This window comes from Labrus bergylta, chromosome 6 (assembly GCF_963930695.1).
Source record: "Labrus bergylta chromosome 6, fLabBer1.1, whole genome shotgun sequence".
Classification (NCBI taxonomy): domain Eukaryota; kingdom Metazoa; phylum Chordata; class Actinopteri; order Labriformes; family Labridae; genus Labrus; species Labrus bergylta.
The window spans coordinates 16,852,594-16,974,489 of NC_089200.1; the positions used below are offsets into that span (position 1 = coordinate 16,852,594).

Here is a 121,896-nt window from a genome sequence, read left to right on the forward strand (position 1 = left end):
ATGACGAATTAGGAGACACTTGACTTTTACACGATAACAGAAGGAGTCATCCCTACCTTGTTGAAACGGGCGAAAGGGTAGTCCTTGCCCTCCTCTGCCACACGTCTCCAGTGATGGAAAATAGCCCCATCCCTTCGAGCCGGATTGGTAAAGGGCATCCACTTCCAGGGCCGAACCTTTTTACAGCCCAGCTTGGCTTTGACTGTCCTGTAGCCCTGAGTTGTATCGCTGGGCAGCAGTGGAGGTGCATCTCTGGAGATAAACAGGCAAATAAAACAAGGCTTTGTAAGAGAAAGGGGGAAAAAAACCATGTGGAAACAATGTTGTTATTTTATTTTTCTGAAAAGGTGTTATAAGGATATGAAGCACATACAAAATGTGGCATAAGATCAAGCCAATCACTGGGATGCCACTGGTCTTAAGTAGTTATTAAACACACTCCATAAAAATGGATTTTGTGATTTTTACATCATTTAAATAGCCCTTAATCCTTGAGGAGACAAAATTCTCTCACTCGTCTGGATCCCTTCTACAGGAAACTTAATAGTCAATTCTAAGTACTGCAGTAATAAAACACAGGACTTGTAGGAGAGGAACTGTACATGAATTGTCGTAAAGAAGCCCTTACTTTTTATCTGAGTAGAGTAAAGCGTAGACCTCTCGGTGCATTCCCTCTGGTCTCTTGAAGGTGAGGGTTTCTGTTGTCTTCTTGGATTTTTTCTAAACGGGATAAAGTAACACAGGTTGTTGTGTTAAAGCGACACATCATTTTATAGTTTCTAGTGAATCAGCTTTATGGGCCAGTTTGAATTTTACTTTGGTGAACTATGTACAAAGGTATGAAATTAAATATCAAAATAAACATAAAATAAGCAAAGACTAATATGTACAAGACTAAAAAAAGATAGTAGTGCAGTGGTGAGTAGTGTAAAGGAGGCTGATGTAAACATGATAATAAAACAATGTAATAAATGTGGCAGAGTTTTTACAGTATTTACATTAAAGCAAATGGCAAAGTCCAGTGTTTTTGAACACCACAGTTTGTAACTATAAACCTTTAGTAAGAAGAAAAAGCACATATTACATGGCTCACTTGTGAATACAGGAATAAGCACAACATCTGGTCTCTCACCTTGTCCGAGTTGATGAGATCTTTCTTACTGATCGGACCGTCATTTTCTCCTCCAGTCAACTCCAGGATATCCCTAACATCAGCTCCAGTACCCATGACTGTGTCTGTTGTTAAGTAACCTTTCAAGTCTTTTCAAACTTAAATACTTCTTAACATTCACGGGTGCACATTAAGTGATTGTGGTTACTTCACATTACTGTGCAAAATGATGCTACCAGCTAAAGGCTAACGCCGATGTTGTCATTAGAGCTAAACTACACTAGCCGCCAAAAACAGCAATGTTACGCTTATATAAGAAATGTTGTTTTCTAATATGGAAATTTGGATGTGTTTTACAATCCCTAAAAGCTACAACGATAGTCAATAAGAACACACACGGGCTTTGTTAGGGTTAAGCATTGGGTAGTTTAGCTAAACACTACATCCGTTCCGGTGATGACGTTGTGACCGTGGTGGTCTACTCAATCACTAGCTGCTGCCCCCCTGTGGCCTGGCGCTGCATCGTCTATCAAGGTTTCTTCTTCTTTGGATTTTATTGGCAGCTGGCATCCAAAAAGTTACATTACTGCCTATCATGGTTTTTGTGTGTGTGTTTGTATTTAAGGGTTTTGTATATACTGTACAAATATTGTATATATGGCAAGCCGTTCAGGAAATTAATATATTGAATGAAACTTTGAATATATTGAATGAAGTCTGAATATATTGAATGAAGTCTGAATATATTGAATGAAACTTTGAATATATTGAATGAAACTTTGAATATATTGAATGAAGTCTGAATATATTGAATGAAACTTTGAATATATTGAATGAAACTTTGAAAGTTTTCATTCAATATATTCAGACTTTGTTCAATATATTCAAAGTTGCATTCCATATATTCAAAGTTTTATTCAATATATTAATTTCCTGAACGGCTTACCATATATATATATATATATATATATATATATATATATATATATATCAAATATACAATATCAATTTATTTACATACTTTGCGTAAAGCCCCTTAACATGACACCCTCTCTACACTTAGCATATGAAAACCTCCTCATACTTCAATTAGCTCTTAAAGCAAAATCAAGCAAAATCTTAGGTATTTTAAACTTTTTGGGAGGACAAAAAAAAAAAGCATTGACCTTCAGTGGAAACTCTGTTAGAGAAAAAAAAAATGTATTGCGCTCATGAGTTGCGAAATCATCAATCAGAAAGACACATAGCCGAAGTTCAGGATCCAAAATAAAACAACATCACTGATTCTAAAGGTGTAGTCGCATGATGACTTATTTAAGAAATGTAATTCATTATCGCCACAGAGGCAGGCGCTGTTATTTTGAAAATCCCACCTGCACCGTTTTTGACCATTACTTTGAAATGTAAAACCGGATGTAGACATTGGTTTAAATCTTCGGGATTACCTGCGCGTGTTGTGTTAGCAGCTTGTTCCCTCTCCGCCATCTTCATCAGTCGGTCTCACAAGAAGCGGTCGGTAGCCTTGAACTGGGTCACTTTGATTCGTCATTATCTACACAGATATTCGGCAACAACAACAACAAAAAAACTCGATTTAATTTAGCAAGACATCAGACTACGGAAGACGATGTCTAACGAGCAGGCCGAAAACACCGCCGAGAAAGTGGGCCAGCAGCCTGCACCGCAGCAGCAGCAGCAGCAGCAGCAGGGGTGAGTCCATTCATCGACATCTCTTTGTTGGCGCTCAGTAGCTTCCTAATGCTAACTCTTATCTAACATTCGCTAACTTGGCCCAAAAATATCCCGAGCCACACAAGAATCTCTGCCGGTTTATAAAATGGAAGTACACCCGAGACTCAATCTAAAGAGAAATGCATAAACACATCATGTAATTTATTGTGTGTATTTAATGTGAGGTTTCGAGGCCCAGTCTGTTTTCATTTATGTCCTCCCCTTTGCGTGGTAGTTGTAGTAGTAGTAGTAGTAGTAGCTCAGCGTTAGCGTTTCTGTTATCAAATAACTTAAGAGTATATGTTGTGTACTAAAAGATATGCAGTGTAAAGGATATCTAATATGTTTGGTCATGTATTGCAAACCCTTTGTGCAGGAGTAGCGGCCTTGCCATGCGGATACCGTGCAGTCGCTTAGCAAACCATTACAACCTTTCATTAGCCCATGTACCCGATTAAAGTTTAAAGTTTAAGTAAACGTAGTTCACAAATTGATTTCGTAGTTTCCTGGAACTGGTTGGCTCATAACGGGTTAAAGATTAACTTAACATTACTATTGAATTAACGCGACTGCGGTCTTTTTGTTTTTGAGAGAAGCAGTGGCTCAACAGAAAGGGGTGGGCTTTTTTTTGTTCTCATAGGTCATGTTTGTAATTACCTTGTTGTATTAAAACTGCAATTCTACCTTTTTTTTTTTTTTTGCACACAGAGAAGTGAATGGGAAAGCCAAGCATGAGCCCAATGCAAGCAGAAAGGAGAGGCCCCAGAAGAGAGGTGGAGGCGGGCGTTTTGAACCCTACGGACACGTGAACAGAAGATACCGTGTTTTTGTCAGCAACATCCCATATGATGTGAAATGGCAAGCCCTGAAGGATCTGATGAAAGAGAAAGGTAAGGTGTTTGTATAAGGGCTTGATTCAACTTCAGACATGAAAGTTACAGCCTCATGGGGTCATATTGGTCTGGCCCCTGCAGCTCTTGAAGGGCTTTTGGATATTTGTGCACGGTCGTAAATTGAAGCAGAGTGGTTGAAATCTTGTGGGAGTTATTTGGAAACGAAGGTTTTGGATGAGTTCCATCTTACTTTTCTGTCAACTACGGAGTTGCTTCAGACCTGGATGTTACACTGAATATTCTGTCTCCATTTGCAGTAATAAAAAAAAATAAAAAAAAGTTGTTTATGCAAGTGGAGGTTGTCCTTGGTCAGAGCCAGTCCACCGATGTGATAATACAATTACTGGCACGCAATGACATACTTTTCCCAATGGAACTCATGAAAGAACATGCAATACTTATTTGTGTTGTACTATTTTGGCAAGAAATTGGGTGATGGATGGACACTTTCAGTTAACAGTAAACCCTGAGCTCTTAAGGTTTTATGAATAAGTGACATTTTTTGAGATGTGTCCAGGAATGTCATTTGTGATGCAGCAACTTCGACTTTCTGCAGGTATTTGTAAAAAAGCTGTGTTTTAAATGTACTGTATTGATTTTCACGCGCTTTCACTTGTGTGGAAGTTCTTGTAGGTATGGTGTATTGGAAGTGATGGCTGTATCTTAAGTAAAGCACCAAAGTGGCATTCACTTACAGTTAAAGCATGCAATTAGAAAGGTATATTCCTTTTTAGAAGGGTGCCTGGTATTTGTTTTCTGACAACTGACTGTGAGTTAAATTGCATTTTTCTTTTTTAGGAGTGACCTTTACAAGGAAATGTTTTCTCAGCAGATCTCCATGTTGTGCCAAACACAGCTATGCGTTGGGGATGTCTTTGGGGTACAGGTCTACAAAACAGCAACTTCTCATGCACTGTCCTTGTCTTAAGGTTTGGTCACTGATGTCATAGTGTTGAACAGACATGATAGGAGACATGGCTTGGGTCGACATTAAATCTAAATTTGGAAACTGCTCGTTTCAGGAACAGGTCTACCTCACAAACATGATTGCCGTTATGGTAGTTTCTAATCTATTAAAGATAGCTGCCATTCAAATTGTTAATTTTCTTTAGTCTCAGGTGTCTTTCTTAGGCGCAGTGATGGGTGAATGTATTAGTCAACGGTTTAAAATGTGACTATTTGACCACAGGTTTGAAAATGAAATAGGTGGAGACATGGAAAAGGTTTTTCCCACGTGAACTTACGTAGGCCAACATCTTAAGGTTCAAGGTGTTCACTGCATTACATCCGTAATAGAAGTATTAAGGCCGATGGCCATATTATCAGCTGTTGTCTTCAGTTTATGGCTTTTGGTGCTTCTGTGCTTCTAACAAGGACAGGCTGAGAAGTGTGATTTATTTATATATATTTTTTTTAAAGACCCGGGCTTGCTTTGTAGACCTGTACCATATTGTGCTGCTGCTGAGGTGCTGGGGGAAAGCCTCAGGACTGGCAGGCTGAGCTTACTGTCACCAGCCACCCAACTTGTGTTTCTGCTCTAAACCCCAATTGTTCTCTCGGCTTCTCTCCCCTTGGTGTGTGTCGTCTCTGGAATCTGATTTGTAGTGGGTGATGTAACGTACGTGGAACACTTAATGGACGCAGAAGGCAAATCGAGGGTAAGTGCATATAAATACAATAAAACGTATGACTATTCCTTGACAAACCTGTGTTTGTCAGCTTTGGTTCCCTACTTTTCTTTGTTGGGATTGTTGAGATTCACAAACCTGGTGGAGTGTGTGTGTGAGAAGGTGACCCGTCGAAGGCATGTGCTATTTGATGTCGTCTGTGGCACTGACTTGAGGTCATTGTGAGGGGTTGATGCTCTTATAACAGGTCTTCAGCTCTCTTTGTAGACAATCCTGTTGGGTTGCAGTAGTGGAACATGTCCCCTGGATGCTGATTTTGCTCCTCATGGACTACAGGAGTGTAGTCTGCAAGAGGTTGTTTCAAGGCTTTTAGATGGTGGTTACATAGTACTCATTCAGTAGAACTAGTTTACTGGAAAAGTTAACTGCAATTCCTTAGAAGTGTAGAATCCTTCCTCACTGGATTTTTCTGCCCTTTTGATGATGGAAAAACAATCAAAGATTCCAGTCTTGTCTGCATTGTGACGGTGGGGAAAAGCATTTTTAATTGTTTTATTTGCAAGCCAAGTTTGTAGGCTTGTGACATAGACCATTTTGTTATGCATGCACTTCTACTTTGGTTAACTTATCATTACAGACACCAGTTATGACCATTGCTTTAATTAATTCAAAATTGTCTTTACTCCTTCTGGTGCGGCCTGTTCTGACGTCTTCCATCAACAAAGGGTTGTGCGTAAGTAGTCCATGTCCATTGATATTCCATATTGTAGGCGTAGCTCTCGGATGTACAAATTGAAAATGTTGAAATCCTGTTCAAATGAGCAAAGTATAAACAATGATGTGTATATTTTATACTTTATTTTAATTAAACCAGGCACTTTTTAAATTTTGTTTATTTCTGTCAGTGTGGTTGAGTTTAGGAGTGAAGAGCTTATGAAGAAAGCGGTGGAAAAGGTCAACAAGCACAATCTCAACGGAAGGCCCCTCAAAGTGAAAGAGGTAAGCTCCAACAAGATTTACCAGGCAACCAAAGAGCTTCAAAAGACCAAAAGTAAATTTACGATAAAAGTATGTTTTTGATGCTTTTTGTTAGGACCCTGATGGTGTGATAGCTCAGAGAGAAATCAACAAGGCCCAAGGCGGGGGCCCACCAGGAGGCCACGGAGGAATGGGCGGAATGGGAGGCATGGGTGGAATGGGAGGCATGGGTGGAATGGATCGTATGAATATGGATCGAATGGGCCCTGGACCTAATGGTTCCATGGTCAACATCCCTCCGAGTCTAATGAACAACCCCAACATCCCCAATGAGATCATCCATGGTCTTCAGGCTGGCAGGATTGGCAGCACTGTGTTTGTAGCAAATGTAAGGCTTCCAGAGATTTTCTCTCACTGATGTTTCATTTAGAAAACATTATGTTTGTTGTTGTGCTAAGACAGACTACAACTTTTTTGTAATTTTTCCTTGTGTTTGCAGCTTGACTACAAAGTGGGCTGGAAGAAGCTGAAAGAGGTCTTCGGCATGGCTGGCATGGTGGTGAGAGCAGATATCCTGGAGGACAAGGATGGGAAAAGCAGAGGCATGGGCACAGTAACATTCGACATGCCCCTTGAAGCCGTCCAAGCTGTGTGTATCCTTAAAAGAAAAGAAAACAAATGACCAAATGAAACGCCTTTTTATGAATCATTTTTAGCTCGGTTGAATCGAAGATGTTAGAAAATGTCTCTTCTTTGCTTTCCTTAATGATTTCAAAGCTATGTTCAATGGACAGCTGTTATTCAACAGACTCATGCACGTCAAACTGGTATGTATTCTGGACCTCCCTGAACATCAACTCAAAGATAGGAGAGCATTGTCTAAATGTGGTTCTATTGCTTTTTTTTTCCAGGATGAAAAATCCATGCCTAAAGATTTTGGACCACCTGACAGAGCTGCAGCTCTTCCCCGTAAGTATACTCTTCACCTTTTAGTCATCTGAATAACTTAAAAACATACTGTAATTGTATTTTAAATACGATGACAGATGGATGCAGGTCTATGTTTTCTTATATTTCTGTACACGCACATTTTATAAATACTGTTTCCTTTTCCCATGCCAAGGTGGCCTGAGTGGCATTGGTTTGGGCTTGGGACCAGGTGGCCAACCCATTGATGCAGCCCAACTCAACAGGGGAGGTGGTGGTGGTGGTGGAGGTGGAGGAGGAATGGGTAACATGGGCCCTGGAGGTAAATGTCACAATTGTTTTTGTTCAAAGTTTGATAAAAATATACAACTGAAATAAGAGGCTTGTTTGACACTGTCTCACTTTTTACCCTAGGAATGGATGGAATGGGATTTGGCAACATGGGAGGTCGTATGGGTGGTGGAGGGGGGGGAGGAGGAGCAGCAGCAGCAGCAGCAGCAGGTATGTACTCATTTGATCACAATTCCATATGAAACTTGTACATTATGCCTTCTGCTGTTTAGACTTTCTTCTTTCTTACCTCTCGTAGGAGGGATGGAGAACTTTGGAGGAATGAACAACATGGATCGTTTCGGTTCTTCTGGGATGAGCAGAATGAACGGTAAGAGGGTATTTGCGGTGTGTTTATCACTCCAAGGCAAGCGTGGAACACTTTCACGTTTTGCTGGACATTTCTAATGGTTTCATCTCTTGCATTGTCAGAGATGGACCGTGGAATTGGTGGTGCTTTTGACAGGGAGTTTGGGCGAAATGAAATGGGAATGTCTCGCAATAATTTTGGAGAGTCCTTTGAAAGAGGCATGGGTTAGTATGTTCAGGATTTTGTTAAACAACTTATCTGGAGAGTCTTGTAAGATATCATTTTGTGTTCAGTTTGAATAGTTAATAAAATATTTTCTTTTCTTTGTTTACTCCCATTTATAGGAAACAACATGAGTATGGACCGCATGAGTTCTGGAATGGACCGCATGGGAAGCAGCATGGACCGCATGGGAGGGATGGACCGGATGGGCATGGACAGGATGGACCGCGTGTCTGACCTAGACAGGCTGGGAACAGGCTTTGACCGGATGGGCTCTGGGATGGACCGGATGGCGCCCAGTATGGACAGGCTCGGACCTGGCCTGGACCGTATGAACTCCAGCATGGACCGCCTTGGCCCAGCTGGGTTTGACCGCCTAGGCCCGTCTAGTCTGGATCGCATGGGCTCTGGCATGGACTTTGGCTCCCCGATGGGAATGGATCGCATGGGCAACACCGGGCTTGACCGAATGAGCAGCAGTTTTGACCGCATAGGCTCAACTGGAGGACTTGACCGCTTTCCGTCCGGTGGTCTCGACCGAATGGGCTCTGGCATGGATCGTATGGGGGCTGGAGGTGTTGGCGGTCAGTTTGATCGCTCTGCTGACATGGATCGTGGATTCGGTGGGAATTCCTTTGGAGGAGCTGGAGCATCTGGAACTGGGGGAAGCAATATCAGGAAGGGATGCCAGATCTTTGTCAGAAATGTAAGTCTTACTCCGCAGGGCTGGTTTGGCATTGCATTGTTAATCATATTCTTTTCACCAGTGATCATCAATCATAATTATTTTTTTTTGTTTTGTAGCTGCCATTTGACTTTGGCTGGAAGATGCTGAAGGAAACCTTTAACACTTGTGGTGAGAGAGATTTTTTTTTTCATTGTAAAATAAGTAATTATTATCCACGATTTAAGTTTATTTTATCAGCATTTTTACACTTCCTTTTCTTTTCCTCTACAGGCATAGTGCAGTATGCAGATATCAAGATGGAAAATGGCAAGTCCAAGGGCTGTGGTGTGGTTCGCTTTGACAACCCTGAAACTGCTGAGCGTGCCTGCAGGACCATGAATGGCTATCGCCTGAACGGAAGAGAGATTGATGTTAGGATTGATAGGAATGCATAAGTTATTTGTCTGTTAACATTTGATCTTTCGTTTAGTCTATAATGTCAAAAACGCTCTGTATCATCTGAATTGCTATTTAGCGTATTCATACTGTATTCATATTCACTTGATTTGTTATGTGTAACAGTGAAAATGTTGCTGAGGTTAGTACTTTGTAACTGATGGTGTTTTAGTTCTTGCTTAAATTTTACTTTTTTTAGAGACCAAATTTTAATTTGTTTTTTCTTGTAATGCTTCAACTGTCATTGCCTTTGCTCTCTAAGGTGGTTTTGATAAATAAACCTAAATATTTGAAGTGTTTCTTAGAATTCGTTTTGTTATTGAATCACCTGTCAGTATAAGACTTTCAAGGAAGAAAAGATTTACTATTTGTTTTTTGCTAGATTTCTTCTACATCATCGTATTTTAGTCAAGTGTAAGTACTCCCTGCCCTCGCATCTCCCTTTCCATAATGCCGTCATGGTACCAACCACTGCTAGTTCCGACCCTGGTCACAAACCTGTGATGCCCAGCTCTCCGTCTTCTGGCAAAAAAAACTTTTTTTTTTAATGATATTGATTACACTACATCTGCATCACATGCATTTTTCAAACTTTAAACACTAATAATTGAACATTGTGAACAAATGCTGAAATACAAGCAATAAGTAAGTAAAAAATCAACATATAACCAAAAGATGGCTTTTCAGGTAGTGGTGATGTGGCCAGAATATAACTACAAACACTTAAACATTTACCACACAGGACACGCCTATGATGAAACAAGTACAACATTGCGGCCCAGAGATTGTTTATTCTTTATAACCTTGTTTTCATGATTGTAGAAAGCAAAAAAAATTGAAACTCGATTAATTGCTCATGCCCTCGTCCAGGTTTATAGAATAAAGACAGTCCATGACGAGCTGGTCCCCTCATGACAGTAGGTTCCAAAATGACCTTCCATATTGGTAAATGATAAAAGACGAATCTGCCAACAAACTGGAAGCACGAGTGATTATACAAATTAGCTTCCTGTCCTTGTTCTAAACATTTTGGCAGATAAGTCATCTCAAACACTACGGCTGGTTTTATTAAACATCCGATCTTTGTCAGGGATGGCTGTGGCTCAGTTGGTAGAGTCGTCTCTTAATCTGAAGGTAGATGGTTTGACCCCCAACTCCTGCAGCAACATGGCCGGTGTGTCCATGGACAAGCCACTTCACCTCGCATTACGCCTACTCATTAGTTACTTCTGATGGACACTTTACATAGCAACCTGTCATCAGTGTGTGAATGGGTGTAAATTGGTACATGTCACATGCGCTGTTAGTAGTCAGAAGACTAGAAAAGCGCTTTACAAGCTCAAGTCCATTTTCAATGTACTCAGGTCCAAAACATTAATCTGGTTATATAATGGAGAAAAATGTTGATTTTATTTTCTCTACTCAAACTTTGTTAGGAACAGTGCTGCTGCTTTATAAAGTCAACCCATCCCAGCTGAGATTTTATAAGCAAGGTTAGAGTGCATAAGAGAGGAGCTGGAGTTGAAGTTTTGTTGTGATTGACTCCCTCATAACCAAGCCTCCCCTTGAGCTCTGTCCCTAAATATTTACAGGCCACCCAAATAATGTGCAAACCTTTATGATGATCTTACTGAACTGCTGTCTATGATCAGTATTGACTGGGTAGTTGTTGCTTAAACCTTCACTTCACTTGCACTCTTGACAACTTTGGGCTGACTCAGCTTGACACAGGGACAACACTCAGTATGTTGCACTGGACTTACTCATCTCACCTCCAAAGGTCTTATCATTCCCAAGGTTTAGCTAACTCAAAGTGAATGATCTGATAAATCCACATGAACCACTGGTTCAGTTTAGAAAAACAACTAATTGGCTTAACATAACAACATAGATGACACAAATCAAGATGAAATCAAGAAAAACTCACATGTTAACGTTATTAAATGAATTATTTAAATTTCCGTTTCAACTAAATGACTAGATAGATAGATAGATAGATAGATAGATAGATACTTTATTGATCCAGAGGGGAAATCAAAGCATCCAGTAGCAGGTTACAAAGACGGACTGTTTAAAACTGTGTTATTGTATTTTCAGCTTTTGATGTTTTAATATGATCTTTTCTTTGATTTTTAAATGTCCTCTTTTAACTCACTTCTTCTCCCCTTTGTCATGATGCTTGTTCTCACTTGTGTGAAACACTTTGAATTGACTTGTTGCTGAAATATGAGCTTTAAAAATAAAGTTGCCTTGACTTAACAAAGTTTGCAAAATGTTGCCCGTAGTGCGATGGAGCACATCCGGCAAAAAAAGGCAGTAAAATCTTGCTTATCCGAGCACTGTGTGAAGGTATATGGTTTATGGAGGTACCTGAAGTCCCTCCCTCGTGGAAATGGAAGGTCACGAGCCATCACAACCGGAAGAAGGTCATAGGCGCTACATTCAAGATGGCGGCCCCCTTGTGTCAGTGTTATCAGGTGAGTGCTTGGTAACTTTTCTGTAATATGTGAGCGCGTGGAATTCCCGAGTATCAAATAAACTAGAATGTAAAAGAGGCGTCTGAATAACAAGCTTCATCCCAAGGTTGCAAACGTCACGAAGTGTGTGCTCGCCACGATGCTTGCAGAAGGTTAGCTAGCTGAGTTAGCTCTGTGAATAATGTCCTGCCGGTGTTTGAACTCAGAAGTGCTCAGCGAAATCTTTTTCCACGTTAAAGGTCAACTCTCTTATGATGTAGCTGTGTAGTTTTATTTTCTATCCAACTTTGCATTTATGCCTCTTCTTTCGCTTAATGCTTTCCTTTTTTCCAACGCTGTGTCATATTATACGCAGACATGTAAATGACATTTATAAAAGTATGAAAAGTTAATGTGATGCATGACTGTCAATGGCAATTTTTTTATGTCTATGTCCGTAATATCTAGATATCTGTAAGAAGAGGCTTGGTGGCCTTTCCTTCCTCTTACCTGCCTCTTTACAAAGGGCCAAATGTCTACAGGATACGTGGGCTCCTCACGTGCTCCTCACAGGTAAGAGATACACATCACCACACCTTTATCAACCTGAAGTTGTGCTTCAAAGCTCTCTGAAAATATCCCTCATCTGAGGAGACGCTTTATGATGTTTATGACAACTCCAGCAGCAGAGTTGTTTCTGTGTTCTTCGATGAAACAGTAATCCAACAATATAAACACATTTTTGTTGCCAATATTGCATTTTATTCAGATAGGGCTCTGTAATTTAGTCTACCCTTATTTATTTTATTTATTTTAAAATACTTTATTGCAGGCTGTTTTACTTCATTACAAGTTGTCGTATTTCATCACAAATTTTGTTCATCCTGGCACATTTTTTATATATAAACATACAAGAATACAACATGAAATAAAATAAAAATAGATGAAAAGGTACGAAGAGAGAAAAGATAATTAAATTAAGATTTAGAGAACAAAAAATAATAATAAAATAAAAAAATATATATTATTAATAAAATAAAAGTAAATAGAATGGGGGAGGGGGGTCGGGTTGTTCCTTCACTACTCTCTTAATTTAATATAATTTAATTTACATACCTGTTATTATTCCACTTTATCTGTTTCCTTTATCCATTTACTCCAGTAACACATGAATTAACCCTCTCTGTTTCTTAGCCTATACGTAATTCTTTCCATTTCTTTAATATCTTCCACTGTTAACTTCCATGCATAAATACAATTACTTTGTACAAATATTTGTCCCCTTCCTTCTCTATTCCTGGTGGAGCAATACCAAGTATGATATTAACTGGGTGAAGTCGTTTCTGTAAGTTAAAAATATTTGTAATTTTCTCCTGCAGTCTACCCTTATTGATAATGCTGTGCAAAATTAAACAGTAACACCAGCAACATTCAGAAAAATGACATAACAATTGAAGAAACACCTCTTTCTTTAACTGTATAGCCATCATGAAGACAGAATGTACAGCAGCATTTGGTTGTATTGGAATAAAAGCTTTGCATAATAAACTGACATTTCAGAATGCTTTTGATATAGGAGTAGGGAAAAGAGCGCTTTGCAAAAAATAAAAGTAGGGTTTTTTCGCTGCATAATCGGTAATAGTCATATTTCACGAGAAGACATTTGCTTTGATATTTGATATATATTAAACCTATCAAGCAAGCACACATGCTAACTCACCAGCGTGTGGGGAAAAAGTACTACTCTGCATGTCCTTCTTTAAAAAGTGCTTCTGCTGTCTTTGGCACGTTATCGGTTTCTTTCCTACAAAATTTTTCTCAAGACATCTTTGGAAGTAGAACAGACCTTTGCAGGGTTGATTGACTAAGTAATGTAATGAACATAAATGTAATATTGATATAATAGTTACAGTCATTTATAATTTTTGTGTTTTTTTGTTTTTTTTTATCAACAAGGTGCTTCAGATTCCCTGTCCGCAGGTGAGGTATATGTCAGGGGAAAGAGGTGGTGGAAGAAAAGGTTTTTTTGGGGAGTTTCTGGACAACCTGAAACAGGAGCTAAACAAGAACAAGGAAATGAAAGAAAACATCAAGAAGTTTCGGGATGAGGCCAAAAAACTGGAAGAGTCAGACGCATTGACGCAAGCACGAAGGAAATATGTACGTATTATTCTTACATTTGTTTAGTTTTTTTTATTAGCTAATTATAATTACCTTTCACTGCTTTCTCTTTTCTAGAAAACGATAGAGTCTGAAACAGTAAAGACCTCCGAGGTTCTCAAGAAGAAGCTCGGAAACATCTCTGAGACAGTTAAAGAGGTAAACTTTTAAGTGTCATAATCAGACATGGCCTTCTTCCTATGATATATGTGATATTTAAGTTGATTTATTTCCCATGCTAACAAGTTGTGTTTGTGTCTCTGTGTGTGGACAGGGGCTGGGGGAGGTTGGTCGTACAGAAATTGGGAAGAAATTCATGGAGGGAATGGAGGAAGCAGCCAAAACAGCGAAGACTTCAGCAGAGAATGTCACAAAGAGTGGAGAGAAGCTGGGGAAAACTGGTGCATTCAAAGCAATATCACAGGTATGGAGTCAGTTCAACTCTTAAACAAATGTTGTACAATGTTCGATGTTTTATATGAAGATAGGGATATTGTTTTGAACTTTTAATACATAGATTAGAAGGTAAAGAGAACAAGTCCTCCTAGGGACGCTGGTGACGCAATGGTTAGTGCGCACGCCCAATGTATGGAGGCTGTCGTCTCAAGCGGGCGGCCCGGGTTCACATCCCACCTGTGGCTTCTTTCCCGCATGTCATTCCCCACTCTCTGTCCCTGATTTTCGACTCTATCCGCTGTCCTATCTCTCCATTAAAGGCACAAAAAGCGCAAAAATAAATCTTGTTAAAAAAAGAGAAAAAGTCCTTGTAATGTTATTCCTGATTAATTTAACCTATTTGTGTTTCATCTGATATCAGGGCATGGAGAGTGTCAAGAAAGAGATTGGTGACCTGGGTCACACCGGCCCTTATCGACCTCCTGCCAAACTCAGGAAGAGGAGCGAGTTCTCCTCCAAGGGGGCCGGGGACGACAGCAAGGTCTTTGAAGCGAACGAGTACGTGAGTTCCCTAAACTTTGCCCTGACACAGGGGGGGGGACACCTGTCATGATCAGTGTCAGCTAGAAACACATATAAAGCCTAATTAAGGCTAATCATTCTTGTTGTGATTCCTCATTATATATTTGTTTTCATTTGTAAAGATTTCTATTTAAAGCAGCATGAAATAAACTACTTGCTGTCACTATTAAATACAGTAAATGAAACCCACTCGAAGCTAAAAAGCTGTGAGAGCTTGGAATCCCATTTGGTCGGTTGCAAGAGAAGTTTTAACATCACCTCAACTACAGTTACGGAAAAATTAAAGGTTGACAAGTAAAGCATACTCCCAAGAAAGGAAAAAAAAAGAGGAGCAGCATTTGGCAAAGTTTTCCTTGAAAGGCTTTCCTTTATGTTTGTTAAATAGTTCCTGAATTACGCACTGTGTAAGAAAAGCCTCTATGTCTCAGTCTGTTGTTTAAACTTTATTTTGTGTTTTCTTCAGGGAGGCTATGGGTGTTGTGCTCCATAAAGATTCAAAATGGTACCAGCAGTGGAAGGACTTCAAAGACAACAATGCAGTCTTCAACAGTAAGATCTAACTTGCCTCTTTATTTCTGCATCCTTTGCTGTTTACTTCAAGTCATTCTCTCATTTAAATGAGTGTACCAGTGGTTTCCTGTTGCATTGAAGAGCTATATAGAAGTAAACATCATCAAACCAGAGGCCGTCAATACATGTGCATCTGTTGTGGCATATTAGTCATAAGTGGAATTGAGACAGATAAATGAATCCAAAGCACTTTATCTACTGAGGCTCTTTATAGAAAGAGTTTAGAGAGACATACTTCATTTATCTCAGAGGGGAAATTCAAATTTTACACTCTTGTTTTTTCAACATGCTACACACACAGGCCAGGAACGCACACGCACAAACACACAAACAGGATCCTTTGATCATGCACTAATGGAGAGAATGAGGGGCTACACATTAAGGAGTGCCTGAGCAGTTGTGTGTTCAGTGCCTTGCTCAAAGGCATATCAGCAGCGCTCAGGAAGTGAGCTGGCACTTCCAGCAACCAGGCCCAATGCCATACTTTGGTCTGTACAGGGACTTAAGGGATGATATAGACGGGTGTACACGATAATCTATGTTACAGTGGGGACTTGGCACTAAGTCGTCAGATTTGAATTATACATTGCAGCATCAACACATTTTCTCTGCCCCAAATACTGAGAACCATTACATTACTTTTTTTACTGTAAGATGCAGCATATATCTTTTTTTCTTCTTCTTTAAAGGTCCCATATTATGCTTTTTCTGGTTTTATATGCTCTTTAGTGTGTTTTCCAAGTGTCCTGTGCATGTTAAGGCACATCTATGTGCAAAAATTCAAAGTCCGCAGAAACGCGGCTTCTCCTACGTCCTCCTGTTAGCTGTAGCATTAGCCGCATGTAACGCTTGGTTCTAGCCCCCCTCGATAAAAATTTGTCAGTTTTATTAAGTTACTAAAACAGTTAATCCGCTAATGAAAGGCTTTATATTAAATGCAGTAGGAGACTGCTGTTTTCAGATTCAGAAGAACATAAGTTTCAGGTACCGGGTGTCATTTTGCTTGTTGCAGAAGTGAAGCTGTCTTGTGGGAAAGTTTTACATTGTTGTCCTGCCCTGACACTTGTGCATGTTTTGTGTGTGTCTCTGTGTAAGTCTGATGCAGAGATATGAGTGTGTGTTCAGATGTATTTGTCTGGTCATGATTCTTCAATCAGCCAGCATAGTGGAAAAGGAGCATTTAGCTGAGCATTACTTTTTAGTATTGTCATTTCATACATTTTCTTACAACAGGCTTTGTGGGACTCATATTTCTGACATCAAAACTTGTGGCTGCTCACTGCATATAAAAAAAATGATTTTGAAAAGATTTGTTAATGTAAGATTTATTTCTGAACGTCCTTGTAATCTCAGTTTGTCTTTTTTTCTGTTCACTGCAGGGTTCTTTGAGATGAAGATGAAGTATGATGAGAGTGACAACGCGCTCATCAGAGCATCTCGTGCTGTCACTGAAAAGATGACTGATGTCATAGGTGAGAGACCTCCAGTTTGAAAGTCTGTATTAAACACACTGATTAGTTTACTTAAGCTGAGCAGACAAGGTTAGCTTGATTTAAAATAAACACAAGATACTTGTAGCCTAATAAGAAGGATGGGCGCTCGGTAAGGAACCCACTCCCATACACGCACACACGCATTGCGACCTTGTCCCAATGCTTTTGCCTAACTAATAACTGACCTCTGATAACTGATAAGTTTAAACTTCATAGGCTGATGGTTTTTATTTAGCCTGATTTTAGGGGGCGCTGACAGCACCCTCAGCACCCCTGGTTCCTTTGTCCCTGGTGAGAAGCCTTCTTTAAATATAAGTGATTTGTTCTTTAGAAGTATTTAGAACTATCTATACATTTTAAAACATGTATCATACACTTCTGTTCAACATTTTTCTTACATTTAAGACACTTGTATCATTAGACTTTTCATATTTCTTCTTGTGTCCTATAATCACATCTCCTCTAGAAGAGAAAAAAATCTGTAATTTCAACACTTATTGTTTAATTTACCTGTGAAGTTTTGGCCAAAGAAGAAAATGATTAACCACTCAACGTCTCTACTTTGACTTTGAAACCATAAACAATTCAGTAAACATCAGAATCCTGTTGGCGTTCTGTGATTGTCTTTGTATATTTACGGTGTCGGTGTGTTCATGGGTATTCAGGTGGGCTGTTTTCAAAGACTGAGATGTCTGAAGTACTGACGGAGATCTTGAAGGCGGACCCATCCTTTGACAAAGACTCTTTCCTCAAGCAGTGTGAACGAGACATCATCCCCAATATACTCGAGGTACGTTGGCCTGCCTAAAAATGTTGCTCTGTTTATTCTGTTATGATCATTTTTGGATTGATAGATGAGTGTTTGTTAGTGACATGTTATGTTTTTATTTAATGCATCATTGACTTGCTGCAGATGTGGCAGATCACACATTTCAAATACCTTATTCTGAAAATGAAAACAACTATCACAATAATGATCAAAGCTACAACACAAGTAAACCTGTGAACGTATGCACTGATGTATCCTCTCAGATGTCTCCATGGAGTGGTTAAAGCCAATGTTTGTTCTGTGTCCATGCAGGCGATGATCAGGGGGGAGCTGGAGGTTCTGAAGGATTGGTGTTATGAAGCGGTAAAACCTTTTTTTTTTTTTATATACACAGACTCTGAGCTGAAAGCAGATTTTTTGCTTAGATATTTAATAACAGTGATTAGCATTCCAAAAAGCACGTTGGTGCACATATTACTTTAAAGTAGGTAGATCTGCATGAATTAGTGACAGTGACTGCAAATAGTGACGTTGGTAGTTTAACTACATTTTCAGTAGCTTGATGGCAATCAGCTGTTTTTTTTATTTTTTATATCAAATAGTTTTTCAGTAGTAACGCTGTTTTTTGATCAAGTAGACGGTAACATCCAAACAAGCTCAGTTGTCCCACATCAAAGTTGAAGTGCTGCGGAGCGTCAGTCTAAAATCAAACTTATAAGGATGAGTAGAAGACGCCAGCCGATACAAGGACGAATTTTCTAGCTGTCTATGTATTTCTGTATGACTGTGACATCACAGTTTAACCCTTGATGCCTACGATGTCCCTGTGCTGGCGATAGTGTGAGCAAGAGTTCATCGCTCCTCAGTGCAGTCTGCATAAATATATATATTTTATTATAATAATGTATTATATGTTACACTGGTAATAATGTTATCTTCTTTATCTCCATGATGGATGAGTAGACTTACAGCCAACTGGCTCACCCCATTCAGCAAGCCAAGGCCATGGGACTGCAGTTCCACTCTAATATCCTGGACATTGACAATATTGATGTAAGTCACTCCAGACTTCACTACTCAAGACGTTCAATTCCACCTCATAATATGACCTGTTAATATTAATGATCGTTAACTAATTGTGATTTATTTTAAACATTTTTTCTCAGTAAAAAGTATCCACATAAGCAAATATAATCATGATAGTGGACATCTAAACTTGGTATTTAGTAAACTCAGGCATGAGCCTTTGTACAACACATCAACTATACTGCTTTGATTACTTTTTGTTAGTGAAAGTTTTGGTCTGAGGGACTAGACACTGAAGAACTATTTTGTTCTTTATGTTTGGCTCAAACTGTTCAGTCCTTCTAACTGATGCTTGTGTTTGTTATGCAATAAAAATATCATGTTTTTGTATAAGAACAGTGTTTTCTGCATATATCCTCTCTTCCAGCTGGCCATGGGGAAGATGATGGACCAGGGTCCAGTGCTGATCATCACCTTCCAGGCTCAGTTAGTCATGGTGGTCCGAAACACCAAAGGAGAGGTGGTGGAGGGAGACCCTGTAAGAAACACACACATATGAACAAAAACACCAGCTTCAGGGAGAAAACAATCCTTGAGATGCTAAAATCTGATATTTGATTAAAGTGAACAGAATCTTAAAACCCAACCAGTATAAAAAAAAAACATGAGGCTTTTGTGCAGAATATTAGACATTAAGTGACTTTGACTGTTAGGACAGGGATTGTTTTTCTAAAACTCACTGGTTTAATGGTTGTAAATTGGCAGCACTGTCCAATCAGAGCTCCTCAGGGACATCTGTGATTGGTTTAGAAGTCAGAGTATCAACTCAGTATCAAGCAGTTGGCATATGCCCAGCATTCACATCAAATACATCCTCCAGTAGGATTATAAATGGATGTACTATTCTTCTGTGTTTTATCAGATAAATCCAAATGTCTGTACATATTATGACAGATTCTGCCCATATACTCGACAGTATTCTCACTGTTAGTCCTCTCCCTCTAAGCTCTAGAGACAAATGAGACATGTGGATGACTGGGCAAAGCTAACTCAAATATTTTATAATTAAAAAGATGTTTATATTTTATGTCTCTTCAATTAGATTTGATGTGTGTGTGGGCCTCGATGGTTCACGGTGATTTAAGAATTGGATCGTAAGAGATAAGTGTACTCATCTGTTTTTGTCCCTCCAGGAAAAAGTGCTCAGGATGATGTACGTGTGGGCTCTGTGTCGAGACCAGGAGGAGCTCAACCCGTACGCTGCATGGAGACTACTCGACATCTCTGCCTCCAGCACAGAACAGATCCTCTAAGACTTTTTAATATGCACAAAAAAAACACTCAGCTCAGGAGAGAACTTAATGTACCTGAACAGGCCCCGGAGCTGGCTGAGAAGAAAGACGTGGGAGCGAGAGAAGAAGGCAAGGAGAGATAAAGGGCTGACTAGTGGGACTTGGGCTCACTTCACAACAGAAGTATCGTCAAGTTACTTAAAAAGCTTAGTGCTTCACCAGCCTTTATTTGTTTATTTACAGCCTTTATTTACACCACACTGGCTTTGGGTTCAGTCACTACAATCCTTGAATTTCTTTGAATGCCTTCGAGTTACCTTAACCATTCCTCGGGCTCACACTAGGGAGCAGTAGAGTACCAGCAACTCTCCCCCTTTTCACTTACTGCAGTGTCTGCATGACTGCCTGGGGATTCAAACTCTCCAGTGAAGGACAACTGTTGTCAGCCTTTAAGGGATACATTTGTTTTGTTTTTTAATTTTCTGGTTTATTTTTTTTCAATAAAAAAAGATATTTACGAGGAAAATCAAGGCAGAGGATTTGTAAGTTAACCCTCTGAACTTTATGCCAGTGTTAATCTCTCTCTCTTCCTCTCTGAGGCGTTGTCATTGTGGTGGTAGATTGTTTTGTGGCCAATCAGTGCGCTTCTACTTCCTTGTTTGTATGATAATTGTCCAATGTAATTGTTAAACTGTGAAAAAGTTTATATTTATTATGAAAAATAAAGATGACCCCTGTTTTTCACACTAGCCAACATTTTTGGAAAATAAAACATTTCTATCAAATATGTTTTTAAACCTCAACCTTGCAAATGGTTACACTTATTTGTAGTGAAGTTTGTAATGTGACTCCTTTTAGGGCGGTCTCATGTTTTTTAGAGTTTAATTCTTAAGCAGGTTTTTCAGTATTTGCTGATAAAACAATACAATATTTCTATCTACTTCTTTGTGAATTCTTATAGTTCCTAAGCATGATTGGAGCACTCATCTACTTTGAGTGAACCTTGGCTGACTTTAGAAACCAGATTGTACACACAATACTGACCATGATCATTTTTGGAAACCTTTATAATGTGGAGGACGGTACATTGCCCCCTGTTCTTTCCACTTTTCACACACTGTGCACCCATTTACCTTCATCATGGTGGAGGGCTATATGTAATCGCTATATGTGTTCAATGTGCCATGTTGTTTCCCTACATGTCAGAACCATATTGCCTTCAATCAACATCGTATTTCTCCTCTATGGGACAAAAATAGGGTAGTGTAAGGGCTAATGGCACCCATTTCAGCATATCTCACCAATACAGTCATCAGATCCCTCATCACATTTTGAGAATAGAGGTTTCCTCTGCACGTAGTCGCCACAGTTTTCAAGATCCTCTTCTGGTTCTGTGTGCGTTTTTTTACTGCCACTCTTCTAGCTCCATTGAGAAATCTATGAATTCATGAGACAGACAACAACACCTCATTACAATCTACCTCTCTTAACATAAAGAGTTAATGGTATTAAAGCTAAACATTTTAACTCCTTCACCTCTGATTGGTCACATATGATACTTTATATAAGTTAAGAGAAATAAGATGTCACCACCTCAATTAAAGTGACTGAACTGCAACTTCCAGTATAACCTTGCTTTCTTTTTGTTCGTTAAGTGTGCTCCTATTGTGCTTTTAAACGGGCAATTTAAATGTGGATTGTTCCCTCCATAGAGTCCCTGCTCCATTCAGGAAATGTGCTTCCCTTACATTGTGTCTGAGCTGCTTCTGGATACAGGTTGCAGGTGAAATGGTGTGATGTTCATGGTTCTTGGAAGCAGTTAGACAGCTCGGTACATATGGAGGGATGCAGTGCAGCATGAAGGGTTTCATCCATTTGGACTAGCCTGCTCTCATACAGAACGATTGATTACGATGGCCTTGTGGTTGAAGGTATGCGCTGCCTTACACAAGCGCACGCAAGCTGTGTATGTCTCCATGAGCTGGTACTAAGCTGAATGTCTGTCTGTTCATGTAGACCAGCAGCTCCACAGCTCCTCGGCTGTCCTTGATGATGGATCCTCTCTGTCGCTTAGCATTGCTGAGGTTGCAGCTCCCCAATGTGGTGCTCATCGCTCAGGATGCACCTCCACAACCTACACACAGAGCCTTAAGCGTAACGTATTCCTGGGAGCCACTCTGAGAATTTCTCTACTGGGAAATGTTTCCTATCATACACCTACTGACCAACAGACAATCTGACTCGCACCCTTGTCAGTTTGCACACAAACTTTTTACATTCATTTAATATAACATGTACATACATCCCAACCAGTATCATAATAAGCTTGCAAAGTGTTTTTCACTTGGGTTCTTTATTCGTTTTTGCTAAATGTACATTATGGTATTCTATAGCGGGTCCACCAAACGAGATGATTTTCAGGAAGCTGTCTCTTGTTGGTGCATACAACTCAAACTGGAAACAAAAGAAACTAGAAATACTTAAAAAATGATCTGTGGTCACACAAAATAAACATGCATTACACATGTAACTAAATTAGGTGTTTTCATCCGTTTAAAAAAAGTTTCCCAAGTACACATGACGAGAACTACAGAGAACACACAAATGCCTTAAAAAGAAAACTAATCAACTGAAAATGGAAAATTTGTATAGTTTAAAACAGTTTTAGAAGATGTAAGGTTCAATTTGACAGAAAAACTAAACCCTGTAGGTAGAATAAACAGACATACTATCATGAAAGTGGGGCGGCAGTAGCTCAGTCTGTAGGGACTCGGGTTGGGAATCGGAGGGTCGCCGGCTCAAGCCCCGGCACGGACCAAGCCAGGAAATTGGTCTGGTAGCTGGAGAGATGCCAGTCCACGTGAGCACTGCCGAAGTGCCCCCCCCACCAGCCCAGGAGCACCCACCGTGGGCAGCCCCCCCACCCTGAGTCCTCTCCATTAGTGCATGTCCATAGGATCCTGTTTGTGCATGTGTGTGTATTTCAGCCTATGTTTATGTAGCATGTTTACTAGACAGAGTGTAAAAACTAATTTCCCCCTCACGGGATCAATAAAGTATAAATTAAATGCAGCTGTGATTTGCAAGTGGATGCCTGGAAGGTAGGAAATCTTTTTATACAGTAGAGTTACAGTTGTACAGTTGGTAGTAAAGTGTCTTACTGAGATAAAATATGCTTATTAATAAACTAGTATTGTTCGTTAACCTCATTCAACCTCTCTTCACCCTCCGAACAACTTGGTCCACACACATGTACAGAATACAAACGTCACTGTCTGAAGGGCAGAGAAGGTAACAGCCGTGCATCTGGTCAGCCGGGGGCCATTCTCACTCTGCATATGTCCTTCCCCAGACGCTCTCACACACACAAGTGCTGCTAGGTCAAGTCCCAAGGAAGTAGGGCAGAAGTGTCACACAGACTCTCTCATCTGACGAGTGAGTGCTGACATCCCGATGTGGCCTGGGATCCAGGTTGGCAGCCGCAGCAGGACTAACAAACTGAGAGACAACAGCTCAGATAGAAAATGTTGATAAAAACTAAAGACTTCATAACAAACAGTTAAAGGAACACATCAGTATGCCTATACAGCGAAGCCGTTAAGGTAAGTGATTGGTATGCTCAGTTCCTCACCCCTTAAGCCTTTTTATCTACATGTCTTTGCATTTATTCGTTAATCGCAAATGGTAGTTTTCCATCACATGCAAAGGGTCTCTCGCCTGTCACTCATCTTTTTATTAAACATCCGCCCCATTTCCTTTCTTCCCTGTCATGTGTGTAATGTCCCATTAACTAGGCTGTCCTTGAGCTCCCCTGGCACCCAGTCCCCATACAGGCAATTTAACCAGCATTGTCCTTTCCTCTAGTCCTCTCTACATCTTATTATCTACTCTAATAGATAGGTAAAATACCACATACTCTTCTATGTCTTTTAAAATCAAATAGTTTAAGCAAATTGGTTGTATGAGATGAGCCAAGATGAAGGTCACCAAAGTCTTTCTGTGTGTATGCATGTGTGTATGAGAGTACAGCGGCTAAGTTTGACCTAGATTCATTATGGCAGTGGGGCACTGTGCCAACATGTCAATTAATGGGCACACAGGAAGCAGCACACACGCTCACATTCCTACAGGCAGTCCAACAACAGCACAAGAAAGGTCAGGGAGGTGTCCTGCTGGGAGAGAGATTATGCAGGACATTAGTTTGTGTCAGGGTACTCAATGCTTGGACAGATGAAAGGTGAGGTGAACTCAGGCCCGATAAGGACCTTAATCCAGCCCTTGATCTTTTATTCAAAATTACAAATGTGAAAAAAATAATTAAAAACATGTTTTAAAGAAACAATCTTCCAAATTCTGATATTACTTGTGTGTTGTTGGCACAGCCATCAGAGCCAACTTACATAATTGGTCAGTACATTTGTTTATAAGACATTGATTATTTTTCAGTATTTTTATCCCATTCATTAAAAATGTCTTGTTAAGTGGAGAGATACATCTTGTATTAAAAAGTATTAACCTCTGCCGCATTGCCAGAGAAGATTGAGTAGAGTATTTTTTTTTTTAAGTTGACGATCACAGCCTTGTCTTCTAAAATTTAAAATGTGCATTGCTGACACATACGCACTCCCAGCTTTACAGAATCTTAACACTTACCCAGATAATTTAAAAAAAAACGACTTTTCTTGCTTTGGTTGAAAGCCTCTTTGTTTTGGTTATCACTTTAAATGAAATGACCACTTATCACATGTAAATGTTTGAGATTTCAGATACATTAAGACTGTTTTCCTTTAAAACAAAAAACAACCACAAAATTATATTTTTGATTTGCTCAACATTGCAATGTGTTGAATCTTTACCATTATTATATGACAAAAAAAGTAGAGTAGCTTCTGTACCTTTTGCCAAGGAAAGTCCCATAATGGAGCTTTTGTTTGGAGATATTACCTCACATTAAAATTTCTTCCAGAGGTTATCCTCTTCATCTTTTCATAACGCTCTTCTTGTTATTGCAACTCTTAACAGTGTTTGGGATCTTACGTGTGGGAGCTTTGTGTCTTTCTATGAAAGTCGGTGGTCATATATCGCTCCACAAGATAAGACAGGAATATCAAATCACAGAGAGGAGCTGGCTGTGGACACACGTGATGAAAAAGATCATTTCACTTCGCTGAAAAAAAAAGGATGGAGAAGCATGATGAGAAAGCGACAGAAAGGGAGGTGAAGTAAAAGGACTGACATGCAAACAGACAGGACTTGTTTAGCATTGTAAATGAGCGGCAAAGCAAGCAGCAAATTTATGGAGGGTCAGGTGTGCCTGTTCAGCAGTAATAGGCACTGTGAGCGCTCTAACCAGCCCCCCGTCTCACCCAAGCATGCATGTTGGGAGAGAAGCAGGACGTGTTGGACGTGCTGGAACTCCCGGGCTCAAAATTACAGCAGAAACGTGGGACGATGGCTCGTATAGCTTTGTCAGATACAGCTCTGTGTGTGTCTGCATGCATTGGTGCTAATAAATACTCACTCAAAGCTGGATCACGCTCAGCTCAGGCACCGCAAGTCCAACCAGGTCATTAAACGGGCTTCTTCTTCTCACATTATCCTTTTACTCCCACACATGTAATGCTACTTCCTCTTTAGGAGGAGTACAATGACACACATGTTAAATAAGCCTTCTGTGTCTTCAGGTGGGGCTTCACAAAATGTGATAAATAACCTCAATTGATGTCACTGGAGCCAGCTTCTCTTTAAGATGAAGACTACAAGTTTGATAATTGACTGTGTGAAGAATTGAGTTAACCAGACCTCCTCAGACCCTAATCCTAATCTCTAGTTCAGGCTCGTGGCTTTAGGCTTTATCACAGTCTGACATCACAGATCGGCTGTGGCTCAGTGTAGAGTGAGTCATCTCTCAGCCAGAGGTTCTGGGGTTTGATCTCCAGCTCCTGCAGCCACATATAAGTGTATTAAGGCCAGAACCTAAATCACAATTTGCCAGTGGTCTGTGAATGAAATAGTTGTACTGATGAGTAGTTTGGTACTCAAAGTAAGAGCCTTTGCCATCAGTTTGTGAATGTGTTGTCAATGCAAGTAGCGTAAAAGCAACTTTGACTAGTCAGAAGAGTAGAGAAGTGTATACAAGTGTAGTCCATTTACCATTTCCAACACTTCAATAGAAATTGCTCAGTTGATATTAATTTAAATTTCACTCCTAGCATGAAACTTAACGAAATAAATGTACCTCATCTAAAGTTCATTTAGGAGACACCTAGTTGTTCCTCCTGTAGACTGGATAAAAAACCGATTACATACAAATAATATATAGCCAGCAGGATGTCCCTCATTGGTATTTGGTGATTTGGCATTTAAAGTAGTTCATCACCACCTTGTTTCATCTGAGCCACTTTTCCGAGGAGAGGGTTAAGCTGGAGAGGAGGGTGAGGGGTTAGCAGTGCTACATTATTAAAGCTTAAAAGTGATCAAATCTGTGTTCTTATACTGTATTTTATTAGCTGTCTCGTTAGCTTGTTAGCTAACCAAGGTAGCAATCCAGCGTTGCTTTGATAAAAGAAGCACAGATTTTGGGACAGTTTGTTACAACAGCAATATTTTCTTGTAAATGTTTTTGTGGAAAAACAACTGGCAGCACAAATTATTCCCCTAAATCAGCTTCTTTACTGGGATCACGAATGGGCAAATGAGCTGTAGAGCAGGCTTTACAAATGTTTATTTCAATTTAAGGGGTCTATTGGGACTCCTGTATTGGCTTTGTTTGTTCTTTTGTTCCAGAAGTTGTGGCTTGAAGATGATCTGTTCATCATCTTCTTTAATTACCTAATCGTTTGCATTTGAAGTAACTGCTAGCTGTTCTGTCCTGCCCTAGAAAATTGCACTTGCACTGTCCCTTACTTTAGTTAAATGATTACCAAATTAGCTCAATTTAATTTGAAGTAAAGATTCAGTTTAGCTTAATTTGTATACATTTTATTTCTATATGTTGGGTGTAAACATATGTGTGCTGAGAGAGGACAAACAGTACAATAGATGGTCTACACATTATCCATCAAGGGGTTCACAAAAGATGCTGCCTCTATTCTGCTGACTTTATTCTTTGCTTTTTGGTGATTTTTTTTTCTCGCTCTATTTCTTTGAAACTCACATTATCCAGTTTGTAGTTTTTTTTAATTCCATTATTCCCTCTCCCTCTCTCCCCCACCCCTTTTATTTCAAAATCTAATCCCTTGTCCACCCAAGACACCATCAGCAGACCCGCCCTAATTGAAGTTAGCAGCTTCTGCTGGTGATTCTGCTGAGAGGAGGAAAAACAATGAAAGCAAATGCTGTTTCTATTGATCAGCCAGTGTCTCTGTCCTCTCTCCAGTCGGCTGTGTTTACCGTTCTTGCTCTGAGGTCTAATATGTCATAGGATTTAATGGCCTGGGTGCACATATTAACCTCTATGGGCAGAATTTCAGCAGAGGAAAGCTGTGGCTGTAAATACAGACTGCTCTCCTAACTAGACACACACAGCACTTGGCTTCTCACATTGTCTGGAAGAGGTTCAAAAGTGGCCATTAACTTCTGGCACACACTGTGCAGACAACATAGACGCAAGTTTATCATAGAATTTCATTCAAAGTGTGTGGTGAAAAAGGACTGATCAACAAGAGGAGAAAATGAGAGGTATGTTAGCAAGAGTTCTTAAGAAACATAATAAATGAATCATCATACCACAAGTCACATGTTGCTCTTTATATCCTCTCTATTTCATGAAGCCTGTGGGCAGACGCCCTGACAGATCGCCTCATCTCCTGTGACAGCTAATCTATGAGAGTAAATCAGAACAGGGCTAAGGCCAAAGGACAGCTGGAGTGGGCTACAGGTGCCACCCTGCTTGTCTGCCCACCCTCTCTGCTCTCCACAGCCTCCACTAATGATGATGGAGGATTGGTTAGATTAACTTTCTGCACTGTTACCATGTCCTTTCAGTCATGGAGGCCAGTCATCCAGCAAACACATTTTGGCTCAACAAAGGGTTTGTATTGAATAGAAAGGACATTAAAGACTGCTAATCATTAAAAAATAGGGATCATCAGACTATACTCAGGTCAGTCCAGGACACAGAGCTCTAGACTATAGCAGTTATAGCATTGTGTGAGTGTGTGTATGCGTGTGTGTGTGTGCGTGCGTGCGTGTGTGTGAGATACAGAGGTCAGACTACAAACTATAAGCACGATTATAGCCCCGTCCGGCAGTCATAAGGTTTCGGGACTCGTCTGTGTGTTATAGTGAAAAACAATCAAGGACACGTCTGGGACGCCTATCGAACTCACGACCTCCCGACAGAAATTCGGGACTTGCCTAGTCTTCTTCACTCTCTCTTTTTCTCTGTGTGTTTGCACATTATGGCTGGTTAGACAAGTAGATGAGGTTGTGAATAAAGAGTTCTGACATCTCATCAATAGTTTTCAAGTTCAGGGTCAAAGAGTAAGACAGGTAAGGTTATTGCCTTCCCCCAAATTCCCTCTTCCCCTTAAGAGGGGGCGGCGGCTTAATGTGAATAAAGGTGAGAGAAAAACTAAAATAACTTAAGGGAACATTAGAGGTCAAACAGTGGAGGATAAAAGTGTAGAAACCTTTAAAAGAGATGATCCGATACTATCTTTTTCTTACCAGAACAAATTTTAATACTTACGTCTCTCTGTCTGCTGATACCTTTAGAGTTAATATAATTGTTTGAAATTCATAATGTTGGTGGAGAAACACTGATAGCCGACATTCTGCTTGCCTTAAATAATGTTACACTCTCAGCTGGTACTGAGCTGTTGTTTTTTTGTGTTTGATTTTCGGGGCTATGAGATCGAATTGGTGCATATAATGGCATACTCGTTGATACCTGATAATGAATTTTGGCAGTATCGAGTGGCCATTACTGGCATTGGAATCACTCGTTTACATCGGTATCTGCACAAATCCAACACCTATACATAACAGTGCAGTGACAAATGTTACAGAAGTTAAAATGCTAACTTAAAGGACAGATGAGTTCATACAGTTCAATGCATTTCGCTTCAGATGTAAGGCTGAAATTAACAGAGCAAGGTCACACGTTCATGATTTTTCAGTCCACTATTCAATTATGTCAAACATGTCCTCTTAGCGCAAATCATCAGCAAACTGCTGCAGATTTGTCAAACAGTGCCGATCTTCTCATTAAGGATTACTGATGTTATTAAGTGACAATTTCTAACTCGGATGATCTGTGATAAGAAGTGTGTCAGCACTGCTCAAAGGTCAGTTCTTTTTCACAAGTCTGCCTTTATTGTACAACATTTTGTAATTAACTTAATCACTCTATTTATTGATTGCAGATCTAAAATGAAGCTGAACCTTGCAACATAAGTCAATTAATATACTGCTCCTTACATCTTCTTTAGCTTGTAGTGTTTCCTTGCAATCCCCTGTCAAATTACACAAGTGTCAGGATGACACGCTTAATCCACCATACTGTTCTCATGAGAATCCTCATCGGGCTAATTGTGCTTTGAAGAATAATTGCATTCATTTAAAAGCAATGTGTGAATGGTATTTTTTATAATTTGAGTAGATTTTCCCCATAGACCTGTTTCCCAGTGATCCTCCACATCCTTCTTGCCTTTAGCAAAGACTATATGGTCTTCTGATCGCTCATGAATGTTTTCACTTGGAGACTGAAGTCATGTCCCTGTGTGTTAAAAATATTTATGAGTAAGCTGTTTTTATATATATAAAGGCCCCCGTTCTCTCATAGATGAAAGCAGATGGTACAATGGCGTATCTTTCAGGCCTGTCACATGTGCTCAGTATGAACTTTCTCTCATCTGTGTAGAGAACAGATACTAGGCCCACACAACCATCCACCTTTTTAAAGGTCACATATTATACTTGTTTTTAACAAGTTGAAATGAGTCTCAGAGCTTCCAAAACATATTTTGAAGTTTCTTGTTAAGAATCCACTCTGATCCTTTATTTTATCATGCCTATGAACCCTTCTATTTCAGCCCTGCTCAGAACAGGCTGTTTCTGTAGCTTTAATGCAAGTGAGCTGTATTCAACCACGCCCCTCTGGAAGGGCTTGGGTGGTTTGGGCTTTCTTGCACCATGCCCTATTGTTTACGAGACGGAAGACTCAGAGGGCACCTAGCTGTGGGAGTGTCACCCACCTGGGGGAGGGGTTACTGCCCTTTGTGATGCCATGAAGGAAGAATCTCAAGACGGCCTGTTAGGAAGGAAGAAGGAGAGAATGGACTTTTCTCAGCATTTAGGGCTTTAAAGACAGACTAGGGACACATATTAGTGTTTGAAAATCATGGTTAAATGTATTTTGCATACTATGTGACCTTTAAATCAGAAAGAATTTAACCGTCAGCCTGATATGTTAAATGTCAGGTTTAGAGATACGTATTGTTCCAGACTCTGCAGTCATCCAATTAGCTCTTTCAAGATTAATTGCTTTCAAACATTATCACAAAAGCAATGCCATTACGATTTTGGGTCATAAACCAAAGTACTGAATACAAATTTGACTTAATTATGGTGTTAGGTGAAAAGTTAGGTGTCACTGTTTAATAATTTATACTCAGAGGGACAAGGTGCTGGACCCAGTAGTTGTAAACCATTCATAAACTATAAATATGAACCCAACAGTTGAGTCAAAGTCCCCTTTAACACTAAATATCTTCAACCTCAACTTCAATCTTTGTGACTTTGCTTTCTGGGACCATCTTTATCAGGGAAAGCTCAGGATTCAAATCGATTGTTTTCACTAATAGATGTTACAAAGGGCTTAAGACAAATATAACAAAAAAAATGTTGTCTGCAAATGGTCTTTCTTAAATCAACTGTTGTTGTTTTGTTTTTGTTTTTTTGGGAGCTGGGGGTGCAGTTATGTTTGTCAAAAAGGACAAAACAATTGCAAACACTGGCATCTATCTGGGGATTTTATTTAGACCTTTCCTTAAAACTACAAATACAGACCTCATTGTGGCTCTACACTGATAAGAAAGTCGAGGGATCACCACAGTCGTTAGAATTTGTCATGGGGATAATGAATTTAATGAATGATAAACAGATGTGAGAGAGTTCTGCAGTTTATCAGCTTCCTTATTTTCTTTCTTTCTCTCATAAGCATTTTCTTTTTTTCAACTTCCCCAAAAACCATGCATCATTTTTCTATCTCTCTCTGCAACCATCTACCCGTTAAGCCATCCACACGAAGGCCAATCAGGTGACTAGAGAGCTGTTTACTAAGGAGCGACTCATGGCTCCATAAAGGCGTCACACAGAGTCAGGGTTGTCGGCCTGGAGTGACGAATTGTATCAGGCCTTCTTGCCGGAATAAATAGAGGCATTAGCAGCTCTACAGTTGGCCTGTGCTGCTGCTGAGGCTTACTGGCCTATGAAATGTGCAGCATGGCAGTGCCCTGGGCCTCGCCACAGTGTGATGAATAGCTTATATTCTTCCGTAAAGCATATTAAAGTCAGATTGCATGATGGATAGCAGGCAGTAGACAGTGGGGTAGGGATATAGGAAGGTAGAAGAGGGAGGATTTAGGAAGTGGGGGAGAGGGCTTTTGATTAAATATGAAAAGGGAGGAAATTAAATCCCAAATATATCAACCCCCCCTTACCTTCCATTTCCAATGACTAATGAAGAATGCAGGGGCAATTTTAAAATTTAATAAGTCCTCTTTAGGCCTCTGAACAATGTCTGGTCTTTGTATCTCTTAGCTTCAGCAGAGAGGTTCTCGCCTGCTTCACATAGTTCAGGTGTGTTCTTAAAAGTAATAATCCCTGATTTACCCATGACCCACAAACCTCTGAATGGCTGCCCCTCATATTGTGTAATCATACAATGTTTGGCTTTTGTCCCTATATCTTCTTCCTGCATCTCCCTCTATCCCAATATTCAAACCCGGTGCAGTCTGGGCAGATGGCTGTCCATCATTAGCCTAGTTTTGCCCAAGATGTCTGCATCTTAAAAGGGAGGTTTTTCTTGCCACTGTAACTTTGCTAACACCAATCTCTCCAAACACCCTATGAACAGTCTGTTGTTAGACATGCACAGAAAATAGTGTCTGATCCGACCCAAATTCTTCACTCTGAATTTCAACTTTTACCCCGTGAGAAGATTCAGGGTCCCTCAGGCCAAAACGCTCTTAACATTCATTTGTGCCAATGTCCATTATTTTTTTCTGAATAAGAGATCATGTAAGATGATGTGCCAAAAGGCTGTGCAATATATCAATATGTCATTACTGTAGGAAGGTGTTTTTATGTTATGTATATGTGGAATTGTCACATGTTTTGTATGATCTCTATTTAAGTACTTAGTTAATTCTCTTGTAACTGCAGGGCAGAGTCCTAGACAAATTTCCCTTTGGGTACAATCTTATTGTCTAAATGTTGCTTAGTGCTGTGCTCATGATGGATTCATGTTGGGTCTTTGTAACATAACAATGAGTAAGGTCTTTTACCTGATTTTAGTAAAGTGCCTTGAGATAACATTTGTTATGAATTGGCGCTACACAAATAAAGATTGATTGATTGATTGGCATTGATTGATATTTTTTTAAATGCAATTAACTTCAGGAAGACTCATCCTGGTTCTTCCAAGTAGTACAAAATCCATCTACCACCTCATCATGTCATAATGATGTTTTTTGGAATGGTTTAAAGGTCGATATAGCTTGAAAGGTCATCAATATTAAGAAATTAAAACATGGAGGATCAAAAATATTTCTAACTCCATATATACTTATTGACATCTACCAGTTGCATGTCTTTACACTGCCAAAACAAACCAAAACGAGCTAAATCTAATTCTAATCAGAAAGGCCCAGATTAAAAATTCTAGCTATTCTAGGAATATTCAAAACCTTCCCAGTGTTTACTATCCGTACAAATACAGATTAGTTTAGAGCTACAATATATTTTCACAAGTATATTTTTTATTATTATTAGAGGTCGCATAAATGCTATTCTACTGTTCCCTTCTAGTTGAAAACCATTTAAAGCTGCCACACTGGAACTAAATACCACTGGATACCAGCCAGACCATTTAAACACTTACTTTGAATCTTCCTCATTCATCCTGTGAATAGTAACGTTCCCTGCTGACATAAATCACTACAGGAACAGATGAGTCAGACTACGCACACAGAGGGAGACACTTCAGAAGTTCACTGAAGTTTTTTGCCAACTCCTATTAATCTATAACAGTGAGCCATAAAATAAGATAACGTATTTATCAGTGATATGAAAGATCCATGAATACATGAATTTGCCCCTTCAATAATAAGAATTGGACAAAAATATGTTGAAGAATTGTTTTTGATGAAAGGCTTGTTTTCCACTCAATTATTTCATTTTTGGAAAAGGTATTTAGCAGCCATCTTGAGCTTAGGCTAATGCCTACTTTTTACTGTGCTGATGTGTGATATGGATGCAGAGCTGAACTGATGATAGCGATGTCATGATGAAACAGATCTAGATGTGTAGTATTCCAGCCCTGGACAAGGAAATCCGCACTTCACTACAGTGTCGGCAGGCATCCATCGACTATTTGTCCAAAGGGCTCAATGAGTCATTCGCCTAATCAGAAAGTGTTATCTGCATAAGGTGTTTCTGTGTTTGTTGTATTTTACCTCCAGTATCCCAAAGTGTCTTTTGGGTTAGAGGAGACTGATCCCTGGCCTCCTCTATTAATTACAGATAGAGAGCTGTATTGACTTTTTGGCTTTGATGAGGTGAAGTGAAGGTTTAAACAGCCCACATTAACCCTAGTCCACTGAGCGAGTTCCCACTACAAGACCCAGTAAGTACTGAAAAGAGTCATAAGCATGTCTGTGTGTTTGTAAATACCCAGACCAGCATATTTCATGAAAAAAATCCAAATGACAAATTTGAAAGTGATGCATTGCAGCGACATGGCTGGTTGCCTTTGTAGCAAGGCTTATCCCTCATGTGTTATTAATATATTTATTATTTCTTTCATTAATTTTATAGAAATGATCGATCACTTTGAATGTAGCCAGAATTAATCCTCTGTAGATGCTAATCGGGCGGAGAAAATTTGAAACGGTGCATCATCAGTCAACTGGCTACATCAGGCTCTGTTATCTGAACCAAGTGTACTCTCATTTTAATTTAATTCCCCCCTCCCTCCCTCTTTCTCTCTCGCTCTCTCTCTCCCTCACTCTCCCCCACTATCTCACTTGCTCTTGTTCTCTGAGGAGGAAAATTACATCGTGAGCAGCAGTACAAAATGATTTTGGCAGCTTGGTCTGACAAACTCCTCCAATCACTGTCAACGTCTTCAGCGCGATCAGACCTTTACAGCTTTACACTTAATTTCCAAAGCTGATATCAAACGATCATCAATCATTCTGCTTTAACTTTTGCAGTTCTTAGTTTTGCAATAAAGGCCCCTCATCAAGCATTTATAAAGTCTGCCACCAGGAACTTATTTCCTTTCTCTTTACACAGGGACTGTTTACTACTGTGGAACACCCATACATAATTAAAGCTCTTATGAATATCTAAGACCATGCTTTTAACCTCACCACACAATCCCAGGGGACAGAAGATACATTCTCACAATACTCTTACCAAGGTCAAGGGTTTAGCTAATGTCTCATTTCAAATTAATTTTCCCATCATGCAATCATGGGGGAATGAGGAGTAATTGACAGACCTTCGGTTATTGATCTGCAGTTGCTGCACTCCCCACATTTTACACACAGTGCCTGTTAACAGGTTATGGGAAAAACCACCACATCATGTTTAAAAGTTGCATAAAGTTTCAAAAGATTTTAAGAAATCACAGCGGCACTGGCTTAGGACTTAGGATGGGGGATAGTATTTATACCTTGAACTGGCCTTGTTGGCTAATTATACAGACACATTGACAATATGGCGTAATGATGATGTTTCATTAGCCAGGTGTTTGACATCAGAACATCAGAAGAAAACAACCGCTCTATTGTTTTTGCTGTAATAAAACTGGCCTCTGTTGGTTTCAAGTGCTGTGCTAGTGCTGACCGCGCAGTTTCTCCCCTGGCAAACCTAAAAACTCTGAAGTTCTTCTGCTTGTTTGATGTGCACACACAAAAACACACTGTGATCAGATCCCTGACAGAGCAGAGTCCGCTACAGTACAGCTAGCTTCACAGCTAACTGAGATCTGTGGTAAAACAGAAGCTACACTTAGCATGGGTTACTGTAATTTGGCAACGTTTTCTGTTCCTTCAGAAACCATTTCTCAACTGCTGGGACACAGACTGGGACACTAATATTACGCCTTGACGGTATCAATATGAATGTACGAAGGCGTAACAATGACACAGCTTTTTACAGTGCTGTTGTGGAATCTTAATCTCAAAAGGACTAGTGATGCCTTGTCCTCTGAGACTCTCCACCTTCGCTGCACTCTCACTTTTTGTGTTTTTGGTTTTTCATTATTTATGTTGTTACAGCAAGTCTTTGTTTCAGCTCTTTGCAGCACATTATTTCATAAGCAGCATGTTCTTTCATTTGCAACATGTTTTGGTCGATGGAGTCTGGCCTGAGTTTATTTTAATTTGTATGGTTTCTGAATTTGCAGTCTGGCTTACTTTGATTGACAAGCCGCTACCACAGTGATCTTTCAACCTAATAAAGAGGTAATAATGTGTTTCAAACCATCATCCAAATATATTAACTTCCTGTTCCAAAAAACTAAGGTGGAGACGTCCAAAATGCTAAGAGGGCTTCATCATTTTGTCTTTGCAAACCAATGTGTGGCTGCATTCACATATTTTATACAATTACAATCTAGTTACTTGGTGATAAAATGTTGTCCAAAAACTGCACAATTAAGTGTTTGTGTTCGCATGCTTTGCTTTCTGAGTCATAAACATGTTGTTGTGGTGGCCTACACACTTTAACACTGTCACATCCAGCATGCTTAAACATTGGAGCTACCTGGCCTGTCACGTCAGAGTAATTTATCCAAAATGGAATATGAAATTGACATGAAGTGTGCCTTAGTAGAGAGGAGCTGCTTGGGGACTTGCAGGTGAAGGTTTGTACGTCAGGGACTGGGAGGGTGTGTTTGAGCCTGCACACTTGGTGGCACTGGGGAAATCCAGGGTGAAGTTGTGCAACTGTATGATGAATGATTCCTAAACTGAAGGGGGAATGAGTATAGAGCCTTTTCACCGATCAGCTCCTCTGCAGCCTGCGTAAAACCCACCAGGGACAAACAACCTCTGCTCCCAACAGCCCTGACAGCAGAGGATACACAAAGACTCACACATACACACAATATCAAACAGTCATATTTCAACGGCTTTTTCATGATGCTTTAAACACCAGTGAAACACATGAGCGCAGGAAGTGAAAATAATTTGCTAGGCTTGTTGTGTTAAAGCGTTTGAAATTCTTTGTTGATAGCTTCATGGAATTCGTGGCAATGCATGCTGTGAAAATAAGCTAATTTAGCAATTTATTTCAGCCAATAGAGCAACTATATGCTAAAATTAAAATTTTTGGATTAAGCTCATAATGTCTTTCAAAGATTATTTGCGCTCAAGTGTTAAGCTGTAAGATGTCTTAAAAGTGGCCACTAATATTCCCAAGTTTATTTTAAATGTAAGAAATCTCTTCCTTATTTTTAGCAGAGGTCTTCCGTATTACACAATAATGCAAACCGCAAGCACACAAAATCTCTCTCACTCTCTCTCTCTCTCTCTCTCTCTCTCGCACTAATAGACTACAGGGGAACTGACATGGCTCTGAAGGTCACTGCTACAAAACCAGCTCTGATTCCCATTTGGTTTAAATGACTTTCACACTTTCCTTTTTCACTTTGAAAGCACTAACCACTGATTTTTTTGGGTGTATTACTGAGATAATCCATTTGTGTGTGTGTGTGTGTGTGTGTGTGTGTGTGTGTGTGTGTGTGTGTGTGTGTGTGTGTGTGTGTGTGTGTGTGTGTGCGTGTAGTATGCAATATGGGGGGGGGTTCCGCCATTAGGGACAGCTGGACTTAAGGAGGACAACACTTTCATGCCTGGCATGAATTCCTTCCTGAAACTTACATTGTCATTATAGCTGCATCATTCACTCAGTGTAGGAATGTTTCTATAGATGTTGTGGATTTTCTGCTATAAATATTAAGAGTTTTTCCGGGTAAGATGTTGGTTCTGAACATTTAAATGATTGTGAAATATTTTCAGAACATGAATTCCTTTGCTGTCAATCATGAAAATCACAGACACTGCTCTGAGGTTTGTGTGTCGGCATGATGGATAATGCTATATTTGGTAAAATTAACAACAAGTGTGAAGAGGATTTTACTAACTCCAAACAGACTTAAACAGACTTTTTTTCTCTGAGACATTTTACACAGCACAAAATAAAGGAAAATAAACCCTCAGCCTTCTTCACAACTTCCAAACTGCTATTGAAACCAACACACAACCGGTCTGATGATCTTTTTCATCAATTTAAGAAATCTTTTATGTGTAGAAGAGTTTAGAAAAAGTCTTTATTTGCACAAGAGTAAATGACCAAACATGTTTGGGAAAAGTAAAAGGCGTCTGGTCTGTGTTGTGTTGGCTCAAAAGGTTAATGAGGTGCTTGTTCGCTTGAAGGAGAGGAGACGATGATGCTCTTTACGGAAGAGCAGGCGTCATACGCCTGAGGGGCCACCATAATGACACCCCTCAGATCTCATTATCAGGCTTATTGATTGGTCATGGCCACCTGCCCCTCCACCCACACACACTTGCACAAACCAAAAACAGTCACATGTACACACATTCACTGGCACAAAGACAGGGGACAAAATATTGACAACAGAAATAAAGCATGTAATACACAATAATGTTCTACGAAATTGATTGACTGGATATATCATGTCCCACACAACAATGCAGAATGCTATTTGACAGAAAAACATGACATTATGTCTGTTTTTGTAAAAAATAATAACGAGTAGTGTTCGAATATAAATATCAATTTCAGGTTAAAAAAACAGGAGATTTATATCTACATGCCAGATATGGGCTCTTTCTCTCCATTCACAGCCTCCCACACACTCTCTCTCTCTCTCTCTCTCTCACACACACACACGCACACACACACACACACACACACACACACACACATTTGAACAAACACACCTGAGAAAGTGAAACACTCCACAACTGTAATATTCTTGCACACGCCCACACAGTCACTCCACAAGAGATGAAAACACACACACATACACACACACACACACACACACACACACACACACACACACACACACGCACACACACACACACACACACACACACACACACACACACATGTCCAGCTCAGTCGTTAAAGTTATGAACATATAACCAACACACACACACACACACACACACACCACCATGAGATGAATCACCTAGAAATAGTTGAAATTATTTAACAACATTTTTAGACACTTTTAGAAACAAATGGTAGTTAAGAAAAGGAGAGGATTCAATCTGCTCTGAACTAACACTTTCAAATGAAGCATCAAAAAAGCTCTCATGCTTGGCAAAACTACAAAAAATAGCTCCAGGAAGCAGGTTTGCAAAACACCCTCAGCTATTACATAACCTCTGTGGAGGTGAGTCTCTGAAGACCAGAAGAATGAAAGCATAATTCTAATAAAGGCCTTTCCAAATGTACGTCTGTTACTGCTTTCATACTCCCATATCCCACCTGCCCCAGGCTGGAACCCTGACTGGCTCCACTGGGGAGGCAGGTGAGGAGACCTGCCCTAGTAGCACCTGGCAGTGGGATGTGGGGATTGAGGGATGGAGGGATGGAGGGATGGAGGGATGGGAGCAGGTGGAACAGATTGAACAGATGTCTTGTTTCACACACATGGGCGCCACATAGATTGGAAGAGTATAGGGAGAAAGGTGGATGTTGTTGTTGAGTGTGGTTTTAATATTTGAAGATGCTGAAGTGAAATAAGAAGATGGAGTGATTGTTTTTGTAGAACTGAGAGGAAGAGGTTTTTCTACATTTTGATCCAAGACTATTTTTGCCTGTAACAATCAAAAAGTGTATAAAAGTCATGGTCCAAATTCCCATCATGGACAAATTGCAAGTTTTCATAAATCTCTTGGTGGATACACTGTGTTTTTTACATTAGCCCCAGACTGAAGGCTGCTTTCAGAAATCCATCTGATTGGCTTAAGATTAAAATGAATAATACACCCTTTCTGCAAACTTTTCTCTTTCAATAAGCATTCGATGCGTTTTACAACCTTTTACTACTTGATTTGTTACATATACAGCAACAGCTTTAAGATGCACTGTCTCAATGGAGGGACCTTGTTGGAAGCAACAGAGGAGGGTGCGATTAAACAGGCATGTTTTCAAGAAAAAAATAATATATAGAGAAGGATTTGGCACCAGTCTGAGCTTGGTTTCGCATGAATACAAATGATTAGCCTAAATAGGTCGATTAATTATCAGTATCACACTGAGCACATCAAACTGTGTTGAAGCACTGGTTCATAATTGTTTGACTAGTCCACTGTCATATTATTCATTGGCACAATTTGGTTGAGTGCAGATGTTTTAAGACTGTAAGGAGTTGTGTGATGTATTATGTATTATTGAATCTATTATTGTGTTGGGGCCACCTTTGTGATTGGCTGTGCGCTCCATGGGGGAGGCCAGAGTGGGTGTGGAGCATGAAGAGACTCTGCCTGTTTCCTGCCGCGCTTCTCAGAGAAGCGACTCTCAGCAGCAGCAGCAGCAGCAGCAGCATCCGCAGCAGCAGCAGGTCAACAGCAAGAGAAGAGGAGCAAGTGGAGGAGGAGAGCGCATCACAAAGTTTGAGGCAGCAGCGGCCACACGTGCAGAGACACCGTATCAGGTTTGTGCAATGTGTTCGCTCAATTACTGCGATTGCGCTGATCCGAATGCATGTATGCCTAATTAAACCATTTTTTTAAAGAACAAAATAAAAGCAGATAAAGTAGTAGGCTATCGGACTTGTATTTATTTTTAAGAGACTGCTATGCGAAACGACTGTGAGGAATGACTTGCGTGTCTTTTTTTTTTGTTGTTGTTGTTGTTGTTGTTGTTGTTGCTTGTTGCGATTTTGAACTTCGCCATCGGTTCTGGTGGCAGGCTATTTGTGCCGAACTTCGAAGTAGCCTACCGGTTTAGTCCAGTCTACAGTGTCGGTTCAAATCCTAGCAAAAATAGCAACACAGCTTCACACAATAGTAGCATACTGAATGTTAATTGTTTGGAAACAAACAAAATAGGCCTATGTAAATATTTCAGAAGAATCTATTTTAAGATAAGATAGGCTGCACAAATATAAACTCTCCACTTAATTTCACTGTCTCAAATGTAGCCTATATAAAATAACAAGTTATGGTGATTATTCAGTTGAAATTAGTACCCTGCCAGAGAGTGGAGTATTTTTTATCTAGATCACCAGGTCGAGATTCAAGGGATTCAAGATTAACTTTATTTGCCCCACAAGGGGATATACTTCTACACATATAGGCCTACTGGACCAAAGTGCAATGAAAATACAAGAAACATTCTTCTTTGGGAAAACAGAATATCTTATTATTATTTTAGTCTCGAAACAAGGATGTAGAGACGGGGTGTAGCCCGTGAACCCCCTCAAAGGTCATATTACTGATGCATCTGGCATAATGTGAGTGAGTTTAAATGAGAACTGTCACTCGGAGGAAAAAAACAACTAATTTCCTGTGTAATGTATTCTGGATGTATTTGCTCATTTTAGGTTTGATAATGATGATAGGAAAAAACTATCAGTGCATAACACTGTAAGCCTATCTGTGGGCTCCTGTACCTTATGGTGTAATGTGATTCGACTCCTGGCCGGTTGGAGGTGTTGGCTCTGGCCGATCCTCAACCTTATCATTTACAAACCAGGACTGTGAAATCTGTGCCAGGCGTTGGATGCACTTTCTGGCTACCTGCATCCGTATCGTCTCACCTTACACTGACAACTGCTGAATAATTAACCATGTGTTGGTAAGAGTAATGAGTAATCTGAGTTTTTGTTATCTGGAATCTGCTTGAGGTCGCTGAGCAGAGGACAGAAGTCCTGTGCTGTTTTAAGACCAGGTTTGAGCTGATAAAGTGTAACAGATACTCAAAGTGGAGAGCTGGTCAGCTTAAAGATAATAATGAAAAAGAATGCTCACAGGCCTTAACCAGGTTAATTAGCTTCATGTTATATTGCAATTTAATGTTTTATTGAAACAACACTGTTTAAAACTGACTTCACTTGGCTGTTTACTGAAATGTTTACTTTGCAAAGGTCCCCTGAATAAAGGGCACCTTTCGTATATTTTTATTGTGTTCACACTCTATTTCTGTCTCCTTGAAATTATAGCATAGTCTCAGTTCTTCTGAACATAGAAAATATTTAAGACAAAAATGTGAAGAAATACGGATTACATGAGACAAAACAGTTTTTTGAATAGCCTTTGGTTTTATTTTTTGAAACACCAAGAGCTCAAATAATGCCTTAGAAATACTTGATATGTGATATTTCAACAAAAGAAAAAGGGAAAACTCTTCTATAAGGGTTTGATAAATAATCTTGAAAATAATAACAATCTGTGGCCACTTTATGTTATTGACCATACTCATTTTTACTAGGGGTGGGAATCACCAGAGTCCCCACGATACAATATTATCACAATACGATTGCAATTGTCATCATTTTGTGATATGCTGAGAATTGGGACACAACATAATGTGATTAAGCTTTTTAATTGGATATTATGTTCACTACACTAAACTAAATCAAGAACTGTTTTGTCAAATAAGAAGAAATTCTCAGTCTGTTCATCTCACTTCAGTCTTTTTATTTCTAAACAATGAGTCAAGCCCCCAGACTGACCAACACTGTAATAAAAGTAAAACCCTGTAAAAGGCTGCGTGAACCTCACAATCTAAACTGTTGGTATTTCAGTCTCATCACACTTTAACATGAATTCTTAACAATGCAACTTGTTCAAAATAAATTGTGCAACCCCTTCAGCAGTTAAAAATGAAGGCCGCCATGAGACAATATTATATCTGCTAAGCATAGTATCGATTTTTTCCCCCACCTCTGAAGTCAGCATGGTAATACTGACTATGTCAACATGTGATGACCTGTAATTGGAGGAGAGATGGAAAGGAAAAAGAAACCCCTAGTGGTTTTACCCACAAAGCTCTAATCACAGTCTACTCAGGAAATACAGTATTGCACGGAGCACATTAGTGAATCAGGTTCTCCACCACACAGCTGTGTCGCTGACAATCTCTGTTATCAGCTGTGATATCTTATATCATTTATTCTCTATTGCCTCCCTCCGTGCTTGCTTTATTACATTGTCCAGGCCTTTGTGAGCAGCTGAGTGTAGCGGTAAAGTCACCAAAGTGTCTCCTCTACATCGTTCTGACAGTCACAATTTAAATTTCATGCTACACACTTCACTTGTGAAATGACTTTCTCACACTGAGGCGTAGAAATCACCTGTGCGTATTGTGGCACTTTAGTGTATTGCCCCAGAAATAATAGCAATGTCACACTGAGCGTGATTCAATTTGGCTGTATATAATGTGGCGACATAGCACAGGGGGTCATAAACATCATCTGTGCTGTCACATGAACACACAAAACAGCAGGAGGGCGAAGTGGAAAACGTCTCGGTGCAGAAGTCATCATCACACATCTTCAACCCTGACAAGTGAGAGTGAGGCGATCCTCCGAGTTGTAGCCATTTTGATTTCCTGTTGAAGATTGGCTATCAAATATTCATCAACCCATTCATATTCAATATTCTAGAGCCCTTTGATACCTGACACAGGACCCAAGATTCATTGTCTCTATTGCCCCCTGTAGACCCCAGGGCACCGCCAAGCACAAGTCTTTTAAGTCTTTTGAAACACTAGAGGGCTGATTCACTCATTGGAATAGAATCTGCTGATGGACCATGAAGTGTTCAAGATAATCTCTCCGTCCTCATGCCCCCAAAGGTGTTTGGCTTTCCTTTTTTTCCGGTCTGCAAGGCCTTAAGGTGCCACCCAACCCCTTTCTCTCTACATCCCTCTGTAAACTCAGTCATAAAATCAGCTGAGCAGACTAACTTCTCCTCAGCAAGGTGATATGTCCAAGTCTTTGTGATGACTTTTCCTAGATGTTTAATCTGTGCTTAAGAGTCCAACCGGTGTTTCCAATTGTCAGCAAGGATCAGCAGCACCCTGCTGAGCAAACTTATTTCAGCCTCATTGTTTGAATCAGCACTTTTAAGCCATTGTCAATATTTTAAGCTCTTTTTTTTCTTAAAAGGTGGGTCCGACATTCACCCGGATTTTATATTTTGACTTTCATGGGTGTGGGCCATCGTGGACTGAAAAGCATTGTTTGGCATCCTGGCTTATGCTTGCTCTGACGCCATGTGTCGTTTCCTTTTACATTGTATATAACAAAGTTCCTGTTTTTTTAATGCTGACTCGTAGCCCTTGTGTTAAGCCGGTTTTGTGTGGGTAGGGCATGTAATATATATGGCCTTCATCGTGGGCCAGTTGACTGGCTGACATTGGCATTGCTCGGTCTCTAAGGACTGGACAAAACGGCTGCTTGATGGAAGAAAGTGCTGTCCTTTGACTTCAAGACTGCTGACATTTCCATATCGCAGCCCCCCCCTCCCTTAACACACATACACACTTCCTGAATCTCATCTCTCTCTTTTTTTTCCTCCCCCTGCCCATTGTCCTCTTACCTCTGCATGGATCTGCTTGATGCTATCCCGTGCTTCCTGGGTACCTGAATGCAGACGTGAATCATAGTGATTATCATTCTGCTTCCACCTCTCGCTTTTTTTTCCCACTTTCTTTTCTTCCTCTTCTCCACCTTCTCTCACCTTATCTCTCACCTGACATCTTTTCACCTCACTGCCTGGTCTTTGTGACAGCATTAGGGGGTCCTTTCAAGGTGAATTATAGGGGTTGGCTCAACCTAACCATCTTTATCACATACACCCTCGTTTTGTCCTCTCTGTGGACATTTTTTTCAGCTTTTCCTGCTTTTTTCAAAACCTTCTGATTCAGCAAACTTCTTGCTGACCCTTTGGTGGAGATGCTCACCTTCATCTTTGTGTTATCATATTATACCTGCCCTTTATAAAATAAATGTTGGATATTGGTGGATATGATCGGGTTGACATTTATTCAGCCTGATGGGTGGCTGAATATGTGGGAGAGGATTGCTGTGTTAATGATGGAAGTGCTGGTCAGATATGACAGAGTTCAGTTAGGTGATGGTGCAGGTTAACAGAAAAAGAAGGTGGGATGTTTCCATGGCCTGTCATCCTGCTTTCATCAGTGAGTCAGATGGCTTGGAAAAGACAAATATGTTTCAATACTGTCTTGCCTTTGAGGCAGCCCCCGAGGGGCCACATAGCAGAAAAGGAAAATCAGAGCCAGAGTCATGACTGGCTGAAATAAAATAAAAAAAATAGGTTTGCTTTATGAGTGGGCCCACTTAGCCTTTTTTATTACGGTTTTATTGCCATTATTATTTTTAGTGACATGCTCACTTTATTGAGCAGGGAGGGGAAGAATCCTGAAATAAAACATGTGTACTAGTCTTTGGTCTCAAACATATCTCTATCTCTGAGGTAATGCCATGAAAAAAGAAACACAGTCCATTTTGTCTTTGAATGTGGAAAAATACTGAGAAAGGTCTTTAGAATTCAAGCTTAAATTACTTGAGCATCTGTGTGACAAAAAAAGAATGTCTAAAGCAGTTATCTTAGTATCTCAGTATAATATAAAGCAGAAAATAATGGGGGGGTGTATAACAAATCTACGCAAATATACAAAATTATCTTTTATTAGACACTAGGATTGTAAAAACAGTATTTATTGTGGCTCTCTTTGCGTCCTCTTTTTGTATACTAGTTTGTTTTTTTTTTAGATAGAAAAAGGCCTAAATTCATTTTATAATTATTGTTAGAAAATCGGGGTTCAGAAAAAAAAGATTTGTAAATGTGATAGTCTTGACTCATCAAACAACCAGCCCTTTTACTTTTCTCTTTACAGAGAAATACTCAATCGATTGACTCCCTTGGACCATTCTTTGGTTGCATCAGACATGCTTATGCATCAGGATGTCAGGGAGGGTGACGCAAGCAACCAGAAAAGAGGAAGGACCAGGAGAGCCTCCCTCTCCTCCTCCTCCCTGATGTCATATCTGCAACAACATTTTGGTTTGTTTGGAGGTTACACTCTAAAGATGAAACTTGCGTCTTTATGGTGCAACCACACAATGACATAGGGTTAGGGTTAAATCTCAACATAGGATTTAGTGTGGACTTAACTCCATAACTTAAGACAAAACTTAACACTTATCTGGTGGAACAAGGCCATTGATCTCGACTGCAGCAGAGCAGATGACCTCTATGTTTAACAGCTGTAACAAAATCAGGCCTCATTGTCTTTTGGTAAAACTGAAAGCTTGTCTTGTTCAAAATGAATACAGATATAGAATCTATGGAATAGTTTGAATATTGATGCAGGAGTGACCTTGAAACCCTAAATATGCTGATACAGAAAATAGAGTGCGTGTTCGTCTGGGCTGGCGATAAAGTGATAGATTGCAGGCCGCTCTGAAGATGGAATTGCTCAGCTGCTTTGAGAATCACATAAGGGCTTGTTTTTTTTCTTCCTTTGCTCCATCATCTGTGTACAACTCCATTTGTCTTTCTTTCTATATCTCCATCCCTCATTCATTTCTCCTGCTTGACTAAAGTACAAGTTTCTCTGTGAGCTGATGTGAACACTTTCCTGTAGAGCGTATCATACTTGTCAGAAACACCAGTCAGTGAGATGCATACTTCAAACTGATGAGGAAGAAGCAACGAGACAGGGGCATTTGTGCCAGGTCAGAGGCGAGATTTGATTTAGACCAAATTATTGAGGTGTGTTGCAACCAAAAAGATGGATGACATAACAGCTCCCCAAAAGTGAAGCCAAACCATTTGGAACTCCCACTTCTAACTGGCTGCAGAAATAAATACATTTTATTAGACATTTTTTCTTGCATTTTATTTTTTTATTTTTTTTGGGGGGGGGGGGGGGGGGCAGGAAGTCTATACGGCAGCTCTACCAGCTGATATCTACTGTTCAGACTGGCTCCAAGATGACATCACCAGCCACATATATCAGGGGGTATTTTGGCTTCACTTTTGTACATTGAGAGGAGCTGGAGATGTGTTGTCTATATCTTTATGTACAGTCAATGATTGAAATAGTTGACTGTGGTAGCTTTGAGTTGAGTGTGTTGTTACTTTTGGAGATACAGGTTTTTGTCCAGAATTCAAAAGAACAGGATGCATGCACTATTTCTATGTATAGATATGAGTGTATGAGTATATATAAGTGTTTTGGGATATTACACACTTGAATATCCCCGTAGGGAAATTTGCCTTGGACTTCCACGCTGCACACATAAAGCTACCATACAGAAGTAGTTGTACTGTCCATCCTATTGGGTCGCTGCATCTTTAGTTGTTTTTAAAGGTCAGCAGCCTTGAGTGCTTTCCACTCACAAAGCACTGCCTTCTCATTTGCATGTACACTCAGTAAGAGAACAGTTTGTCTTTATATCTGCCTTAAATAATAATAATAATAATAACTTTATTTATATAGCACCTTTTAAAAACACAGGTTTACAAAGTGCTTTGACAAACAGCAAACACACTCTAGTGTGGGTGTGTAGGCAGAGCTGACCGTGCGGCTGTGTTTGAGCAGCAGAATTTTTAATTGCCCCAAACTTTATCACCAGTACTGTAAGGACTGTCTGCTATCCTAATTATGGCAGCGGCTATTTGAAGTGCTGAGCTACTAGCCAAGTGTGAAAAAGAAATGACTCCGCCGACAATTTGTCCCCCTCCCCCCAGGTGTTAGAAATAGCTGTAAGACAGTCATGTTTTGGTCTGTGAATTTTTAGTGAGCCGTTGTACAAATTGCACATCTTTCTTTTCAAGATGTCTACAAAAAAAAAGGTTAAACTTCACATATATACACAGATATGGAAAGATAAAGTTGAGTTGTTGTTGCACTCAGCTCTAGGACAGTGACCTGGTCTCCATTGTCCTCATTAGCCACAGACAAACGTCAGGAGTCAGCTCCCCTGAGGTGACGAATAAACCAACACAAACACACACGACTCACAGCAACAACAAGAACAAAACATATCAATAAGACTTATGATGGATGGTATCAATACATCCTCTCTCTTCCATTTGAACTATGTATCTAGATTTGTGTTTAACCCCTGAATGCTGTATGTTGGTTTTGGAAACCGTATTAGTTTTATAGGATTATTGAGGGAGATACCCACCTGAGCTTGTGAAGCTCTTGCAGCTGCCCGTCCCCTTGTCTTCAGGTCCACTTTATCTTTATAAACAGCAAATTGGAAAGGGTTAATTCAATTCCCAGCAGACTGTGGCTGAGACTGGGAACATTTACCATCGCGCTCACTCTCTCTCTCTCTCTCTCTCTCTCTCTCTCTCTTCTCCATTTCTCGTTGTTTTCAAGTCTAATTACTTTTAGAGAGTGGCTTTACTCAGGCTATAAATAATGACAAATCAAGCCTGTCTCCGAGCTGAACCTTTGTAGAGGCTGAGGCTGGCTTGATCTTTGTGCTTGAATGGGAAGAACAATGTTTTTTTTTCTTTTTGTAAATATCATGCTCTTTAATGGAAAACTTTCTTGGTAATTGTGTGGATGCATGAGAGCAAACACCTAATAGGAGCCAGAAGACAATCTTAGTGAATTCATATTTTTATGAAAAAGTATCCAAATCTGCTTTTATATTTTTTTTTATCAGAACTGTTAAAAGACAAATACCCGACCTTAATTTTTAAATGTGTTACCACACACTTGCCCTTTTTACCCAAGTGCATTGATGATGTCATACTGTCAGTATTGGGGAAAAATGTTCTTTAGTTGGATTGGAAAGCGTTATGATGTGGTTGAAACCAGCCTTTCTCAACTGGGTTGCCGCAGCACTTCCCTTCTGGATTTGTCAGGGGTGACGTCAAATCACATACAATTTGACCTAGAACGATCATAAATAAGTAGATCATTAGATATCCCGTAAATCAACAAAAATGATCTCATAAGCTCTGTAAAACCCGCCAAAATGTATCATGTCTGTCAGAACTATTACAGTAAAAGCTGAAAATTTGTATTACGTTTGTGGTTCATGACTAACTTAAACAAGGAGGATCGAGTTGGAATAACTGTATCAGTAACACTGAGTAGCACTGATGAGGCTGCTACCATGACGGGGAGAGCAAAGGATTTAATGACTTTGTGTATCAACCGTATATGCATATGTACGTAATGTTCTCTATTCCCCATTTTGGCCTGCCAAAGTGTGTTTGAGTCTGTGGTTTTACTTATGTGTGTGTGTTTGTGTGTGTGTGTGTGTGTGTGTGTGTGTGTGTGTGTGTGTGTGTGTGTGTGTGTGTGTGTGTGTGTGTGTGTGTGTGTGTGTGTGTGTGTGTGTGTGTGTGTGTTTGTGTGTGCGTGCGTGTTAGTGAGTTAGTGAGAGCTTTAAAGAAAAGTCGGGGATGTAAAGTCCTGGTCATCTGAGATGCAACTAATGAATTTTCAACAGCTTTCTTCATTTCTTTACCCTGATGAGTTCTGTCATCATTAGCTTGACCAATGGCTCTGTAAGGAAGTGACAAAAGTTGAGCCCGTGTGTGTGTGTGTGTGTGTGTGTGTGTGTGTGTGTGTGTGTGTGTGTGCCTGCTATATTTTGTTGTGTTGCAATAATATTTTCTTTTTCACTGCAAATGAGGTCCCAGTAGTGTACGTCTGTGTGCGTGTGTGTGTATGCGTTCTTGAGTGCGTTTGTGCATGTGTGAGAGAAGTGTCCATTTAAGGGCTTTTGGATGAAGACTGACGAGTGTCTGCTTAGCTTGCCGTCCCCTCAGGGGCTGGACGGTGCTTTGAGGAAGTGTCCCGGAGAAGCAATGGAGTGGGCGAGAAACATTGCAAGTCAGGCGAGACGAGTCTGATGGACGACAGTGTTGTGCTGTGTGTGTGTGTGTGTGTGTGTGTGTGTGTGTGTGTGTGTGTGTGTGTGTGTGTGTGTGTGTGTGTGTGTATGTGTGTGTGTGTATTTAGGTGTGTGTGAGTCTGATGGAGGGTGATGGTGTGAGTGAGACCTAACGAGGAGGAAAATAAGCTGAGCAATCTCTGTCTGTCCTCCCTCTACCTCCCAATGACTTATTCACACACACATACACATACATGCACACACACACGCGCACACACACACACACACACACACACACACACACACACACACACACACACACACACACACACACACACACACACACACACACACACACACACACACACACACACAGAGCCTATGACTGAACTACTGTAAATGTTAAATGTTAAATCTTCACAAACTTGTTGCGAAGGCAGGAAATCCAGCTTTATATCATCTTTTCTATTTAATGTTCTTTATTATTGAATCAAATATTTTACGTACACAATGTCTTATTTTCGTTGCTTAAAGAAATCAGTGCTACCGTAGAAGTAATGGGATATTGTCATAGCACGGCTCTTGAACTTTTGAGTCCACTCCTTTACCTCAGTCTATTTATCATCTTCTGTCTATCAAGAATAGTTGAAAGATAATGAAGAAGTGCTGACACTGAATTATTAGTTTGAATAATAATGGGAAACTTTTAGTCTCATTTGATCAGCTTGTGTCTAAATAAAACATACCCAGGAAAGATTTTTAGAAATTCCTTTAAGTAAGAAGCTGCGTATCAAAAGCAGGGAGAAATACAGATATTGCCTATGTTACTTGCATTCAGGACTTGTGGCTGTCCAGCTGGAAGTTTAGAGGGAGGGCATCCAGGTTTTTAAAAAGAACTTAGAAAGCACCATTTCCCAAACGGTTAGGGTGTTAATCTCTCATGGGAAAAATAACGTCTGATGGGGTGGGATCTAGGAACAACTATTCACAGGGAGGCTTGGGTAAAAGTAGTACAGTCATGTTACTCCATAGCCCGAGGACTCCTTCAAAAATGTCAAGGTTGGTGCTTAGGGAGGAGGATAGCTGCTGCAAGAAAGAAAGGGGTACATTGATCCATGAGCTTTATGAATGTGAGATGGTACAATACTTGTTTTAGTCAGCCATTGTCAAATGTATTAACAACATATTGGTAAACAGAGTTCATCCAGTATCCAGCATAGTGTATATTGGGTTGCTTAGCAGTGAATGCTAACTTGTCCTCAACAGTGTGTTCTCGTGAAATTAACCCTGATAACGAGGTGCAGGATAGGTTAAGGTTTTGGAAATCAAAAGAGAAAGTCAGCTTTAGGGTGTTGAGAGATGACGTGGCTATATGGCATCTTTTGAACAGCTTATTTGCAGACTTAATAATAATAAAGGTTTTCAGAACTATTTGGGGTCCCTATCTGAAATGATTGGTATTATGACCCCGAGGATATCTGATGCTCAGTGGTTTCATCCTTTTCTGTACATCACGTAATAACGTGCTCAGTAGATGAAAGTCACACAGCATGTATACAAGAGATTAAATGCACTTCTGATGTAAAGCCACAAACGTCTGACAGTGTCAGTCCTTGATGGTGTCCTTGAAAACCATTTCAAGGTTTCCTCTCTTTTTTTGGATTGCAGTTCACAGCAGTCACAGGTGTGGCAGAGTCCAACACAGGCACAGATAAATACAGAAGGTGCACATGCATTCACAGTGGGAGAGCCAATTCCCATTTTGTGTCACTCTTCTGCCAGCCTGACTCTGGTGCACTGAGCACCCTGGAGACACCAGCTGATGAAGTAGCAGATAGAAAACCTTTGAACCAAACGCAGCAGAGACACAGACACCGAGGGAGTATAACAAATGCTTCTTGCCATGGCCATACAGAGGAAGTTCAGTCCAGTTTGTGCCAGCAAACCTCTGCTCTGTCCTCTGTTCTCTTGCCTGTCCGTGACAGGAACATCTGTTCTATACATCCATCACACACTCTTCAATCAATCTTTATCCTTTCATTTTCCTCTGTTTCAACTCATTCCTAAATTCATATTTTCATCTTGAAGCACATAGTCATTTTATTTATTGCTGTGTCATATAATTCCTCCATACAGACAAAAACCAATTTGTCTTTTTATCAGTTTTCTGAATCTAGCCCCATTAACACATTCTCATTTTGTCTCCTTTACAATTAACCTAAAACTCAGAGGGGCTTTCTATAATCTATTTTCCTGTTACAAGCATCTCTCTCCCTTCCTCATCCTTTCCCTTTTGCCTTTTTAAAGCATATCCCCCCCATACTTAGAACACCATATCTCTCTATATCACGTTGGTCTAAGCAAACAGCCTGTCACCACTTCATTCAGACGGGCGAGCGGGTAAATAGTTTTGTGCGTCCTGTTTCCTCTATTATTTGAAACCTGGTCCACCACGGGAGATGTCATTTTAGATTATTAATGAGGCTCCACAACACATCCCCTCCGTCATGTAAGCGAATGAAGGGGGTCAACAAGTGAACAAATGGCCTTCCTAACAGTGTGCTGACAAATGAGGGTGATGTAATGCAGTATCAGTGTTTATAATTGTCTATTCATTAGTGCTAATGTAGCCTTAATGACACCATAATCAGCTTACTAATTGGGTGTCATTACAAGGGATGCAGATGGCTAATGTCACTGTCACGGTTACATATTGAACAAAGGGTGAGAACGATCACGATGTACGACGAAAGGAGGAAGGAATGACTTAATCTTTCCTTGTGGTTCACATTAGCAAGAATAGTGCAAATGGAAAAGTTGTGCAATGCCCATTGTTCTATTTTAAGGGATTTGTTCAAATTAAATGTCCTCATTACAGCTTTATTGGTGACATTTTTGGACGTAATGCTAACCAGGTGCCTCTTGTTCTTTCAGGTGGTGATTTTAAAAAGGAGCTGCAATCACTCCCCGGGACTCTCTGACTACATTACGTCTGGTATCCACCCCCTTTGTCATGTCTACAGACGACTGCTGGAGCACAACCAGATTCTTGCAGTAGCCAGAAGATCAAATTTGGATGAAGATAACTCACCTTGTCAAATCCTTCACACTCATTTGTTACCTCATACCAATTTTATAGTAGCCTCTGACAGCTCTAACCTACTTATCAAGTGAGAAGGGATTTTGCTGCGTTTAGCCAGCATCATCAGCTACGGTGATGAGCACCGTTTTATATTCAGGACAATCGATTCGCTGACCTTCTGATCCCATTAGCCACACACAAACACTCACACAGACACACCTGGTGTTGGCCTTCTGTAGATGCTTGGAAGTCTTGTGTTTTTAACACCTTGGTTTGGCTCCCTGTTGCCACACCTAGAGACTTTAACAGCTATACCAAATTGAATCCATCTGCACACTATAGTCTCCCATAGAGAACACTGACCTTGACTGTGAGTCGGACCTGTGTATGTGTTTGCATTAGTGGGAGGCAGGGAGTGACACGTCCTGTCTGCTCTGTTTGAAAGTTAGAAGGAGAGCTGATGCCATGGAGCAGCCCCGACAAATACTTTAAAAACAGAACCGCTGGGGGTCAGAAGAAGCTCAAATAGGAAAAACCAGAGAGCTAAATTAGACGGTTTAGTCAGTTACTTTCAAAGGCATAGCACTAAAAAAGTAGTGCATAATAATTGAAAAGTGGATGTGTGTGTGTGCCTGTCACATTGTCAGAGCATATTAGAGCTGGGCTTTTCTAGGTCGTCTCACTTTGACTGACCTAGATTTGTCAAAAGAATCGGGCTAGCTGAGGAAGATGTGATGTGACATTGCACCATAGTTCTTTTTTATTTGTTTACTACCTGCTAACTACTTACTGCTAACATAAACTTAACCCAACAAACAGGTTCAATTAAATATAAGTTGTAAACTGCCTTTTCATAAAGCCTTGTAATCACATCCCGGTATCCCGCTTGGCCTCTTATCCCTCATGAACACCTTTCCTGACTTCTCTACACATCTTCCTAATACACCAACCATCCAGTCAGTGAGTAAGCCTTGCCTTCGGGCCCCGTGGAGGATGAATGATGTGCCCACTCTTGACTACGAGTTGCTGCTGTCCCCGGCCAGCTCTTCGCTCCCTGGCAGTCCTGGCGGTGGCAGCAGCAGCAGTCCCCCGCTGGCTTTGGTTGGGGTGGACACTGAGCAGCGCACAGCCTTGGCCTTCGTAGGCCTCCTCATGCTTTTCCTGGTCTTCCTGCTGGTCAGGTGCTTCAGGATCCTGCTGGACCCCTACAGCCGCATGCCTGCATCATCCTGGACTGACCACAAGGAGGGGCTGGAGAGGGGCCAGTTTGATTATGCATTGGTGTAGTGATGTAACTGTTGTAGAGGGTGTGGAATGAAGAATATTTTATTGCACATAGACAGAATGTTTAATTTTGTTGTAAAAATGGACACAAATTTTGTGAATGCACTTAAAGAGGGGTATTTCCCCAATGTTGGAGTATAACTATTTTTACGAGACTGCAGGACCCTTTGTAACAGGTCTGGTTCAACACAGACAACTGGAATCTCAGTGAGCCATACAGACAGAGCAAACGTTGGACCATGAATGACAAATAATGAGCTGCACAGCTGCCTTAACCTGACCTATTTAGTCCAAAATGCTAACACATCACAACATCACTTTAGGGCTACATTTTACAAACTAAGGCTTGTCATTATTTAAACATGGTATGGTTTTTTAAGGACCACAAACACTCACCTTTCACCATATTCCCATGGTGACCATTTTCCTCTGAGATCACAGATGGCTGGCAGGTAAAATGCTGTCATAAAATCAGAACAGCTGTGTTCCAGGTTGGATTGTCAAAAGCTGGAGGTAAAATCAGCCACATTTTGAGCAAATGCAATCTTTTACTACAGTTTACATGAGCATCCAAAAACCTCACAGCTAACATTACCATTGAATAACTTGCTAATGGAAATGTTAGCTGGATAGTTAAAGGTTATGTTTTCTATTTTTAAGATTATGTTAATTGGCTCCAGTAGTGATTATGTAAAGACTACATGACATGATAGAAAATGCATTCATTGTTAAAGGGGCTATATGTAACTTTCAAAAATACTGCGTTTGTAGTGATACCGCATGGCCGTTAGGCGAACTGCACCAGTAACCTGTTGCTTGCTCTCCCTCGCGTGCTCGTACGTACACAAACTAGCATCATCATCGGCCGCGAAACACTGGATATTTACTGACATAATGTTCACAGAGGAGGTAAGTGGTCATACGCGTGAAAGTCTGTGAAGGAGTCTGTGTGTCTGTATTCATTCTCCATCCTACAAACGACAGTCTCGGCAGGCACTGGCTGAGAGCAGGAGTGTGTGATGAGTTTGTCCGCCTTTGAGAGCTCCTAGGGCGGATAGAAGTGTGTGGATGAGTTTGTATTGTTAATCTCTGTAAGCAGAGCGGAGTGAGGAGGACGTTGAGAACATGCATAAAAGGTCACTTCCTGGAGCTTTCGCGGAAAATACCACCCGAGGAAACTTTTTATACAGGCAACACAGATAGACAGTGAACATCTACTTTTTCACATCAGTCAACCGTTCGCTTATTAATGGGCGATAAAAAGCGATTTATACATTTGAAAAGTTACATATAGCCCTTTTAAGGAAAATGTAAGCCAGCTAGTGGTAAAATTAGCTTGCTAAAGATTTTTAACTAGCTAACAGCACTAGTGACTTTTTTATTCAACATCATTCAGCATTCAAGGCTTTCATGTCCATTACATAATGAAATAAGGCAGGCTCATTCCTTGCTAAGGCCAATTTAGCTAGTTAATGGTATTATTAATAAGCTAAAGGTTATGTCAAGTAGCTAACCGTAATGTTAACAAGAAATGGTTGGAGACCATAATTCACTGCTGTCTCCTGTCAAATATATTGTTATTAACACATTTTCTCTCTGGAATTGTATCTTTTTTTTGCTGATCAATAGAGAAGCAGTAAAATGCTGAAACTCCATTTGATGTCTCATTCTAATATGACAAAACAAACCTAGAATACACATTTAAGATATTGCAGCACCTGAGCTGATCATCTGATTTTGAAGTCAGATAAAAATGATAAACTGTGGGATTATGGTGCTTAGTGTCTAACCTCAAAGCTGCATTTTGATGAGAACAGTCGACATGCAGAAAACAGGCATAACTTAAGGAGTTTACACTTGAGCAGATGCCCTTTAATGAGTCATTGTCCATCGTTTTATGTTTTGTGTGGACACTGATCCTCGAGCAGCACTGCAGTTTCAGATCCATTTTTAAAAAGCCTGGGAAGGTAGTTTGTGTCTCCATAAAATGTTCTGTGTGTAAGATTTGTGTGTTTCTGTGTCTATAATGGAAAAGCCATAATGAAGCTACACTATCTAATCTCTAATTACTGCAAGTAGAGTTTATGTTCACTGGTTGTGTCCTTGGCTTTAGTCAGCCTGCCAAGTGTGTTGATGAAGCAAACAGCAACCTTTAGGCAACAAAAAGCTTTATTTTTCTATTCTTGACTCGAGTTTGGGAGTCTTTTTGCTATCTTTCTGTCCTCTTCCTGTTACAATCTTTAGATCGTGGATTTCTGAGGTCGTCATGCAGCCACGTCTTAGAAGGAGGCATATTTTTCTGACTATCGGCTTTGTTTTTGATACACTTGGTTGAATCTGTAAAATGTATATTAAAAAAATGTCTTCTTCATATTACCCTTCTTAAATTTCCTCAGATATAAGGACTTTGTGAAAGTCCACATTGTTTATGTTGGAGATTAAATAAAGTGGTTACTAATTTATCCTCCTTGTATCACTTCTGTTACACTTGTCTGAAAGAAGAAAACTGAGGACACAAGACTTAAAAATATAACCCACAATACTTTATTGCCATTATTGTCACAGGACAAAAGTTTACAATATGATGTGAATCACTCTATTTCGGTGCCATTAGACTGCCATTTGGTATGAGAAATCTTTGGTTTTGTCATTGCAAAGAGATGATTATTCAGAAAATGTAAAGATCTGTCATGATGGCCGACTGACTTTTCGATCCTCAGCTGTTAAAAGTGTGGCTATATGATTGTCATTTCAGCTTTTAGCTGGACTCTGGTCGCAAAAAGTTTGGAGGTCATTGTGAACATTTGAACAACTGTAACATGATCCTTTTTTCATAATGTATAAACACACATACTTCAATGCAAGCAGATGATGATTGTTTCAAGTTTGACAGTGAAGCTGAGATACAGTAAGCACACGCCATACACAGCTTTTTTTTTTTTTAAAACAGAGTGGAAAATAAAAGAAAAAATTACAAACTGACAATATAGGTACGAAGTATACAAATGTTCCCAGGTTAGAAGAATGGTTATGTGTTATAGACATTGCCTTGGCTGTGGGACAGTGCAGCAACTTTGCATGTTAAGAGAAAAAGATCATTAAGCACCATAGATCCCAGTTCAAGATGGTAAAGTTTGCATTCATTATTCTTTCACTGAACATAGCTTTTATGAATTAACGGATGATATGAATGTTAATTATCTTTAAGTCCTTTGGATTTCTTTAGGCTGACAGCTGATTTGACTGATGGAAGTGGCTCCAAACAGTACAATCAGAGATCACCAAATACAATGCTGTGTTTTTGTTTTATTTTATTATAATTTTCTTCTTAACAGAAAAAAATCACCAGCACTTAAGGCCTTCAATCTTGGGTTTTGTGTATTTTTGGCAGCCTTGATGTTAAAAAAAAAAACATATACAGTTCACTTAAAAATATACAATTTAATTTTCAAGAAGCAAGTTTGATAATATTGCTTTATCAGCACTGAGACAAAACAAAAGACAAAACAACAAAAACAATAAATCCTACCAACAAAAAAAAACCGTTCGCAATCCAGATTCAAGACTGCACTTTCTTAGTACAGCGTGAATAAGAGATGGTATTTATCTAGCACCTTTTTTCTCTTGGAGAGAAAAAAAAATCATGAAAAATGAAAGATGACCTGACATTTGTTTTTTTGTTGTTGTGAGGTTCGGTGTTTACCTGTGCTTGCCCTTACACTGAAATACATTACCTTTAGTTGCAGCTCAGGTATGTCATGTACCTTTTGAGACTTTGCTACTGTAATCAGGTGTGTCTCAGACATCAAGCCCACGGCCATGTCGTGGATAAGCTACAAGCTACAAGCCTCTGACAGCTGACAATGGAAAAAGACTTCAGATTTATTTTTACGAGATGTTTCTCAGGTCCAGGATCAGTGCACCTGAGGTCTGAAACCCCTATAAAGATTTTAAAAAGTCGCCTGATCTATTGTCTTTTAAGAGCTACTTACTGCTGTGTTCCCTGCTCATGATGGATGCTGAGCGACTCTAGCACCCTCTTTTGTTTCTAAGTCAACATTGCAGCATGGTGTCCATACTGAGCGAGAGGTAACAAAACATGACCGCATACACGCAAACACTCTAATCCCTGCTTGCCGCTGTCCGCAGACAGGACAGAAGTCAGTCACAAGAGAGAAACACAGCTTGCTGTTTTCTCATCTGTAAATTGGTTGGCATCCAGCTATAAAACAGACTGCTGTGGACTAAAGAACCTGAAATGCTGTGTAAATGTTGCAGTCCTTCGTGTTTACATTATTCAAACAGCACAAATACATTAAATGACACTACAATACTGAGAAGGGGGACAAACCTTGTTCCCCAGTGTTGTGATATTTTTAAACCAAAGAGAGGTGACAAAGTCCTTAGACCACCATGATGGCACCCCACCCCACCCCCCCCTTTTTTTAAGCCTGAAGATAATTTCTTTATAACACTGAAGGAAAAGAGATCTGTCTAGATACTGTACTGTGATTTGAATACGACCACTCTAGTTACTTAAAGACAGTTTGGGCCACTCTCAGCACTTCATTTCTAATAAAAAAACCCTTTTGTTTGTCTGCTTCAGTGCGTCATGGACTTGTGAACCATCTGTCTGCCATTTTGTATTCATTTCGGGGTGGTTGGTCTAAGAACAAAAGCACCTCTCTTGTATCTACCCCACTGGCTCTCTCAGTGGAAAATGAGTGCTGGGTCGGGTACATGTGGAGGGGCGCAAAAGGAAATGTAGTCAGAGTAGAAAATAAACACAAAACATGAACATATAATAACATAAACAGTAACAAAGTGGTGGTAGATTTGGGCTGATTGACTCAGTCTTTCGTAGCCCTTGATTACTCCCTGTTGGAGGGGATGGTCCTGCAAGGGGGGAGTTATAGGATAGAAGGGCAGGTTATTACTCAAAGGCTCTAGGAATCAGTCCAAGACAGGATTGACCAGCGTGATCTGAGCTCAGTGCAGGTGGATGAGGAGCTTGATGCGCAGGGCGTCTCCTATCTCCCCTTGTAGGTAGTCACTGTCATGCTGCTCCTCCAGCTGGTGTAGTCTGCGAGGCCCGAAAAGCCGCAAGCTGGCGATGTCTAGCCGGTAGGATCCAGGTGGGGGCGGCCTCTTGCCAAGCCGGAGCACACTCTTTCCATCACGGCGTTCCAACAGGCGGAAGTGTTCATTAGCATTGCCATGGGTGATGACATAGCGGATGTGCTTTTCCAGGGGCTGCAGGGCAGGCAGGAGCTCGAGTAGAGGCTCCTTGTTAAGCAAGACGGACAGAGAGAGGTTCATGTGGATGGAGTCCTGAGTGTCCACGCTAGCCATACTCACTTCTGGATCCTAGAGTAAGGAGAAGGGGAGAGCGGTGAAACATGAAGTAGCAGAAACTAAACACACTCAGGTAGTGATGGAAAAAATATATTGACCTTTCAGATTTGAATTCCTTTGAAAAATCAAATGTCCCCAACTTAGAAACTGAGAAGCATGTACCTTTTTGATCTCATTTTCGTCAGCATTTCGTCTGTGTCGTCCACTCTTTCCTCCTCCATTGATCTTGCACTCGTAGCAGGCCTCAGGAGACAGACTGTCGTCCTCCTCACCCTCCACAAACTGGCCTGAGAAACCTGAACCTGTTAAACAGTGACTGTATGGAAAAGAAGACGTGACTTTTAGTATGCTGAGAACGAGGGGGGAAAAAATGTTTTCAAATCCATCCTAAGTGCACTCTGTCCCTCACCCCTGTCCGGCTCTGTAGAAACCTCCGGGACAGCCACACAGGTAGCCTCCATCGGTGTTGGAGCAGCCGTAGATGCAGGGGTTGCTTCCTGTGCTACATTCATTCACGTCTTGGCAGCCACCACCGCTCTGCTCAAAATCAAAGCCAGAGGGACACACACACTTGAAGCTGCCGAGGGTGTTGTAGCAGGAGGCAGATCCACAGACTGATGCGCCCTGACACTCATTCTCATCTATGGAGGAAAGAAAGGAAGAGTTTATAGGGGGGGGCATGTGTGAAGACAGCACAGCTCATACCTAATAACTACAGTTTAAAGTGATGATGATGTTGAAAATTCAAGACTATTTTTACATCATTAAAAGAGAAAATGCATTTTAATTATTCCATGAAATTACTTCTGAATCAAATTCCTGTTTAATTCTACTGAGTTTTATATCGTTGTCACTAGCTGTTTGGTGGGTTTAAATTCATTTTTAAAAGAATAGAAACATATGGCCTAAAAACATGATCACCTTCACTTGTATTTTCTGAACAGCTAAGATAAAAAACACAGAAAACATGAAATTCTTCTAAAACAACAGATTTCTTGATACTTTCTTGGTTCTTTCTTTTTCATAGGTCTGCTTCACAGCTATGTACTGATGCTTCTCATGATTATTACTCTGACTCACCCACACACTGGTTCCACTGGTAGTGCTGCACGTAGCCCTGTGGACAGCCACAGCGGAAACCTCCCAGCATGTTCTGACAGCCGTGCTGACAGCGGTGGTTACTGCCACACTCATCCACATCTGAAGGAAATAAAAAAAAAAAAGATGTTTATCTTTTAAGCTGTAAAGCTAGAGCATATCTTTGTTACAAACACTTTAACAGGGCACCATCATGTCTCCATGATTGTGAGGCCAAAAAAGGAAATGATAATTGTGTCCTCTAACCTTCACACTCCATGCCGGTGTTGTCCAAAGAGAAACCTTTAGAGCATTCACAGTTGAAGCTACCAGGAGTGTTGACGCAAGAGGCCCGGGAACCGCACGCACTGTTCTGAGCTGAACACTCATTGTTGTCTGCAGAAAGAACAGAAATAAGGGAAACTGAATATTAAGATTCTATTTCTCAAAAGTTACCTTTTTTTTCTCTTTTTGTTTTTTTTTTATTGCAAAAAAAAAAAACTCACCGATACAGGCAGTCTGGTGCTGTGTGAAGCCAGGAGGACACTTGCAGGTGAAGCCTCCGATGGTGTTGACACAGAGGAACTGGCAGTTATGCTGCTTGGTTGAACATTCATCAAGATCTTGGAAAGATGTGCAAATACATTAAAAAATACAACATATTTACACATGGTCACACACTTTAAACAATCCTTACATGTAAAGGCATAAAACTACCCAAAATCAAATAACAAATCCAATATCCTCCTACCTTTGCAAGTCTTTCCATCTGGCTGCAAGCTGTATCCTCTGGGGCAGGAGCAGAGGTAGCTGCCCTCTGTATTTTTACAAAGGAAGTTACAGGGCTTCGGCGACAGAGCACACTCATCCATATCTGTAATGCACACACGCAGGGAAAATAAGGAATATGGACAGGGAAGTAGTTATCAATAAAGTGCTGAACTTCTGCAGCAATATTTAGCAGATACAAAAACCAGTATCTTGCAATTTACTGTAACATATTGGTAAAAAAAAAAAAAAAAAAAAAGAGAGCAGCCATACCAATACAGGAGGTTGCTGTGAAGTCAGTTTTGTAACCCACGTTACAGTGACAACGGAAGGATCCGATGCTATTGATGCACTGACCGTTCTTGCACAGATCTGGCATCACCTGACACTCGTTGATATCTGAAGGTACAGAGACATATTTTAGTACTCAGGCTTCCAAACAGGCACTTAAAAAGGACTCACAGTTTCATTTCATTTCACTTACTTGTTTTTTACTCAGTTTTTGTTACTACTACTTGAAATGACAGTGGTGAATGTATTAGAAACACTTTTTTTTTTGCTGTGCTACTCACCTCTACCATCTGTGGTGTAGCCAGGTCCGAGTGGGCACATCTTTTTGTACTGTACGGTACCAGGCAGTGGGCAGAGCTCACACTGTGACCCCCAGCCTCGGCCTGTGTTACAGCAGCACTCAGATTTGGTCACACTGTTCCTGCTGGTTGAAGACTGCTGGCACATTGTCTGCAGAACCTCGGCGTAACAGTAGCCCTTTCGGTTGTCTGAAGGGAAGAGTGAAGGGAGAACAAGAAGAGTGTTCATGGAAATTGCTGGATAAGATAATTCATCACATCTGTGTCTTTAGTATTAAGACAGCAAAAATGATCTTACCAATGCATTCAGTTCCAGTAGAGCTTGCCTCAAAACCGTCATTGCACTCGCAGCGGTAGCTTCCGACTGTGTTGACACAGCGCCCATTCTTACAGATACCAGGCTTGGCGCGACACTCGTTCAGGTCTTCAAGTGAGCAGAGCAGAAGAATTACAGGGTGAACAGAATAAAGTAGATACTTAAAGTTGCACTGAGCCATGACTGAAGAAAAGCTCTCATCGGCTGAAACATTTTTACTCACCCATACACCCGTCTCCGTCTGGTCTGCGCTGCATGCCGGGAGGGCAGATACACATGAAGGTACCGATCAGGTTCTTACAGGTCATACCCTTAGAGTCACAGTCATCCAGACCCTCAGCACACTCGTCTTGATCTAATGAGGGACAATAAAAGCGGCTAATATTAAAACTGTTCAATCCTGATTTGATAGATAGATAGATAGATAGATAGATAGATAGATACAGTAGATAGATAGATAGATAGGAACTTTATAAATCCCTTGGGAAGGTTCCCTCAGGAAATTCAGAGCAATGTAAAATATGTCACTTTAAGCTGCTGACATTTGAAACAGGAGATCTACTGTTCCCTCTCACCTCTGCACATCCTCTGGTCATCTCTCAGCACGTAGCCAGCAGGACACATACACTCATAGGAACCAAAGGTGTTAACACATCGGAAGGCACACAGCAGAGGGTTCTGGGAGCACTCATTGATATCTGGAGACAAGATTGCCAGTATAATACACAGTTATTGTAAAAATGAAGCAGAAAAAAGCAGATTCGAATGTGATGAAGTGTCACTGTGTGAATGACTGACCTTCACAGGTCATCATGGATCCAGGTTCAAAGCCCTCCTGGCACGAACACTCGAAACCTCCGACCACATTGGTGCAGGTTCCATTTCCACACGGGTTCCCTATGGAGCACTCGTCAGTGTCTGGAGAGGGGAGAAGGCAGCAGAAGAACCCGGACTTAATTAAAACCAATGAAATATTCATGCAGAAGATTTTAAAAGCATTCCGTAGAAACAGCTCATGATCAATACTCAACATGACTCTTTTCAAAGGTCTTGTTCCAGGTCTAGTTTTAGTGACAGATAACACTATTTGCTTATTTACTAAATGTCAGATACCATCTTACCAACACAGTTGACTCCAGTGTAATCCAGGTTGTATCCGAAGGGGCATTCACAGCGGAACGAGCCGTCAGTGTTGATGCAGATACCATTTTGGCAGATACCTGGGTTATCCAGACACTCGTTCAAGTCTAAAGAGGGCAACAGAGGATTAGTATTCCTAGATTACTAGAATATTTTTACTAGACCAAGGCTGCTACATTCAAGGGATAAACTCTATGTTGGGAAAACTCACCTTCCCGAGCATCGCCTGGTCCAGGCAGTGCTCCATGACCATAGGGACACAGAGTGTCAAAAGCAGCTGAAGACACACCAGAAAAGTTCAGTTTATTTTTTTTTACAGAAATATCTAGGTGTGCGTGTAAATGTCAGAAGTACAGATTTCTGTGTGTATTTCTGTGTGTTTCTGTGTTACTCACCCTCAATCTCTTTGGGGCAAAGCTCACAGGGAAGTCCCCAGCCCTCGCCAGGCATCTTGCTGCAGCAGCACTTGGCCTTCGTGGTGTTGAAAGCTTTGGGGACGGAGCATTTTCCGAAATCAAATTTGGTGAAACAGAAGCTCTCTCTGGTATCTGCAATCAGAAAACAAGAACAAAAACAATGAATTTAGTTTCACTGTAGAATGATGGTAACAAATGTCATTCATAGGACACTCAAAGACAAAAGCGTCCAGCACTGCATTGGTTGGGGCTACAAAGATGTGTCAGATTATAACATTTACACATCATTCATACATTCATACATCAGCAGTGTCTGCTGTGGCATTCACTTAGCTAACAGCTTCTCTCACCGTAACAGCGCCGTTTGTTGTCAGAGAGAACGAAGCCCGGCTGACAGGTGCACTGGAAGCTGCCCGGGGTGTTGGTGCAGGTGCCAAACTGACAGATGTTGGGCTCCACTTCACACTCGTTGATATCTGTGAAGAGGTGGTAAAAAAAAAAAAAAAAAAAAGTGTGAGTCCCAAATTTCCCCTGATTGCGAATGTTTAATAAAAAGGTGTTTAACAGGACTATGAACAAGCTGGTTTGACTTTTTTTCTTTGTTTGTTTTTATTACTTTTAAATCTGGCCTTGTATGTGTGTGCTTGTTTGCTTCTTACCTATACACTGGTCATTTTGAACCTCATATCCAGGAGGGCAAATACATCTGAAAGAGCCATCGAGATTCTGACAAGTTCCTGGAGAGCAGGTGCCGGGCAGACTCACACACTCATTGATATCTGTGAAAAAAAGTAATGTACAAATCAGAAAATGCAGGTTTTCTGTGCCTAGGTCAGAATAACTGCACAGTATTAATCCTTCAAGTTCCACAATGTGCTTACTTTTTGTTGATATTTTAACTTACCGACACAGTTCTTCCCATCCTGAGTATTCTCATAACCCTCATGGCAGAGACACTGGAAGGAACCCAGTCCATTGATACACTGTCCATTCCTGCACACTTGGCCCTGGAGGGCACTGCACTCATCTATGTCTGTATTGTAAGGTAAATTTGAGAGGATTAGGACTGAATATTTCTATAATTTTGTATATCCACTGGCAGCAAAAGGACGCAACAGGAAATAAAATCAAGAAATATGTTTTTCCTGGCATCAAAGAAGTTTGTCAAAGATGGCTTGTGTATCATTTTCTTCATTACAATACCCAAGTTAGAAAATACAATCTTCACAGTCTGATATATTTCTCTCTAAAGCCAAATAAAAGTTAAAAACAGACCGACTTATATCTAAATTATTGAATGCATTCCAAATAAAATATATTCAACATCAAAATTCTACACAAACATTTATTCTTACCCATGCAGTCGTTGTTGTGTGTGAGCTCAAAGCCAGGGAAACAGAGGCAGTTATATGATCCCACTGTGTTTTTACAGGTTCCATTACCACACGGCTGTCTGTCACACTCATCAATGTCTGAATACAAACAGAAAAAAGCAACATTGAGAATGGTGAGATATCAAGAGCAGTCAAATTTAAAAGGTGTGCATTATATGGCTAATATGCTACATGCTGCTCAGTGCGTAGGTTTGGTTTTAGAGGGTGCGTCTCACCCATGCACATGGTCAGGTCAGCAGTAGCTTTGAAGCCGTTTTGGCAGAGACAGCGATAGCTTCCCTGCATATCGATACACTCTCCATGGCTGCACACGTTTGGAATCTCCTGGCACTCGTTGCGGTCTGTAAAAGAACAAGAAATCAAAGAAAATATATAAAATAAAAGCCCAAAACTCTTAGGCCTGACACTGTTCTTTTTCTGATTAATCCGACAGTAATAAACAATAACAAACAAAAGCTTCATTATTTAAGAGGATGTTTTCCCAATGATAGGTTTGTTTCCCCAATCAAAAATGAATAAATTAACAATAAGATAATGTGATAGATTCAAACATTAGGGCCATATTTTTTCAGTGTTGGTTTACTTTGATTATCAAAACGTTCAGGGACAAATGATCTTCCAGCATAAAACTAGACAAATCTTAAGCAGTGTGTGATTTTCTACAGTACATACATTTAATACTTAACACTCAACAGGTTCCATGTTTTATGTTTTCCTCACATCACCAACACATTCAATCTGACCTCCCTGCTACTTTAAATGGGAAACCCCAATAAGACTTGTCATACAGGCTGGACTCACCCACACAGGCTCCGTTGGGCGACAGTTTGAAGCCTGGCGAGCATTCGCAGCGGTAGCTGCCAGGAATGTTGATACAGTTAGCATTGCGTTGGCACAGGTTGTCCCCACTGTTACACTCATCAATATCTGCAAAGTGGAAAGAGAAACAGTTAGACATCCGTCACAGGCTCCATAAGTGTCTGTTCAAAGCAGGCAGTCAGCTTGTGGACAGCAGGAGAGAAAACACAACAGCTCCGATTTGGCTCTAATACAGCTGAGACAGTTGTTGGCAGGTTGTTGATGGCCGAGGCAGGTGAGGCAGGTGCTCCCATTCAGAGAAACTATACTTGATGTAACAAGGATATTCTTTATGTGGGAAAGGCAGCATTTACACCACTGAGTGGAATTCTTGTACATGTGCCTCTCAGCCAGTGAGTGAGTGTATCTATATTTACTACTTTTTACCATTTTTACTACTAGGAGAAGTGTAGTATGTTGTGCACTTGTTTTTGTTGGTGCAGAGGGAGTAAAGGGGACAGAACTTAAGCAGACAATCTTGAAATCTATTTAAAAAAAAAACAGATCTGCACAGGATCTCATAAAAGTGAGTGGCGTTAGTATCTTTCCCCTTAGAAAGGATATAGTAAGAGGAAGAGTTAGGCTGAAGAAAACAATATTTTAGGACCTTCACAAAAGAGGTTTACCTTCACAAATGAGCAATATGTTGTTGTAGCTGAAGCCCATTGGACATTCACAGCGGAAGCTTCCGATCTGGTTGATACACACTCCATTCTGACAGATACCAGGGATCTCCCTGCACTCATCGATATCTGAGCGAAACAACACAACAGAACGTTATAATGTCAACTTGAAGAAGTTGTGTTCTGTAATGTACCAGTTTTGATGTTGTAATAACCTTACCAATTGGCTTGCCAGTGTGGATGTCGATAATAAAACCAGGAGCCTGATTACCACACAGTAACTGGTATTCAGCTGAAACAGACAGAGCAGAAGACACTCAGTGAAACTCATACAGTGTGCTCCTGTATTTAAACTGAGTGTTTATAATTGTTTTAGAACATAAAGTGATACCTACAGGTAGCTGGAGTGGGACAGGCCTCACACGGCTTGTTCCAGGCTTTTCCCACGTTATAGGCACAGCAGCACATCTTCTTGGTCATATTGAAGGACAGCTCGTTCTCACACGTGTCGTTGAAGTTACGGTAACACACACTCTTCCTCATGTCTGCATTATGAAGAGGAAGACAATCAACGTTTAAATCCAAAATCTGCGAGTCAGCACTTAAAAAACATTGCTATTTTGAATTTAGTTTGGACATGTATATTTAGACGACATGATGAATGTTTCTTGTCAGGCAAAGAGAGGTCTCTCCTACTCACCCATGCAGTTGTTTCCTCCGTTGACCTGCATGTATTCAGGAGGGCATACACACGTGTAGTTACCCAGAGTGTTGTAGCAAGTACCAGGTCCACAGATCCCAATGTGGGTTGTGCACTCATCAATATCTGCATGGGAAGATATGATGACAATTTAGAGCAATTTTGTTTGAATTTTCCCTTGATGACCTCTCACACTTGTTATCAATACAATTTAAATAAATAAATGTGTTACATGTTACTTGTATTTCAGGTCTTACCCTCACAGATGCGAGTCTCCTCATTGAGATAGTAGCCTGCTGGACACTCACACTGGAAACTGCCAAAGGTGTTAACACAGTTTCCACCCTGGCAGAGACCTGGCAGCTCCTGGCACTCATCAATATCTAAAGAGGAATCAAAACAGTTAGAACCATGAATGTCACTAATGTATTGATTTTATGTTCAACTGCATTTGCAACAGAAGCCAAAGGTGGATGTTTTTCTCATTCATCAAATGCTGCTTCATTTGCTAATTTACAAGAGGATGGAAAAGGGCAATACGGTTTACCTTCCAGGATAACGGTGATGGGGTTTGGTCTGAATCCCTCTCCTCCTGGACAAAGAGTCTTATACTCCGCTACAAGACACAGAAATGGAAAGTTTGAACTATGACACACAGATGTGCTTTTTGAGTAGGTAAAAGACGCTGATTATCCGAGGCCGTCTGGTGCATACTTGAGTTAGTGGCGGGGCAAAGTTCACAGGGGTTTCCCCATGCTCCTCCCAGGGAGCAGCAACAGGAAGCTCTGGTCACGCCTACTCCGATCCCGGCGCTGCAGGAGATTCCTCCATCGCCACGTGCAAGGATATCCAGGAAGCAGTTTCCAACACGGGTATCTGCAGAAGACAAATATTTGATAATTTATACAAGAAGTCTTTACTTCTTCTAACAGCATTAAGTGTCTATGAGTTTAATAAAGTTTGGTTGTGCTCTTATATGTTTTCCGTCATCACTGGCTCTATTTTGTAGGTATGCTTTAACTTTCTATAAAATCAGGTTATGCACTGATTTGGTTACTTATATTGGAGAAGGATTGTTTGCCATAGTACCAGCTCCTCTCTCTTGACTTTAAGCAGACATAAGAGGAAGATTAATCTTTTTCTCTATCTGATACTAACACGAGGGTTTGCTAAGTATTAAGCCAATGTTAGCTTTAAGTTCATAATATGGCAACTCCTTCATCTTAAGATTTTAATAATGGCATCACTTGCTCCGTGCTAGGCTTATGGAGCAACATATGGTCTTCTTAATTAAAAACCTGCAATTTCCTTCCAAGAAACATTTGGTTCTTTTCAGTACTGTTATAGATGAAAACGTGCAAGCTTTAAGTGTGACTCACCCACGCAGCCCACTCCGGTGGGGTTAAGTTCAAAGTCAGCTGGGCAGTTACACAGGTAGCTCCCTGGAGTGTTTACACACAGCCCGTTGATGCAGTTCACAGGGTCTGCACACTCGTTAATGTCTGCAGCACACAGAGAGACACACAAGAGCTCAGCCATATACAACATATAACAGAAACCTTCATCACATCATCAATCATCTTGTTGTTTATGCAGCCACAAAAAAAAAAACAACTGAAACTACTTTTCTACTTTAGATTCTTCAAATATTGTGAATGTCACAAACTAACTGGGGGTGATTTGAGGTTAGGCTGCACAAATACTGGGAAGAGAAGAATAGATATCTTAAAGATAGCCTGACTTTGATATCTCCTTTTATAATACTTGAATTCTACTGAGTCTACTCTGTGTCTGAACTAAGAAGATTCTGGAGCTTTGCTTGCAGAAGTGGGCCACTGACCAGTGCAGTTCCCTCCGCTGCGGTCGAGTTCATAACCGTCATCACACACACAGCGGAACATCCCTGGAAGGTTCTGACAAGTTCCAAACACACAGATGTTCTGGAAGTTACACTCATCGATGTCTGTGGCAAAAGTGAGAAAATGAGAGAAAGATATTAGTTACCACCGCAATAAGACGTGAAAATATATAATCTATAGAACAGATTAAGTGCAGCACCTTGACAGGCCTTGCTGTCCTCGGTAGGAGTGAAGCCCATTTCGCACTCGCAGCGATAGCCTCCTGGCGCGTTCAGACACTGGCCATTCTCACACAGGTTCACGTTGTCTGCACACTCGTCCATGTCTGACACAAACACAACCAGTACATCAGTCAATTAAATTTGCATGAAGCTCACTGCACACCCAGTAGGGTTTGGATTTATTAAACAAGTTCCAGCCATCTTACCAGAGCATGAAAATCCGTCTCCATTGAAGCCCTCTTTACATGTACACCTGTACGATCCTGGTGTGTTGACACAGTCTGCATTGGGGTTACAGTTGTGGTCCTCTGCAGAGCACTCGTCCTGATCTGCAGGAAGAGAGTGAAAAAAACCAAAACATGTAAAGATGAATCTGGCAGAAGTCACTCAACTCCTTCAAGAAAAAAAAAAGAATTTTTCTTGTATTTTATAAACAAAAAAAAAAGATTCTGCAATGTACTCACCCACACACTTGATGCCGTCTCCCACCCAGCCATCTCGGCAACGACATTTGAAGCTGCCAGGGACGTTGATGCAGGCAGCATGCATGTCGCAGTTATGAGCGCCAATCTCACACTCATCAACATCTGGATAGATATAAAAACTTGTAGTTAATAAATAGACATCTGCATACATTTTTGTACTGGCTATGTCCCTTTTAATGTTAAACAAAACAAACTAGACGATGAATTAATTATCCTTTTAGACCTGGAACTTCTGTATGCATCGCTGACCCGTCTCAACACTCCACTCATATAATAAACACACAGGGGACCAGACCATCTCACAGACAGCACAGTGTGTGTGTGTGTGTGTGTGTGTGTGTGTGTGTGTGTGTGTGTGTGTGTGTGTACCTGTGCAGCCCGTGGATCCTTTCTTGACAAAGTATCCCAGTTGACAGTGACAGATGAAGGAGCCTTTGGTGTTCTCGCAGTCGCCGTGGAGACAGATGTTTGGGTTCAAGTCACACTCGTTAACATCTGGGGTGACGAAGATAAACAGACACAGATAATGAACATTCTGGCCTTATGAGATCGGAGCCACAGGAAATAAGACTGACAGGCAAAATTCAATAGATCGGGTCAGAGAGGTGGAATGAATAGATTAATGTGACAGGCAAACACAAAATTTAAAAAAAATTTAAACAGAGAAGAATAGTTTTAAACATATACGAGCAAAGTTGAAGACACTTAAGCTTGTGTTTACAATGTTGTAATCAAACTGAAAGTGTTTTTTTTCCCTCACCAATACACGTCCTCATGTCCATTGAAGCCATGAAGCCATCGTAACACAGACAGCGGTATTCCCCGGGAATGTTGGTACACTGGCCGCCGTCACAGATGTCAGGAGTCTCCTCACACTCATCAATATCTGAAGGAAGCAGAGAAATTACAGTTTTAATGGGGCAATACCAAAAAGATCAGTCTGCTATTCCATTTTTCATAAGTACACCAATTTATTTATACTTTCTTTTGTTTGATCTGTCTATCTCTGCCTTTATGAAATTGTTTGTATTTCTCTCTGATTTGCCTTTCAATCTGTCACTGTGAAGCACCATGTGACTAAAAGCTGGTATAAAAATACAACATTGCTTAATACTTACTTTTTGTTCATTTTAGTGTTTGCACAAAGGCTCAAAAATATAATAAAAAAACATTGTGTTTTAATTACCTGAACATGTTCTGAGGTCAGGCATAAGAGCGTAGCCCTCACTGCAGCTGCACTCATAACTGCCCTCTGAATTAGTGCAGTGGGTCTCACAGCCTCCATTCATGATGGTACATTCATCAATATCTGCCAAAAAAAAACAACACAATTACAGTTTAGCCATCCAGGTCTTGTCAGTTATGAATAACATAGTTAAATTGTTCAACAGGACAGTGAGTTCATTAATGTTATTTCATAAATACCAAGCATTTGCTTTGATATTGTGGATGTGCTCACCAACACAGCCCTGTCGGTCGGGGGTTGCCTGGTAGCCGGTGTCACAGGAGCACTGGTAGGTTCCTGGCATGTTGACACACTGCCCATTTTTGCACAAGTTGTCACTCAGCTGGCACTCATTCACATCTGCCAAGAAAGGAGAAGTGAAATTCACCACACAGTGATGATTGCGGAAAAAACATTGCAGGACAATATTATGGTTTAATGGATACTAAATGGTCAAGAGGAGAAAAGAGAAAATAACTTTGACAACTGTGATATTTTTAACCATGTAAGAGTGTTCATGAATGCATATGTGTGTATGTGTTGTATGCTGTATGACCCACCTTCACAAGCAGATCCATCGTTGCTGAGCGAGTGTCCAGGTGGACAGTCACACTCATAACTCCCCTCAGTATTCAGACAGGTTCCTCCACGACACAACAGTGGGTTCCTCTCACACTCATCAATGTCTACAGGAAGGAAGAGAGGAAGAGAAAGATGAATGAAAAGAGAAGACAACAGGTAAGAAATGAATGTAATGAAAGGGTAAAACTTGACATTGATTTCATGTCCAGGACAACAGTTCAAACAATGTTTCTGAGTGTCTCACTGAAATATTTTGAATACAAATGTGAATGGCCTCCGCTTACCCATGCAGTTCTTCATCATCATGAAACCACTCTCGTAGCCCTCGAAGCATTCACACTCAAAGCTGCCTGGTGTATTGACACAGGAACCATGACCACACAAGTCGGGGGAGATGCGGCATTCATCGATGTCTGAAATGAAAAGAGAGCAGAAGGGCTTACTCAATAACTTCTCTCTGATCTTTATGGAAATTAATTCATGATGTAATTAATCCTCCCCCCCCTCTCTCCCTCTCTTATACCTGTGCAGTTCCTCTCCTCAGCCGTCAAAGCGAAACCACTGTTACAGCGACACTTGAAACTCCCAATGGTGTTCCGGCAATTTCCATGTGTGCACAGACCCGAGAAAACCTTACACTCGTTTACATCTGTCAAGAAAGACATCAAATTAAAATCAAATTAAAATAACAGTTATTCTAAAAAAATATCAGAAGTAAATTTACTGGATAATAACACATTTATGACAAATGATTATATTTAACAGAAATATGACTATTACACATCATCTGAATAGCATAACAGTGGGCTTCTAACAACAAATCTACATCCATATGATGTCACACATCACTAACAGTTAAAGCTTGAATAATCAGTAAGTCTAAAAGTCTTTGAACCTTTATAGAACGCCCTGCCAGTCAGGATATCGCCTCTGTTAGCAAAGCCGGGCCCTCTGGGACAGATGCTTCTGTACTCAGGGGAGCCTGGTTTGGGACACTCCTCGCAGTCAATTCCCCAGGCAGCACCCACTGAACAGCAACACATGTCCACACGATATCTCCCCGGCAGTGGTGCACCGCACTCATCCTCGTGCCACTTCATGTAGCACTGCTCGCTACGTGTATCTAGAAAAGTTGGTTGTAAAGGGTTAAAAAAGCAAAGGTCAGTTGAGATTTTTCTTCTGAGAGGTGTTTATATAACAATAAATGGGATGTGAGATTTCAGTCCTTCATTCTTCTTACCCACACATGTGCGCCCAGAACTGTCCAAGGACAGACCCTCAGCACACTCGCAGCGGAACGAGCCCTGGGTGTTCATGCAGCGGCCATTTGTACACACTCCAGGGAACACCTCACACTCATTAATGTCTGCAGAGAGCAGGACAATTTAAGAACCATGATTACAAGGTGGAACACACACAGACATGCACATATTTTTTTTCTTTTTTTTGTTGCAAAAGAAGTCTATAGGGAGAACATAAAGGCACTTTACAAGGACAAAAAGATTAAATGACTTCATGGAGGCGCTGAAGGTTGGTCACCGTTCATTAACTTATCAAATGTTCTTACCTTCACACACAAGGCCCTTCATACGAGCAAACCCTCGTGAGCAGGCGGTGTCTGAGGAGAGATAAGAAGATTGAGGGATGTAATAAAGACATTTTATATATGAGCACTGCATGTGAAGTCAGGTTTATGGGATTTCTTGACCAAAGCAACCAAAAAAAAACATCTACAATACCTGAAATGTGATTTTATTTGCTCCTTCAGCTTTTTTGATGAAGGATTGAAACTGGTTTAATATTGTTCTATCATTACACGTACAACTGTAATGTAATTATTATCAGCTATACTTATGACTTTAAAAAAAGAGACTTCATTCAACAATGATTTTTATTGGTAAACGATGATCTAAATTCATTTTCATGTTTTTCTAATTGTCACAACTCCTAAATTCTGGGGTGCAACTTAAAGTATTCTAAGGTAATGGTAAGAATAAAAATACTTAAACACTGAAAAGAATAAGTAGCAGCATTTGCGTTTGTGTGTGAGTGTACTCACCCATCTCACAGGGTTCACATGGGCTTCCCCAGGCGGCTCCCAGTGTGGAGCAGCACTCAGACTTCAGCGTGGCTCCGTTAATGTTCACCTCACAGCGGCCGTCTTGTAGCGTCAGCCAGCAGGTGCTCTTCATACTGTCTGTGGTGCAGACACAGCAACAGAAACGATCTTTGTTACCCTGTTTTGTGTTAACAGTTAGTAATGCGTGTTTGATGAATTGTCTTAAGCCACACAAATAGTGTCTGTAGTGCCTTCTTCATGAAACATCAAACTGAATTTGCCTTGTTAAAGTGTTCAAGTAGATGTACGGTTTACCCGTCAAAACATTAATCCACATCACCCCTGGAGGACAACATGTCAAATTCTAGTACCTTTAACTCTGGCAACCAAATGCACAAAAGAATTGTCACCGTCCATGTCACCTTCAACTCTACTGAATGCCATAAAACCTCAGTCGCTAACTAAAGCTGATTAAGACACATTACATTACATTAAGTCTTGTGCTATTCCATTTGTAATTAGAGACTGTAATGAACTGTAAGAGTGAGTCATAACAGACACCTTTTCCCTTAAACCACTAGACCACCCAAACACAATGCCACAATTGACTTTCCCTTTCTTCCCCTGCTGAGTGATGGACTATTAAAAACACAGAAATGAATCAAGCCAGAGGAATGTGTGGACCTCTGACAGAGCAAGCTCCTGCTTATGCATGAGTATTTATTTAATGACTCATTTTCCCTTCCACTTGCAATAACATCTGTATTCAGTGTTCTGTATTATCATGGAGCGTTCTCAGAACGATTTCCTTGACAAACTAACAAGGACTATTAATCCTTTGCGGAGGGCTTTACATACCAAATGTCATTTTGAATCTGACAATGAGCTCTATGAAATAAAGCAATATCTGTGTGAACCAAGGCAGTGCATGTTAAGAATGTATTTAATAATTCCTCTGTGTGTTTCATTTTGCCCAACATCTGTGGCTCATAATGTCTCTGCAAGGCTCCTCAGTACCTGAACCATCAAAGTGATTGTTTACAAAAGTAGAGAGTACACCATCATTAGGATGATTACACAAAAGTACTCTTGCAACAAGAATTTCCCCATTGACACTTGTCCCTAAGTGTGTGTGATTATCTCATCAGAGCTGTTTCTCAGTCCCCCAGTGCTTCTCTAATTTCTATCAGGCATTTTAGAGCAGTGATGTCTTACCCACGCAGATGGTATTGGTGGAGTCCAGCTTGCTGCCGTGTGTGCACTCGCAGTTGAAGGACCCAGCCACGTTACGGCATGCTCCATTGATGCATGGGCTGGAGTCGCATTCGTTGATATCTGAAACATGTGCAAACACACCTTAGGTCAGGGCTGATTCAAATGGATCATCATCCTTATTTGGCGGAAAAAAACAAAGAGTGTGTTTGTCTTCTTCCCAAAAGCCACATGTTTACTGGAAAATAGCAACACATCTGGTAATAATGTCATTGCATAATGACCTTGATTGTCAGTAAAAACTACAAAACACATGTGGATGTCATGCAGCACGCACAGTTGAGTGGGCCTTTACGTGTCAGAGAGAATGTGTGTTTGTGAGGATATACCTTCGCAGGTCTCTGAGTCAGGTTTGAAGACGTATCCCTTAGGACACGAGCAGGTGTAGGAGCCAGGAGTGTTTCTGCACAGGCCGTTGTCACAAAGCAGACGGTTCACCAGACACTCATTGATGTCTGCACAGAGGTGAGGGAAGGAAAACAAGGAATTAGAGAACAGTAATGTAAGGTTTTAACCAGTAAAAATCAAAATCAAATGTTCTTATTGCTATTTTATTATATCTTTTGTTACAGCGTAACCACCCCAATGCTAGCTTGATGTCACGTCATGATGTTGGGATGACATGAAATCCTGACGTTGGGCTGATGTCGAATCCCGAAATAGGGCTGATGTCAAATCACAATCTTGATATGACATTAACATCCCAACCTCTTTAGTGATGTTAGATCCCCATGTTGCTCTAGGAACTACACTGTGCCAGACCCCCCCGGCCTGTTCGATGGCCACGTCTGGCCCATGTATTTGAAACACAAGAACAACAGAGCAATGCTGAATTGGTGGAAATGTTAACCTGGCCTCTAATCTCAATTTTGGGCAAAGATCCAATCCCAAAATTTAAAATTGATGGCAGTTCACAATGTCGGGCTGACATCACATCCTGACATGAAATACATGAAATTGATGTCTGATCCAATTGTGGGGCTAACATCAGATCAAGACATTGGGTTTACATCAAATCCCGACATTGGGCTGAGGCCAGATCCTGACATTGGGTTAATGTCAATTCCAGACTGTTATGATGGATAATGCTTTTATTTGATGACTCTATGTCTTTGCATTTTACTTATGTCATTTAAAACTGCCCTCTTTTAACAGAAAGGAAGAGAGTTTCACATATCGGTGTTGTCAAACCTACTCACCAACACAGGTCTTGCCACTGGTGTCTGACTCGTAGCCGATGTTACAGATGCAGCGGTAGCTTCCTCTCAGGTTCTCACAGATGCCATTCTGACATATTTCCGGGTCCAGAGCACACTCATTGATGTCTACAAGAAGACAGGAATTATTAACATAATGCATATGTGTTTCTAAACAGTACATTAACATTAAGAACAACATCCTCACCTCTGCCATCAGCTGTAATACCAATACCACTGCTGCAGACAGCCTGGAACTCAGCTATAAAAACACACGTAAAAAAACACAATTAATTTTCTCTGGCTTTATTACCAAGGGTTTGCAAGAAATCAAATAAAAAGTAAAACGCAAAACAACTATTTTTACCTGAGTTTCTGGAGGGACAGGGTTGGCATGGTTCTCCAAAGCCATGTTCAGGATTTGCACAGCAGCACTCAGACTTTGTCACTGCACCGGGGAAGGGCCTCGAGCATGTGCCCATCTTTATGGCACCGTAGCAGGTGGTTCTCATGTGTGTGTCCACGCACACTCTCCCATCTACATCAATAGCAAGGCCTGGAGGGCACTCACAGCGGAAGGAGCCCTCAGAGTTGATGCAGCGGCCATTCATACAAATGCCAGGTGTGAGACACTCGTCTATGTCTGATGTAGAGAGGGAACACATTGTACACATAAAATGTTGGCTAAAGTTTATGAGCTAAGTCAGATGTGTGTACATATGATGTAGTGATGTATCCAGAGATTACTTCAGGCAGTAAGTATGCAAATCATGACATAATTTCCTTTAAGAATTTATCTAATGCTCTATATTCTTAGCTATCACGTAATGGGGAGTATTATTGGATTGATGCATGAGTATTTGGGTTTTGCACCTGTGATGTTTGTGTTATGGTGTGAACAAAATGGAATGTCAGCTGCTCTCAAAGCTTACAAACAGACATAAATACATCACTCTCTGTGTCTACATTCTGTTTCGGTGTTGTGCAACCGAGGGATGTCACAAACAATCTGACTTCCAAAACAAAACCAGATCAAAAAGAGGTCTGCAGGATTTCAATGAACACCAAACCAGTCAAAACTGCTTTGGAGGCCCCTATTTGTCATGAGGTCTCTGTTTGCACTTTATAAATCAATTCATACCGGTGCAGTAGCGTCCGTTGGGGGCTAAAGAGAAGCCCGGCTTGCAGATACACTTAAAGCTGCCGTCCTCATTGATGCACATGCCATTGAGACACATGTTGGTGGTGGCACACTCGTCATGATCTGGAGGTGGTGGGCAAGAGGAGAAATCAGGCAAAGTTTGTCGAGGTAAGAGTTCATGTGCAGGTCAACCTGTTTCTGTGTTGGCTACTCACCGATGCAGTTCTTTCCATCAGGAGTTAGCTCAAAGCCAGCGTTGCAGACACACTGAAAGCTTCCCTCTGTGTTTACACAGCGGCCATTGCGACACATCACTCCGTTCATAATACACTCATCAATGTCTAAAAAAGGAGAGCAAGAAGAGGTAGAAGGGAAAGACAGTTTATGTATAAACACCAGTCAAACTGAACTCTGTTAACTTCCCCAAGATGACGAAACATCTTTGGGAATTTTTGCATGATCATCTGACGTACCAACGCAGGCTTGCTTGGAGAGAGTTCCCTGGAAACCTTCATGGCACTTGCAGTGGTAGGATCCAGGTGTGTTAACACAGTCTCCATTGGTACATGGTTTACTCACACACTCATCCACATCTGGAATGGGGAAAAAAATAATCAAACAAAAAACATGAACTGTCCTGACTGCCCGACTGTGAATGGATTTGAATATTGAATTCAAAGAATCACATTTATGCAGCTTTTCCAGCAAGCATCAACACGCACACTCCTATTAACTTCCTTAAATCGGCAGAAGATGGCAGTGCAGTACATGTAGTTAACTGTGGGATAGTCACAAAGTAGCTGGATCTGCCTAGAAGGCTGAGGGAGATTTGAGAACTGACTGAGTATATAGTATGAACTTTTTATTCAGCATACAGTGTGTGTGTGTGTGTGTGTGTGTGTGTGTGTGTGTGTGTGTGTGTGTGTGTGTGTGTGTGTGCATATTTCTTACCAATACATTCCCCACGGACATCCTGTCTGTATCCCATGTTGCACTCACAGCGATAGCTTGTGGGTGTGGGAATGCAGCGTCCATTCAGACACAGGTTGGTGAAATGTTTGCAAATGTCAATGGTGTCGTTCACAGACACAGTGCCTAAGAACATTAAAACACAGTAGGAGAATATTTAATATAATATTATAACTCATTAACACATATTAAATCTAGAGGATGCTCACCTATGTGTTGAGGGCTTCCCCCATTTCCTCCGAATCCGCCGCCGTTTCCTCCAAAGCCTCCTCCTCCGTTGCCACCAATGCCTCCATTACCATTTCCATTAGGTACACTGGGGAACTTAAATCCGTACCCATTGCCATTGGTGTTGGGGAATTGTCCGTTGGGGTAGCCATAAGGCAGACCTTGGGGAACGCCCACAATACACAGGCGCCTGAACTCATCTGAAATAGAAACAGTGATCACAAGGAACAAGTCAGTTGATGCAAAGTAATGTGGATTATTATAGTTATTCAGACTCAAAGCACTTTGAATCACCCTGAACACTTGAAGTCCTACAGACAGTGTTTACACCCCCGTATCCTGGAATTGCAGAACTCACAAAGGCCAAAGGCCACTTTGAAATTCATTTTGATGTCATTTTGTTGAAGTCTGTTATGAAGTTGACTATTTGTTATGTTGTTTTCTTACATGCTCCATATTTTAGCAAAGCCTGAATGGATAAAGACAGACAATTGAGCGTGCAAAATGATGAAGTCAACTGGCATCTCTTCTGGCAGCAACTGAGAGTGTGTCTTGTCGTTTTGTTTCCATGTTTGAAAAAAATTAAGTATTTATGTGCTTTTTAATAAAATGACTTTTTGTGTTCAGTAGAGCGCTGTCTGCATGTATGTTTGTTTTCACTTCGTTTGACAGTCACAATAAATCAAAAACACACGTTTTATTTCGGCAGTGCCAGTGAACAGAGATCAGTAACAGATCAGTTATGGATCACAAGGTCTCACGCAGAGGAAGACTGTTCTAAATTCCTGCTTGACAGAGGGGATGATGGGTCATTATCTCCGACCAAATCTTTTCCATCTTTCTCTGTTTAACTTGCACTTATGACATCATGCTCATCAGTCAGCATGGATGCTGCTCCCTCTCTGTCACACACACAAAAGTCATTCTAATTGCCTAAATCCTGTCTCGTTTAACATTACTGGGTTAAACTCATTTGGCTTGTGAAACATTCATGCATGTGTGGCTTGCTTTACTGCATGAGCTAATGCCAAGTCATAGACAAACTATCTAGGAGGCTGCCAGTTTTCTGTTAGCAGAGGAAGAAGGTAATGGATGTTCTGTCCTGATTTAAAGCCAAACCCATCACTTTATCTGGGATCAGTTTGGGTAGATGTTGTTAGTACCATTTGTTTTTGTCAACAATTAAAGCTTTGGTTCTGCATGTAACCTTTTTTTTTCTGTGTATCTGGACATTGTGTGTACTCACCAGATCCTCTGACAGGGCACATCTCAGGGATCTGTCCCAAAGCCCAGCAGCGTCCTGTGTCACAGCAGCACTGCATTTTGGTGTACTGACCAGTCAGCTCTGCAGCACAGCGACCATTAGCCAGAGCAGAAAAACATGTTCCCACGCGCTGATCTGGATGAAAACAAGAACAAACATGAATTACACCAGTGAAAAAGTTGTACAAGATTAAAATTTTATGAAACAGTTGAGCCTGAACTCTGTCCAAAATGGATCGACATGCCTGAAAAGTGAAACATTATTCATTTTTAATGAGATATTGGCTCTGTGTATTTCCTTTTTGTGATATCTAGCTTTATTATAAGGTGCTTAATGCATAACAGAAGGTTCCATACACAGTTGTGTAAATAGAGCAGTTGGACAGAAACCTGACAGTTAATTATAGGACTGTGCTCTCTGAGAAAGAAAATTGAGTCTTTAGAAAAGATATTCACCAGTTCTAAAGGAGATGTCAGCAGTAGCTGAATTATTGTTTTTCCTGATCACCATCTTGCTGTTGTGAGCTTGTAATGTCCTTCATGTTGTGTCAGTCAAAAAACTATCAGAGTTAGGTGTAGGGTGTAGTTTCAGGGGCCACAGAGCTACAGTTACACACTGTTCACAGCCTGTTGTTGAGTCAGTCTTTAAATTAACGACTTCAGGTAACAAAATGAAGTACTTTTTGAACCAGTGGTGCGGCACTATATTTGGGAAAAGGTTACAGGTAATCATCACTCCCAAAGCAGCATTGCTTGAAGTCACAGGGTTGGCTTGGCTGGGGAGGAAGCTTCTTTATGGGCCGCCAGTGGGGAAAGGTTGCCTGGGGTCTCGACTAACTACAGGAATCTGAAGGGCCTCAAAAAGGGGGTCTTATTTGTTACAGTTTTCCAGGTCAGGGTCAATGGGGCAGAGAAAGGGGGCTGGGGTTCAAAGAGTGTGTGTAGGGAGTAAATGGAGAAGAAGACAGGGGGGGTTCTGGGAATTTAAGGAAAATACCAAGAGAAGGAAAAAGACAGATTGAGAGGGAGAGCATACACATGTATCATTTTGGAAAGCAAACAATATTATGTGAAAGGGAATCATGAGTACATCTACAGAAAAAAGGAGTAGAAAAGGGAAAGGCAGAGTGAAGGGGTATAGGAGGGGGGAGCACAAGTCGATTAACTCGCTAATGAGCCAGCAGTCTGGAATTAATCAGTTCCATGTGGAGCAATTCTTGCCAATTAGATAGAACATGAGGGGCTGCGCTGTGTCTGGGAGCACATACAGTACAGCACACACACATTTACATGCAATTACACATACAGAAACACATATCTCTACATTTCGAGTAGCACAAACATATAAACACAAAACATACACATATACTTCTACAAAAATTTTTTTTATAGGCACACAAATACACAAAAAACACGTGTGTGTGCGTGCGTGCGTGCGTGTGTGTGCGTGTGTGTGTGTGTGTGTGTAGGGATTGGGGGGGAATTAGGGTTTGCTGATGAGGATGATGATAATTTAAATTGGATCCAGACCGTGGTTCGCTTGCTTGCTTGCTAGTGTTGCTCTACTGCACAGGCATATGCTTTCATTTGGTGAGGTGTTTTTACAGTAAGACTGACCTGACTGGTCACATCTTTGTTTCAGGGGACTGTCAGACCCCCCCCCCCCCCCCCCATCCCCCCCCCCCCCCCATCCCATTGACCTACTTCACCACATTAAGCGCAGAAATCATAGGCATTTTACTACACCTTGATCCACAGAACAGCACTGTACATCCTGTTTCTTAAGCTAGAAATCAGCCCTATAAAAACAACTTACTCTTTTATTACTCTACTATACGACTATAAAGACAAGATAGATCAGACAGTGTGGGAAGTTTAATCAAAGTGTCTCAGTAACATCAAGAGGAGACTGTTTGCAGGTCTGGGCTTGTGTCTAACTGTTACTTTGAATCTCTGGTTTGAAATATCCAAACATTGTTTGAAACTGTTCCAATTCGGTCGGATTTTGTTTCAGTCTACTTATCTTTTCCTCTTCCTCTTCCCAATCTAGTGTTGTCCAGTTGGGATGTGGGACAGAGACTAAGGAAGGATATATGGGGGGTCACGTCTGGCCCCTGTTTTATTTGCCCTGTCTTTTTGATTCTGCAAGCTGCAGAAATGCATCTGAAGGGAGAAGGGTGCAGGATGTCAAGAGATAAGAGCAAACGGTACAATAGACAAGGAGATGAAGAAAGTCCAAGAGGGCTTCTCTTCTTCAGAAAAAGTAGTTAGTTAGGAAAGAAAACAATAACAACAGAGATGGAAGAAGAGAAGAGTTACAAAAGGAGATGGAAATCCGCACAGCTCCAGAGAAAACAGAAAGACGTTCTTCTGAGAGTCACGGAGCTCTGAGTTCAGAGAACTACTTTGGTGTGATTCACACTCTGAAGAAGAACGATATCTCCTCAGGGCAACAGAAGAAAGGGGTTGACAGTGGAGAGGGAAAAAAAGACTAATATTGACACGGTTTACAGCAGACAGATGGAGAACTTTAGTGTGTCAGGGTGATTGGACCACTGTGTCAATGTGTGAGCTGCAATTACTCACGCACGAGCACAACAGGCGGCCAGAACCTTCTTTATTTCTAATGATAACAATTTTCTTTTGCTACACTCTCCAATGTTTTATTTGTTTGTTTTGAGAAACAGAACCCTTCCTCTTCTTTTTACTCTGCATCCAACTGTTGGCGGATGTAAACTGAAACTTTACTCTTTTTCTTACTTTTAACTTCTTTTTTGCCTTTTTTCTCCAACTGTACCCTTTACTGTAAGTGCCATTAGATCATCCTGTCTGTTGCCTTCACAAACACTGCATGTTTAAAAGTGTGGGGACACTTGTGATGGCAGAAATGTGTGCACTCTTACGGCCTAATTAAAGGAAATCTCAATACTTTAGAATAGCCAACACAGAATGTTCTGGCTGGTTGAAGGCCCTTCTACCGCCTTACTGTAAGGTGTCCTGAGATGTACCAGTGCTTACTGACCCAGTGCCCAATGTCATGTCTACATAAAAACAATTTTCCCAGTTTGGTGTGGAATAACTCGACTGGCCTGCATAGAGCCTTAACCTCAGCCCCTTTCAACAAACTGCCATGAAGGTCTTATCAGTAATTCTTATTCTTATAATTCTGATTCTTAAGAATCAGTAGTTTAAGCTCTTTGCTCTCTTAGCTGCATGAGCAATCCCTGCAGCCAGGTTTAACATCTTGCGGAAAGCCTTCACAGAACAGACTGTACATATGATACGAAACAATCCCATGAATTAAGAGTTTGTAATATTCTGTTTTTTTCACATACTTTTTAGGCTTATTTGTTCCACCCTGCTGAGGTTATTGGTGCCATCTATTTGTGGTCCCCTTTGTCCTCTACTTATTTCTTCTATGTTTTCCTTTAAACAACACCACATGGCTGTTGCACCGAAGCTAAATGTTCCACCACATGACAGGCAAACTCATACACTAACTGTCAGATCATTTCAAACCACTTTTTTTTGTATGTGATCCATGTGTGGCTACATCGGAGATCTGGGAATTGTTCTTCTTGGTATTTCTGAACTGTTTTCTCTCAAACATTTTTCACAATAAAAAAAGAGACATTCTATAATTTTCCACAGATTAAAGAGGTTATACTGCATGAAAAGTAGAGGTCTGACTTGGCTTCTATTGTAGTTCAAATGGTCAGTGCTTCTGATGCTGATAAAGTGAAACAGGCCGGCCCTGTGCTGTCTGTTTCGGGACTAAATCTTGAACTATTGTATTAACACCTGGTTGGGTTTCACTTAGCTGCTGTTAGGGATGAGGATTGCAAGGATACATTTACACCCGCTCGTGTTTCATGAGACACAATTCAGAAAGAAGTATGAACTGTATGTGTGTTAGTGAACATGTGTGTGTGTGTGTGTGTGTGTGTGTGTGTGTGTGTGTGTGTGTGTGTGTGTGTGTGTGTGTGTACGTGTGTGCATGTGTGAAAATGACCCAAATTGGCAGCAACATTAGACTAGATTAATGCTGTCAAGGCCAAAATGTGTGTGCAAGTCTGTTTGTCTGCACATGGTGACCACTGGTCTGCTGGCCAGCTGTACTCATCAGAGCGCCATCCACAGGAAGCAGTGATGGAGGGAGAGACATCAACGACCAGATGTGAATATTTTAGCTAGTCGGAGGAGGGTGGAGGGAAATGTAAGAAATGTGTTTGTATATGTGTGTGAGACTCACCAACACATCTGGAGCCATCTGTGCTGGAGATGTAGCCTCTTGGACAGGTGCAGACGTAGCTTCCAGCAGTGTTGGTGCATTCTCCTCCATCACACACACCAGGAATGGTGCTGCATTCGTCGATATCTGAAACACACAGACTGATATTGTTAATACCACGCTCCAGCTAAGACGTTTTATCGATGTGAATGTCTTAGTTTGAAATGATGCAGTAGCACACTGCAGTAATTTAAAGAAAAACCTAGTGACCCCACTCTGCATTTCACCAAAGAAGAATGACTTAGTTCTGTTCAGGATCAAATCAAGTTTGTGGGCAACAATATGTGCATGACAGGAGGCCTCAAAGACTTTGAAATGTAAAGCTCTGTGGGAGAAGAACAGTAACTGCACTAACTTGATTCAGTTCTATTAGATCAGTAGACTTTGAAATAGTTACTTTTTTATTATGTTTCAAATAAAATTATTTTACAACACAATAAACAATTACATTTCAAATAAAACAAAAGATAACAGACAAAAACTAAATGTACTCAGATGTGTTTGTTGCACAAAGAGAACTTTTTAAAGTACTGGCCACAAATGCCTTTTTACATAATTGTATTATTCTTTGTTTGGTTCTTGATCAGCTATAATCAGAATGTTTTACAGTTAAGCCAATGAGAAATTGCAGGGAAATTACTCTAGTCACAAATAACCCTGCAACGTTATAATGCAATACATATTTATTGAAAAGGCCAAGTATGTGGCTTGATTATTTTGTAAATATGTGTCAACAATTGTGTCCAATCTACCACAGGCAACTGAATTGAAATAAATGGCCTAACTTAAAGACAGAAACGTCCCCAGTGAACGAGCTGACCTAATTTCAACAGGCCAAGTTTGACTCAGAAATATGTTCAATGTCTGGGAGCGTTTGGTCACGTTGCTTGGCAGGGCGCACCTTGGGGTGGTACACTTTATGACGGCATTAAGTTGTATTATTCAGTGAGGCAGGGGGGCTCATTGCTCCATGACGAGGGGAACCCAAATTGAAGTTCCAGAAGGTATTGGTTTTATGAAGTGTCACGCTTATTTATACGCATTGGTAATTACTGCACCACTGCGGGGCATAATTACAGCTGTACTATGTGTTTGTGTTTGTGTGTGTGTGTGTGTGTGTGTGTGTGTTTGTGGGTGTGTGTGTGTGTGTTTGCCCTTCACCTTTAGCTAGAAAAGTGAAGGGTGTGAGTGTTTGTCTTCCTTGGAGTGTATATGAGTGTGTGTTTGTGTCTGCGTCCTTGTGTGTGGATGTTGCACAGTAAGGCCTGCCATGGGAAGCTGGGCGTCTGTTCTTCCCCTGCTGGCTCCTGTCTGACAGCAGCAGCAGCAGAAGGCCTAGGTGAGGCTGTAAAAGCCCTGCCAAATAAACCTTGTGTCAGCAGCAGCCAGACATTACTCTCCACACAGACGTAGCACTTTGGGACTCTGTGTGTGTGTGTGTGTGTGTGTGTGTGTGTGTGTGTGTGTGTGTGTGTGTGTGTGTGTGTGTGTGTGTGTGTATGAAAGGAAATGTGTGTCACCTGAATAAATGTCTGAATTTAAATCTGCCAAGTCTGTACATGTGCATACATATCTATAGCACTTGGACAGCACTAGCACATGTTAAAAAAAAGGTGTCATTTAGACTGTTTCCTCCCTGTTTCTTCTAGTTTAAACACTGATGTGTGAAACTGTCTGTATGTGTGTGTATTTGTACAGCGTGAGTGCGTGAGAATCCACAAGTGTCAGAGCAACGGGGAGGTCCGTGTGTGTAATGAGAAAGTCTCCCTGATGCCGTAAGTGTTTCTTTGTTCAGCACTAACAGCTGGTTTTAAGCCAAAGGGTTTTATTTATGGAAGCAAAATGGAAGGAGTAGCAGAAAAAAAAGGGAGAACGAGGATGAGGAGGAGGAGAAAAGAGACACTGAATTAAAGGCAGGCCATAAACCAGATGCCTTGTAGAGCCCAAAATGATCAGACACCCATAACATCTTTACTGCTGTTCATCTTAACTGCTCAGAAAAAACTCCCTCATCCCCCATGGAAGCTCTTAGTGAGGCTGTTGGTTCATTATCTCAAAGGGCATTTCCATAAAAACCTCCCCAGAGGTAGCTGCTCTGATTGTTTGGGAGGCATTCCCTAAACATGGGTTTGCTGATGATCCATGACTCAAGTTGCTTGTGAACAAATGTTCTTTTGTTTTTCTCTCCTGACTCTGCATGGGTCACATGACGTAACTGCAAGATAAATAGGCTACTAAAATCAAACAAACAACACTGACATCATTTTTGAGTGGAAAAAAAAAGGATAAATTGGCCTGTAATTTCTTTTTGAGACATATTTGTTGGTATTGAGTAAACATAGTTAGTCAATACTAAAGAGCAGCAGCTGAACAAGCAGTGAAGCTGGACACAGCCTCTCAAAGTGTCACTCCTTGTCACACATTAACATGTTCTCATGTTTGTTGATTCTTATTTAATACCGTCATGTTTAACTTTTGACCTGGAGAAATTACTATAAACAACTATACCGCTGTTTCAGCTCCTAATATTTTGGTTTAATGCTGACAAGAGCAACTTGTTACTGAATCAACAATCAACCAATCAAGTACAATTCATTGGTCCAAATATCTGAAATATGAAGATTGCTCTATTTGTTTCAGTTACCAATTAACAATTGGTCAATTCAAATATTTGAAACTGAAAGACACTTTTTCTTTCACTTCCCTGGTAAGTTATAGAGGAAATATGTCCATTTCAAACTAACAGATGGATTATTTAAGGGTGGAATTAACAATAAGTAACAGCTGTAATCATGTTTTGAATAGAGATAACATCCTCAATAAAACATAGAAAGAGGCAGAATACATTTTAAGTACAAAAAATCTGTCAACCCTGAGAAACTGAGTTCAACTGAGTTCTCTTCTTCCTCTTCTTTTCCCTTTAATCACAGTATAATCAGCATTAGCCAGTTTTCTACAACACAGCGAAATGTTCTAACCTGAAATGTTTTGTTTGGGGGTGTAAAGTTTAGAGGAGTATGTAATGTTGTGCCCTTTTGGAGAGCGTTACTGGGATTTCCACAATGCTCGTCATTTATGAAAAACTACACATCAACCTTTCAAAGCCCGGTTGTACCACTGCTATTTCATTAAACATGAGCAAAACAGTGTCCAGACGAACTCTCCTGTCACTGTTGAGTTTAGAGGCAAAAGGAAAGTATAGGAGCTCAAACTAACTTCATAGATAAAAACAAGGCGCCATCTAGTGACGCCGCTTCCCGAATAACTTAGCGACACATTATGTCTTAAAGGTACATTCCACATTTCAACTGTTACACCCTTAATGTGTTTTAGTCCTTGTCTTGGAGCGTCCTTTGAGCCTTCACTGTGACATGAATCACTTTGTGCGTGTGTCATGGTTATTGCTTCTTGTGAACCTGAAGGTGGACATGTTCGTTTTCAGCAAATATAAACCTTTTCCTGTTTCTAGTTCATGTCTACATCAGTACTAAAAAGAAAAAGGAGATAATAATTCATACACTGATGCAATACAATAGCTTGTTCAGTCATGTTCTTGCTCACTAAAAAAAAAAGATATCATCTGGCTGGAGAACTTTAAGAGCTTTCTGTAATCCTCCCAAAAGACTAACACATCGGCCTCAGTCCAAGAGACACAACCCCTGCCTGGATAACCATCAGGCTCTTTAGGCTGGGCATTGTTTAAATTCCAAAAAATCAACACATTGTAATGTGAATCCACTCTGCGTGTGTTTCCATGTGCATGTGTTTATATGCACATGTCCAGACTGTTTAAACTCTGAGCATGTTGTCACTTTTTAAACGCCCATAGAGATTTGTCAACTGATCCCCGCAAACCCGCAGTTATCATAAAGTGCACAGTCTGTGACAGTCTCACCATGAACTCAACAAAATGTAACTTAAGCTCAACTTTCTGTCTTGTGCATGGCTGACATGTTAGCATGCAAAAGTGCTCTTTCCAAGCAAACCGATATATTTTGCAAAGCACTGATGATTCTTTGAAAAAGACAACTTTTTGATATCAGTCATTTTCCAAGTTAGAAATAACTTTGTAAACATAAATAACTTTATGTTTTACGGACTTTATGATTTATTAGCTGGTACATTTGTGAAACTTGTGGGAAGGCAGTATCATATAAAATACAATGGCAACAAATCAAAGATGGCTGCTAGTCCTGGTTGTTTTACGACCAAAGTTACATAAATCTTTTATATGGGGGACTATAATACCTTTAGTCCTCCCTATGAAGGTTTATTTAAAAATAAAAAAACATATTTCTGTTTATTCAGATCAGACTTACCTTCACATTTATGGCTGGTTTCACTCTGACGGTGGCCTGCAGGACATTTACACTCGTAGGATCCCACAGTGTTGATGCAGTTACCTCCTGCACAAAGACCTGGCACGGCCTGGCACTCGTCCACATCTGCAAGGGAAGGTGACATAGGAAAAACAAAGACAGATATTAGTAAGTAGAGATAAAAGCAGATACAACTTGCATCTGCAGATAATTGGTTGAAGACCACATTGACCACATCCTATGTTTGTAATACACTCATAAATAAGAAAGGAAATGACTCAACGTGTGGGGAAAAATGAAAGTTATTTGTAGTTTCAAAGGTAGCAGATGAGGTGAAAATGAGTGGTAGTTTGTGACTGGTTGTGATGTGTAAGATCACTTCCAGAAAAACCCACTCCAGCTCATGTTTGAGCAGGAAATGGCTTCTAACATGAGCATTTTCCAAGCATTCAACATGAGTCACTTTTACCAGTATTAGGGATATCTGGGCAGGATCATGTAAAAACGTGGATTCTCTAGGATATATTTGAAACACACGCACATACACAAAGTCAAGATAAATCCACGTCAGTGTCAGCTTAGCAGTGTCGACTGCACTTTTAATTTGCAGCTGTACTTAATAATAAATGTCCCACCATATTTTAAAACCTGCATTCTTGCACACATAACAAAAAGGCTGTTTCTAATCATTTTATTATATTCGATCGCTGCTTCTTTTTAAGAGGGCCTGAAAATGCCTTCTGGTGTTGAGGAAGTCTCAATGCCAAAGGCAGAGAGAGAAAGAAAAAAAAAAAGCATCTAGCAGCCAACATCCTGATGTGGAAGCCTGCAGTCCTTACATTTGGATTCATGGTCAGGTGTGCTTTGTACTGCTGCCAGCAAGACATTGCTCCAGGCTCACTCGTTAGGTACTGTATCTTTGGGGAATATGTCTGTGTGTGTGTGTGTTTGTGTGTGTATTTGTGAGAGGGAAAAAGAGCTACGAGTCAAAGTTACAGCAGAGAAGACAAAAACAGAGATTCAGAGAGTCACAGAGCTAAAAAAGAGAGAGGGAGTAAGGAATGAGGTATGCGAGGCACACAGAGATGAGTGATGCTGGCGATTCACACAGGCATACCTCGAACACATGAGGAGACAGACATGAAGTTATGGAGCTAAATACAAACCAGTGACTGATGCCAGATGTCCAACCTTTTTAAATCAAGCCTCTTTTATGATCTATGCAGACTCTCAGTGTTATCTGGGTGGATTTTGGTGTTACTGCTTGTGGAACACAGCCCTACATATATGTGACATATTTTAACACATGTCTTCTTTTAAAGCACTTCAATTAAAGTGGAAACAGGATACTTTTGTCAATGCAATACATGATAACTCAGGGATGTGATTGGCAAAAGGAAAAAAAGCAGGAACCCCCCCAAGACACACACACCAGAGTAAAAACAAACAATGTACCTACAACTTAAGTTTATTTAGATATTTTTTGTCTTCATCAACAGACTGTTGATTAATGCCATGCAATAGTTAAATAGTTCAGTTTTTTAACTTATGTACAGTGCCTTTGAGTGTCTGAGAAGTGCTTTATAAATTGAAATTGAAATGTCCGGAAGAATCACATCCCTGACGAATGCTTGTTTGGAAATATCCAGCACAGAGCACACCATTTAGGGATTCAAATGAGACCCAGATTCATTTGATTACAGGTCAACAGAACTTTTGTCTTCGCCTTTGCAGTAACTTAAGCTATGAAGATTACTCTCTCAGATTGCAACACATAGGATTGCAGCACTTAATCTGCATAAACCAAACAAGGCCACTCCACCCAAATCTGCGTGGAAAAGTGGATTTGGTGCAATGAAATAAAACAGGCCCATGCACACACAAAAATAAAGTTGCTTCAGAAATTAGGGGAACACAATGCAAATTTAAATGCACTACCACTATAGTGTCCAATATGCAAAATTTAAGAGAGGTACCTCGACATACAGTAGTAGCCTGGAAAACCGACTGATAGGCCATTTCGGTTCACTTTATGTGGTCTTCATTTACAGGACCAATGGGAGATTTCAGGCTTTTACATGGACGTTGTCACACAAAGTACAAGCTCACCTATACAACTTTTTATGGGGAGTGTAAGCACTTAAGTTTGATCTCCAATTCCAGAAATACAAACGTAAACGGAATGTATCTAGTTCCTCAGTCTATATGTAGTGTGAGCAGCATTACAGATATTTGTGAGACTTAAATATAGTCCTTCTTCAGCGGCTTAAGCTAGATATCAACCATCACAGTCTGCCTAGGGTGCTGCTGGGTGTGACCATGTGAGAGGAGAAGGACTGACGCGACAGGGATCCTGGCTGGGCTCATTTACCAAGGGACATGAGCTCTGCATGTGTCATATGTTGATGTAGTCTTATTGAAAAGTCTGGGCAGGGCCATAGAGGCATTAGAGAGGCATGCAGAGAGGGTCTGATCTGGTCTGGGGGGATTTTGGGACACCAGCATCAGAAATGCTTATGAAGAAGGTCAACCTAAGTTCATATGACCCCTAATCTCTTTTTTCATAATGCCTATACAGTATGTCACTCGCTTGGACCCATTCAGCCAGAGCTGCTTGAGTTTGAGAAATGTTCAACTTCCCTTTTTTGTAAGTGAATACAGAAAATAACGCTTCCTTTTTATTTTGCATTATACATGCTTATCGGTTTCCTAGTTTTTTTCTAATATCGCTTGGTACCACGATGAACTCTGTAAGAATCAAACCTGTACAAGCGACATGTAGATGAGCTCATGTTGTAGTTTAAAAAGGAATGCTGAAGCCTGAAGACGGGGACCTTCAAGCTTTTATTTAGCAGACTACGTTTTGCTTGTAAACAGTTTCTCCTGAATAAAGACTTCACAGGAGAGTACAAGCAAGTATCCTGCCCACTGCTTACACATAAACACCACCTGTGTTTTAGCTTGAGTAGCTTGAGCTTGGGAGTGTTGTGAGTAGGAACAGCAGCTGAAATGATGACAGATAAAGTAATGGCTACAGTGTTTATCATGTGTTTCTGCATGTTGGTGTGAGTGTTTATGTGACTGTTGTGTTAAGTGTGGGTCCAGGTACATTACAGTTAAAAGTTCAAAAAGGAGGTTTTGTGTTTGATCCAAACTGACCTTGGCAGGCTCCAGTGCGGATGTTGGGGATGAAGCCTCGCCTGCAGGGGTGTGGCTGGGCGGGGCACTGCTCACAAGGGTGGCCCCATGCTCGACCAATGGTAGCACAGCAGAGGGTTTTGGTGCAGACGATTCCACTCAGCTGGCCCTGACACATCTGGTTGTTCACCTGTGTAAAACATGGTCCGGTCCTATAGTCTATGGAGAAAAGAGGGATGGAATCTTTGTTAAGTCGGTTACTTATTTCACATTTTTTTAATTCAACTATAAAGCAGAGATTCATTTCCTGAAACACATCTGGTGCAGCAGTAAGCGAAACCAGACAAAGTACATAAAATTATTTTTTTATGCAGAAGTCATAGTTCCTGTAATATGTAAATCAGTCTTTCTTTCATTTTAAATTCACTCAAACAACAAATAGAGGAAAAGAGGTGGGGGAAAAAAGCTGGCACATTATTTGAGAATGATTTTTAATAGATGACTCACAGGACACTAAGGGATGTCCTCATTGTTTAATTCAAACTCTGACTCAGCAGTTGGCTTTCCAATAGAAGTATTGACAAGTAGCATATTTTACCAGGATTTAAGAGAAAGAATATGAGACTTGGTAGCAACACAAGGGATCATGTCAGAATGCATGATTTCAGTCTTTTTCTGTGAAGACTTCTCAGAGTCAACTGGAAGGACCAGGCACACTGTTTCTTTCAGCAGGAAATTTGCAATAGGATTGGAATGACTGCTATGTATTTAGTCCCGGCAATAATAAGTTAACCCGCTGGATTGACACTGAAGCACATTCCCGTCCTTAAAGAGGTAATGGTGGGCTGAACAGTGGTGGGCTCTGTTTCAATCTACATGGCAATCAGCTAATGGCAGTGGGGTGGTCAGTGACTATCACCTCATGACGTGTATTCACTCTTAAAATTAATGGGGCATTTTGAAGCAATTGTGAGCCATTTTCAGTTCATTGCTCTTCATAGCGACTCCAATTAACACACGCTGCCAATAGCACGAAAGTGTCTAAAACATCTCATTGAATGTCAGACAGATGCATATAAAGTTGCCCATCCTATCTATGGGGAAAGGATGGTAACAGATTGCAAACAGATGCTGCAAGCAAACACATTTTAAGAACAAAATGTCCTCGCTGATCACCTTACCTCCTAGCTGCTAGCCAGCAAAAGTGTGGCATAATCTCGTTAAATGCACTTTTTCAAATCATGCACAATGACTTCACGCTCAAACTATTTCAACAATACGGTGTTCCTCTTTTCAGTCACAGCCTAATGATGGCTTCCCTTGTGGGAGAAACCCTTATTAAGTCCTCTGCAGTGGCGCCGAACTTAATACAGCCTTCATTAAAAAAGTGGATTGTTAGATTGTTGCAGTGGAGATGAAAGACAAACTGCATGGTTGACTAGCCAAGGCTGTGACAGTGAGATGAGGAGAAAGAGAGCGGACTGCTCAGCCCTGAAGGACAGAATGAGATGGAAAGATAGAAGTCAGTAGTGGTGGTGTCTGGTGGGAGTCTCTCTTTAGCCTTATTGGTTCCTTGTGCTAGATGAAAGAGGATCACAGAGAATGGGGCAAAGAGAAGGAGATGCAGAAAGAAAGAAAAAAAGAGAGAGAGAGGAAAGTAAAGTAGGTCAAACCAAGCATGCAGAGTGCAGGTTGGGGCTCTCGCCAGTTCTCCCTCTGACCCATCTGTGTTCATTTCTCTTTGCCCACTTTAGGTCTTCCTGTCCGTCTGCCTTCTACTTTCTCCAGCATATCAGCTGCTATTTGATCTTCCATCTGCACGTGGCCTGCTGCAGTAAAGATATATACTCCTCATGTGCTTCCTCATGTTCTGAGCTTTAATACAATACAAACCTCAGAAAATCCCATAAAAGAGACCAAAAACCAACAACCCTGTTGTCAGTCTCTCAATAATTCTCACCTCACTGCCTTTCACTACCTTTATGTGACATTCACAAAGCCCATCGGTTCAGAAAATATGAGTATGAGTATATTTTCCTGCTAGATTCAATTGAATAGAGTCTCAATGGTTTGCAGAAGTCATCACATTCTGTTTTTCCAACTGACAGGAAGTCTTAGCGGGAAAATTGCAGGCCATTGACTTTCTTGTATTGCAACTTAACCAGTAAGTAAAGTTGCATGACAAGACCAAAACCCCTTTCAAATACTGCAAACACTGAGCGCAAAGAACATGGTCATGTGGGAAGAAAGAAAACAATGTGGCGCGCTAATTTTTAACAGTTTAAGTCGAGCATTTGTCAAATGGACAGCAAAGAAGAAAAAGCACGAAGGAAAATAAAGGAAGAAAAAATTGCACGGCACTTCCAACTCTTCAGTCTAGGATTCTAAGAAAAAAATCTATCTCCTAGAGGAGACTGGACTTTCCCACACTCGGATCATCTAGCAATAGTCGACAGTCTCACTCTGTTGCCAAGTACTTCAATGAATGCCTGCGGGCTAAATAAAACATATATGCATACACATGCTGTATCAAACACTTCCTGCTCTTCTCTCTCTGTACACAAGAAAGCACACACTGGTCGTTGGAAAGACACATGCATCTCTCTGAGCTGCAGCAAAAGAATGAAGCATCTCGTTCCATAAATGCAAAAATAACAAACATTGTCAGAGTCCTCATCAGTGTGTGTATTCCATATGTTTCCATGGTGTGCACATCTGCACTTTCTGCATGTAAATTCATTGTGCAAGCACGAGCATGGGCAGGTCAGGACAAGAGAGCAGCCTAACTCAGGCCGGCTGACAACATTCGGAAGTAATTTAGTCTAATTAGTGTTCAAATTGCTGAATAGATTCAAAACATTTACCAGATTCAACGTTTTCTATCCTCGACCAACCCCTTACTCCTTACTGCACTTTGTCTCCAGACTTCTCTAGTTTCATTCATATCCTCTAAGCTCAACCAACCAGAAAAACTTCACAATGAATCCTTTTACTCCGAGAATGAAAGCTTGTCTGCCGACTCTGTGGTATTCTTAATGGATTCATCTCATTCTTACAGGTTTATTATACTATTATTATGTAAACGCTTATAAGTAAAGTTTCAAGAAATCGCCGCAAGTATTAACCTAACTCAGAGTTTTTTAACCTTTCACCTAATTCAGTGAACACACATTAGGCTGACAGTCATATTAGGTGATGATAATAGGATCGGATGTTTCTCATGAGATGATTTTGTAGTGAAGTGAACCACATAAGCATTTGCTAAAAAGAAAAGAAAAGAATAGAACAATAAAACGTGATCACTCATCAAAGTCTACTTCTCTTTGCTCCGATGAAAGTTGGATTTAAGGAAGACAAAAATTCTGTAAAGGCTGAAGTGAGAAAATATTGAATCCTGTCTGCACTCAAAGTTGTCTTGGAAAACAAATTTTCCCATCAGCCCCGTCTGGCTGTGAGATCAAGGAAGACCTTGACCTGAGCACTGGAAGTTAGACAGGGGAAAGAGAAATGGCCCAAAGGAAGAGGAAAAAAAATTCTGTTTCAGATTCATTAATAACTACTGAAGTATTTATAAAACTCCCAGGAGAGGAGGTCTGGGGAGATAAGACACTTGGAATATGAGTTGATCACATGGAAATGAAGATAACATCATCTGTACAAACTTTTCTACGACGTGAGGTCAGCATGTCAAAGGAATAAAGAGAAGAAATATATACACACACAGTAGACTCTGTCTGTGATCAGTGTGTGTGTGTGTGTGTGTGTGTGTGTGTGTGTCTGTGTGTAAGCCTGAAAGTGTTCTTAAACCGGATCTCCTCTCCAGACTTTACACAGCTGGAAGAACTGCTCTGAGCCTAAACGTCATGCAGTTACTCACCTATTGAGAAACAGAGACATTTTCTAATTATCTTCTGTGCACTTGTGTGTGTAATTGTGTTTGTGTGTCCATGTTTAGTTTGCGTGTAGACTGAGCACATTTCTGGCAAGTTCTGTGGAATTTCTGATTGCTCGCATTGTTTGTCCTTCTGCTGATGGGGATATAAATAAATGCTTCAAATGAGTGGGCCAGTTTGTTTGTGTGTGTGTGTGTGTGTGTGTGTGTGTGCATGTGAGTGTGTGAGAGTGTGTGTCTGTTTGTGTGCTTGGTTATAGCCAACCATAGCAGGCTCTGTTACTCTTATCATCACCATTATCAAAAGCTTGAAATCACCCTTTTCCGTTATCCCTTATTGCTCCTCAAAGAGTCCTTTAATTTGTCCCACACAAAAAGCAGTCATCCAAACGTGACTAAATGTTTAATACAGCACACGCACACGCACACGCACACACACACACACGCACACACACACACACACACACACACACACACACACACAAACTTACTTACAGGGGATAGCTACTGTGGGAAAGTGGCAATGGCCAAGATAAGCCCTCTGCAGTCTTAACAACATCCCAAGTCTGATGCCACAAGCTAACAGCTGTATAAGGCTAACTATACTGCACATAAACTCCACTCACAACGATAAATTGTCAGATAATTTTAGCACAATAACTTTGCTTATCTATTCTCAATGGGCCTATGACCTTATATTGTGTGGCAAGAAGCCATCCTCTGGCATTGTTCCTATATATAGTTTATCAATTGTACTGCCAACTCTTCTCTTTTGACTACAACAGCTACTTCTGTCTTTATTCAGATACTTCCTGCCACAATTCTGTCTAGCAGTGGAACAATAATGCAGACTCTATTGAACGCAGACACCGCCAGGCACAGGCACAGGCACAGGCGTGCAAGTGGGCTCCAGACTCCATCAACAGCTTCCACTCATGGGACATTTTACTGATTCAGCCAGGGGAAGTCTTTGTAGTGCTTTCTGAGCTGCAGCGAGAGTAATGCAGCCCATTTTTCATTTGGCCAGATCAAAGACAGCCATCATCGCTGTCCTGTGAGGCTACTCAAATATTGATTTGAACCAACCGGAGCCTCTAAATTTGGCCTCAGCACTGGGGGATAATTTGCTCAACTTTGATTTTTTTTTTTTTTCTTTTTTTCGAAAAAAAACTTTTACTAAACGCAGACTAAAATAGTTTGTGAAAGTGGCGTTTTCATTTACAAACAATTCATAAAATGAGCATTTCAATTGGATCACAAATTATACCTGAAAGCACAGAGATAATGTATCACTGACACACATTTCCAGACATGGTTTAAAGCATAGTGTTGTAGAAATGTTAAGTACTCTTTACCGGTTGACATTTTCTCCTTTGAGAGTATATTATGAGTCATGCTGCCTTTCTATTTAATTTACAGTATGGACTTTTATAGACTTGCTGTAAATCATTTTAAAATGACTGGGAACTGGCTGGATTAAACTAAAGTTTTGCTGGAAATTGTTCCTCAGAATCACCCCCACAGTGATCCACCAATACAGCCTTTCTGTTCAGACATGTTTGGTCCACTCTTATCCAGAGTCAATAGAGCAGAAATAGCACAGCGTCCTACACTTCCAGCACTTCAAAATACCCTTGACATCATCGCCTGCTGGGGGGAAAAATTGCCTTTCTGCAATTATTGCTTTATTTGCTCTGGACTGAGCCGAAGCCTGGATTTTGGGACTGACCACAGAGGCTTTATGGGTCCATTGAGAAAGACTGGACTATTACCAGTGCTGGTGGAAAGAGATCTGTGAAAAGTTCTGTGGACACGCATCAGCACCATTCCATTTGTGTGAACCTGCATGTGAAATAATGCAAAAACATGGCTGAACACAAATGCAAGACCACACTAGCCTCGCTAAAAAGAAGCTTACCTAAAAGTATAGCTATATAAATATATTTGCCTACACATGCAAACAGAAACTAAACTGTCACACATTCATAAGCTGCTCATGGTAAAGATGTTGGGAATCTTTTTGGTTTTAACCAGGAATGACTAACTCTGATTTGATCTTGTCCCACCCAAAGTCAACTAGCCTCAAGCACACGCACACAATGCTGTACACAAACAGCCACACGCGCACACAAACCGCAAACACTTAGCGGATTCCCATGACTCCACACAGCCAATTCATATTAGTTTACTTTCACTGCTTTCATAGTAACAGTTCACCAGATATCTTCTTACTAAATCACACTGTAAATCTACTGACTCATGGACTCAAACTCGATCTGTCAACCACAAGCGGAGCCATGTGACCAGCAAAGGTTACAGAAAGGCCGCTCCATCCTTTTCAGGCCAAACACAATATTAGGGATATGTACTGCTCATTTATCAATTGTGGAATATCTCAGAGGATATTTAGTCCCTGCAATCAAAAATTATGTTTCTTACTGACAGTGTGTGAAGAAATCTGTTGAAATGTTTTCTGGCCAATGGATTGAAAGATGTGCAAATTTCCTGCATGACCTCGAAGCTGAAGTCACAACTAAAGTGAAAAATCATTAATCGGAGCTATTTAATCCAAACATTGTGCTCCCATTTTTAATTCCCATATCCAACATGTGTTTGTAATGATAATCTGTATTTCTGGTGCTACTTATCTGATTCCTTATAAAGTATGTGGTTCATCTGAAAAAATGGCCGTCTCCCTTTTCTCTTTAAAGCATTTCATAGACTACATTGACAAACTGATTGAAATGTATTTTCTCCTTTCTCCAACATTCAGTGTGTTTTTTATTCCCTCTACCAGGCTTTGTCTACCGAGCTGGGTAGACCATTTTTATTTTCCCCCTGTACCTCCCTTCTTTCCCCCTCCTCCCCTCCTTTCCACCCTCCCTCTCTTTCTCTCCCTCTCTCGTCTACCTACCTTGTTCCACTCCTCATCAGGAAGTGGAGACAATCACTCTCCAAGAGGTTTTTTTTTCTGATAGTGCAGTGGGGATGTTGGGTTGTGAGGGGGATTGGACATGGGGGGGTATTTATTTCCAGCTGTCTTTAGGCTCCCTATGACAAACTCAACCACCAAAATGTTGTATTTTCCATGAAAACAAGACCCCAGCGTTTAGCTGAGGAAATAAGATGAGGGAGGATATGAGGAAGGCGGCAAGAAATGTGTAACAGATTGAGTTGAAGTGGAATCCTCATTAAAACCCTCGTATAAACACAAGTGAGCGTGAAAAAAATTAAGACCAGAGAAAGAAAGATTCAGCCAAGTAGGAACAGAAATATTAAGAGACAGCAGAAGGAGAGTGTTTATAGGTGTTTTTTGCACAAGTATACAGATGTGAAAAGGAATGTGGAAGAAAGGCTGAGAAGAATGAGCTCAGTATAATTATAGGCCGAGAACTTCCTTCACCTTAATGTAGGTAAGAGCAGGGTGAGGGTTACAGAAAGATGAGATCAGTGAAAGAGAATATTTGAGGGTGTAAAGGTCAGCTGAGGTGAAACTAAGCATGGCCTTCATTTCATTTTTTCATCAGCCACTAGACTGTAGCACCTACTTCCAACACCCTGCCATCACTTCCCACCCACTGCACACATAGCTCAGGTCTCTGTTCAAAGCTAAGGAGCCTAACACCCACAGTCTGTCTGAGCTGACTGAATGAAGTCATCCACGTTAGCAGAGCCTGAATGCTAATCAAGCACTGAGGTCACAATCTAACAGTGTATGTCTGGACTGATAGGAGGAACACTCAAGGCCACATCAAAGCCTCTCTTGTTTGATATCGTCCTTAACATTAGAGTATGTGTGTGTGTGGGACGGGAGTGCATTGATAAAAAAGCACACCATGGTTTACCACCCCTCCAAACTGACTGCTCTACCATCCTGGCCAAACAATCCTGGCTTGGTTGAACCACAAGCTTGAGTAGGTTTTTTTAAGCCCAGCTAAAGATATGGGGGCAGAAGTGGTAGAGTCTGTCGTCTCTCAACCAGAAGGTCGAGGGTCCAATCACCAGTTCGGCAGCCACAGGTCAAAGTGTCTTTGGGCGAGACTCTGAATCAAATCCCTAATTGCTCCCAAGGGGCAAAACCAACAGAGTGTCCATGTATGGGTATGAATGGGTTAAGGTAAATACTGACGGATACTTTCCATAACAGCCTCTGCCATCAGTGTGTTAATGTTGTGTGAATGGGTGAACGTGACATAGTGTAAAAGCAGCATTTACTGTTTAAATAAATGTTAGCTATATTGCAAATAGAACCTTGGTGTACTAATCACAGTAGTTGAGGTCATAATTCATGGGTAATGAATATATTAGTACTTAATTGCTGACAAAAACTATATTTGGAATGCACACAAGCTACCAAAAGCTAGCCAAAAATACTACAAGAGCCAATCATAAAAAATGTCAATGTAAACTTTTTCTGTGCACTTTGGTTTTCCATCTAAAATACCAAGCCAGGACTAGTACCATCAATCAATCAATCATTCAATCAATCTTTATTTGTATAGCGCCGATTCATAGCAAATACCAGCAGGCTTCTATGATATATTCATAGACTAGCAGTAAGACAGAAGAATAGGAGGACAGGAGATTATTAACTCTAAGCATAGAAAAGAGCATGAGCTCTCACCTCTCTCGCACTGCGGGCCAGTGAAACCATAGACACAGGCACATCTGTTGGGTCCGATGCAGCGGCCACCGTTCTGGCAGCCGTTCTCACACACAGCTAAGGGAGACAGAAGAAAACTGTTTGATTAAAAGGGGTAACAATCTATTTTGTTTTCTTTCACTTCTCTCTTTCACAGACTAACACTGATTTTGACAAAGCTTCACCGGACATCACCTTTAAATCGCAAAAACATGAACATTCTTTGTATTTGCATAAAAAAAACATATTAACAACACTAAACACCATGCCCCAAGGTTAAATTAGAAAATAAGCCTAATGCATTTGTTAAAACTCAGCAAAAGTTGGACTAACTTAAATCTCCTGCACATCAAACTTTGTAAATTATGCGTACACAAAGACAGAAATACGACTAAGTCTATCGAAGTTTGGACAATTTGTAGTTTTTATCTGACTTTTTTTCAAGATTTATTTTCGGCTTTTGTCTTTATTTGACATAGGACAGTGGATAGAGTAGGACATTGGGAGAGATTAGGGGAATGACATGTCGGCATGGAGCCAGGATTTGAACCTTGGCTGCCCGCTTGGAGCATCTCCACGTGGGGCGCGACCTAACCGCTAGGCCATCAGCACCCCTCTACCTCACTTTGTAACTTCAAGAAGACATCTGCTGCCTATACTACATACACTGGCAGGTGACAGTACAACTAACCCCCCCCCCAAACACACACACTCATCCCCGGTGTGCTGACTTTGCAGCGGCATATACTCACGCTGTCCACAGTGGCTGCCTGTGTAGCCTTTGGGGCAGGAGCACGAGTCCTCTGCGCAGCTGCCACCGTTCATACATCTAACGTTACAGGACTGAACTGTAGGGGAGAAGAAAGGATGCGGGGGTTGGGTGATGAGAGGAAAGGGCACAAAGAAAGATGGAGAGACAAATGAGAACAGTTAAAGTTAAAAACGATTTTATTCAAAAGCATTTACTGATATGATAAACCACATGTTCACTTTACAGACAGGAAATGGAAGCATTATTTGATCACTTGGTCAAACTCGGTAGATTGCTTCATTACATTGGCCCCCATCAAAAAGGCCATTGCAAACACCAAATTGTTAAATATTTATGGACAATTAAACACATTAGGCTTTTTGCGATTCACGTGGGGTTGCACAATGCTGGTGTTTCTTTGGCAGCTTCAGATCAACAGACAAGACTCAAAAGCCCCCAGGCCACAAAACCAAAGCTAATCTAGCAGACAGGGGGAGGCAATAAGTCGAGCCAGCTGTACGCTACAGTCAGTCACTCGCTCAGGAATTTGCTGAGAGGAGAAGGAAACTAGGTGAGGGGGCTAAGAGAGAATGGGGGGGGGGAGAGAAGTAAGGCATACTGGCAAATTTGAACCTCTAAATAGGATGCACCGAGGGGAAAATCTAAAGGAGAGAAAAGGTGTAATTTTGAAAAGCAGTTGAAAAACCTAAACGCTGTGATGTTTCAGGTATAATGATGTGAAATAGGAGCCTCCTAGGTGGCAGACTTCTACTCCAGACTGTGAGAAGGCCAATCTGACAGTCTCAAACACATCGAAGCAGCACTCAGGAAAACTAATTGGTCTTCCTGGCAGACGGGCAGCTTAATGCTGAGCGAGCATTTTACAGAACACAAGAAGGGAGGGCACACCTTCAGAGCTGTATGATAGAGATCTGTAGTCTCTTGATGTTTCCTCACATCCTCTTTCCACTTTCATTCTGGCTTAAGAGGGTATTTTAAGGTCCCTTAGTCTCTTTTATTTTTCTTCCTCCTCTACTTTCTTTCTTGCCTACTCCCTCAGTGCCTTTCATGCCCTTCTGTCTATATCTTAACCGTGAGTTCGACATTAATTTCCTCCTTCCCTCTCTCTCTCCATCTGCTTGTTTGTGTCTCTTTCTCTCAGTAAAATCTCTGGCATGCATGTGGAGGAAATGACTGAGCTTCCCCGTATCTGACTTTGTCTGATGAGACTTTGGAAGCTTGCACACTTTGCCAACAGGAGGCATTTCAACCACTGTAATCCACCCACTTATTCTGACTGTACCCAAACACACTAAATATGACTTGTGTGAGTCATGATGAGTGAATATACTCTTTAGGTAGCTTTTCATTGAGATCAGGCACACCAGCATGACTGTCAGCTTACACAGCAGACTTCACTTACATGAGTCAAAGAACAATAGCACGAATCTTGGATGTGAACCTTGTGTAGTTTCAGTAAATGAAAGTTTGAGGTGTTATTCACTGAAATTGTCAATAGAGCTTTAATTTTCTCCATTCATTCCGTGCAAGTCTAGTACAGTTAACTGTCTTCTGTGAAACACTTAGCAGAGTGTGCACACATTTGGCAGAGACTTTTTATTGTCTGGATTATGTCTCATGGCAACATAAAGTGATAAATGAAAGTAAATAGTTTGAAACTTTAGGACAGACTGGGTTTAGGTTCTGTGCTTTAGTGTGCTGTCTCTTTTCTTCTCACCCTTCTTCTCATTCACTCTCATGGGGCTTCCTCTCACATTTCAACCTAAGCTCTGTTCAAGACATGAGGTTAGCACTGTACAGTGTGCTCGCTTCTAAGGAATCTTCCTTCATTTGAGGCCAACAACAGGCGCAGCGGTGTGAAGCATGAATAATGATTGCAGTCAGTGATTGCTGCTTTTCCTGCCATGAAACAATGCGCGAAGAAAGCAGTTCCAGCCTGTTTTTATCCATACTCCCCCGAAGCTGAGGGCATGTTAGGTAAACTCCTACATTTGTCAACAAACCCCTGCACCCCATTTATAGTGTTTTTAATAGGCCAAATACAAACAGATTTGGCTACGTCTGTCGGGACATGAAATGTTGTGACACACTAAGAGTCTATATTTAAGATTATATTCGCTAAACCCTTTGGCCCTGGGTAAAAAAGACTAATCAGATGCTGCAAAGATTCTGTTGGCTTAATTTTATTTTTTACCCAGGAACTAAATAGGAGAAGGAGGAAGCAAACAAACACTTTTAGAGATGGAAGGAGATGACCTCACTGGGAAGCTTCACCCTTCACTCCCCCTACTAATGACACTTCATCCCCCACAGGTGGAGAAATGACCTAATGACCTGTGCCTGGAGAACTGCACCTGCAAAGCAACATGCAGGGTTTGGGGATTTGTATGTATGTGTAAATGAAAGTGTCTGTGCATGCATGCGCATATGTGTGTGTGTGTCTAAATCTTTCAGGCGTCAAGCTGGGTGAAGGTCTGTGGACCACAATGCACCTCTGTATTCCGTTAGTGTCGTTGGTGAGCTGCTCACATCTGGGTGTTTTTTACGAGGGGCTGCGAAACACAGGAAGGCCAGGTTTGTGTGTGTATGTGTGTGTCTGTGTTTGTGCAGGTACACGTGTGTCTGATGGAAAACTGAAGAGCTTTAAAGCTGTTTTTTTGTCCTGATTTACACACACCCAAGGGACCAGTGACAAGTCAGCCATACTTTCAGCATGGATGGATGATGCAGTGAAACAGAAAGCTGCATGAGATGCTGTAGACGCAGCTTGAGAGTCAAATGCAAAGGTTTCTTTCCATTCTAGGAAAGTCACAGTTCATTTGTTTCAGCTCAGGGAATTCTGTACCTCAAACACATCATCAATTCAACTGGCACATTAGAGCTTCTTTTGCTAGAAAACTTTATGGTCAAAAGCGACAAAGATCAGAAGCGACAACGTTTCTAATTAAAACTGACTCTCTCTGCTTTCCCTGAACAGCCAGTGGAAGCCTGTCAGTCTAGGGACAGCTGTTTCTCAACATTAGGGAACAAACGTCAGTCGTAATAATTTAGTAATTATGGTTATGGGAAGACAAGGTTATAAAGATGACCCTGTACGATACTGAGCACAGCTGCTCTGCCCAAAACTGCTGGCGGGTTTATTACAAGGTTGACTTACAGCTTGAACCCTTGTTGTCTGGAAACTGGCGTGTAACTCCAGGTTATTGCCAAACGAGCAGTTACAACGCAACATTGTCTCTCGAAAAGGTTTTGTTTTTTTCTACTTCAGGAAATATGAATCTTCTGCCAGGCTACCCAAAGCAACACTGACTTGTTTATTGGCTAAAAAAATGTTTTGTCCGTGTGGACACAACACAGAGATGTGGATTACATTTAGCATTCAACATGTAGCTGATTTATTCAAACCTCTGCATTCCACAAACAAGACGGAGACATAAATATGCTAACTTTAACCCAGTAAACCAGGGTGCTAGAATTAGCCTGCATAATTAAATGAAATTGGCGTTTCCAAATGGATCTCCTAGAGCTGCAATTTGTTTCCAACTGCATTGAATTATCCTGAGGAAAGGTGGAATCTCTCCAAAAGCTAAATTTGGGAGTTAACACATTTGGAAGACAAGATCTCCAATGAGGAGTGTTTGTCTTCTCCTGGCAAGGCCTTGAATCCTCTGAGACAGATAATGTTGAGAAAACAATTTTTAGCTCATTAATATGTTGAATACATACCTAAAACAGTAAGTGTGGCTCTATTGGGACTTTAATCACAACACAAAGCTTAATAACCAAGTCTCAAATGGAGAGAAAATGATAGGGAATATCTCATCCAAGAATATCAAAGATTTCCCCACAGAAGAGTTCAGGAGTGTACTTCCAGGACAGTGAACACACAGTCAGTTGCATTTCAAAGTTTAGCAGAGTTAAAGTAATTCTTTAGATTATGAGAGATGGCACTTTTTTAATTTTGAGTAAAAAGACCTCCACAGTAACTTTGAGTCATTCCACAGCATTCACTGATAGGTGTATGTTACCTCTGGTCATAAAGCTGCTTGACATCTCTCACCTTCTGAAAGCTGCCAGAGAGGTCAGAGGAAGGTCTTTAGCACTGATTCAGTCTTAAATATATCCCTTATTTACTTATAATATAACAGTAAAGCTATCATCCAGATCCTGCAGTATGCCAGTTGTTTACTTTCCCTCCACTGCCTATGAATGTACCGACAAGCCAAGCGAAACATTTCTGAGAAAAGCTGAGAATCACAGCCTGAGCCTGATGAGTTTCTACTGAGCTTTTATTCTAAGTTATCACTTAATAACTTTCTTGCATCATGCCTGTCCTTAAGGCACATTATTTTTACAGCTCTCGCCAAAGCCCTGACTCTGCAAAAGATCTGTGCGTACCCCTGACATACAGGTCAAAGGTCATTTTTTTCCTCCGTCTGACCCATGCCCTTCCTCTGCCTAATGGTCACATTTACTTATGTCTGGATGGGAGCCTCCTGATAACAGCCAGGTGATGAGTGTAAACAATATTTAAAAAAAAAAAACATATCTGTTTAAATGAGAGTATGAGCATCTGTGCATATCTATGTGTCTATGTCTGTCAGTGTTGCAAATAAAATGTGTATTAGCAGGCTTTTTGGAATGTGAGCATGTGTTAAGAGTCTGGCACGGGCCAGGCGTGACTGACGAGCCGACTTTTGCCAACCAGCGCAGAGAAGCTGAACACTTTGCACGCTTCTTAAACACACGTTGACACATACTTTGCATTATTAACAACTATGTTTTTCTGCATGTACAGTACGTATTAACTTCATATTTTAAACCCTGCACACACTGAACTAATCTCAGTAGGAAAACGTGATTTCACACACATGCATTGAAACATCTCACTTGACTCTACTCCAAACACACACACATCTTGAGTGGTCTGTAACTAAACTCAGCAGACTGAGCTCGGGCAGCCAGACTCTCTGCTTTAATCCTGACAAACCCTATGACCTGCAGGCCTGGGACTCAATACACAACTATTATACTGGCAACAGTATTATTCTGGCTCCCATGAAAGAAGGGTGGATCCCTAACATCTGGAAAATAGCCGAGCAATTGGATGAGTGGGAACTAAAACAGCTCGGTGTTACAGGCGCTATCATTTCATCAGTCGTTTGGGCCACTTAACACGGTGAGCACAGGGGAATGAAGTCAGGCTCGGGGTCATTTGGAAGAATAGTGGAAATAAACCATTTCTATCCTTCACTCTACAATGATGTGCTGGATTTTTCTGACTGTATGGGACTGATGGTTATCTGCTGTAGGTCAAGTGTTAGAGAGACATGGCGTTTATGTTTTTTGGGAGACACACTGATTCAATCAAACAGATATCACATCTGTCCAGCAAAGATAAAGCTGCAGCCATCAGCCAATAATAAGCTTAGCTTAGGATAATGACAGTTGTTGGGGGGAAAAGCCAGCATTAGTCAGTCCAACATAACTATGATGATTATTAAATAACACATTACATTCCCATTTGTTTAAACTGTGAAAAAGCAGAAGATTAAATACTACAATTAGCAGTGCTATTTCAAAAAGAATTGCTCATAGCCAATTAGAGTTTGGAAAATTTAACAGCATCAGACTTCAGAAAAGTAATATTACAAAAGCAGTTGCTGAAATAGACAAGAGATTTTTCTCTTGTGTGTTTTGATTTATCAAGATAGCTTGCTAGCACCAAAACAAATCTTGCATTATGGGTATGATGAAACTTCAGTGTGTGTGTGATAAGGGCACAGTTACTAACCTCCTGCTGCTGCTCCACAGCTGGGAGAGAGCTGGCCACTCGAACAGGAACACATGTTTGGTCTGGAGCAGAAGCCATCGCCACATGAATTCCTGCAAATAGCTGGAGAGAAGAAGAGGACTTTGAGCGAAGAGTAGGAGTTTTCATGTCTTTGGCTATTTTTGAAATCTAATTCATTTTTATTTGTGGTGTCATATGAAAGAGGATTTAAGGATGGAGGAACTTACGAACGATACACTGGTTCCCTCCCGGCAGAGTCTTCCAGCCGGGACAGCAGTATGAATGGAAGCGAGAGCCGCACACATTGGGCCTGACAGAGACAAAAACAAGCAAACTCACTATGTATCAAGACCTACCAAACATTTTTAGTTAAAACCTTTAAAAAAAAGGATACAGCTATGAGTTATTTACTGGGCTGCCTTAGACCTGCAAGGCCTCTGCTTTCAGAAACGAAACAAACTTTGATAGAAAGCCTCCTCGGGTGGTGGATGGAGATGTTTTCAGAAATGGCGGGAGGCAAAGGAAATGCGAGGGGCCTACAGCACGAGGAGAAGCGTTTTGTTTTTATTCAAGGCTGAATTAAAACTTGCAGGGAGAGGATGTATAAAGTCCTACTTTCTCCTAAATTCCATGACTGGCTGTCCTGTTCTCTGGCAAGTATCCAAGCCTGCCCCCCTTCATCGCCCCAGCCTGCAGAGAACTTTGACCCTGTCTGACAGATGTAAGATTCATCACAACTTATGGAGCAGTCGATTGGCTTGACAGGTTAGCCACACATTTTCCACATAGGAGATGGCTATACCACATCTGAGGATGACTTGCCCTCTGCTCACACATGCACAAGCACAGTCATAAACATGCAGTGGGACTGACTTTGGCTGCTGTGCTACAAGCTAATGCTTAAAGCACTTTAGTTTTTCTTATACTTAAAACTCAGTTTATTTAAAACATACATTTATAAGCTAAACTTGCATTAATCACAAAACCCATTTCCAGAAAGAAGTGTGCTTGATTCAGAGTGTAAATTCAAGTGAACCACGCCGAGGCTTATCCCTGCAAGCTGTTTAACAAGCTGAAGTGATTCCAACAATGTGGTGGTACTAATGATATCCTTAGTGACCTTTGGAAGCATATAATGACGGGTCTATCCGTCGTCATCTGTGTTGGTGGTTAGTTTCTTGCATTTTCTGTTGGCATGACTAAGGGACCACAGTTTGGTAAATTGGGATAAAGTCTGATCCAGATGCTCATGGTAAAGTCATTTAACACAGGGATCACATCTTTTTGGTCAAGGCAGTTTCTACCCCCAGCCCAGGATGTTATTTATTACTGTTTAAAGTCATGCTAGATTACACAGTGTTTTCTGACTGTGACCAAGGAGCAGTAAAATCAGACAACAACTCATCAAGCACTCAAAAGGATACCCAGCATACGTATTTTACTGCCACAGAGTTTTAGGAGTTGTGATAGACAGATTAAAAGAAGACTTAATATCCTTAGTTTAACATTTCCAATAATTACTCTCTTTCAAAAGACATTCACTGCCTGTTAAATTCATATATCAAGTTTAGCCATATTAAAAATTGTACAACAATCATGTTTTTTTTTTTTAAACAATCAAAGTTTCAATTTTAAATCTTGTTTTTTTCTAGAAACAGATTCAGAATATGAGAAGATTTTTGGTCACAGGAACAGTATCTCTTTGTAGTCCAATGACCAATCAGGTTTCTGAGTTGACTATTTTTTTTGGTTCCTCTATGACCCCCTACATAATTTTGCATTTTCAAAGCGAAATCCAGCCATGATGTGATCTCTTCACTCTAACTCCATTCTCTTGTCTCAGGTTGCTAGTGGGACTGTAAACATGACCAATGCACTGAAGAGGAAGTTTGGGCCCAGATATCTGGTATCAGTTATTCAGATATCTACTGGCTGCACTGGAAGTTGGAGTGGAAGAAATATTGGCCGTAACCTCCAGAGGCTAAATCATTGTCCGGCCATAGCTGATGTTTTCCAAGACTGAACTGAAGTTAATCCCGATGACATCATTATGACTCTCATCAGGATCTGACTTTGCAGAGCTCCCTCCAGAGTCACATGATAGACTTTACTTTAGTTATCTGCTCAGTGGTATGGCACATCACGTTCAACTAAACATTTGAGTCACTAGATTGTACATCAACTATATTGCCATCATTTTGGTACTAAAATGTAGCAAATGTATTTGTGCTGATTTGTGTATGGTTTGAAGTCTAGATTAAACAATAGAAGCAAAGTGGGAAATTAACTATTAACTCTTATGAAATTCTAAAGTTCCTTATATTTGAAACTTCCTCTCCTCGTCTCCCTCCCCAGAGAGTTGACAGCTGGGGTTTAAATCTCTGATGGATGGAGAGCATGACCACCTCCAAACACATTACCAGATGGCACAAAGAGACAGATAAACAGGTGGGCAGGCAGACGAGATGACATTTACACAGGCGACATTAGCAGACAAAAAAGGAGGATAAAAATAAAACAGGAAGGGGAGAAAGGACAAGAGCATTGGGTTCTAAGGGCGATTCAAACATGACGGTTGGTTTTGGAGAGAAAGTGTGAAGAGCTCAAGTGGAATTGCGGGTGGGGGGAGAGAAGACAGGATGGTGGGACAGGAACAGGGGATCAGTGGGAGGGAAAGCAAAACAACTTTATGTTAAGAAGAGAAGGAAGCAGGAGGAGAAGTGGGAGCGGAAAACTGATATATGGAAACAAAGGAGAAGGCAGCATAAGCAAGAAGAGGCTGGACCGTTGGTGGGGGTTGGATTTCTGGGTCAAATACACAAACCAAAGAGAGTTTTGAAAAAACTTCAGAAATGCATATGTGAGACATCAGCATTCCAAAACTTAATGAGCAGTGAACTCAACCTCTTCCCCTGGTCTACTTCTCCTCAAAGCGTTGCAAATTTTCCACTGTTTGAAACCTTAAGGATGTCAATATATGGAGGATTACACTGGTCTGACCCTGAGGAGCTCTAGTTTGTTATTCTTCTTCTCTCCCCACTCCCTCAGTCTTTCCTCTAGGTCAGTGCCTGGTCCCCTATCACAGAGAGGAGGCTTTAGAGGATGAACTGAAGTAAAACAGAATGAAAGACAGCCATAAAAAACAGCAGTTTAAGCCCCAGGAGTTTTCCCCAATATTGAAATGTCCTACTGTTCTCAGGGCTCAATCTAAAGGAGATTAACTCTTCTGTGGCCGTGGCGCTGCCTTTGAAGTCGCCTCCCGGGTCGTGGATCGCTCGTTAACTGCCATTAATTGCAATAAAAGGAACATGGCTGCCACCTCATCCAAGGGGAAATATGAAGAGTGACGGAAACAAGGATAATGTAGACAGAGTTTAGAGGAAGGGGGAGTCAGTTTGATAGAGATTTTCTGACATGGCCAAAAAAAAAAACTATATTAACCATAACTGCATAAAAATCTTTTTTTAATCAAGTTTCATAATCTGTTTATGGTGCATGTCATTAAAATAAAAATAATATTAAAAGATTACTCGAGCAATTGTCAGACACAGGTTTTCCGTTGTAAAGATAGTTTGTTCTCCCTTCAGGTTATAAGCAAAGAGTGTGTCTTGTTGAATTACAAACTACAAAATGATCACGTTATATAACTTTAGCTGTCCTGAGAGTCATCTTCACCATCGGGAATCTCAAGGGTTAAAGGGTTAAGGCAGTTCAATGCAGCCGGCCTTCACTGACATACAAGGAAGGTCAGCAGCGAGCAGGCATGCAAAATGACTACAGACAGCCCTGTTTCCATGAAGACAGAGAGCAGAAGTTCACAGTTTCCAGGGGTTCAGGTCAGGGGTTTATGTTTGTGTATGTATGTATGTATGTCAGTGTACTGGTCAGAGGTTAAAGGTCATCTGTCTGGTATCTGACTCCCTGTGGCTAAACCCTTATGTATGGCTGCCTCTAGCAACACCTGGGCCTATTGATCTATTATCAGATCTATGATCAGATCTAGGCCTTGGGATGATAACAGAGTGTGGTGTGCAGTTATGTAGTTCATTTTGGTTGTTACCACTGCTTACTGTTTACAGTTTTTGAATACTTCACTTGCATCTCATCACTGTAAGGGAAAAACTTTTTTGTGAAATACAATAAAGGAGTCATCTCACAAAAAAGGAACAGTTATATTAAATCTAGAAAAAAGATTACAGCTGTAAGCTTAGTGTAGTAGATGTATTTCATCTCTGACAGGCTTTAAAGATGGAGAGACTCGTGCCTTTAAAGAATTTAAACTGAGCTGCAATTAGAGAAAGATAATGACTGAGTGATTATTGGCATTTACAAAACGGAAAGCAAATCATGTAATTTTGAAGTTTTGTGGGAAGTTATCAGGAGAAATAGTTGTATAGCACAATAACTTAAACTGTGGTCTACCACAAAATCACTACACAGGATATCTGTTTATCAGTTCTGCTTCAATAAAACCAAGATTGTTCTGTAAGGATTTGAGGAAAGCTGACTTTTGTGTTTTAGAGCTATAATAACCTGCCATTCATCAGATTTATAGGAGGTTAATGAAAATTAACCAAAGATCTGAAAATGGATCAGCTCACGTGATCTCTACAAGCCTTTATGACTGCAAAAATGTTAGTTTCAAATGTCAAATTAAGAAATTAAACTGATTGCTGAATGGATTCATACAGTCAGACATTAAGTAGAAGCTGCTTTAGAAATAAACCACATGCCAATCAGCTGTCCAAGATAATCCCAACTTTACGGCTAAGTCTTAGCCAGCTCATACAATCAGCATTAAATGCAGACTCATAAAAAACTAAAATGGAACCTAATGCACGTAATACAGAAAGGGAAACTGGCAAATGTTCACTGATTCCAAATATAAATCCTTCATGAGCTTTTTTTTTTGTAGGTCCATTTTCCATCTTCTGTCCCCAAAACACTTAAACTGTTTGTTTGAAGTAAGAAGGTTTGTCCTGTGACATCCTGTAAAATCAGGAAATTACATTTTTCCCTTTTAAATGAAGCATTAGACAAGGCAGACAGTAAACTCAAGTCCCCATTCAGGCCATCGGGGTGGTATTGACATTATCTTTGAAGGGACATGAATGGCTCAATGTAATTCCCTGCTATGCCAGTCTGCCAAGTCAGTCAGCATCCAAGACAGAGCTGGGTGAAGCTTGGCCAAGTTCGGTTAAGTTAATAATGTGGGTGGCTTGAGAAGAAGAGGTTGGCATTACTCTCCAACTCCAACATACAATACATTTCATTAAATTATAATTGTTCAACTCCTTTAGAAATAAATAATTATCAGTCTCTTTTCTTTCTATTGTATTACTAACCAGACAGTCAATCAGCCATCAAGTAAAGCAGGTCGGCCAGCCAGCCTCAGGTTTGATCAGTTACCGCCCTTGAGTGGACAGATGCCAGGCTGCAGTGGTAGCCAATAAATCAGAGTCAGTCAGCATCAGACTCGGCACTAGCAGAGACAGACCAGGGGATATGGAGTTCTAGCCAGCAAATAAACACAGCACCCCAACCCAAGGCCAGCATAATGACCATCATTAAACTAACCTCCCTCCATCTCCCACACAGAGACTCTGTGAAAGCCATACTAAGTTACTGACAGTCCATTCAGTTCAATGCAAGACAAAAGCCAAAGTTTACAAGTTTTATGGGTTGACAGAGAAATAGTAAAATCCAACAACTCCTGTTTAACAAAGATTTGTCTTTCATTGAAAACAAATGTGATGTCTTCGCCCAGCATGGGGGGTTGGATGACACGTGAAGATGACTAATTTTGACCGATTTCAGATCAACTGTGATTTTTTTCCAGCCTTTGAACCTCAACAGTTACTGAAAATAAATTCAACACATTAAGCCGATTTGCTTTGGCCAGGCCTTTTGTGGCACATGGCAAATGCTTTGTAATTCAACTGACAGTTAACAGCGAACACCTAAAAAACTTTCAAGAAGATGTCGAACATTTTGTCAAACAACTCTGGTTTGTGGTACTCAAACTGGCCTTAGGCCCGGCATACAAACAGAGCTGTAGCCTTAAAATACCATGAGCTTCAAAGATGCTCTGTAATCTCATTACCTATTAACTTTAGTACACAAAGCTGTCACTGAAAGAGCATTCATTCCTAGCACATTAGTGTTTCCAGAACTTAACAATGTAATGGAAAAAGTCTGCAGGCTTTTGTTACATGTTTTCATGAAATCACATACTGTTTTGGGGGGAATAATATGCTATTGTGAAACGTCTCCTGCTTGACTCTCTTCCTGTAAAAGAGCATTGTGCAGGCTTAAACTTTTGTAGAAAAACGCCTCTTGAATACATCTTGATGTAAAGTAAGAACGCTTTATTAATCATACAATACGCCTTCCATATAAACTAATACAAGTGATAAGAGAGGCTATATTTACACAGCAGGATTTTAATCTTCTTAATGGAAATCCTTTTAGAGAAAACACACTAGCTCCATGGCTCAGTGTGAACTCTACCCTGTTCTATTAATAAGCCACAACTGAATACAATCCACTGACACTTGTGTATTCTTTCTGAATCTAACTTTAGCTGTTCTTCTTTACTCTCATCTTTTATGTGCTTTCTTTGTTTCTTTCACTTTTCCAGCCGTCTGTTATTCCTTCAGCAGCTTTGTCACCTACAGCAGAGAAATAAATGCCCCTTTTCATACCCCCCTCCAGTGATACGAATACCTCATTTCCTGTGGCTTGGCACTAGGGGAACCATAAGTTGGGACAGATGGGACTCTGATTGGAATAACTGATGCAGACATGAAAACCTGCCCCAACAAAACATCCTTTGTTTTTCAAGAAGTGGTGAAATATACAGTGAGAACTCTGTGCTACATTTACATACACCACACCCAGATTCATGGTGTTTAGGTAACACAGTTGGACTGCAAGGAAGAATTACGGAGAGGGGGATGGGTTACAGCTGGTGAGAGGTGATGTGCACCCGGTGGTTCACTTCTGTATATTTCCCCTATACACACACTAAAATGAACAACACCTTAAAAAACACACACATGCTTACATGGTAGATCATATTTACCCACACACACTCTAGGGCAAGCAATCTCCCCACATCAGTCCTGAACTACTTTCTCCAGCTTAACTAATACAGTCAGTGGAATTTGGGTCATGCTTTCCAGTCATCATCTCATCATGAGATGTATAGAAAGTAGGGCTTTTTTTCCCCTTTTCCCATGAAAATACCAATTTGCTGTAAATACAGTTGGGGATTTCAGTGTGCCAAGCATCCTGTTAAGGTCGAACATGTGCTGTTTTGAGAAAACAATGTGGTAGTATTCAGCAGAATAATTTGGTATAAGACGAGCTTGGCCTCAGCCCAGAAGGCACAGCAGTTCAAAGATTTCTGCCAAGCATAGAGGGGAGAGACTTTCATATTTTAAACTGTCTCCAGACACAACTACTAATGTTCTGAGTTATGTATGCAAAACCAAACGTAATGCAATTTCCTTAATTCACAATATAACATATGATAGGTATAATATAGCAAAACATACACATCAACAAACACACACAGATTCTTATCCCTACCCTCTCAATGTCTCCTGGCCACGGCGTCGAACCCGTTGCACTTCTCTCTGGTCAACAGTGCCGGTGAACCGGCTAGCTTGGTATGGTCCATCCCCAGTTTGAACACCATCCACATGGACAGCTGAAAGGCACACCGCTGCCCATCCCAGCAGCACCTGAGCCAACTTCCCTGATCCCATTGGTTAGTCTGGCGATCCCTCAAACCGTAACGCTTCTGTTTCACCACTCACTCTCTGGTTCGATATTCTCCGTTTGGACCCAGATTGAGTAGATGGATCTAACTGGATCCAGACCAAGTCCTTGGGAGCACTCCAAAGTAGAGGCTAGACGGGAAAGAAACAAGATGAAAGAAGCACTTGAAGCCCATTGAAATGTTTCCTACTACACCAAAGCAGAAAGTAGGCTAAATCAGCCTAATCGTTTCTAATATTTCTAATATCTTACCCAATATCTCAGCACCATTTCCACCATTTATCCAGAATTCTAGCTCTCGTTAGTTTACTATTTGAAGAACTATTTATCTGTTTTAACTAATTCTACTTATCAACTTCGACAGTTTCCTTTAGTCTATGCTAGCTAAACTACAGTATTTGACCTATTCATCTGTTTAGTTTTTTTTTATCTATATCCTTCAACTGTATCATCCATTTGCCTGTTTTAAAATAAGAACATTCAACTGTTTATCTAGGACTTTTACCTTATGCCAGCTAAGTGTTGCAACTATTAAAGCTAACCCCTTCAACTAGATTTGATGTGATATGCGAACATTTCAAGCGTTTTTAATTTATTAATTTATGTTTTCATTAGGCCCACTTCTGTCTACAAATGTTTCCATGACACATTTTTTTTTTTCAATTTTGCCAAGCCATTATTTTGTGCCTGGCTTACTATTTTAACATAAGTTTCATGAACTACACTTTATGTTAGCAATTAGGCTACTTTTTACTAAACTTAAATTAGAAACTTTCTGGTTATTGTAATCTGGTTAAAGCTACTTAATTAGACAAGCTTTCCACATAGTCTGGCAACTGCAGACATTGGGCCTACCCTCTTATACCAATAGCCTCCCTGGGAATCTGGTATCTAACTGCCAAAATCTATTGTCCCCTTCATCATTTCTATGTTTTCCACCTTCGGAAAAATAATGTGACCAGAAAACTCCAATAAAATGGTTTGCAATGGAAAAATCCACTAATTTGATTTTTTGTTTTTTGCAACATGCTTTGGGGTTATATTGACAAAAGAGAAAACACATGTGATAGGATGTGGATCATAAAAAAAATAACATTCAAGGAAATAGATCAATCTGTTTTATTATATTGCACTTCAAAGCTGCCTCAAAAGTGGTTTATCACTCAAACACCTGCACTGAATGAACTGAGTGGACTCACATGAGTCTGGTTCTGCTCGAGGTTTCTGCCTGTTAAAAAGCAGTTTTTCCGCACTGCTACTTTTCTAAATGTTGTCAAGTGCTGTGCTCACGGAGGATTCATTTTAATTATTTGATTAATGGTTTAGACCTGCTCATTTTGTAAAGTATCTTGAAATAACATTTGTTATGAATTGGTGCTATACAAATAACGATTGAAAATAGATTGAAAACTATGAAAAAAAGGGACAAAAACATTTCCCTTACAAATAAACGTATCACTTTCTAATGTTTATCTGTAGTCTGCCATAAATTCGACCATTCATGCAAAATGTGAAAAGGGACCATAAATAAAGATTGCAGCAATTTTAAAGGTAAAAGGAGCCTTAAATCCTTGAATTGTACCTAGAGGGAGCCAGAGAGACAGACTAAAGGGATGTTGGTGGATTGGGTTGAAGGTTAAATGGTGAGGTAAAGCTGCTCCATCATCTCATAATGATCTCTCTCCATCACAGTTACAATAAGACGAAAGGGATAAGGATATTACATTTTTAGCATAGACCAATTAGTCATACAAGGCATACAATTAAAGTAGGCCTACTCTGGTTATTTTTCATTATGTGATTTATGAAGCCCTTAATCTAATTATATTGGATTTGCTAACCCCATATGTAGCCTATAGTCTTACAAGCATGTCCTAACTACATTAAAGTATATTAAATCGAAAAACATCTAGAGTCCAAGTGAACTGGACAGCCCTGAGGTTTATTTTCTTTTCTCCACCTCATTATAGACCAATGGTTTAAGAGTGAACTGTGGGTCCCCTGGTGATACATAACCTCAGCATAACCAACCTCCAGCTATGCAGCCAGGGGGCCAACAATATTATATATCTGGGCTGGACATAGGGAAGAAAATAAATATGGTCACTGACATCCCCTTGGCTCAGATGAATTTAAATGGATGAAAGATAGATGAACTCTTGTGAGCATGTAGCAATAGATACAAAGGCAAAAAGAGAAGTGATTTTTAAGACCAACAGGGACATATAGATATTAAAACATAGGTCATGCTGTTCGAATAACCAACTGCAATAGTTCCCTAAGTCATGCTTTTCTTTAGGAAGGAAAACACAAATAAAAGTTTAAAATGTGTTTATCGTAGCCTCACACAACTTCTTTTTTGTATCCTGTTAAAACTCCAGTTGTAAACCACGAGTTAAATTCTCCATGGTGAGGCTTAATTAAGGTCTGAGTAATTAAAGAACAAAACATTTTCCACTCAAAACTTGACATAAAAAGTTCTCACAGCTTGCAGAGAAAATGGAGGTGGGATCATTGCTGAACAAAAGAAATGACTGATCAATTACCGCTGGGTACTCGTCTTTAATGTCTTCTCCAACTGTGCTGTCAAAATACCGCAAGTAAATTATGCATCCTGCATTCAAAATGTATCACCGCATCATTTGAGCGCAACATGTCATTTTTTCAGCCGCTTTAGGCTTCTATAAACTCACAAAAAACGTGCATTGTACGATGGTTTGCGCATTCTTATGAAGGAACACAATGAAGTAACATTTCACTTTTGAGGACCTATTACACACTTAAGTCCACGAGGATTCCTATACGCTATAAAATAAAATAAAAAGTGCCATCTACCACCGAAAAGGAATACAACAGACATTAAAGATATCTGGCAAGCTGACATAAAGGCAATTATGCTTCATCCCAATAAAACATCACTGAAATGAGCTCTGCAATGTCACCGCAACTTTTATGAATGGAGAGAAAACGCAACATCATCTCCGGCTATCTGAAACTCCAGATAATCCCAGCTGGGGAAATAGTTCAGAGCATGTTTTGATTCCACTTTACTCGCCAGGAAAACCACTGTCTGATAAGTCTAGCAGGGCGAACAACCGAACTGTAAAAGCGTGACTCGCACGTACGGTTCATTTCCATGCACTTTCTTGAAGAGCCGGTAAATTTGCAACTTCCTACTGTCACCTGCTCAGAAACAAATGTCAAACTACTTATCCGCGTTTTTGCATTTTGAATTCCATTAGTTGACTCACGTCTATTAAGCATACATACATACATACATACAAAGAGATAATCCTCCGTGAAACAACGGGATTTTGAAACAATAGTCACAATCACAGCCATTGATAACCTGATTGAGATGACTAACGCGCACAATACCTTGCAACAATTGGAGTGTCTTTGCGTCGAGGAGCCCAGAGTCGGAATTTGAGACAGGATATGTGCTCCAGAAAGCAAAATTGAACTATAGCCTTGTGAGAAAAAGAGAAAAGTTAGGGAAAAGCCCTGTTTGGGAGAGGGGAGGGGACAGAGAGAAAGGCAGAGACAGAGAGGGAGAGGGGGTAGTAACGGACTGCAGGACAAACCCACATTCCTTAAGACTCCTAGAGTTGTTATAACAAGGGGGGCAAGCAGCAAAACCTTCACACTGTGGCTGACATGGCTTTACCACCATCACACTGAAAAATGCACTGCTTAGGGCTACATCAGTGACAAGATAAGAGTCACACCAAAGTAAACGATCTTTGATGGTGGCAATGCATCATTTGCATTAACATCAGACTGTGGAGAATGAGCCAACAATGACAAATCAGCAAGATAACAAATAATATCCATGAAAGGTAATAGGGTCATGATGGTTTGTGATTATAGTTACAGACAATAGATGAAATATTACTAAGACTTTAATTGTAGTATATGAGTGGCACGTTTCCTAAGAACAAAGTCAATTTATGAATTAAGTTCACAGCAAGGCATAGAGCGAGTTACTCTGTCACAGTACGTCACATTTACGCTTGCTAGTCAAATAGTCCTGCTATTTACTGCCTCAGCAACCCGCTGGTGCCTGTGATTGACACATCCTTGTGCTTTGTTGCCACAAGTGCTGATAGGAAGTTAACATTGAGAGTGGCCATCTGGGTGGTATATTGGTGAGGACAGCTGAGCACATCCCAAGTGTTTCAACCTACTGAGCTGATACCACCATTCTAAACAAAGACAGGTCAATGTGGGGCCTGAGTAGAGACGGTTTTGACCTCAATAAGCTGAGACACAGAGGTTAAGTAGGTGTGCCTGTTCTCAAGGAAAATTCATTGTCACAGTTACAAAAGGTATTGTGTGCTAATGAATCAATTGAAGACCATACATTTGATTGGAATATAATCCTAATGAGACCATGGCATAGCTTTTGTTAGAGCACAGTCATAATCTTATTGACACATGTGGGTTCCTTGTCATCAAAGAAATTTTACTTTTCACAAAAAGTTACATTTTTGCTTTAGTGGGATTAGATGACAGATTGTTAAGAGACGCATTTTACAACCAGGGGACCAAGGTTCAAGACCTGGACTTGACAACATCTGTCCCGTTTCTTTTGTAACTAATGAAACATCACTCAAAGATGAAGCAGTTTTTCAGGATCCATTTTTGAACCTACAAATAATTGGATCAATATGAATATGAACATGATATGAAATCATGGTGTGATGGTAAAAGGAACCACTATGATGCTACCAAATAGAGCAAAGAAGTATTTGAAGCTTCAGATCAAGAGTGATGACATTCTTAAGATTTTGTACACAAAAGGTTCATAAAAGCATTTTTAAGATTTTGCTTAATTATGTTTACTTGAAAACTATCTGGTTTATTCTGGAAATATCCTGCAACATCCTCTGGTGAGCCTGAAATGACTAACATGTTGTTATGCAGTGTCTTCAGCCAGTTTTAGGGCAAAGATTAACAAAGTTTGGTAATTGCAATCATGTGCACAGTGTGTTTTGTCTCTGTCGGCTCTGGTATGATCTAATTATACTAACCTGAATAAAGGGACAAATGATTAGAAACATGGATGTCTGGAGAACTATTGAAGTAAAACCAGCTTTAATTAACAAGGAATTATTCAAAATAAGACCAAAAACACGGACGTTACTGCTTTGTGTGTTAAATGATACATGAGTTCTCAGCTTTTTTGCAACCGCATGATGTAAACAAAGGGGAAACTAACCAAGGACATTTTCTATTGATCCGGTTTAACATAACAAACATTGTCCTCTTGAACACAGACACAGCTCGCATGCTTCCCCACACTGAAACATGGCCAACTGTTGAACATCGCGGTTCATTATAATAGGGAACATGCAGCAGGCTGTAATACCAGCCTTCAACATGTGAGATGATTTGTAGTGTCCTGCAGAAGCTCTCAGGGAGTCTCACAGTTGCACACTGACACCACGAAACACTGGGAGAGATGGGGACAAAGAATTAGACCCTTAGCAGGTTTGAGCTCATTTTAAGTGTGTGTATGTGTGTCTCCTTTCTATGTCTTTCCCCCTTCTCTCTCTTTCTCTCTCTCTCTCTCTCTCTCTCTCTCTCTCTCTCCCAGCAGGCCCTCCCCATACCCCTCTAAACAGAAACACATTTTCCCCAAGCAGCGATCTCTTCGGTGAAAACACATCACTGTCTGTGTGTATTGTACTCTCAGGACCTGGGGAAATACTTTTACAAGTCCTTTCTCCACCACTGACTTGTCCCCCATCTCCTTCTGTAAACAAGTTAACTCTGACACACAGATGCACTATCTGTCCACCAAAGGTAAATATATATGACTTCATGAGAGGGCTGTGTAAGTGACCCAAAAGCAGTGTGTGATATTGATCGATACATTTTTTTTGTACTTGCTTGCTTAAAAAGTAGAGTTTTGGCTAGATGCACTCAACACTGCAAACATGCAACATGAGAATGAGTTTTGAATATAAGAAAGTGTAGTGTTATGTTTGAAACTTATTTGAAGTAAAAATGGTCCTAAAGACACATGTGGTTAGCGTTGACAAAAGCAAGCTATAAGCTATTTGTTTTACATGGACACTGTTATTATTGTGTGTGCCTTGCCAAGTAGGATCAGTAATGTTTGGGCTCTGAAGTATCTTTGCTGCAGAGCTTCAGGTCCCTCTTGCAGCTCACATGATATAAAAGATGACAAGCCAGTAAAGAAACCAGATGAGGATTGCAATGTCCTCATATGAACACATAGTAACACACCCTTTAAATCACCATTCCAACTCAGATTCCATGTATGTCTGCTTTGATCAAAACTATCATCACTGATAGGTGGAAGTGTCATTATTCAATACCATTGTTTTGCATGTGAGTTTGTGCAAAATGGGATGAGGTGTAAGCCTAACTTTTTTTTCCCCTACGCTTTTCCTTGTTGAATTCCTGAAGTGATGCCTGATCCCTCCCGGTGCTAAAAGAAAGATCCTTGAGAAACCACAAGAGTCTGATGGGGGCTTTCAAATTGTCTTTAGCCCAGCTAGGAGAGCCATCACTAGTCCAGATAACTTCCATGACATCCTCTCTGCAGGGAGAGATTCATGGCCAGAATTAGTCATACTGTATTGCTGTTCATAGGGGTGAACCAGTGCGTTTGGGGATCATATGAGACAGGACTGTGCCTGAGGAGCATATATTAAAGGATTGAAACTTATTTCCATTAGTTGTTTTTCTATACGGCTTTGTATAATATAGCAATTGTTGTCCCTTAGGGGGGCAACAAAAGGTAAATTGTTTTACAGCCAAGTCATTATTCATGCTTTATAGAGGCAACCAAAGGCATACATACATAAAAAAAAAACATGTAAAAAGATGCTTGAACTGCAAGGTTGAAATTAAAAAAAAAAAAGATTTAAAGTGATGTGAGTGCATAGAATACTTGTGCTTTTATAGGGTGTTTAAATGTGCAGTAACTCTACAACCCTTTGCCTCAGGTCTGTTGCAGGATAATCCATATGGACTTCTTGGAAATCACAAGTTTAACACAGGTGGGGAGGTTGGATGAACATCAAGGAAAGGATGCTAAAGCTACAAGCAAGTGTTAGCCTGGGTTGTATTTTTTAGTTGGAAATTGAAGGTCAATGGACTCTTGAGAAATGGACAAAGAAGAATAATGATGTGTTCCAGAGCAGAGAGAAAATCCCCAAAGTTGACTTAATGCTTGTTTGAAACTGTGGCGTTAAAAGATTAAAAGGGGATTGTTTTGAGGATATCTTGTCATTCTATGTAATCAAGTCAAACGAGGCAGAGATGAGACAATGATGAGGTTCAATGGAGCTTCAAAGCACTTATTTGTACATCACGAACTGTCACAGTTCCCACTTTCCCCACTGACTCTGAAATATAAACACTCTGTGACTCCGTAGCTTGTAGTGTGTTTTGGCAGAGTTTCATTTTAAGGTCATTGGAGCAGGGAGGTGTGTGTGTGTGTGTGTGTGTGTGTGTGTGTGTGTGTGTGTGTGTGTGTGTGTGTGTGTGTGCGCGCGTGTGTGTGTTTGTGTGTGTGTATGTGTGTGTATGTGTGTTAAGGTGGGGCTGAGGGATTAGAAGTTGGTTTCATGGTGTCATCATGGTCTTGGGGTTTGCGGTTGGAGCCTGTCGGGTCAGGGTGGAGTGTGACTGGGTCTAGAGATGATCCCAGCTTGGGAATCCTGTGGTCCGCTGGTGTTTTTTTTTTTCCCTGGTCAGATAGAAATATGATCCCTACAACACAAACACATTAATTTTTAATTTACACTTATGTTTGGGCTTTTTTTTTTTTTGCCTTTATCAGAGAGACAGGACAGTGGACAGAATCGGAAATCTGAGAGAGAGAGAGAGAGAGTGGGGAATGAACTGCGGCAAAGGAGCCACAGGTAGGATTTGAACCCAGCCTACCCGCTTTTGAGGACTGTTGCCTCTGTACATGGGGCGTGCGAACTAACCCATAAGCCACCACAAGGCGCACACATTATTACACACACAAAAACGGCTCCCACATAGCTGAACACTATCTAGATAG

The 121,896-nt window shown here is 40.6% G+C and overlaps 5 protein-coding genes across 6 annotated transcripts in view; 3 read left to right on the plus strand and 2 right to left on the minus strand.

Moving 5' to 3' along the window:
• dmap1 (DNA methyltransferase 1 associated protein 1) overlaps nt 1-1,579 on the minus strand; it is a 5,776-nt gene extending 4,197 nt beyond the window's left edge. Inside the window, exons 1-3 of the mRNA XM_020638918.3 lie at nt 1,133-1,579; nt 629-720; nt 57-252 (exon numbers count right to left, since the gene is read on the minus strand). Of these exons, the coding sequence (XP_020494574.1) occupies nt 57-252; nt 629-720; nt 1,133-1,228 (384 nt within the window). The 5' untranslated portion in view covers nt 1,229-1,579. The remainder of the gene's footprint in view (nt 1-56; nt 253-628; nt 721-1,132) is intronic.
• A 975-nt stretch (nt 1,580-2,554) lies between these two features.
• On the plus strand, nt 2,555-9,552 carry hnrnpm (heterogeneous nuclear ribonucleoprotein M). 2 transcript variants are annotated; one of them, XM_020638963.3, is made up of 16 exons: nt 2,555-2,821; nt 3,551-3,732; nt 5,341-5,393; nt 6,089-6,096; nt 6,269-6,362; nt 6,457-6,729; nt 6,841-6,994; nt 7,119-7,168; nt 7,253-7,310; nt 7,465-7,590; nt 7,683-7,769; nt 7,858-7,929; nt 8,031-8,132; nt 8,253-8,836; nt 8,935-8,986; nt 9,089-9,552. In XM_020638963.3, exons 1-16 carry the CDS (start codon nt 2,739-2,741, stop codon nt 9,250-9,252), a joined length of 2,142 nt encoding a protein of 713 aa, XP_020494619.1. In that variant the 5' UTR covers nt 2,555-2,738; the 3' UTR covers nt 9,253-9,552. The 2 variants fall into 2 exon arrangements, with proteins under 2 accessions (XP_020494619.1, XP_065811944.1); XM_065955872.1 differs by lacking the exons at nt 2,555-2,821; nt 3,551-3,732; nt 5,341-5,393 and having other exon boundaries at nt 5,611-6,096; nt 7,683-7,761; nt 7,856-7,929.
• Nucleotides 9,553-11,631: 2,079 nt separating this feature from the next.
• timm44 (translocase of inner mitochondrial membrane 44 homolog (yeast)) lies at nt 11,632-20,800 on the plus strand. Its single transcript, XM_020638949.3, has 13 exons — nt 11,632-11,730; nt 12,178-12,282; nt 13,666-13,869; nt 13,948-14,028; nt 14,144-14,293; nt 14,687-14,823; nt 15,311-15,396; nt 16,797-16,889; nt 17,576-17,700; nt 17,992-18,042; nt 18,643-18,732; nt 19,133-19,243; nt 19,899-20,800. The coding sequence occupies exons 1-13, from the start codon at nt 11,701-11,703 to the stop codon at nt 20,016-20,018; spliced, it is 1,383 nt and encodes a 460-aa protein (XP_020494605.1). The 5' UTR covers nt 11,632-11,700; the 3' UTR covers nt 20,019-20,800.
• An 18,991-nt stretch (nt 20,801-39,791) lies between these two features.
• On the plus strand, nt 39,792-55,941 carry LOC109987775 (cortexin-1-like). The gene is made up of 2 exons (XM_020638989.2): nt 39,792-39,927; nt 52,048-55,941. The coding sequence occupies exon 2, from the start codon at nt 53,099-53,101 to the stop codon at nt 53,480-53,482; it is 384 nt and encodes a 127-aa protein (XP_020494645.1). The 5' UTR covers nt 39,792-39,927; nt 52,048-53,098; the 3' UTR covers nt 53,483-55,941.
• A 59-nt stretch (nt 55,942-56,000) lies between these two features.
• fbn2b (fibrillin 2b) lies at nt 56,001-117,363 on the minus strand. Its single transcript, XM_020639001.2, has 65 exons — nt 117,228-117,363; nt 113,658-113,980; nt 106,292-106,374; nt 106,065-106,166; nt 100,251-100,346; nt 99,481-99,576; nt 90,986-91,183; nt 87,827-87,952; nt 83,469-83,594; nt 79,200-79,352; nt 77,935-78,153; nt 77,708-77,851; nt 77,230-77,349; nt 76,972-77,097; nt 76,757-76,879; nt 75,983-76,258; nt 75,824-75,877; nt 75,619-75,744; nt 74,749-74,874; nt 74,363-74,482; nt 73,148-73,285; nt 72,656-72,706; nt 72,329-72,454; nt 71,984-72,211; nt 71,612-71,737; nt 71,373-71,501; nt 71,067-71,192; nt 70,741-70,866; nt 70,468-70,590; nt 70,042-70,167; nt 69,651-69,776; nt 69,261-69,383; nt 69,003-69,125; nt 68,775-68,900; nt 68,557-68,679; nt 68,096-68,218; nt 67,431-67,592; nt 67,264-67,332; nt 66,974-67,099; nt 66,717-66,842; nt 66,412-66,561; nt 66,237-66,308; nt 66,020-66,145; nt 65,337-65,462; nt 64,751-64,876; nt 64,497-64,613; nt 64,046-64,174; nt 63,801-63,920; nt 63,492-63,617; nt 63,121-63,273; nt 62,937-63,002; nt 62,707-62,832; nt 62,384-62,503; nt 62,161-62,283; nt 61,809-61,940; nt 61,568-61,693; nt 61,252-61,458; nt 60,953-61,078; nt 60,663-60,785; nt 60,418-60,534; nt 60,179-60,307; nt 59,915-60,034; nt 59,244-59,475; nt 58,997-59,150; nt 56,001-58,846 (listed from the first exon to the last, which is right to left on the minus strand). The coding sequence occupies exons 2-65, from the start codon at nt 113,834-113,836 to the stop codon at nt 58,469-58,471; spliced, it is 8,643 nt and encodes a 2,880-aa protein (XP_020494657.2). The 5' UTR covers nt 113,837-113,980; nt 117,228-117,363; the 3' UTR covers nt 56,001-58,468.
• Between the last annotated feature and the right edge of the window lie 4,533 nt (nt 117,364-121,896).

Bases quoted from the DNA above. Each gene is read 5' to 3' on its own strand.
- hnrnpm (XM_020638963.3), top strand. From the start codon at position 2,739: ATGTCTAACGAGCAGGCCGAAAACACCGCCGAGAAAGTGGGCCAGCAG. The intron at 7,311-7,464 runs GTAAGTATACTC...TCCCATGCCAAG, and splicing joins CAGAGCTGCAGCTCTTCCCC to GTGGCCTGAGTGGCATTGGT. The intron at 8,987-9,088 runs GTGAGAGAGATT...TTTCCTCTACAG, and splicing joins GGAAACCTTTAACACTTGTG to GCATAGTGCAGTATGCAGAT.
- fbn2b (XM_020639001.2), bottom strand. From the start codon at position 113,836: ATGGGATCAGGGAAGTTGGCTCAGGTGCTGCTGGGATGGGCAGCGGTG. The intron at 69,126-69,260 runs GTGAGTACATTG...CTCTTCCTGCAG, and splicing joins AGACGGCATCAAGTGTGTGG to ATCAGGACGAGTGCTCTGCA. The intron at 60,786-60,952 runs GTATGGCTGCTC...TGTGCATTACAG, and splicing joins CACAGCAACCTCCTGTATTG to ATATGGATGAGTGTGCTCTG.
- timm44 (XM_020638949.3), top strand. From the start codon at position 11,701: ATGGCGGCCCCCTTGTGTCAGTGTTATCAG. The intron at 16,890-17,575 runs GTGAGAGACCTC...ATGGGTATTCAG, and splicing joins AAAGATGACTGATGTCATAG to GTGGGCTGTTTTCAAAGACT. The intron at 18,733-19,132 runs GTAAGTCACTCC...CCTCTCTTCCAG, and splicing joins TGGACATTGACAATATTGAT to CTGGCCATGGGGAAGATGAT.
- LOC109987775 (XM_020638989.2), top strand. From the start codon at position 53,099: ATGAACACCTTTCCTGACTTCTCTACACATCTTCCTAATACACCAACC.